The sequence below is a fragment of the Podarcis filfolensis genome, assembly GCF_964270895.1.
Source record: "Podarcis filfolensis genome assembly, chromosome: 5".
Taxonomy (NCBI): Eukaryota; Metazoa; Chordata; class Lepidosauria; order Squamata; family Lacertidae; genus Podarcis; species Podarcis filfolensis.
This window is the reverse complement of record NC_139608.1, coordinates 3,823,790-3,956,039: the sequence shown is the minus strand read 5'-3', so window position 1 is coordinate 3,956,039 and position 132,250 is coordinate 3,823,790. Positions and strand designations below refer to the sequence as shown.

The 132,250-nt window shown below is 47.0% G+C and overlaps 6 protein-coding genes across 14 annotated transcripts in view; 4 read left to right on the top strand and 2 right to left on the bottom strand.

The window, feature by feature from the left end:
• FYTTD1 (forty-two-three domain containing 1) overlaps nt 1-7,700 on the bottom strand; it is a 21,247-nt gene extending 13,547 nt beyond the window's left edge. The window contains exon 1 of the mRNA XM_083612974.1: nt 7,492-7,700. Within this exon, the coding sequence (XP_083469100.1) occupies nt 7,492-7,570 (79 nt within the window). The 5' untranslated portion in view covers nt 7,571-7,700. The remainder of the gene's footprint in view (nt 1-7,491) is intronic.
• Nucleotides 7,701-10,977: 3,277 nt separating this feature from the next.
• Nucleotides 10,978-60,312, top strand: RUBCN (rubicon autophagy regulator). Of its 5 annotated transcripts, none has more exons than XR_014547888.1 (22): nt 10,978-11,185; nt 23,057-23,210; nt 26,188-26,271; nt 27,105-27,264; nt 30,549-30,655; nt 31,601-31,754; nt 31,870-32,421; nt 38,186-38,281; nt 38,763-38,878; nt 39,909-40,110; nt 42,173-42,274; nt 43,771-43,845; nt 45,413-45,473; nt 46,424-46,556; nt 48,820-48,965; nt 49,571-49,635; nt 50,580-50,818; nt 52,154-52,215; nt 53,704-53,857; nt 55,081-55,174; nt 55,258-57,404; nt 57,689-60,312. XR_014547888.1 is itself a non-coding variant. In XM_083612761.1 (22 exons), exons 1-22 carry the CDS (start codon nt 11,157-11,159, stop codon nt 55,425-55,427), a joined length of 3,000 nt encoding a protein of 999 aa, XP_083468887.1. In that variant the 5' UTR covers nt 11,017-11,156; the 3' UTR covers nt 55,428-60,312. The 5 variants fall into 5 exon arrangements, 3 of the variants coding, with proteins under 3 accessions (XP_083468887.1, XP_083468888.1, XP_083468889.1); XM_083612761.1 differs by adding an exon at nt 35,867-35,911 and having other exon boundaries at nt 11,017-11,185; nt 55,258-60,312; XR_014547889.1 differs by lacking the exon at nt 43,771-43,845 and having other exon boundaries at nt 11,017-11,185.
• LOC310762185 (deoxyribodipyrimidine photo-lyase-like) lies at nt 55,904-78,663 on the bottom strand. Its single transcript, XM_083612837.1, has 10 exons — nt 78,405-78,663; nt 75,552-76,009; nt 72,411-72,556; nt 69,323-69,505; nt 67,070-67,228; nt 65,559-65,757; nt 63,838-63,990; nt 62,413-62,534; nt 61,001-61,160; nt 55,904-60,822 (listed from the first exon to the last, which is right to left on the bottom strand). Exons 1-10 carry the CDS (start codon nt 78,551-78,553, stop codon nt 60,668-60,670), a joined length of 1,884 nt encoding a protein of 627 aa, XP_083468963.1. The 5' UTR covers nt 78,554-78,663; the 3' UTR covers nt 55,904-60,667.
• A 7,162-nt stretch (nt 78,664-85,825) lies between these two features.
• Nucleotides 85,826-102,003, top strand: LOC310762142 (uncharacterized protein). 3 transcript variants are annotated; one of them, XM_083612686.1, is made up of 5 exons: nt 85,826-85,951; nt 92,953-97,266; nt 98,245-98,307; nt 98,613-98,698; nt 101,056-102,003. In XM_083612686.1, exons 1-5 carry the CDS (start codon nt 85,882-85,884, stop codon nt 101,125-101,127), a joined length of 4,605 nt encoding a protein of 1,534 aa, XP_083468812.1. In that variant the 5' UTR covers nt 85,826-85,881; the 3' UTR covers nt 101,128-102,003. The 3 variants fall into 3 exon arrangements, with proteins under 3 accessions (XP_083468812.1, XP_083468811.1, XP_083468813.1); XM_083612685.1 differs by having other exon boundaries at nt 98,233-98,307; XM_083612687.1 differs by lacking the exon at nt 92,953-97,266 and having other exon boundaries at nt 85,866-85,951; nt 98,233-98,307.
• A 6,247-nt stretch (nt 102,004-108,250) lies between these two features.
• Nucleotides 108,251-117,546, top strand: LOC310763245 (uncharacterized protein; the record flags this gene model as incomplete). Its single annotated transcript, XM_083615134.1, has 3 exons — nt 108,251-108,340; nt 113,524-117,435; nt 117,506-117,546. Exons 1-3 carry the CDS (start codon nt 108,280-108,282, stop codon nt 117,544-117,546), a joined length of 4,014 nt encoding a protein of 1,337 aa, XP_083471260.1. The 5' UTR covers nt 108,251-108,279.
• Nucleotides 117,412-132,250, top strand: part of MUC4 (mucin 4, cell surface associated) — an 18,111-nt gene continuing 3,272 nt past the window's right edge. For 2 of the 3 annotated variants that reach the window (XM_083612728.1, XM_083612727.1), the window contains exons 1-10: nt 117,412-117,731; nt 117,894-120,237; nt 121,487-121,620; nt 122,710-122,874; nt 123,673-123,828; nt 125,995-126,125; nt 127,133-127,221; nt 129,220-129,399; nt 130,652-130,801; nt 131,826-131,945. In XM_083612728.1, coding sequence (XP_083468854.1) covers nt 117,639-117,731; nt 117,894-120,237; nt 121,487-121,620; nt 122,710-122,874; nt 123,673-123,828; nt 125,995-126,125; nt 127,133-127,221; nt 129,220-129,399; nt 130,652-130,801; nt 131,826-131,945 — 3,562 coding nt within the window. In that variant the 5' untranslated portion in view covers nt 117,412-117,638. Of the gene's footprint in view, nt 117,732-117,871; nt 120,238-121,486; nt 121,621-122,709; nt 122,875-123,672; nt 123,829-125,994; nt 126,126-127,132; nt 127,222-129,219; nt 129,400-130,651; nt 130,802-131,825; nt 131,946-132,250 lie in introns of those variants that run through there. The other variant, XM_083612729.1, reaches the window with a different exon arrangement.

Here is a 132,250-nt window from a genome sequence, read left to right as displayed (position 1 = left end):
ATTTGTTATTTTTAAAAAGACTCAGGTTTTCACTTAAGTAAACTCTCAAATTTGTTAAGTAAACTCCCGGAATAGATCTGAAACCTTTAGAAACTTTTCTGGAATTGAGAACCTTTCTGGAATTGTGTAATGGGGTTAATTGAGTCCTTGTCTTTAGCCAGCCTCCCTCCCTTGTTTCAACAGGGCCCTGGGTCTGTCACACTTCTCTGTAGAGAGCCATGTGCGCAAAGGTAAAGGGACCCCTGACCATTAGGTCCAGTCGTGAACAACTCTGGGATTGCGGCGCTCATCTCGCTTTATTGGCCGAGGGAGCCAGCGTACAGCTTCCGGGTCATGTGGCCAGCATGACTAAGCTGCTTCTGGCGAACCAGAGCAGCGCACGGAAACGCCGTTTACCTTCCCACCAGAGTGGTACCTATTTATCTACTTGCACTCTGACGTGCTTTCGAACTGCTAGGTGGGCAGGAGAAGGGACCGAGCAATGGGAGCTCACCCCGTTGCAGGGATTCGAACCGCCGACCTTCTGATCGGCAAGTCCTAGGCTCTGTGGTTTAACCCACAGCGCCACCCGCATCCCTGTAGAGAGCCATGTGCATAAATGGTGCTATATATATACATTATCCCTGCCAAATAGCTCAGTCGGTAGAGCATGAGACTCTTGCTCTCAGGTTAATAGATTCAAGCCCCACGTTGGGCAAAAGATTTCTGCATTGCAGGGGGTTGGGCTAGATGACCCTCGTGGTCCCTTCCAACTCTACTATTCTATGATTCTATACATACAACATTAGGCTTAGCTGCAATGTAGCATCCACTGCCATGTATGATGCTTGTGGGAAAGCCCAATCTCTCCATCTGAGAGTGGCCACAGACGGCACACGCTCCTTGCATGCAGAAATTCCCAGGTTCAACCTCTGGCATCTCCCAGGTAGAGGAAGATGCTCTTCTGGGGACCTGAGAGCTGTTGGCAGTCAAGTGTGGTCCAGACGGTCAGCAACCTGACAATGAAAGGCTGCTTCATATGTCTTGTAATCCCTGCTCTTCACACCTGCTCTTTTTAAAACGGGGTTAGGTGAGTTCTGTTGCTAGTTTAGCCCAGTGTATTGCCCAGAGTGCTACACAGCCAGACAGCACTCTGAAAATTGCATTTATCACATATTTGTGATAAACTGAACTTCTTTTAGAAGCCTGCTTCAATCCCATGAGATTTACACATGGCGTACACTGCAGAATCTATAGGGTGACACAATAGAATCTTATTTTTCTTCCATTTGAGGCCCTTCTGAATCCTCATTTGCCTTGAAAGTGCTGAAGGTTGCAGGACAGCAATCTAACAGCAAATAAATAAAAATCTTTGCGAAAGCATGGCCATTAAAATTTAAACCAAGAGCCCTTCCACATCTCTGAACATATATTGCACCCACAAGCACTAAGATAATGAATTCTGTCAGTAATTCAGAATGCCCCAGTTTTCTTTTCGCAAGAGCTGCTATAATTCATTCAGCACCATTACTTCATCCCTAAACACATTGTTAGCCTGCATTTGATTCAACTTCAAAATTAGAAACCGACTCCCAAAGTTCAGGCAGCGGCATCATCATTGCAGTGAACTTCTACAGTGAACTGCTGTGTAACAGCATCAATCTTACAACAATCCTGCAAAGAGGAACAGAGTCTAGCGAACATGTCCGAGGGGATCCAGCAAATTTGCTTCTAAGTCAAATTTGAAGCTAGCAAGCACACATAACCTGACTGCTCCCAAAGCCAATACTTTCCTTGCCCCATAAATATCCCCCCGCAAAAAAAAATCATATTCAGGAAGACTAGGTCCACCCTCAGCCCCCAAGACAAATACACATCTCCCAAGAGAACTCATTGGCTCGCTCACTAAGGTCATTTTGCACTACCGCACATGCTCTCTAAACTGTAGACCAGCTGAACATATCACACCGCAGGAGGAAGCCTCTGACTGGTATACTATCGGCACAAAGTTTGTTTCAGAAGGTACGGAGGATTCCAGCAGATGTTGCTACACACAGCAACCCAAGTCACAAGGGCAGAATTTCAGATTAACTCGTCTTGAGGAGTAAGGAATCAAACACAGCAATGACACTTCTTACGATGCGTTGGCTGCTAGCCTGCAGTTTGTGTTTGGTGGTCAAGGAAAGATGGGTGTGACTAAAGTGAAGGACCATTGGAAATGACCTTTCTGCCTTGGCCTTCTCTAACAAAATGATTTACTGTATCTATGCAAATCCTTCTTGCCAGCGAGATCATGAGGATCCAGAAAGTTCAGAGTGATGAACCAAGAAGCCTGGATGCAATAATGGGAACAAAGTAAAATGATAGGTAAATGAGAAGGCCAGAAGGCTGGCTTTTTGCACATAAAAGCCTCTACATGTAGCTCAGGAGCAAGCTTCCTCCATCAACTAGAAATTCTATAGAAATGTAAAGGTAAAAAAGGTAAAGGACCCCTGGTGATGCACACAAGACATCTGCAGGCAAGACAAAATCACTCATCAGGAATCTGTTGCCATAGTCATTGTCCTTGATGGGTAAATCCATTCAGGAAGACCATCCACAAAGAAAACCTTCCAGATGAGTCATCCATGTTTACATGTCCCAACCCACCTTTTATCAGAACCTTCCCTATTACATTACTGAGGTCTTCTTCTCTGGAAACTCCTCCCCTATGACCAAGCACACCTACCTGAATTTTACCCTATCCACTCTCATTCCCTCATTTTGACCCCTTCTTATTGGTCACCATGCCAACTCACCTAAACAAACTTATTAAAGTTCAGGCTCCCTGAGCACCTTCTACAATGCTGTCTGAAGTTTCCCCTCTGCTCTCTCTTCCTCTGAGCAACCATTCTGCACACACCAGGAACATCTTTAAACTTCAGAACCAAGGCTTGGTGAAGGGTCTATGCCCGTGATCCTATTTTACTAATAAAGATCTGAACTCACTGCATAGACTGCTGAGCTCAATGCCTGGGTCCCATCTCTTCTATCACCTACAAACACAACATTTCAGGAGCAACTATCTCCACTTTCAGAGCTATTCCCCCTTTAGAATAGAACTTTCTATTTCTTTAACTGAGAAGTGTGGTTGTGTTAGAACTATAAATGTATGCTGCTGCACTTTATTACAAAAATCACATTTAATTCTTTATAAGAAATTCTTTTGTGTAATTTTTGTGAAGGAAACTCAGAAACTTCAGAGGGTTTGGATACACATGTACGGCAGTGCTTGGTTCTATGTCAGCTAAAAGTCCCCACTGGTGCAAGTGTCACATTTCCAAGTCCACGTGTCTTTCAGCATCCCCACCCCCACCCTGCACCCCCTGTTTACACACTTTACAGTATGAAACACATCCTGAAAAACCAGGATATGCCCATTAGCAAAGTAATCCTATGAAGTGAGAGGGACACTGGTCTGACCCTGCACAGCTTCTTGCTGCAGAACAGAAGATTGTGCCGTGATGGAATATAATCACACGTCAGCAACTTGTTCAACAGGACACTACAGCCAGTGATATTGCCGTATTTTAAAGGCATCTTCCGCTTTTAGTTCTAGGTCAACAGAGGTGGAACATCAACTCAATGCACTTATGCAACTCCCCTAATATATAATAATAAAATCATAGCAACAATTCTGCAGATTTGCATGCATCATTAAAAGATTTACAGTTAGGATGGTCAATGGAGATATCTCATTATATACAAAAATATACAGTTGTATCATACATACATACATACATAGTATATCACAGATCGCCTTCCCTGGCACCCACAGGGTTTCCTGTTCCCGCTGGAATTACTCTTGTAAGAAGAATTCTACTGCAGCCAAAGGAGCATGTTGTGGGTTCTGTGTGCTTGGTTACAATGTGTATGTTGTGTGTTTGTGCCCATGTGGTACCTGTGACAGTTTCTCCAGTTTGCCAATATGCTCACAGGAAAAGCTTGATAATCCCTTATGTATTAGTTACAGTAAGCGAGTCTATGAAGGCGAAGGAGTCATCAATTTGGAGGTACTTGGTCAGGAGACTTGCAACCCAAGGTCAGGCATCATGTTGTTGATACTGTTCCTTGAAGAAGCAGATATACAGTGTTGGATATCCAGGCGGTTTATAGCAAGGAATGCTTTTAATCAGACTTGGCTGATGTCCCAGCAGCAGCCTTAACTGGAGAACTCAAACCTGACCTCAGTTATCCATGCCCTGGTTCTTCCAGGCTAGACTACTATAATGCTCTTTATGTGGGTCTGCCTTTAAAGATAATCCAGGAAGTTCAATTGCTTCCTGATTACTATCAGCAATTTAAGAGACTCCATCATTTTCATTGGCTGCTTCTTTCTATCCAGGCCCAGTTTTGACTTTACATTTTAAAGTGCAGGCTACAAGCTTCAAGCAGGTGTTGCCAGGAAGCCTATAAATCTATAATTATTAATCATACAAATGGGGCATTTAAGGTGCCAGCCTTCACCCAGTTCCTCCCTCCAGCAAATGTCACTCAGATTTTATTATTCTTATTTATTATGTTTAAAGGGCCACCCATCAATAAGTAATTACAGTGGTGCCCCGCAAGACGAACGCCTCGCAAGACGAAAAACCCGCTAGACGAAAGGGTTTTCCGTTTTGGAGGCGCTTCGCAAAACGAATTTCCCTATGGGCTTCCTTCGCAAGACAAAAGCCCATAGGGAAATCTCCAGGACAGCGGGGAAGTGCAGCGCATCTTCCCCACTGTCCTCGGACCTCCTCCGAAGGCTGGCGGTGGGGCGGAGAGACCTCCTCCCGCCGCCAGCCTTTGGAAGGCTGTTCCGAAGGCTGGCGGCGGGAGGAGGTCTCTCCGCCCCACCGCCAGCCTTTGGAAGGCTGCTCCGAAGGCTGGCGGCGGGAGGAGGTCTCTCCGCCCCACCGGCAGCCTTCGGAAGGCTGCTCCAAAGGCTGGCGGTGGGGCGGAGAGACCTCCTCCCCGCGCCAGCCTTCGGATGGCTGTCCTGAAGACTTGCGGTGGGAGGAGGGTTTTCTTTCCCACCGCCAACATTCAGAATGCTGTTCTGAATGTTGGCGGTGGGGAGGAAAAACCCTCCTCCCACCGCAAGCCCCGGGAACAGAGGAGAAGCGCTGCGCGCCTTCCCCTCTGTTCCCGTAGCTGTCCTGAAGGCTTGCGGTGGGGAGAAAAGCCCTTCTCCGCACCGCCAGCCTGGCAAGCGGTCTCGATAGGAACGCATTAATTGATTTTCAATGCATTCCTATGGGAAACCGTGCTTCGCAAGACGAAAAACTCGCAAGAAGAAAAAACTTGCGGAACGAATTAATTTCGTCTTGCGAGGCACCACTGTACTGGGCAAGAAACAAACAAATCTATATTAAAAAATACAATATATGTGCCACAAAGCCTTTGGCACACACCCTTAAGCACACAGCTATGAAATAAGCACATTCTCTTCTTACACGCAACACCATCTCCTCCTGTGTTGATTTACAGATTTTAAGTGCCTGATGACAGAGATCTGTCTTCTTATACTTTCAACAGTGACACGCACATAGGGAGCCAGTGTGGAGCAGGGCTCAAACGCTTGCTTGGCCATGAAGCTCAGTGGGTGACTTCTCAGCCCAACCTACCTCTCATGGCGGTTGTTGTGGGGATTAGGAGAGGTGGGGGGGGGGAGAGAGCCATGTACACCACTTTGAGCTCCTTGGAGGAAAAGGTAGGATATACATGCAATTAATAGTACTAATGATAGCAATAGATGGCATTTTCTCATCTACCTCCTCCTTCTCCTAGCAGCAGCAGCAGCAGCAGAAACCTATTCAAAAGAATTACATTATTCTAAAAATTAGATTCTTGCATTACAAAGAGGTTGGACTAGATGACCCTTGGGGTACAACTCATCAATTCTATGACAGTGTATTTCCTCAAATGAAAGTCCCCAGGCTCTGAGATCTTTGGGGGAGGCCGTTCTCTCCATCCTGCCACCCCCGCAGGCACTCTTGGTGGGGACTTGGGAGAGGGGTGGCTGCTCCCAAACAACTTTGGATCTCCCTGCCTAGAGAAGCTAGACTGGCTCCCTCCCAGCAGGTGAAGACCTTCTGGTTCCAACAGGCTTTGGGGAACCGACTGCTTTTCAGCTGGTGCTGTGCTGTTTTTATTGTAACCATCCATTGTGTTTTTCATAGATCTCATTTATTACACAGAGGTACATACATACAGTGGTACCTCTGGATGCGAACAGGATCCATTCGGACCCCATTCGCATCCTGAAGTGAACGCAACCCGCATCTGCGCAGGTCGTGATTCGCCGCGTCTGCGCATGCGCTTGATGTCATACTGAGCGTCTGCACATGCGCAAGCGGCGAAAACCGGAAGTAACACGTTCTGTTACTTCCAGGTCGCTGCTCAACCCAAAAACGCTCAACCCGAAGCTACTTTAACCCGAGATATGAGTGTATATCGTTTGGACTACTGCAATGCGCTCTATGTGGGGCTACCTTTGAAGGTGACCCGGAAACTACAATTAATCCAGAATGCGGCAGCTAGACTGGGGACTGGGAGTGGCTGCCGAGACCATATAACACCGGTCTTGAAAGATCTACACTGGCTCCTAGTACGTTTCCGAGCACAATTCAAAGTGTTGGTGCTGACCTTGAAAGCCCTAAACGGCCTCGGTCCAGTATACCTGAAGGAGCGTCTCCACCTCCATCGTTCTGCCCGGACACTGAGGTCCAGCGCCGAGGGCCTTCTGGCGGTTCCCTTGCTGCGAGAAGCCAAGTTACAGGGAACCAGGCAGAGGGCCTTCTCGGTGGTGGTGCCCGCCCTGTGGAACCCCCTCCCACCAGTTGTCAAAGAGAAAAATAACTACCAAACTTTTAGAAGACATCTAAAGGCAGCCTTGTTTAGGGAAGCTTTTAATGTTTAATAGGTTATTGTATTTTAGTGTTTTGTTGGAAGCCGCCCAGAGTGGCTGGGGGTCCCAGCCAGATGGTCAGGGTATAAATAAATAATTATTATTATTATTATTATTATTATTATTATTATTATTATTATTATTATTAAATTAACGTTCAATCGTTTTTCTCAACTCGCTTTTCTAGTTTTTCAGCTGCTTATATTTTTACCGGAGTCCCTGCCAGGAGGAAAAGGCAGGGTATCAATAAATGCTACCGATTCTGCTCCTGCAGCGGGAGGTTCCACCGATCTCCCCCCGCACCGCCTCTCAGCCCCGCCCCCGTCACCTGCCGCGGCCCCCAAGGGTCGGTCCCTAACTCCTTAGGCTCCCCCGCCCGCCGAACTCTCCCAACCGCCTCCCCCCCCCTTCGCTGCTCCCTTTGGTTCGGCCCCCTCTCCTCCTTCTCCCCCCTCCCAAAAGAGCGCACATGGTTCGGTCCGAGCATCCCTCGCTCGGCTCCCCGCTCCCAAGCCCCGCCCCCATTTTGACCCCCCCCTCCCGCCGCCGCCGCCGCCGCCCACTTGACCGGCCTCCCTCACCCAGCGACATGTCGATTTTCTCCAGCGTCTCGCTGCTGACGCTCCTCAGCGGGGCTCCGCCAGCGCCGAAGCCGCTCATGGCCGCCGCTCCCCAAACACAAGACCGAGAGCGAGGAAAGCGGCACCACAGAAGCTCCTCGCTCTTTCCCCTTTCTGGGCATGCGCCGGGCGCGCTGGACGCATGCGCCACGCTCGAGCTCTCCACCCGCGTGACGGAACCCAACGCCTCCTCTCAACGCGAGAGCCCATTACGGGGCGGGGAAAAGGGCGGGGACCGCCGTCGGCCGTTGCTGCGCTTGCGCGAGCCGAGCGACTTCGGCGACGCTCGGGGGCGGGGGGGGGAGTACCGTAGTTCGCCGAGCTGAGCGCATAGGAGGAGGTACCGTAACGCGCTCCGCAACATAAAACCTGGCAATGAAATCCTAAAGAGATAAGAACAAGTTAAAAGCAAATTATCTAAACATAAAATATAAAATAAAATATCAATGAAGCTGATTAGGAAAAATCTTGGGGTGCGGATTTACTCTGCTGTCCAGCTTGTCGGGGTGCCAATCCCCGCGGGTCTCTGATCAACAAATGGAGGAGTCTCCAGCCAAGTTAAAGAAGCAAACAGCGGTCAGTAGACCTGGTCTTTATTTGTTGCAACAAGGTTCAAACGCACAGAGAGTAGCAACCCCAAGCATGGGATTGTGTGACCTTTTAAGACCTCTCCCCATTTCCCATAATATATTTTTCAATAGCATCATCGATACATCACAAATATGTCACAGTGTAGGAGTGTTTGGCATGTAGAAGGTAAAGGGACCCCTGACCATTAGGTCCAGTCGTGGCCGACTCTGGGGTTGCAGCGCTCATCTCGCTTTATTGGCCGAGGGAGCCGGCGTACAGCTTCCGGGTCACGTGGCCTGCATGACTAAGCCGCTTCTGGCGAACCAGAGCAGCGCACGGAAACGCCGTTTACCTTCCCGCCGGAGCGATACCTATTTATCTACTTGCACTTTGACGTGTTTTCGAACTGCTAGGTTGGCAGGAGCAGGGACTAAGAAACGGGCGCTCACCCTATCACAGGGATTTGAACTGCCAACCTTCTGATTGGCAAGTCATAGGCTCTGTGGTTTAACCCGTGCCCCAAAATATGTATAGGTAGCTAGATACCAATTCATCATGGCTCATCTTATTTCGAAGCAGCATCTTATGCTTGAATAACAAATAAAATTCTGGTGCCTCATGTATTGCGATGGTTTTTAAAACCTGATTCCTGCACTAATATGGGAAAATGCTGATGTTTGGAGCCCCGGTTTATATTGTCAGCATACTGACATAAAGGTTAAAATGCTTTTGCTTAATCCCTCAACCAATTTAACAAAATAAAAGATGGCAGATGCTCTGTGTCCAGACAGCAGGTGCAAAGCAGACCAAACACGGACAGATGGTGGTGGAGGAGGAGACAGCATCAACTTTTATTATCCAAGCCAAGAAAGCAGCTGCCTGCAACTGGACATCTGCAAAGGAAAATGGAACAAATACCAGCATCTAAAATAACTATTTAAGCATCACCCTTTTGGTGTCCCCCATATGGCAAAAGTCACTTGAGGGTCAATGATGAAATAAAGCAACCATCAATATAACCTTTTCCCCCAGCTAACACATTTGCAAAAAATAGAAAATTGATAGAAAAGGCTGCTGTTGTGATAATAATACAGATTGCAGTGTGCTAATATTGGAACAGTTTAATAGGTTCACTAACATGTTAGTAAGGGATGCGGGTGGCGCTGTGGGTTAAACCACAGAGCCTAGGACTTGCCGATCAGAAGGTTGGTGGTTCGAATCCCCGTGACGGGGTGAGCTCCCGTTGCTCGGTCCCTGCTCCTGCCAACCTAGCAGTTCGAAAGCACGCCAAAGTGCAAGTAGATAAATAGGTACCACTCCGGCGGGAAGGTAAACAGTGTTTCCATGCGCTGCTCTGGTTCGCCAGAAGTGGCTTAGTCATGCTGGCCACATGACCCGGAAGCTGTATGCCGGCTCCCTCGGCCAGTAAAACAAGATGAGCGCGGCAACCCCAGAGTCGGTCACGACTGGACCTAATGGCCAGAGGTCCCTTTACCTTTACCATGTAGTGTTTTGTATACAGATCCCCCCACCCTACAGAAGTTGATACATGCAAGCCACATAAGAAGAGCCTGCTGGACTCCCCATTTAGTCCAGCATCCTGTTCTTACAGTGGCCAACCAGATGTCCTTTGGAAACCAGCAAGCAGAATTCAAGCACAACAGCACTCTCCCTTCCTGTCGTTTCCAGCAAGTGGTATTTGGAAGCATTGCTTCCTCCAGCTGTGAAGGGCACAGCATAGCCATTCTGGCTAGCAGCATTGATAGCCTCCTTGACCCTCTTTTAAAGCCATCAAGGTTGGTGGCCATTACTGCCTCATGAAGACGTACTCTATCATACCTATCTGCAACCTGTTGTAGCACAGTTCAGGAAAGGCATTCCCTCTTGATTCTGCTCATTGTGCAAACTGGCTAATCACAAAAAGGTTTTGCTTGCAAACAAAAAGAGGGTATCATTAATCGAGAGAGCAAAAGCAAAGCCAGCAGGAACAGGTATAGCTCACAGCACAGCCCAACCATGTCTCCTCATGGTCCTGTAGAATTGAACAGGGTTCACCTGCAGGTAAGTGAGATCAGGGCTGCGGCTTTGTTTCTTGTGTAAACCTGATCAGCACCACACTTGCTCATTATATATAACCTATCAGCAGAGTTTTTCTCTTTTTTAAAATATATTTTTATTAATTTTTACGTATGTTTTGGACTTCCATCAACCACGTCTGAAGATTTTTCAGTCTTTATCAATCTGCATTTCATTAATTTCACTATTACTTTTAATAGTCCTTACTAATAATTCTCTTCATGCTTTTCTCTGCAATATTTCACATAGTCCTCTTTACAACACTTCTTGTAGTCTTGTAGTTCTTGTAGTGTAATCTGTTGATTACAATTGCTTTTCAAATAATTCACATATTTACTCCAGTCCTCTGAGAATCTCTGATCTCGCAGGTTTCGAATCCTTCCTGTCGTTTTATCTAATTCTGCGTAGTCCATTAATTTCGTCTGCCATTCTTATTTCCTCGGTAGTTCTTCTGGTTTCCATTTCTGTGCCAATAGTACTCTTGCTGCCGTTATATATCGGCAGAGTTTTTATAATCACCGGAGCCATTAAGTGCATGCACACCCAATTGCCGCGCAGATAATTCCAACATTATCAAGGCATATTACTGCTCGCCCTTTTTAGCCCCGTTTCCCCCCGGAAAAAAAGTCTACATTCAAAATCGCCCTCATCCAAGGAGAGGGAGAACAGGCTGGGGAGCAGCTGTTCAGCGCGGGGCACGCTGGGACTCGTAGTTCCCGAAGGATTCCGGGGATGGGCGGGGCTTCCGGAGGCGTGCCTGGCTCTGCGGCGCTGCAGGGAACGTAGCGCGCCGGAAGTTGCGTTGGCGAGGCGCGCGCGGGGGCCTCTGGGACTCGTAGTTCCCCGCCTCAGGGCGAGAGAAGGCGGCGCTGTCCCGGGCGAGATGGCCGGAGGAGTCGGGGCTGCGCTCGGAGGGGGCGTCGCCGTCCAGGCGGGGAGTGAGGCCGCCGGGCTCTGACCGCCGCCTCGCCCTCCGAGGGATGGAGGTTGCGGGGCAGGAGGAGAGCAGGTCAGAAGGCGAAGGGGGGCACCAGGGCCGGGAAGGGGGGGGGGCTGAGGTAACCGGGGGTGGGGCTGGTTGGGGGGCGGGAAGTAGGCGAGGCAATGGGGGGGGAGCTAATTAATTGAAGAGGGGTGTGAGCGCTGAGGGAAATGAAATGACATGCAGTGGGGGGGAGTCAGTTGGGGGTCAGAGCTGAGGGGAGATATTTGGGGGGAGGGGAGTTAATGGGGGCGCTAAGTGGGGTGTGGGTAGTTATAGGGGGAGCTGAGGCAATGGGGCGGGGAGTGGGGGAGCTAATTAATTGAAAAGGGGTGTGGGAGCTGAGGGAAATGAAATGACATGCAGTGGGGGGGGGAGTCGGTTGGGGGTCAGAGCTGAGGGGAGATATTTGGGGGGCGGGGAGTTAATGGGGGCGCTAAGTGCGTGGTATGGGGTGTGGGTAGTTATAGGGGGAGCTGAGGCAATGGGGCGGGGAGTGGGGGAGCTAATTAACTGAAAAGGGGTGTGGGAGCTGAGGGAAATGAAATGACATGCAGTGGGGGGGGAGTCAGTTGGGGGTCACAGCTGAGGGGAGATATTTGGGGGGCGGGGAGTTAATGGGGGCGCTAAGTGGGGTGTGGGTAGTTATTGGGGGAGCTGAGGCAATGGGGCGGCGGGAGGGGAGTCTGCTGAGGCATTGCGGGCGAGGAGTGAGTTGGGGGGCCGGGAAAGAGCCCATGATGGTGGTGGGGCTATTTGTGGGGAGAGGGGAGTTTGCTGAGGCGGGGAGGGCAATGCAGGCGGGGTGGGGAGTTACAGGCTAGAGAGGGTGGCCATGGGAAAGAGCCCGTTTTGGGATGGGACCTTGCGTGACAGTGGGGCATGAGTTGTCAGCCTCAAGTGATTAGGAGATGAAAACGCATAACTCCTCTATGGACGTCTTGAAGAGGTTGTGTATAGTTTGGGATCTCCCTACCAGATATAAGAAATAACTTCAGAGTAAGGGTGGAGATGGTATTTCCATGGAGGCGCAGATTGCAGCTATAACAAAGGCGGCATTTTTCCATCTCCGCCAAGCTAAGCAGTTGTCTCCTTACCTCTCTCGCCCTGACCTAGCCACTGTGATCCACGCCACGGTCACCTCCAGACTGGATTATTGTAACTCGCTCTATGTGGGGCTGCCCTTAAGACTGACCCAGAAACTCCAGCGGGTGCAGAATGCCGCGGCGAGACTCCTTACGGGGTCTTCGCTGCGAGATCACATTCACCCGGTGCTATATCAGCTGCACTGGCTCCCGGTGGAGTACAGGATCAGGTTTAAGGTGCTGGTTTTAACCTTTAAAGCCCTGTACGGCCTAGGACCCTTGTACCTGCGGGACCGCCTCTCCTGGTATGCCCCACAGAGAAACTTACGGTCTTCAAATAAAAACATCTTGAAGGTCCCAGGCCACAGAGAAGTTAGGCTGGCCTCAACTAGAGCCAGGGCTTTTTCGGCTGTGGCTCCGACCTGGTGGAACACTCTGTCCCAAGAGACTAGGGCCCTGCGGGACTTGACATCTTTCCGCAGGGCCTGCAAGACAGAGCTGTTCCACCAGGCCTTTGGCCAGGGCACAGCCTGACTCCCTCCCTCGGCAATCTTCGCGGAGCTCTGGCCCAATGTGGCCAGTGGCTTGAATGTAATTAATTTTATAATGAATGATTTTAGAGTGTTGTTTGTGTTGTACTTTTGTACTGTTTTATTGTTGTTAGCCACCCTGAGCCCGGCTTTGGCTGGGGAGGGCGGGATATAAATAAAATTTATTATTATTATTATTATTATCCAAGAGTCACATCATCAATGGTATAAAGATAAACTAAGCTAAAAAGGATAATTTGCCCTTCTAAATTCAAAATGTAAACAGCTGACCATGGCTACAAGCCGTAGCTCTTTATCATGCTAATCTCCGAACATTTATTTGGAAAAGGGCAAAGAATTCGATGTTACATTGTAGTAAAGCAATACTGTATTACAGTACAGTGGTACCTCGGGTTACATACGCTTCAGGTTACATAAGCTTCAGGTTACAGACTCCACTAATCCAGAAATAGTACCTCGGGTTAAGAACTTTGCTTCAGGATGAGAACAGAAATCGTGCTCCGGCGGCACGGCAGCAGCAGGAGGCCCCATTAGCTAAAGTGGTGCTTCAGTTTAAGAACAGTTTCAGGTTAAGAACGGACCTCCAGAACGAATTAAGTTCTTAACCCGAGGTACCACTGTATATTGTATGTGGCGGAGGAGGAGGAGGAGGAGGTGTGGGAGGAGGAGGATGGAGAAGGGAGTTCGGTTGTGTCACTAGGAGGTGTGTGCCGGAGTCTCTTCAGCAGGGCTTTTTATGTTTGAACAACGGAAAGGTTGTGTAGGACTGACCCAGATTCACTTACTGAGGCAGGAATTTCCTTGCAAGCTCACAAGTTTAGAGAAAAGGAAAATGAAAGAGGGTGGGCGAGCATTACAGAGAGGTATAAAATTATGCATGGTGTGAAGAAAGTGCGAAGAGAGGTTTTTCTCCTTCTCTCGTAATACTAGAACACTAGTATGTCAAGGAGATAAAGAACTATACAACTTTTAGAAGACATCTGAAGGCAGCCCTGTATCAGGAAGTTTTTAATGTTTGATGCTTTATATATTCTATAAGTTGCCCTGAGTGGCTGGGGAAACCCAACCAGATGGGCGGGGTATAAATAATAAAATAATAATAATAATTACTAGAAGCTGAATGTTGGAAGATTCAGGACAGATAAAAGAAACTACTTGTTCACATGGCGCCTGGTTAAAACTATGGAACTCACTGCCACAGGAGGCAGTGATTGCCACCAACTTGGATGGCTTCAAAAGAGGATTAGACAAATTAATGGAGGATAAGGTCATCAGTGACTGCTAACCCTGATGACTATGTTCTATTTGCTAGGAATTTTAGTTGGGGAGTGTGCTGTCATGCTCCCATTCTGCTTCCAGGCTATCCTTGGATATCTCATTGGCTGCTTATGAGGACAGTCCTGGACTAGATGGGCCATTGACCTAATTGAGTAGAGCTTCTTACACAGAACTCTTTATCAGACTGCATGTTTTAATTTTTTGTAAAGGAGGGGGAAGACACTTTGTTGGGGCCAAACAAGATTCATGCTAGTAAGTAAAGAACCATGCTTTATTTCACTTTAAAAAACAAAGCAAAGCTGATTGTTGGAATCTAGCTTGAAGAAGAGTTCTGTAGAACTTTAAAACTCCCACATGTCTCCCATATGATGTGAAGTTCACTGGGTATGTAGATGACAGGGCAGCCACTGAGGCCCATTGCAAAAGAACATCAGTCACATAAATATTTAGTTTATTTGCAACTCTTTGGGGGGGCAGAAATCATGTTGCTTATTTACTGTTGTACATTTTAATATCTATATAATGTCCAATATGTGTTTAGTGGTTGCTGTGCAGTATGCAGAAACTCCATTATTTTCCTGTGGAAATCTCACGCCATTAACAATAAATTGTGCAGACCAGAATATTTTGCTTCTGGTAGCTGAGTTGTCAAAGAACTTGACTTTCATGGGGAGGGGTGAAGTCACTAAAGGAGTGTGCAAAAGATACTTTGAACATATATTTCTGCCCTACCTAGAGTCAGATAACTGATTCATTGGTCCATCATTGTCTGTTCTGATTGGCATCAGGTTTCCCAGATCTCAAGCTGGGGTTATTTCAAGCCCTGCAGGCTGAGATTGTTTAACTGGAGATAATAGCAATTGCAAAGCATATGCCTAACCCCTGAAATGTGGGGTCTTCCAATTTGGATCAGTGGGATTTAGGAACAGGGATTAGGACCAGGCAATAATAGATATGAGGAACTAGCAAAGGGTTTGTGTGTACGTGGGTGGGAAGTAATATCAAAGGGTATTCTTTCGCTGCTCAGTGGAAATTCAGTCTCATCATCTGACTTTTACTAGATACTTTTCTTTTCATGCTTTTCTGCATGCTTAAGGACTAGAAACTTGCTATCTTAATCATTCAATGGAACACAAGAAGACACAGGAGGGTAGAAATTTGGTGTACAGTGGTACCTCTGGTTACGTACTTAATTTGTTCCACAGGTCCGTTCTTAACCTGAAACTGTTCTTAACCTGAAGCACCACTTTAGCTAATGGGGCCTCCCGCTGCTGCTGCGCCGCTGCTGTGCAATTTCTGTTCCCATCCTGAAGCAAAGTTCCTAACCCGAGGTACTATTTCTGGGTTAGCGGAGTCTATAACCTGAAGCATATGTAACCCGAGGTACCACTGTACTCTGACTTGGGCAACTTGTTGAAAAGGCACCATTAAAAAAAGCCTTTATGGACAACCTCAGGGTAGTCTCTGTTAGGATCTCCTGCATTAAACAAGGTTGGTGATCAGTAGAATATGTGTGTGGAATATTTCTGAGAGATAGAAGATTGATTTGGGAAAGAGCACACTTACGTTGCAAGGTATGAATATAGCTTTTAGTGAAAACTGTCTTCTCAGAATTTAAGAGAAAAAAGCAGGCCAATAGGGTGTCAGCTTTTGAGTAATACAGAACACTATGAAGCACTTTCAATGGCTGTGATTGTTTCTCTCCCCGCCCTGACACCTGCGTGTCAAAGGTATACACTAAAATGTAAAGCGCTCCTAAATCTTGATAAAAGAGATAAGGGCTTAGTCATTTTCAACAGTTTCCTAATTAAAACTTTGCTCTAGAGTTATGTGAAACTCAAAATTTTGCACAGGGCTACAGGCCAACAGAAGGCAGGCCCATCAAAGGCTGCTGTTGTCTTACCTAGTTTGGCTGGTCATTTGTGCATTTCAGGGACAAGGGGGTGGGGGAGAGCTGGGCCTTCCTCCCTTGAAACCCACCTGCTTCGCATTGCTAAGCTTGATGACTTTTATGCCTACTCTCCATGACACCAATGCTGTCAAGCTCTGGCATAATCTGTGCAGGTGAAGACAGACGTCAGAACTTGTTTGTACAGAGACCTTTTGCATCTATGTTAGCTCAGTTTAGACAATTTACAATGCAATATTCATTGTTTACGTAGAATTATGCCCTGCTGAGTTCAGTGACGCTTACTCCTGAATCAGTTAAGTGTAAAAAGAATTGCAGCTTTAGTGACTAGTTTGGATTTTTTCCTATCTCTAAATCATAAACCTAGCCAATTTATAGATAAACCTAATGCATGCCTCTTGCATACTTCAGGTGTGTGAAATATTTTAATTGTTTTAAGATAATTTGTATCCTTCCTTACCATTTTTTTTAAACGGGGGAACCATGGCATGCTTTCCTCCCTGAACTGCAGCTGGCACCGACATCATTCAGTACTAGCTAAATACCTATCTCTTCATCTGGGCCAATTAATGGCAATAGGGGTGAAATATTGAGGCTAGCAGGATATAAAATATATTTTAAAAGCATAGGAGGTGTTGAATAACTCTTTCATTAAAACAAGTAAAAAAAACTCCCAAAACAAGTGAAAGTAAAAAAGGTGTAAAAGGCAGCATGTCAGACTAAAATCCAGTCAGCCTAATAGCTAGCATATAGGTGAGTGGAAAACTTGCTTAAATAGGCTAAACTAGGCAGCACAAAGTACAAAAGAAGGTGGTCAGACAAACCACCTGTAGAAAGGAATACCATTTGTGCATACTTTTTGCATTGAATCCACTCCCACAAGACATAATGATGGTCACCAACTTGAATGGCTTTAAAAGAGTAGCTGTCAATGGCTACCAGTCAGAATGGTTTGTGTTCTTCTGCCTCCAGGGCTGGAGTCATTATTTCTCTGAATACTGGTTGCTGGGAATCACAAGTGGGGAGAGTGCTGCTGCACTCACATCCTGCTTTGCAGGCTTCCCTTAAACATCTAATTGTCCACTGCTTGCTGGGCTAGAAGGCACAGCAACCAACTCTGATGGTTTTCTTAAGTGTGGCATGGCCACAGAAAAGGCCCTGTTGAACATCCCCAGGAATTTTACCTTGACCTGTGTTGGAACACAGAGAAGAGCCTCTCCTTTGGAGTGTAGGAAGGATGTTACGGAAGGTGGCCGTCTTTCATAGAACAGGGGTGACAATTCCCTACATTTCATAGAATCATAGAGTTGGAAGGGACCATGAGGGTCATCTAGTCCAACCCCCTACAATGCAGTAAGCATTGCCCACCATGGGGCATGATTCTGGACCTTTCCCAGTTCTTCATCATGAGGATGATGCTATCGATGACTGATATGTGAACTTTTGCCCTGCATCTTTTCATGCCCATGACTGAGAGAAGCCCTAGGGGAATGTGAAAACTGTCCTACTCTAGTAATGTTCTTCCAAACCAACATTTTTGAAATAGTGGCATGACAATGGCTGCTATTAATGATGGCAAAATGCGTCCTCCAGGTTCAGATGCTGTGTACCTTCAAATTCCAGCTGCTGAAGAACAAGAGCAAGAGATAGCTGTGGCCAGCATGTCTCTGCTCAAGGGCTTGCTGTAGGCATCTGGTAGGCCAATGTGGGAAATGGGATGCTGGGCTAGATAACTAGGTCTGATAAGTTGCCCATCTCATAAGGAAAGGACCCTGTTCACCCCTCCCTCCTTGCTTCAGCTCCTGCCCTGTTCCAAAGACCGTGCTAGTTAATAACCTCAGGGTTTTATTAAGGTGAAAGTTGTCCTAATGTGTGACTGTGGCCACAGCCATTGTGCATGCTGGTTTACGGTTTGTTTTCTCCCAGCCTGTCAGCTCTCTCTTTCCCCACGCCAATTTGGTTGGAAGGAAAGTGAGCTGATTGTGAGTCATCTGTCAACTTAGATCACTGCCTTAAGATTTAGTTTCCATTTCCCAGGAGAACCAGCTTTATGGGAGGAATAGGCTTGATGGCATAAGCCAATTTGCTGCTCGTTGTCTTGGAAACCAAACTCTTGCATTCAAAAAGGTTTGTGTTTAAGTCTCCGCTTTTCAGACAACCTTTTCAAGTTGGGAGACAAGCAGGAACGGCCCTTTCAGAGTTCCTGGTGGGTGTCCCTCAATAGCAACTTTTGGATGAGAGTCCTTTTCAGAAACAATTAAATGAACCAAAAAGGATAATATTATTTTTCTCTGCAAAAATAGCTGTAGGCCTTGGGAAGTTCTGGATGTGGACTTGGTCTGTATGTCCTGACTTTGTGTATCCCACACATTGCAGGCATTAAGAACATAAGATTCCTGCTGGATCAGACCAAAGGCCCATCTTTCCAGTATCCAGTTCTCACAGTTGCCAGCCAGATGGCTGTGGGCTCCCTGCAAGCAGAACCCTAGACCAACAGGGCTGTCCCCTCCGGCCATTTCCAGGCTCTTCTTATCCCTCTTGCTCTGAAATGTAGCTTATAGGGGCACATGATTGTGTTTTCTCATCTGCAGCCAGACGTTGGCACAGTGAATTCCAAGGACTTCGGTGCTCTTCATACATGAACACATTTGGACAGCAAGTGACAACTGTTTTGCTTGAACACACATTTTGTGTGCCACCCTGCCATTTCTGTGTGTATTGTTGTTTTGCTGCTGAGGCTGCTTAGTTGATATTATTATTATTATTATTATTATTATTATTATTATTATTATGCTTTTCCAGCATGAGAGCCAGGATGGTGTAGTGGTTAAGAGCGGTGGACTCGTAATCTGGTGAACTGGGTTCGCTTCCCCGCTCCTCCACATGCAGCTGCTGGGTGACCTTGGGCTAGTCACACTTCTCTGAAGTCTCTCAGCCTCACTCACCTCACAAAGTGTTTGTTGTGGGGGAGGAAGGGAAAGGAGATTGTTAGCCGCTTTGAGACTCCTTAAGGGGAGTGAAAGGCGGGATATCAAGTCCAAACTCTTCTTCTTCTTCTTCTTCTTCCTGGTTTGTAAGTCATTCTGGGAACTCAATTTGGGTGGAAGATGCAGGGTAGAAATGGAATACAGAGAACATTAAATACAATTTTGGCTCAGTGGGCCATTGGATGCCTTCTTGAAAAAGCAAAAAACAAATTTAAAAAATGGCATTCTAGTGTAGTAGAGTGACTCATTTGTAGGAATGTGACAGATCTGTTGCTGTTCTTTAAGCCAGCTTTGCAAGGACTTGCTGAGGAAGCGATTCTCTTCCCCACCCCCTGCCGCTCTTCTCCCTTCTCTTGCTGCCCTGCCCTGATTCGTCACCATTTGTCCTGGGCTCTCTGGCTGATAATTGCCAGCTCAGTATTTGGACACTTATTGGTAGCAGTAATTGGAACACAGCAGCTCTCTTGTAAGGAAGTTCAGGTGTTCTGGGGTGGAGTTGCGGGATCCAAGGGAGAGTGGCTGAGATCATTCTGCATAAAAGCTCGTGTATGGCAGAAATGTGCACAGCTAGCCCAAAACTGTGGTTGTGAGCATTTGGACCCCAAACTTACCTCCTGTTCATACAGTTTCTCCCGGTTGTGGCCATGTGTGTGGTTGTGGGGAGAAAGAGCACTGTTAAGGAAGTCATAAGAATGTGGCATTTGTAGATAAGAGACTGATTCAAAAGCAATTCCTATCCACCATAAGAAAGTAGCAAATTACCAGAGTGCTTCATTCATGTCATTCAGGATGTGGTAGAGTCTGCATAAGCTTTTACCACAACACCCTCTTGCAATTTTTAAATAGCTCTGCAGGGAAGACATGATATCTTCCCTGTGGTTGTGATTTTACTCTGATTTTCATGAGCCTGAGACTTGACAATCCTTGGACTTTACGACAATAATACATATAGAAGGTTAATAGTAATATGATATGTTACTGCCATCAGGAACTGTGCTTTGCAATTTTTTGATATGACGATTAAATTACAGCTTTATTACATATAATGTTATGTTACTTTACAGCCTTTTACATGTGTGCTGTGGTGTTATGAGCATTCATAAAAGCAATGAACAAATGCAGCTCCTGTCCTAGGGCAGCCTTCTGGGTTTTTTTGGGCTTTGGTTGGGGTTTTTGTGTCTGTCCAGGGTTGTCCAGTTCTATTCTTAATATGCAAGGCAGGTTCTCTGGTGCAGACAAAAACAGGAGGAGGCTTCTAAATATAATCCTGGCTCAGAGCCTGACAGTCCTCTTTTCTGTTCTCCGGCTTACAAAGCCCTCGACCCTAAACTCCACCACCCTCAGTTGCCCCAAAGCTCCCTGCTTCGTTTAAACACTTTTGGCCCCCTGTCTGGGGCACCCTCCCAGAACACCATACATGGCATGACCTCTCACTCTTGCAATCCCCCCCCCCCAGTTTCCATTACTGAATTTGCTCGACTCCTCACCCCAATTTAATGTAATGGTATTCGTGTAGGGACGCGGGTGGCGCTGTGGGTTAAACCACAGAGCCTAGGACTTGCCGATCAGAAGGTCGGCAGTTCGAATCCCTGTGACGGGGTGAGCTCCCGTTGCTCGGTCCCTGCTCCTGCCAACCTAGCAGTTCGAAAGCACGCCAAAGTGCAAGCAGATAAATAGGTACTGCTCCGGCAGGAAGGTAAACGGCGTTTTCGTGCGCTGCTCTGGTTCACCAGAAGCGGCTTAGTCATGCTGGCCACATGACCCAGAAGCTGTACGCCGGCTCCCTCGGCCAGTAAAGTGAGATGAGCGCCGGAACTCCAGAGTCAGCCATGACTGGACCTAATGGTCAGGGGTCCCTTTACCTTTACCTATTTGTGTATGTGAAATGCTGGCCTTCTACCCAACAGCGGTATCTACTCACATAAGACTAATAAACAAAACACAAAGAGCGCAGTGCAAACTAAGCAGTGGAAGAAGAAAACACACGTTCATTCCATGTTACTTTTGCTGCTACCCCTCCCCTTTCTGCTTTGCTGTCATAGAATATAAGCTGCTTGGAGAAGTGATTCACCACCACTCTTGCTTATCTTCCGTTGTAAGATAGCTGTGGCCGTTCTTGGACCAAAATAATAATAATTTATTTATTTAAGGATGTTTATTACGTAACTGCTTATTAGGCGCACTTAAGTGGTTTACATAATATTCCTATCACAATCAGCAGATTTTTGTAAAAAGTTATGATAAGAGGAAAAGGCAATTACCGGTACTGTAGTTCGTTTTAGAAGATGCTACTGCTTCTCACTCCGCCCCCCACCCAAGGCAAACATGGTCCTTGAGACGCTCCTGTAGTGGGAAGCCAATAGGAGAGCTGGATGGTGGTACATCCCCAAGCTTTCCCCCACTCCCCATAGCTTGGCCACTGTGGTCCTGGCACTGGTAACCTCTGGAATGAATTACTGCAGTGTGTTCTATGTGGGGCTTCCCTTGGGCTTAGTCCACAAGCTGGTGCAGACTGCAGCAGGTAGGTTGTTGCTTGGCCCACCCTGTTGACGCCACTCCTGCTGAGGGAACTGAAATGGCAGCCAATATGTTACTGGGCACACTTCAGTGCTCTGCTTTTAGCATTTAAAGCCATAAATAACTTGGTGCCAGCTTGCTTGAGGGTCTGCCTCACCCTCTATTTCAGCAAGTGCACTTCTCACATGGGCACTGCTGAGAGAATCTCCTGCCATGGAGGTATACTTAGTAAGTATTGGATAGAGGGCTTTTAGTGTTGCAGCTCCAGCCTTCTATAATTGGTTGCCTACTGTGTTTAAGCAAGCATCTAGCACCATGATATTTAGGCATTTATTGAAGACTTAAAAAAAAATATCTTTCCTTGAAGTGGGAGCCTGTCATTTGATGGAATCTTAAAAGGAACTGGTTTTATTGTGTACGTAGTGTCTGTGTTAGTATTTTAATTTCTTTGTTATCTTGCTGTACACCACCTTTGTAGCTTTTGGCTATGAATCAGTTTATAGATCTGCAAATAAAATAAAAATCATCCTTTGTAAAGCACCATGTACACAGATGGTTATACATAACCAGTAAATAATATAATAATCAAGTTCTTAAATGTCCTCTCTGTATTGCAGCTCTGGTATTATTATTTAAAAGTAAAATCCTCATCAGTTTTAGGATGCACTCAGTGAAATATTCTCCCATGGTGGTTCTAAAGTTCTGTTGAATGGGAACCAAAGATCCATCTTGCATTTCATTCATGTCTCCAGGAAATACAGAAACAGGTCATGAAGGCTTGGGCCTCCCTGCACAGCAGCAAGTATTCAGAGATAGACTGCCTCTGAACCTGAAGGTTCTGTTTAGCTATTACGGCTATTAGCCGTTGACAGCCCAAAGCTCTGTGAATCTGGCTACTTCCTCTTTAAAGCTACTAGCCACTGCCACATCTTGTGGGAGTGAATTCTATAAGTTAATTATGTGCTGTGTGAAGAAGTGCTTGTTTCTGACTCTCCTGAATCTCTTACCTGTCAATGGGTATGGGGATAGCTCAGTTGGTAGAGCATCTTTCGCCCAATGTGGGGCTCGAATCTCAGGGCTGTGGGTTTGAGCCCCACATTGGGTGAAAGATTCCTGCATTGCAGGGAATTGGACTAGACGATCCTCGTGGCCCCTTCGACCTCTATGAATCTGTGTGAGAGACGTTGATGATTCTATCCTGCCCTACCTCCCAAAGGAATTTCTGTGTCTGCTTTTCTCCAGACCATGATAAGTTTACAATTTATAATTTACCCTTTTAAGCGTTCTTTCTTTAAAAAAGAAGAAAAGCTGTTAAAGTGTGGCTGTCACAAGGGAAAATGCTTGGGAGGAAGCTCTCCTACCAGGACTGCAGCAGAGGAGCTGTCGCGCCATCTGTCCTGGCACAAGTAGTTGCATTGGAACAGCATGGATGGGGTTTCTGTTGAACTTGAACTGGTGACACCACATCCTGCTTATGTTACTGTTTTTCCACAATGATGACATTGTAAAGGGTCACAAAGCAGCGAGGAAATTTTGCCTGCGCAACAGAACTGATGGTCTGCATTTTTCAGGAAGGAGCACTGGAAGTTGCTGGGCAACCTGAAGACGACAGTGGAAGGTTTGGTGTCTATAAACAATCCCAACGTCTGGTCTAAGTATGGTGGCTTGGAGCGACTCTGCAGGGACATGCACAGCATTCTGCATCATGGGCTCATTCCAGACAAGGTAGGCTTTCTCGGCTTTCTCTGGAGTTTATACTCTTACTTCTGCTTTAGCAGGTGGTTATCTTGACCGGTGTTCACCTGGGACAGCCATAAAACAGATCCCTTAATCATCTTGTCTAAAATCTGACCTAGATGTCATGTCTTGGACGAGAATAGATAGGAATGTTAGTAGTCGGGTTGCATCCACAGAACAAGATGCTAAGGAAGAAGTGAGGCAAGACTGAGACCTGGGCCAACTAGTGTTTGTTTTCTTAAAAAAGAAAAAAAAGGGGGGAGCAGGTATAGTAGAGCTGTGATCCAAGAGTTAGTTAGATCATATTTCCTTTCCTAGGTGACCTTAGGTAAGCCCTTTTGTCTCCCCATCTGCAGTCATTTTCAGCGTTCCGCCCTTCCTGTCTCCAGGGTGATAGCTCCTGCTTTCCCTGAAAAAGATCACCTGGGAAATAGGTTGTCTCTGAACTGGAAGGTTTTCTCTTCACATTGTTCATGATTTTACAAAGCTCCATCATGCCTCCCCTGTACACATTTTTTAGAGTAGTGGTACTTCTGAGCATGCACATAAGAGCACCAGGCCAATGGTCTACCTAGTCCAGCATCCTGTTCTCACAGTGGCTGACCAGATGCCTGTGGGAAGCCTGGAAGCAGGACATGAGCACAACGGCACTCTGCCCACCTGTGATTCCCAGCAGCTGCTAATCAAGGCATGTTGCCTCTCGTGGTGGAGGTGGAATATACCCATTGTGGCATTGATAGCCTTGTCCTCTATGAATTGGTCTAGTCCTCTAGTCTAGACATCGTTCCCTAGCTGTGCTGCCATTAAATGTCAAACAGCATTAATACCTTCCCTCCTGCAACAACCAACAGTTTCTTTTGCCACTGTAGTTGCAAGAATAAATCATTAACTTGCCTTTATCATCTTGTGGAATGGAATAGTGTCCTTTTGAGATAATAATTAGTAATAATCTGTTCTGTAGGGCTTTTGCAGTCCTCCAGAGATAAAATCAGGCTGTTGGTTGCAGTACAGGCAACTACCCCCATTTTGTGCGGGGTTTGCATTCCTGACCCTTGCACACATTGGTGGAGCTTGTGTAAGTGCTCTCCTCCCTGTTATGCCCCTGCCCTGTTATGCCCCCGACCCACACCTTTTTCTGGGCACTTCTAGGTTGTGGTGATGCATATGTGCACAGTTGCACATATTTTGAACATGCACAAAACAATCATTGCTTGTAGTAGATAAGCTATAACCAAAGTTACTAGTGATCAGTGCATTTTCTCCATAGAGAGAAGAAATCAGCATCTTGGGAATTTTGGCACAGTTAAATAAGAGCATGAATGCAGACACCTTAAGGTTCTTACATCCATGAAAAATCTGGTATCTTGAAAGCCTTGGTATTGTTGCTTCAAAAATACACTGATTCTTATTTGGTTCAGTGTTATATTAATGTTGGCTGCTCTAGAAAACGTGTTCTTGTTTATAAAACTGTAGCTGTCAGGATGTGTAGTGTGGTGTTTGCTTTGGCCTTCCTGTCTAACCTAATTTAGTTCCATTTGTATTTGCAGCATTCATTGTCTGCTCCATCCATACAGCTGCTCTTAATGTATATTAGCCCCCTTGATAATTTTAATCAGAAAGACAGGATATAACTGTTCCCGCTTTAAAAATATATAATTTGTTGCCTGGGAAAGGTGGAGCCATAACAATGTAATTAAGATGTTATATTCTTGGGGAAGGTTATTAAGCAGGTAGTCACAGACCAGATCCAGATGCTGTTGGAGGAAGTGGGTATTTTCAGATCCATTTCAATTGGGTTTTAGGCCCGGTTTGGGCACAGAAACTGCTTTGGTTACCCTGTATGACTTCTGTTAAGAGGAAGACAGGGGAAATGTGTACCCATTAATTCGCCTCAACCTCTCAGCAGCTTTCCATCATTGTACTGTATCCTTCTGGAGTGACTGTCCAAGTTAGGGGTAGGTGGCACCACTTTTCGGTATTTCCGGTCCTATTTGGATGGCCATTTCCAGAGGGTGATAATTAGGGAGTGCTCTTCAGCCTCATGGAGCTTTCAGTGTGGGGTTCCTCAGGGTTCAGTTTTATCCCATGTGCTCAGTGAGGTCATCCAGAGTTTCTGAAGAGAAGAAGAGAAGAGTTTGGATTTGATATCCCGCCTTTCACTCCCCTTAAGGAGTCTCAAAGCGGCTAACATTCTCCTTTCCCTTCCTCCCCCACAACAAACACTCTGTGAGGTGAGTGGGGCTGAGAGACTTCAAAGAAGTGTGACTAGCCCAAGGTCACCCAGCAGCTGCATATAGAGGAGCGGAGACGCGAACCCGGTTCCCCAGATTACGAGACTACCACTCTTAACCACTACACCACACTGGCAATATGCTGATGGCACAACACTTACTCTTGCCTCAAGCCTTTGTAGTTTTGTGAGTGTTGCTGTGTGTGTTTTCAAACAAACCATGGGTAAGGAAAACTATTGAATTTACACGTAGTGTTAAGCCATGTTTAAAATAAGCCAAGTTTCATAAGCCAGCAAAAACCCATGACTTCAAATCATTGGTTTTTGGCAATAAATAATAGGTAAGCTGCTGGGCAGGGTACACACATAACGCTAAAGCATAGTTTGATAAACTATGATTTAGCATTATGTACCAACCAGGTGATTGATTTGCTTAACCTGAATGCAGCATGTTCCAGACATCAGGAAGGCATTGAATTCTTGACTCTGTTCTTGTCTGACTTTTTGCAACTGCTTGAGAGAAGGAAGATGCAAATTAAGCTGTAACAGAGGTTATTTCAGAAGTAGCACTTCAGACCACCTGACATGTTTTGGTCCATAGTTCATAATTGACAGCGGTAAAGGAGTTAATTTCCTTCCTCTTTCTAAGCCTGCCTCTTAATGAATCTGGTCTCTGATCACGTATTGAGCTGGCACTGCCAGGGGAATTTTTAACTCTCTGTATTTCCTGGGCAGGTGTGTTGCAGGCAGAGGGATTATTGGCAGTTTGTGAAGGACCTCCGTTGGCTGAGCCCACATGCTGCCCATCACATTGAAAAGGTGAGCTCATGTTTTGGGGAAAGAAGATCTTGGTTTTGCCAGGGGGTGGGGGACAAGTTTGTCAAGGTGAGCAGAAGTCACTTGCCTCGGTTGTTTTTAACCTTTACGGAAGGTCTGAAAGGCAAATCTTGCTGGGATTGTTTGCAGGAATAAAATAAATACAAAGTCCTGACGGCAGGTGGGAGGGAGCTGATGAGAAACTCTTACCTGCAGCCCAAGGTTGGTGAGGAAATGCAAGCAGCTTCAGACCTGAGGAAAGTTTAATAATAATAATAATAATAATAATAATAATAATAATAATAATAAATAACAATAACAACTGAACTATAACTGAATTTCCATCAAGCTCCCTTTGCCTGCTGCAGCTCAAGTTCTGACACTGGATCAATGGCGAGAGTTGTGATAAAAAACGCGGAAATTGGCGTGATTATCGTGGAAAGCATATGTAGGTGTGTTGTATTGGGGCTGCTGCTAACAGTCTCCATTTAGAGAATAATCAGGCAAGAAAATGGGGTCTGCTAAGGGCAGGCAGCTTCCTCCGTCTTCAAGGGTAATAACACATCTCAGGCTTGCAAAGTGAGGCCATTATTTTCCCTGTTGTGCGAATGGGGAACTGATGCTGATACAGACTGGCTTTCTGGCAGCCTAGGCTATGCTGCCTCTCATTTGTCAGCTGGTGCCTCAAGCAGCAGTCCCTCATACCCTTCCAGGGACAGTGGCAAATTGAGAGAGATTCTAAGAGGAGCATGTAATCAGGGCTCTTCTGGGACGCTGCTGTCCATTACCTGCTAGTCTCTGCCAGCTTTTCAGAGGAAGTAGCATCTGTCTTCCAGTTTATCAACCTGTACGAGAACGGACAGCGGAACACCGACGGCGTCAGTGATCGAGCCATTGCAGAGGCGTGGCTCCAGCACAGCCTGCAGTTCCATTGCCTGTCAGCTCAGCTGAAGCCTCTGCTTGGGAACAAACAGTACACCAGGAAGTTCTATGCAGGTAAGATGAAACCCGGCCTCTTCCTCTTCTTTCTTGTGCTATTCTTCTTCTTTCTTGTACCCTGTGGTCTGCACTTGGCAGCCTGCAAACAAAAGGCAGCTTTCAGGCAGACACAGGTGGCTTCTCTCTTCCTCCCCCTTCCCCAAAACTGAGGTTAAAGTCCCAGGCTGGCCATGTTGGCAAATGTTGTTTAAAGGATGTGGAAGGGTCATGGCTCAGTGGTAGGTTGTCTGCTTTGCATGTGGAAGATCGCAATTTCAACCCCCAGCATTTTCATGTAGGCCTGAAACCCTTGTAGAGCATGGGTAGGCAAACTAAGGCCTGGGGGCCAGATCCGGCCCAATCGCATTCTAAATCTGACCCGCGGACGGTCTGGGAATCAGCGTGTTTTTTCATGAGTAGAATGTGTCCTTTTATTTAAAATGCATCTCTGGGTTATTTGTGGGGCATAGGAATTCATTCATTCCCCCCCCAAATAGTCCGTCCCCCCAAAAGGTCTGAGGGAGAGTGGACCGGCCCCCTGCTGAAAAGGTTTGCTGACCCCTGCTGTAGAGCCACTGCTGGGCATTGTACTAGAATACTACTATTACCCCGTGATCTTTGGATAAAAGGGCAAAGGAAAAAGGCAGGTCTGTTGCTCCTCAGAGTTTTTTGCATGTGCTCCTCTGGAGGTTTCCCAGGAGGGAATATGCCTCTTAGGCAGAAAAAGGTTTCTCATCCCTGGGGGGGAAAACGAAGCACTGAGCTGTGCTGCCTCATCTATTGTTTCACATCATGTCTTTTGTAGCTGTTCTGTTGTATTGCTTTCACTTTATTAATGCTGCTTCCTTATTTATCTGGCAGTTCATCAGTTTTCATATCCTCTTTTTGTGTTTCATATTCATGTTCTTTTAAACATGGATGACCTGGCTAAATTTGTTTTACTGAAGTGCAAATCCTCCGCCTAATATTTTTGTTTGATGTCTCATTTCACTCTGTACATTATATATGTGCACATACAAATGCAAACTAATAAATATGTCTAGAAAAGTAAGCAATAAAAAATGGGAAAATGCCAAAATACTATAACTGGCCTATATATAGTTTAACTAGTGACTCAAAAGGTAGTAAAAGAGGATTAGGCAATCCATGGATGGCAAGGCTGTGTTCTATCTCCCTTCTCATATCAATATGTTCTTAAAACCAGTTACTAGGATTCCTCAGTGGAAAGAGTGCTGTTGTGCTCATATCTTTTCTTGCAGTCTTCCCAAGAAGTATCAGGTTGGCCACTGTGAGAACAGAACGTTGGACTAGATGTGTTGCTAGCCTGATCTTGCAGGCTCTTCTTAGCTTCTCTGGCAGCCCATGGCATATTTGAATGACATGTATGAACACACTGTGTGAACAATCCTGTAGTGACCTCTCGTGATAGACACCTTTTTCAATCTATAAGATGCACCAGACCATAAGATGCACCTAGTTTTTGGAAGAGGAAAACAAGAAAAAAAAATACTCTGAATCCCAGAAGCCAGGACAGCAAGCAGGATTGCTGCGCAGCGATCCCGCTTGCTGTCCTAGCTTATGGGTTAGCCGCGTGCAGCCTCTCCCGGGCAGCGGGATGAAGGCTCCCCACTGCCCGGGAGAGGCTGCGTGCAGCTAAGCCAGAAGCCAGCACAACAAGCGGGATCGCAGCGCAGGGCATTCCACAGGGGAGGGCATTCCACAGGGAAGGCGCCACTACTGAGAAGGCCCTCTGCCTGGTTCCCTGTAACTTGGCTTCTCACAGTGAGGGAACCGCCAGAAGGCCCTTGGGGCTGGACCTCAGTGTCCGGGTAGAACGATGGGGGTGGAGATGCTCCTTCAGATATACTGGACCAAGGCCGTTTAGGGCTTTAAAGGTCAGCACCAACACTTTGAATTGTGCTCGGAAACGTACTGGGAGCCAGTGTAGGTCTTTCAAGACCGGTGTTATGTGGTCCCTGCGGCCGCTCCCAGTCCCCAGTCTAGCTGCTGCGTTCTGGATTAGTTGTAGTTTCCGGGTCACTTTCAAAGACTTTCCCAGCCCTACTATCTGAAATCCTTTTAACTGGGACTGAGCCTGGGACCTTCTGCATTCAAAGCATGTGATCTACTACTAAGTAATGGGCCCTTCCCTTTGGGCCTACTTCCTTAACTCCCAAACCCTTGCTGGTGCTTTTTTGTATCCTCAGCCCCCGCATGCTTATGATCACAGCCTGTTGATACAAAGCCTTAAGTGTGTAGAGCTTGTACCATGAAGGCTGGGGAGGAGGGGGGTCCGTTGTCCTAATTGGCGTGCCATGAAGGGAGACATTCAAGAGGCCTTTGTTGTTGTAACACAGCTGCAGAGTCCGTTTCTGCAATTCTTCTGTTGAGATGGAGTGTCCATGGGTGATGCAACTGTCGAGGAACATACTAGGGGACTGTTCCTGCAAAGGTAGCTTCTTCCATGTCACTGGCTGTGTCTAATTGTAGGAACTCTCTGGTGACAGATGTGGCATGAGAATCATTTACACAGGAACCCATCCCTGTTGCACTGCAGTGCAAACTACTAAGTTGTGGAGAAGGCAAGCCTAGAAGTCTCCTGCTTGACAGGATAGGTTTCCAGTGTGCATGGAAGCTGCATCAGCAGGGTTTGGACTCGATGACACCTGACCTGGCCAACTCCCTGATTGTATGTCAACTGGGAAGTGCTAAGTGAGTGAAAAGCAGAGGTGCAAGGTCACTTGCCCCAACACCTTCAAGATGGCTGTCTCATTTATAACTTGCAAGAGGCTTCTGAAGACTGCTGCACAACCGTAGAAATCTTTTCCCTGTGAATTCATTGGGCGTTGAATGCTTTCTGAGAAGGACTGTAAGACAGTCAAGTTTGGGTTTTAGTAGTTCAGGGCTACTTTTTTTTTTAAAAAAAGTCTTCAGTATTTTTGCGGGGGATCCTTTTATTTTTTGTTTTTATTTGACTTACTTTTTTTAAAAAAAATGCTCAGCACCCTTGGGGAAGGATAGAAAGCTAAGTAACACATAGCTTGTAGGAAGTCCCTTTCTTCCTTCCTTCTGAAAGTCCCTTGGGTACTTCTTCTCCCCTCTCTTCTATAGCATGAAGCCCAGAGGACTGGGACCTTAGGAATGCAAATACTGTAAAGGAACAATAAGCCAATACTATTGTATTTTAATATTTTGTTGGAAGCTGCCCAGATGGGTGGGGTATAAATAATAATAATAATAATAATAATAATAATAATAATAATAGCCTGCGTTTTCCTTTTCCTTTATTTTCCTTTTTGCAGACTCAGCATTCCTGCTCAGTGATGCTCATGTGACAGCCATGTTACAGTGCTTGGAGGCTGTCGAACAGAACAACCCCCGGCTGCTAGCTCAGATAGATGCATCTATGGTGAGAAGGGTCCTCATTGCTTCTTGTTTGTGTCCCCTCCCCTTTTGCTCACTGCTTCCCTCCTCCCAGATGCCGCTCTGCTGTTGTCCTGCACACAATATCTCATTCAGGAGCAAGCAGGGGACTCTTGAAGAAGTGCCTTGACTGCTTGACCCAGAGGTTAAATGCCCCAGAGCATTTGCTGTAGCTCTGCAAAATGGCTGGTCAGGAGGAAATTGCTCAGCCAGCTATATCTGTGAGAAGGCAGACTGCAGTGCTGGTTCAGAAGCATCTGTCAGGTAGACTGGACCCTGGGGGATTTTCTCCATTGCTTCAGGGTTTGTTATTAGTTGCTCCACTTAGCTTCCAGGCCTGCTTTCAGAAAGAGCCATTCCTGAAGCCACAATGGATAAGACATGAGGAAATTACTGGGCTACATCTAAAGAATAGCTGTCAGTGAAATAGCTGCTGGGGAAGTTGTGAGTGACTCTTCTTTCTTGAAGGTTTGAAAAGAAGCTTGGCCAGGGATCAGTGAATGTGCTTTATCTATGTCACCTTGGAGCAGATGTTGGATTTAATGAGTGGCTTTCCGTGGTGCCAGAAGTCAAGTGGGAGTTCCTCAATAAGATGATCAGCAACGGTTCGCAAACTTCTCTGAAACGCTGCTTGCCCACCTTTCCCTGCAAGAGAGAGCTTTCTTAGAGCAACACTTAACATAGGACAACAGTGTTGATGAGGCACAGCTGATATGTTAGTGCCCCTAGAATGTGCCCTCCGCAACACCCGGGGATTCCACGGCAGCTGATCTGGGGTTCACAGGCTAAATAAATAAACAAATAAATAAATGTGGACCCTGTTCCTTGAATATGGATTGATTCGGATAATCCACTGGATTCCTTCCATTTCTGGTTCTATAGCTCTACTTCCTTGCGTATTCCTTGTGCATTAACTAGGTCCTTCTTTCAGTTTGCCAGGAAGAGCGAGTCCTCTGTGCCTGTGACAAAGAGCCAAAGTCTCACAGCGCTTCCTGGATCCATATGTACCCCTCCAGCTGAATGCACGACCCACCGGTATTTTGGCTCCTTCTCAGGTCTTTACTCCGCCTCTGCCAGCATTCAAGGTGAAAGCTCTAGCACCGCAAAGTGCAGTAGTTTAGGTTGTGTTTTTCTGTTGCCATTTCTGTTTCTTAAAATACTCAAGTCCCTGCTTCCCCTTCTTTCCCCACCTCTTTCCAGACAGGAGACCTTCAAACACTTGGGTTTGCAGTGGCACCAGCCAGCCTCAGGAAAACTCCCAATGTGCCTCATCTCATTGGCAGCCGGAGGGCAGGTCCCCCCAGTGGCAAGCCCCTCCTCTCCCACACCTCACCGTCTCTCCCCCAAAAGATGCCTCCCTTCCTGGCGAGATGAGCGCCAGCACCTCGGCCAATGATGACCAGTGGGCAGCCAGCCAGGATGACACAGACGGGCCAGAATACCTGGCGATTGGGAACCTGGGCCGGCAGAGTCGGGCTTGTGGTAGCCCAGCCCAGTCCGGCACGTCCACTAGCAACAGTGCTGAGAGCAGCACCTCCAACCTGTTTTCGTCCAGCAGCTCCCAAAAGCAGGAGTCCGTTTCCTCCTTGGGAGAGCAGGGAGCAAGTGGCGGCAGCAGCAGCAGCCGAGGGATGAGCCTCTTCCGTAGGTCCAGCTTCTCAGAGGGTCAGACGGCAGCTTCCTATGGGGGGCTCAAGAGGAGCCATGTACGCTCCCATTCAGACACCAACGTGGCCTCTGGGAAAACTCACGGTAAGGTGTGGGCAAAAGAATTGGATATCTTACGACTGCTGCTGTTGAGCACAGACTCAGCTGCCTCTGGGAAAACTTTCAACTTCTGTAATGGTCCCTGCCCACTTAACAGAAAAGACAGGATTTGCATGAAAGGTGTTACAATGAATGAATAGCAGAAATGATGTACAAGGCAGCTAAGCCCTACCCTCCCACCCATACTTGCTATAGCTCAGCCTTTTGCAGCGGTGGGGGGGAGGGAGATCTCTGGTTGGTTCCATGGGCCAGGTCCTTATCAGAATCGGCATTGTGGGCCAAATTTGATGGGTGTTCAGAACCACCCACCTGTCAAAATCCCTAGCAGGAGCGATGTCAAAATGGAGGCGAGGGCAGACGTTTCACAAAGCGTTTTTGTAAACCACTCTGAAGTGCCTCACACCCACCTTTCAACCTTGCTCCAGCTCTGAAGAGCAAAAGGCTAAGCTGATCAGCGGAGGTTAAATCCTGCTTCCTTGGCTGCAGGATCCTGTTCCCTGCTTGGAACAGGGTGTGCAGCCAACGTAGCATCAAACCCTTTTCTCCTGCCCATCAGCTGACATCATCAGGGGTGTCAGCTGATGGGCAGGGGTGCGTGGCTTGAGAGAAAATGGCTTTGTGAGCCAAACTGGATTGATCCATGTTGTGTGTGGAACATTGGAAGCCCTTTTCATGGGGACAGAGGAAGTTGCCTTACATTGACTCAGACTCTTGGTCCATCCAGCTCAGTAATGTCTACATACTGACTGACAGCTCTCCAGGATTTCTTCTGGGGGTTTCTCCAAGCCCTACATCTGCATGCAAAGCAGAGGTTGTACCACTGAACTGGTGCCCTTCCTATGGTGTTGTATTAAAGACTAACTCTGAACTGAGTTTTGAAAGGCTTTGTTAAAGAAGCAGGTCTTGAGGGGGAAGCTAGAAATTTGGTGAACAGAAAGTTGCAGCTGTGTGGCACTTCTCAATACCTTTTAAAATCCCCCCTCCTTGTCCCACTTTGCCCCCGTCAGTCAACCTGGTTCACCTTTCCCTTTGATTTGTGACATACTTCATAGATGGTCTTAGGGGAGCAGTGTGGTAGAAGGAGATCAAGCTGGGAAGATGAGCTGTTATAATTATCTATCAGAGAAAAGCAGATGGGGAAAGCAAGTGGTCAAAATTCATGGCTGAATAACCCATATTTCATGAATCCACTGTTGCCCATGTCTGCCAGTCACCCTCATCTCCTGTGATGCCCCTTCTCAAATGCTTTCCTTGGCTGCCTTCCCATCACCTTTCATTTCCAGTAGAAATTCCTTGGCTCTCCTGCCTCTAAAGCTGGCCACAGCCTTGCTATTCCCTTGGTTTCCTTTACAGAGCTGTCTGTGACTTTGGTCTTCTAACCACAGCTGTGTGATGATCTTCTAACACAACTTTGCCTGTTCTCCTTTCCCGCCCTTCAGTTAGAATGATAGAATCATAGAATTGTAGAGCTGGAATGGACCCTGAGGATCATCTAGTCCAACCCCCTGCAATGCAGGAATATGCAGCTGTCCCTTATGGGGATCGAACCTGCAACCTTGGCATTATCAGCACCATTCTCTAACCAACTGAGCTATCCAGTTGTGGAAGTCTCTCTCTGGACAAGTACAAGAGGCCATCTCTCTCCCTTCTTTCACATCCCCCCTCAAAACCTTCCTTTCCCCCCTGTGCAACATTTGTTTTAACCTTTTGATCCCTGGCCTCAGTTGCAACCACACCTGAGTACAGGTAATTGCACTTGGTCACATTTGCTTGCTTCTCTTCTCTCTCCCTCTCTTGACTTTCTGGCCGGCATTTTGATTGTAGGCTCCTTGGAGACAGAGCCCCTCTCACTTGCTCAAGAAATCCTGCAAAGTGCTATGTACACCTTACGCTGCTGCAATAACAAATTGTATGTCAAACTTCCTTCTCTGCACAGCATTCATATAGTTGCTGATGTAGCCATGGAGATGCAGAGTCACATTGGTAGCCTTTTGTTGAGCTGCTGACCCCTCCCCAGAAATCTATCATGCTACACAAAACACCATTATTCTTTCCACCACTCAGCCAGTAGTATTTTAACTTTGCCCACATCTAGAAATGCCCTTCTCGAGACAGTGAATACCATGCTGAGAAAGGGATTGTAAAGCTTCCTGCTACAAGTAGCAAGGCACATTCATAGGCATGGTACCCTCAGTTAATTTACACACACGATAGCAGGCCCAGTTCCTTGACCCCTGCTCTGTGACCGCTGGAAATAAATAAAATCATACCAGCAAATAGCGGAAGAGAGCTGGAGAGTCCTTGTGAGGGGACCCTCCCCGGAGCCTGAAGAGGATGTCAATGAGGGCAGAGGAAGCCCTGAAGAGACCTGAGGTGCAGCAGGGCTTTGTTTAGGCTGCTCAGCCTCCCCGCTTAATAGCTGACATGCGGGGTAGCGCAGCAGCAGCTGCTTCTGTTTTCTTGCGCATCCTCCGTCCAGCCCCAGAGCTTTAATTCTAGATATTTTGGTCTGGATTGGAGAAAGAGCAGTAGACCAGGGGGAAATAGGCATTTAGAAGCGTTTTAGAGGGTGCTCAGCAATTTACGCGATTTCACTTATGCGCACAGGGGTCCGGAACTATGTACAGGGGGACGCTTGTACTATGCTTAGCATAGGTGTTAATCCCACACTAGTTAGCTGCTCCTTTGCTCAAAATTCTGCAAGATGGACCCACAGAGCCTGACCTGCCACCCTAGAGGCCACCACCAGTGTCATGCACCTGATTCCTGAGTGGCTACAAGATCACCAGTCTTGGTCACCGTGCTTCTTTATAATATTCTGCACGAGCATATTGGTGAGATTGTGTGGGGCTGCTGGAAAAAGGATAATGCTGAGGCCAACAGCAGCCACAGCAAGTGGCAAAGAAAAGGGGAATTACAATTGGGCAGAAGAACTTGGTGAACCTGAAATGACTGAAAGGCTCCTTGTGTGTGTGTGTGTGAAGAAAATGACTCTAAAGTTGGGGTCCCAAACATGGCACTCATTAGCACCATGGCTTCTCGGATTTAATTGTTGTTTTTGCTTTTTGTTTTAAATGGTGCTTTGGACAGTTACCTTTTTGTCAGAGGTGGGGGAGATTGCTTTTTTGGGGGGTATAGGTGTTTTGCCTGGTTTTGGTGGGGGAGGGATTCAGGTACCCGCAGCAGTTGCTTAGATTATCAAGTGTGCCCCTGGGCCCCCCAAATTTGGGGCCTTGTTTTGGGATCTCTACTCTGATGTATTGTTCATGGTATGGGCAATGGCAGAACCTTTTGGAGGTCTTTCAAGGGAGAACAACTACAACGTCTCCAAAGTATGGCAGACAGGATTCTGCCTTGGTAAGTAACTTTCCTCTCTCTTTTTCTCTCTCTTCCTTCACGCTCCCTTTTCTGCTTTGCTGCCTGTCCTTAGGGGGGCACAGAGATATCAGCATTATAATAGAAGATCCTGTTGCAGGTTTGGGAGCCAGCACATTGCAAACCCCTTCATCAGCATCTTCTGCACTGACTGCAAGGTCTTTGTAAAATACAAACCCCCTGGTGTCAACCTCAAGAAGCCTCCAACAACTTGAGCATTTTGATTTGTAACATTTCTTTTCATCCCATAATGAAGGTTCTTTGGGTGACAAAAGAGTTGTTTTTTTTAACTATTCTTGTTGGCCCATTGTTGGTTACTGGGCTGCAAGGTGAGGAAGCTCAGAGGTCTACCTGCCTAGTTTTTAAGGTGTGGTAGGAAGGAGATTCATTCCTGGTGGCTTTTGGCCTGAATTCAGGGCACTATGTACATACAGGCCTTCCTTATTTGAAGCTACTTGGTGCTACTCAATGTGTGGGTTCTTGTGAAAGGGTCTTGGGGGAGTGTTTTGTGTCCTGCAGAGTTTGCAGTTCACCATTTTGACCCAAGAAGCCACCATTGCTCAGTTTTTTGGCATGCTCTGAGATGTCCAAGTGCAAAGATCATGGCTTTCCTCTTCTTGGTGCAACTCATATGGCAAAACTTTTTGATAAAGAGATTTTGGTCTGCATTCGGAGCTTTGTCAAAATTGGTTATGATGCCAAAAGTGTCAATTTATAGAGTGGTTCTACCCAGTCCAAACAGCTCTGCAAGGACTGCCTCATTTGTTTTATTTTTCCTAGATGAGGAAGACTTCCCTGTAGCTTATATTGGACAGTGATATTTCACATTGCATAGCTGTCACATGCGGGTTCTGCATTGCTTCCTACATGGAAGTGCATTTCATATTGGGGGCGGGGCGGGCAGGAATATAACCTATGAAGTGGCTCTAAATTGGGCCTGACCTTCTGAGCTATTGAAGTTGACACCAGTGTCTCCTTTGCCTTGTTCAACCCTCTCCTTTGCCATTGCATGTTCTGGATGTACACACTCTCAAATGTTGATTTCCCACCATCGCCTTCTTTCCATGCCATTATCAGCTGGGATAAAGCACTAAAACCAGCTGCCGTCCCGTTCAGCCTTCGCTGCCCCTGGAACTTCAGTTGCTGGGGGAGGTCAAGCCCACGCTCTGGCCCAAGTGATGCAAGCCTTTCCCTATAGTAGCTGTTTCTCAGAGGTTGCCTTGTTCCTAAACTTGAAATCTAGGTCAGGACAGACTTCTGTGTGTGGTCAGGAAGCTGGAGAGCGGCCACTGTGGACAAGGCCTTGTGACCTGGTCCAGAGTTTCAGCAGTGACTTCATAGGAATGTTTCAAGAAGGGATAACCACCATAGTATGCATGTAAGTTGATTTTATAGTGGTGCAACAGTCTAAGAAACAAGGATAGTTACGTTAAAAAACCCCCCAAAAACTGAATTATCCAGGTGAAATGTAACTGATGGTCACGCTTCTCTTTCTGTATTGGCATAACCCTCCTCCTCAATGCCAAGGCTAGATAAAAAGATCTTGAGCTTTTGAGCTGTGCTTTGCCTTTGAGTCTCCAAGGGTAGCAAGAGGCGGGAGTTACTGGTAGGCACTGGTGATCCCCAGGAACATTTAGTTTCAGAAATGGTAATGTGACGTGGCCATGTGGGTGAAGGTGGTCCCTGGTATGTTGAGCCCAAACCATTCAGCACTTTATAGATGTAAAACAGCATAGTTTAATTGTGCGCCAAGGATTCAGTGCATATTTTGGAGCGGCCTTCATAGTAAGTAGCTGAAGCTTCTGGAGAATCATCAAGCCAAGCTTTGCAACAGAATGCTTTACGGTGGTCTCACAGGAAAGCTTTTATTATAGCACTCAGTAGACAACAACTTGCCTATGTTTGCCTAGGGGAGGGATGGGGAACCTGTCAGGTTCTGCTGAACTCCCAACATCCCTAATCATGGATCAGGCTAGCAGAGGCTGATGGAAGCTGGTCTCCTAAATACACTGGAGGGCCACAAGTTAAATTGGGATACTGAACCTGACTCTCTGCAGGATCCAATCCTGACATCTATTGGCACCAGTTGTGAAGGCAGATCTAGACTAGCTTGTTAGAATACCCCCCTGCTTGAAAACATGCATGATTTCTGCTCCTGTCCATGAAAGTTCACCCCACAGCCTGCCTGCCTTCAATGGTTCCTTCTGGGCTCCTGTTTGCCCAAATGTTCCCGCACCTTCCATCTTGTTGACTTTATTTTTTTTCATATATTTCACGATCTATCACTTTGTCCCATTCAATTCTGTTCATGCCCCGTCCTGTGGCTCGTTCTGATCATGGCGATTGACTCCATCTTTCTTTATATTATCCCTAGAGTCCAGTGGAGACATTTCCAGGTTCCAAGGCAGCATGTCCTGCTCAATGCAGAGCAGCCAGATGAGCACCCCTGGATCTGTTTACATGGAATACGGTGAGCACTGTAGGGCTTTCGTTGGGTTATTTTTTCCCTCTTTCTCAGCTCTCCTTTGGAGTTGGGCATCAGGATGGTGTGTGAGCCTTTTCCAGTTTTTGATGCAGGTTTTTGCTAAGAGCTGTGCCCCTCCAGCTTCAAATGGCCTTCAGCAGGGGTAGCCAATGTGGTGCACCCCCCCCCCATTTGTCATTAGACTACAACTCCCATCACCCCTGGCCATTTGCCATGCTGGCTGGAGCTGACGGAAGTTGGAGTCCAACAAAATCTGGAAGGTACCACATTGGCCTACCCAAGGCCTATTGACAACAGAGAAGCAGGAGCTGGAGCCAGCACAGACCTTGCGAGGTTTTCCAAATGACTTTGCATCTTCCACCATTCCCAAAGGATTCTGACTGCCCTAGTCCTGCGTGAGCCACCCCTTGACAAAGTTCATAGGAATGGAACAGTAATTTTCCTTTAACTTTTCTTTCTCCAACAGATACTGGGCAGTATCTAAGCTCTGGGGAAGGGATGTTCCGGAGGCCCTCAGAAGGCCAGTCCCTGATAAGTTACTTGTCAGAGCAAGATTTTGGCAGCTGTGCAGACTTGGAAAAGGTAGGCAATAGGAGAAGTGAAATGTGAGATTAGCAGGGAGCTTGCGTGAAATAGTGAGAGAAAAACACAGAGAGCAGTGACTCCCAGGATATATGGCCAGTGCCTGGGTGGGTGTGTAGCTGCCTGGGAACCATATATATGCTTGGGGTCTCTTGCTAGTCTAAGATGACAGGAATGTCTTTGGCACTCAATTATTTCAGGCAGTATCAATTCCTTACACCTCATAAGATTCCTGATAGGGTGAGGAAGGGCTGCAGACCATCTCGGTCATCTGATCCCCAAGGCCTTTCTATTCCTGTTAGGTCGATAAGCTGGCTGAAGTCCAGCAGTATTGAAATGTAAGCTGGAGAGAGGATAGTGATCACTTTCTTTGTGGTCCAAAGTATCTATTTATGTGATACAGGCAATTAAGGGAAGGGCTGACAATAAAATAATCAACACTAGCCCCCAAGTTAGCAGTGTTTTAAACATGCCCTCTTTTTAAGGATCCTCGTGAAAAATATTTCTCAGGGTTTAATGTCGGGAATAATTTTATTTCTGTTGGTTTATTTTCTGAGAACTATGTGTTCTGTGTGTTTCCTTATTTGCATTGGCAGACAGGAAACTTAACTTTGTGGCTCACTTTTGAATGTTCCATTTGTTTTTGTTATGACTTTGAGCTAAACAGTAAAATTATTACTAATGCGGTTGATAAACAAGTTCTGGCCTTGGCAGTTTTTTTTTAATGCAACATTTAAAAACTCGCTCCCCCAACCACAAGGGCTAGAAAAATATTTGGGAGTGGGTTGGTGGAAATGAAGCAAGCCACAGATTTCTGTGCACGTCCATATTCTACAACAGTGTAGATTTTGCACAGGGCTGCCAAAGTTTTTGGTTTTGGTTTTTTTACCGGGCTTGAGTATTGAAAGATATTTAGACTGTCATGCTACCTGTCCCCCCCGCAAACCCATTGTCTCTTTCTCTGGAGAACTCCCTCCTTTTGAGACTTGTGGAAAACTTAACTCTGCTGCTTCTCTTCCCTTCACCCCAGGAAAATGCTCACTTCAGCATCTGCGAGTCGCTCATTGCTGCCATTGAGCTGATGAAGTGCAACATGACGAACAGGCAGCTGGAAGAGGAGGAGGAGGACAGCGACAAGGAGATCCAGGAGCTCAAACAGAAAATCCGCATCCGCCGACAACAGATCAGGACGCGGCACCTGCACCCAGCGTACCCGGAGATCAGCTCAGACAGTGGGTGCTTCCTTCCAGCTCTTCCTTTTGCTGTGTTGAAGGCTTCTTTGGGGATTTAAGTGACTGTGGATCCCTGAGGCTATTTCCGAGGGTGCAGATCCCGGATAGTGCCACAGCTTGATATCCTCTTGCCAAAGAAACCTTTATTCTTGTGCCAATTCAGCAAGATTAATGGATGGCCTTCTGCTTCTTATCATGTCAGAGCATGAATGAGTTGCACAGAAGCTTTCCTTCCTGACCCCCTGGAAGTGCGGTTCAATCCGGGTGTTGTTTTTCAGGATCTAACCTTGGTAGAAGCTGGCAACGAAAAAGAGATAGAAATGAGACTCCTGGGGCGAGGGGGAGGGGTGCGACTAATGTCTATGTTCCATACCAAGTTCCACCCTAGTGTAGTGCAGATTACATCTTTGCTTGTGTGTGCAGCATCTGAGGGTCACAAAACACCTAGAGGGTTTAGCCTTGCCTTTTAGTTTTGTCATAGGAGTCAATGGCTGGAGCAGGAAGTGGCCTGCTGGAAATCTACCTCTCTTCCGCTCAGGGCATCCTTGCTTCCTTCATCTCCTTTTTAAAGAAGTCAGCAAGGAGGCTCATGGTAACAGATTCATGTGAATGAGGACGAAAGGAGGCAGTCTGATAAGATGGAAAAGGCTTTATGTGCATTTCAGGCAGAAAGAGAAACTTTTTTCTCTGGGACTTACTCAGAAGGGACTGGTCAATCCAAGCAGGCAAGAAGACCTATACATGGGCCATGCTGATCTTGTACTCTGCAGGTTTAGCCCTACACTCAGCTGGCACTTAAGTTGAGCTCTGTCCTGTTGCAATAGAAATAAACGTTGGGTCCCTCCTGGATGCTGGACTTGAAAATAGTTTCCTTAGTTCTGTGGTTTATTTAAAAGGTGGTTTCGCACTTGGGTAACAAACAAAGTGGTGTAGAAGTGAATTCTTACCACATATGTATCCTGGATTACCCCAAGATGAAGCTGTTTTGGATAATAATAATAATAATAATAATAATAATAATAATAATAGTAATAGTAATAATAAAATATTATTTATACCCCGCCCATCTGGTTGAGTTTCCCCAGCCACTCTGGGCGGCTTCCAATCGAGTGTTAAAAACAATACAGCATTAAATATTAAAAACTTCCCTAAACAGGGCTGCCTTCAGATGTCTTTTAAAGAGAACATAGCTGCTTATTTCCTTCACATCTGAAGTGAGGGAGTTCCACAGGGCGGGCGCCACTACCGAGAAAGCCCTCTGTCTGGTTCCCTGTAACCTCACTTCTCGCAATGAGGGAACCGCCAGAAGGCCCTCAGCGCTGGATCTCAGTGTCCAGGCTGAACGATGGGGGTGGAGACGCTCCTTCAGGTATACAGGACCAAGGTATACAGGATCCAAACCAATAGAGCTTCTGTGGGTTGTCTAAGGGTGTGTGTGTATTTAGTTTAGCTTATTGTCTTGAGGGCTGCCTGATTATTAGGATGTGTATCAGTCGTGAAATGGGCAAGTGTCTAATCATTTGCATACTTCATTAACATGCAGGTATTTATTAAAAAGATGGCCCTAAGTTTTTGTTCTTCTGGTTTATCTGTATTTATAGTCTCAGCATAAGAGGTTCTGTGAATTATTTGAGAGCCCCTAGTTACCCACAGGCACTTCCTTTCCCCTTGTTTCAGCACTGGGTTAAACTTTTGATCATGCAAAACTCATCAATGAGGTGACTTGAGTGAAGAGAGAGAATTTTCTCCTGCAACTTCTATGACTCCTTTTTAAAACACCTAAACCTTTAGTGAGCATTGTGCACAGATTTTAAAAGAAGGCAGTCCTTGCCCGCAGGAACTAATAGGCATGGTACAAGAGGCGAAAGGGATGGAGAAGGAAATAAGTGAAGTCATGTGCTGCTTCTTATTGTGCTTACAATTGCCAGCTTGAATTAATGTTCTGGCCAGGGGTGATGGGAACTGTAGTCCAAAGCATGGAGGGTGCCAGGCTGGCCAAGGTTGAACCAGACAGATTCTGACGTGCACTGCAGTCTTTCTTTTTCTGCCACTGTTCTCCCAGGTCTTATGGCAACAGACAGTGGATCCCACTTCAGCTCCCGGGACTCAACACACTTGTCTGACTCAGGTTCAGCAGAAGAGGTTGACGAGTATGAGATTAAAGGTAAGATGTAATTGGTATAATGAGCCTTATGCATACAAAGCGCCCTTATACTGGGACAGTTGGTCCATCTGACCCAAGATTGTTTGCCCAGGTTGACAGTAGTAGCTGTCCAAGGTCCTTGGCAAAAATGCTTCCAGGCACAAGTCCGCGATCCTTTTTAACTGCAGAGTTCAGGGACCGAAACTGGCATCTTCTCAGCAGGACTCTGTGTGCGACTCTGAAGACAATAATCTTTGCCTGCATTGTCCAGCTCTTAAAATGGGAGTGACACAGTTCTCTAGTATCAGAACAGTGGGCCCAACAGGAATGGAAAAGCACACGGAGGATAATTGTGATTATCATTTGCTAGCCTGTTGGCATGAAGATGTCCTTTGCTGATTGGTCCTTCCAGTGATAATGCACATTTGAAGGCTGTTGTTACAATGGGGGGAGGCTTACCCGTGCTTGCTTATTCCAACATGAAGCTTACTGATTGAACCCTCTCCAAAGGCATGTTCACATGGCAGAATCAGGCTGGCTTTTGAAAGGAAGGATCAGTTCCGAATTTTAAAAATGGGAAGTGTAGAGGAGGTACTTGCGCTTGGAACAGCCAAAGCTAGTTGTGCAGAATGCAGGATCAGTCCCAGTGCACATATTACCAGGGCTGGAGACCACAGTGTGTGTGGAGTTTGGCCATTAGGGAAGTGAGGCAATCCTTATTCTGCCTGTACATGATTACCCTGCTCCTGCCAAAGAAGAGCATGGCAGAGAAACCAGCCCAGCAAACAGTCTTACAAAAGTAGACTAGAGTAGCCTGGGTCATGCTCCCTAACCCCTGTGGAAGCTTCCTAGTCAAGTTTGTTCCCCATCAAACTTTTTAAGAGAGATCAGAGAAACAAAAGTAAATATTCTACCTTTTTTTGGCATCGGCCACAAAACATTGCTGGTTTGAAACTTGGAAACTCACTTTGAAGCAAGGAATAGCTAAGCAGCCAAGACCCGGAGGAGCAGTTGTGCGGGTGGCCTGGCTGTGCTTGGAATACTGTGTGTTGGGGAGAGGGAGGAGGGGAAAGGATCAAGAGCTCAGCGTTGGTGGGATCTTCTGAATCCCGTAATTCAGTGGTTTTCAAACTCTAGCCTGTGGAATTCTGGGGCTCCCCACAAGCCTCTCAGAGGCTCACCAATGAATTCAGCTTGCACCTGCAAGGAGGGGTGTCAATTGCATTATCTGGTGCATTTTGGATTACAGTGGGGGCCTGGCCAGTACCCTGTGTGTGTGTGTATGCACACACAGCTATGCTCCAGAATAATTTGTGATGTGCAAGGGTTACTTGGCAGACGAATTTGACATGGAAAGAATTCCCTCAGGGTAGAAAATCTGAAAGCCACTGGTCTGGTTTGAAGGGCCCTGTGCTATTGGGAGTCTCTCCTATCCTTGCTCTGGTTGTGCTTACACCCTCTCCCCCCTCCCCTTCTTCCGCTGACATGCAATATTTTGTCATCACCGTATCATGCAGATGGTAACGATGGATCTAACCTGACTCAAATATCCAAGAATGGCCTGTCTGTTTCAATGGCTTCCTTATTTTCAGGTAGTAACCTTGCTCTGCGTGTCGGTCTGTCTGTGTCACGTAGGCACAACTAGTTAGATCGCCCTTGGAGTGTATTGCATGTCATGCCTTAGGTGCTTACCTGTAGTGTTTGCATGTTATAGCATTCCCTCCCTCCCTTCTATAGTCAATGTATATTTCCACCTTTTGGTGCTGAGAATATAAACAGAGGTGAGAGCAAAACAAAGCAAAAGCCGTATGGGCCAAAGTCTGGTCTAAACCAAGCGGTTTTGACAAAGCAGCAAAAACCTATCAGTTGTACAACATACATGGCCCCACCGTGGGAGGGACATTTCTGTTACAATCTATCTGGGACTTCCTGAGCCCTTTCTTTTGCAGTCCACTGAAGGCCACAAAAGCAGGGATATCAAATGCAAACGGTCATATTTTGACTGGCACCAGTTTGAACTGTGTTCTCTCTCTCTCTCTCTCTCTCTCTCTCTCTCTCTCTCTCACACACACACACACACACACACACACACGCTTGAGTAAGTCTCTCTACTAACACCTCATAACTAATTTCCCTGTGTGTGTGTTTCTTCGGGTAAGCTAAACAGCTAGCAGCTACTTCCCTGCATGGCTTATAAGCTTTCCATCTTACCCCACGGTAGTATTGTTCACTTCCTACGGTTCTCGCTCTCTTAGCTGCTTGCTGGTGTTGATAGAAGGATTGGACAGTATGAGCAACTATGGCTAGCAAAACTTTTGGGGACCTTTTAAGAATTGACAGACCAGGTCAGATTGATGGCCTTTCTGCCAATGGTGGACAACTAGGTGCCCTGTGGAAGTTTACAAGCAGGGCCTGATGTGATCTTTCACATCATAGATAAATAACCCACAATATCTAGCAGTCCGTAACTCCTCCTCTCTGAAATGGGGGCCGTCAATAGCCACTGGGCAACTAATCTGCCGTTTAGTTATATAGAGTGTAGTTGCTTTTTAAAGCCATTCATTATAACAGCCCCCCACAGAATTCTGTGGTAGATGATGTTAGGTGAGGGAATATGTGGCTTAAACTGGGGAACAACCTACTCATTTTCTGATGGGAGAACCACCTATCAAGCCATGCCTTGGGAGCAGCAATACTTGGGTGAACAAAGCATCTCTTCCCTCCTGGTATGTGCCAACATGCTCAGGAACTGAGGCCACCTTGGAGGTTTCTATAGCTGTCTCTCTTCCTAATGGGAAGGATGCAAGCAGCTACGAATCAATGCCTCATTTTTCCAACCAGGCACAAATTGGGGTGGAGAGGATCAGATAAAATTGGGTTAGATGCCAGATGTGGCTTGTGTTTACTTTAGTCTTAGAAACCTCGAACATAGGCTCTGACACCCTTCTTGAGGCGCTCTCTGTGGATGGTGCAGAAAGTGGGCAGACTTTGAAGTGGTCCATTGTGAGAAGGCCTCGGCCCATAGGCGAATTTGCCCATCTCTGCTGTAGATCAGTTCCTTGTTGTAAAATTGCGATATGTGTTAACCCATCCAGAATTCATTCAGCATGGCCTTTGCCACGTCTAACCTTCCCCCGCTTCATTTGTGCTGTGATTTAGATGCAGACATCAAGAGGAGTGCAGCTCCCAGCAAGAAGTCCTTCCACTCTTCAGGCTCCACGTATGTATCTCTGATGTGGCATAAGAACACCATGATGGCTCATTCCTCCGCCTGCTCCATTTCGTTTGGGGTGAAACACTGTGAAGATTTAGGCTGAAAGGCTGTAGAAGGGACAATTGGGGGACAAACCTAAGAAAGCTCTAAACAGGTTTCTTCTCTCAGTAATATATCTGAAGGGTGTTGGGGGCCAAAATGTAAGTAGAATCTGTGCATTTGGGAGCCATCTCTTGTAGTATCAGGGCCAAGAGATGCCAAGGATTTAAAGCTTTGCATCTGGGTTGGCTTCCCAGTATGAAGGAATGGGTGAAGACCAGATTGCAGCTTGCTGAGGTTCTGGCTAGGCTGAGTCTCATGGATGGTGGCAGTATATTTCATCCAGGGGCAGGTTTCAAGTAGATAAAAGGAACTAGTTTGGAGCCGGAGATGCTGGTTTATTGCTTCTATGCCAAGAGATGTGTCAAAGGCGTCAGCTTGGGTCTTCAGTGGAGACTAACCAAGAGGCTGCTTCCACAGGCAGAGGCACGACTGATAGGAGCGTCTGTTTTTGTTCCTCCAACTGGCCGTGTCTGTATTTTGGTTGGGACAGGGGCAGAAATAACAAATGAGGGCTAGATGTGAGAAAGTGCAGTAAAGTGTCCTTAGGACACTTTAAGTGAGGCAGAAACAGGGGGAGCCAGATGTTCACTCTGCAGATGTTGTTGGATTTCAATCCCCACTGCTCCTGGGCCAGTTGGCCATGCTGACTGGGGCTGAAGGGAGTGAGGAGTCGAGCAACCTCTGGAGGGCCACGGGTTTCCTGTCCCTGCAGTAAGAGACGAAGAGTGAGGAATTAAGCCCAAGGCTTCGTGGGACATGTGGGGTTTCAAGAGGAATGTTAAGGGGATGTACAGGAGAGACCTTCTTTCCCACTGCTTTGTATCTGTGCTAATCTCTGCGTCTTTGTCCAACAGCTTCCACTCTTTCCTCAACTCCAACTCGGCAGAGGCTGTGGCCATGGGTCTGCTGAAGCAGTTCGAAGGGATGCAGCTCCCCGCAGCCTCCGAACTGGAATGGCTTGTGCCGGAGCAAGACGCCCCGCAGAAGGTAGGGTTCCTAAGTTCAGCACCCACCTACCCTGGGCCAGAACAGCACAGTCATTTTGTGCTCTGCGCCCCCCCCCCTTTCCCCTCTCTAGTGGTGGTTTAAACTTAGCCACTTTACGGCGGGGGGCAGCAAACACTTAATGTGCTGGATGTGGTGGCTTTTAAGCATGGTCGCAACCACTCTAGATTAAAAGGGCAAAGGGCAGCAGTCCCAGTACTTCAGGTAGGCCAGGTGATGTGGCCAGCCCATCCAGCGGCTCAGGTGGCAAGGGCAACAAGACCTACGTCTGCACAGCACAGTGGGAGATACTACTGACACTGGGATTGGTAGGGAGCAGGAACCAACGTGGCCAAGGGACTGATGGGAGTTGTAGTCCAAAACTTCTGGATGAAGGAGGCTGGGAATTGGTGTTTTGCCCTTTCTATCATGTGCATTGACCACTGACCAGGGCTGTGGCTGATAAAAGTGAGCTATGTGGTCTGTGAAATTTAGCCGTGGCATAGGGACAGGTTGCTCTGCACCCAACGCAGAGATAAGGAGCAAAACATCGGATGTTTCAATAGGAGGAGCGTGGCAATCTGAAGTGCCTCCAAAAGCTTTCACCAGGCCCACCTCTGTTCCTGCTTCTCTTCCCAGGAGCAGGGAAGACTTGTTCAGGGAGCCACCTTGATAGATCATTTGCTGTTGGTTTTCAGGGTCCAAGACTATCTCTTAAAAGGCTTCTTAAGCGGCCCAAGTGGTATAAGAAAAGACAGCTTTGCAAAAAGTTGCTGCTGGTATGTCCCAAATGGGAGGTGTGCCCAGGGAGTGTCGTGTTTACTGCGTGCTCTAACAGCCTTTATGAATGGCCCATCTGAAGGGGCCCAGGGTGTGTGAGTGTTGTGGCTGCGCTCTGCATGGAAGGCCTTGGTTTAGAGTGGTTTGTTGTGGCTGCTCAGTAGAAAATCAGGTTTATAGCCAGGGCTGGCCACACCCGAAGCCAAAAGACTGCAAATACAAGCCAGCTCAGTGTGACTTCCACCAATCAGTAGCCACCTAAACGTGTGAGTCCAGGCTGCATGTCTCAGCCTCCACCCCAGCTGTGTTTTGCTGACATTTGACAGCTTCTTGATTTGCGGGAAGCCAATGGCCGGAGGAAGAAAGGTGTCTTAGGCGTGCTTACAGTCCTATAGCACTGGGGCACAGCAGGGCATTTTGATGCAGAATTCAGCACCCTGAGAATTTTGGTATGTTTTAAAAGCAAAAAGCCTCTAGCCCTTAAAGCTGCCATAAGGAACTTGAGTAGACATGGGCTGTGCTGGTTGAAATCCCAGAATCTAAACCAAGGCTGTGCAGGAGTGTGTGGTCAGGGTGTGGAACGTCGGAGCTCTGCATCGCTCCTTAAGCAAGTTCTGTGTGTTCTTCTAATTTTGTCTATTTCAAACCACAGGCTTTGCTCGTATGTGAGAGCGTGAGGCCTTTTAGGGAGGCAGCAGTCATGCAAGTCACACCGGGAGGAATTCCAGCAAGCATAATGGCCCTGTTTATATACTTCAGTGGGGTGTAAGGGCCCACCCAACGCTGATACTCTGTGCTGGAGACAGTGAAGCATTTCAGCGCTGCTGGAAGTGACTAACAAGCCCCAACTGTGGCTGTTCTCCCACTCCTTGGTCGCCTTGCAGTTCAGTTCTGCGTTGGCTTTACAAAGGCGCTTCAGTGGTGACCTGCGGTTCTGCTCCGAAGTTGCTCTGCAAGATGCTGCTTTGTTCCGTTTGCCGTAGTTTTGGGGCTGTTGTTGCTTTCCACCCACTCCCCACTTCACACTCTCAGTTTGACACTGGGCTCTATTCACAAGGGATCACTGATTGTCGACTTCCTCTTGGGTAATGGCAAAAGGAAGCTCTTCTTTCAGCAGTCAGGAATTCCAAAGTGCCCTCTTGTTAAGGTTGTGTGCACTCTGGGATTACAAAGTTTCACGTACACGTGAAATATGAAAAGCAAGGGTGGTGGGCAGGGAGGGGACCGTGACGTGAGATTCTGCACTTGTGCAACAGAAATAACATGGAGGATGCAGTCACGCGTAGCAGTTTATCACTGGATTGTGGAATAGCCACGGGATTGCTATAGCAGCATTTACTTAGCAGCATTGACTTGGTGCTTAAATTATTTCCAGAAGATTCTGCAGTAATCAGATCTTGCCTACTTGCTTGTTGGCTAACCATGGAAGCTCTGTGCCCGGACCCAGGTGCATGTTTGCATTGTGCGTCTTGTTCTCCTCCTGCAGCTCTTGCCAATTCCCGATTCTGTGCCCATCTCTCCCGACGATGGGGAACACGCGGACATCTATAAACTCCGTATCCGGGTCCGAGGGAACTTGGAGTGGGCGCCTCCCCGACCACAGATAATCTTCAATATCCACCCAGCACCAACGTAAGGAGACAGGTGGTTTTCAAGCCTGCAGTGTCCTCTGTCTTTCCCTTCCTCTTTCCAAATATGCCCATTCATGCCCTTGCTAGAATCTGCCAACAGCAGCAAGTGGATTTTTTCCCTCTTCACAAAAACTTAGAAGGTATCTTTAAGAATGGAAGCCTTGCTCACAAAGGAAGCTGCCTTATGCTGAGTCAGACTGTTGCACCATCAACCAGAGGATGAGAAAGTGGCTGGGAGTGGCTGTCTCATGATTTGCTTGATGACCAGCCAAAGTACAGCGACTGGTGAGAGTGTCCTCTCCATGGCCTCTTCCCTACCTCATGTCTGGTGGGTGGTGGCATTCTGCAAGCACAGGCCTTTTCTCAGAAATCTAGTGGTCCTTGTGGTTTAAGAACAGGCTTGGAAACGGACAAGTGTCTTTTGTCCTTTATAATAACATTGCATGGCCGTGTAGAGGGTTTTTTTAATTGCGTATTCAAATGCTGCATGTTAAATCCTCATAACATTTTCCTTAGCAGCCCACTCCCTGCCCCCAAGAAAGGAGGTTGAGATCTATCTATCCTCTGTCTGCACACATACATAGCACATGTTTTGTGTGTCTGCAGGAGAAAGGTGGCAGTGGCCAAGCAGAACTATCGCTGTGCCGGATGTGGCATCAGGACAGACCCTGGTGAGTGCTGGATTTGGCAGAGTTCTTGAGGCCCTGTTTATGTTATTTTATGTTACTTTGTTTTTAAAACTTTGTTTATAGACAGTTTAATGTTTTAGAAATCTCTTAAGCATCATACAAGATTTTCAAAGACCCTATTTTTAAAATTAAAAATACAGTATAAAACCAATAAAACAACTATATGGGGGCATATAAAACAGGAATTGTAGGATTCAAAGCATTTTATGCAGGAAATGAACTTACAGGCTGGGGAAAGCCCAGGTGAAAGGTACGTCTTCACAAGACATCTGAAGCAACTGATAGCTGCTGTTTCACATATGACAGAGGGAAGGGCATTCCAAAATAAGGGACAATAGCAAAAAATGCTTATTTTCAGGTCAGCACCCTCGGATATTCTGCAGGGTGCAATGGCATGTGTAGAATTTTCCCAGATGGCCTGAATTGATCTTCTAACTGAATGCAGGGGGAGGCAGTCTTTCACACAATAAGAAGTCATTGGACATAGCCCAGTAGCTGTTTGGCAACTAGTGCAGTTTCTTCAACACTGCCTGAACCTTCAAAGATTTTGTCTTAGAAGGTGGTGGGTGGTATTAATCTGATTTGACTGGGTTGTTTGTGTATTAATTACTGTTGGCCACTTTGTTCTGAGCAGAATATAACCAACCAACTAACTGATGTGGTTCAAACCATGAACTGGTAGGGACAAAATTCACATTCCATATATTTATGTACACATGCACTACACTGGGGGTGTTGAAACTGGCACCTTGGGCAGGATACCTTCCTTTTGTTCTCGGGAAGACTTGTGGATAGGCTCAGCCCCGGTTCCCCAGGAGGAGTCTGAACACATTCATTCATTCATTCATTCATTCATTCATTCATTCATTCATTATCTGTCTCACTCTTTCTGTCTCCCTCTCCCTCCCCAACCCCCATCCCTTCAGACTACATCAAGCGCATGCGCTACTGTGAGTACCTGGGTAAATACTTCTGCCAGTGTTGCCATGAAAATGCTCAGATGCTCATCCCTAGCCGCATCCTGCGCAAGTGGGACTTCAGCAAATATTGCATCAGCAATTTCTCCAAGGACCTGCTAAGCAAGATCTGGAGCGACCCCCTCTTCAATGTGCAGGACATCAACACTGCCCTCTACCGCAAGGTCAAGCCACTCAACCAAGTCAGGGTAAGGCAGACTGAGTGTGAGGTGCCCGTGAGGCCATCCCTACCCTGCAAGTGTAGCTTTTATACCTGCTTTAAGTGTCAGGGCTTCTGCCAAAGCTGTCTCGGGAACTGTAGATTTGTGAGAAAGCTTGGGGATTCTGTAACAAAGAACAAGTAGAACAACATTCTGTAACCTGGCGGGACTTTATAGCTTATGTTTCAAATGAGGACCTGCAAAGTTCCTTGCCTGCACCTAAGAAAGAAACATAGTTCTTCTAAATAATTTAATATGCATACGTTGAATTGTATTTGCCATTATTGCATAAGCATCTTTTCACTTTCTGTGCCTGTGTGCAGTGGGAAAGAATTTTCTTACATATCCCTATTCAGAACTGCAAATCCCCCAGTTCCCTGAGTTCCAATATGTGTGGGAGAGGAGCAGATACATGCTCTTAGGGTACGTCCCACTCCCCACCACCCTGGAAATATTGTTCTACATGCAGGGGCCAATTTGCACACACACACACACACCCCTTTTTTGAGAGAGAGAAAATTACTGTTTGAATCTGAGCCAAGCGTGCAAACCTCCAGGTCCATCTTCTCCATTTTTTTGAGCCAAGCCTGCGCCTCTGCCACTCACTTCGACCTTATGCATAGAAATCCTGCCCCAAGCACATTTGCAGAGGCCCTTCATTTTCATTTTATTTCTTTAAACCTCTGCTCAAAACCTTCAATTGATGTAAATTGCTTTTTTATAGTAGCTTTTCCCACCCCTAGAATCGTGTGTGCAGCAGCTGTTACTGACCACAGGATTCAGCATCCTCAGAATCTCAGCGCTTTTTTGTATTTATATAAAGTTTCCAACCCTTAAGGCTGTGCAGATCACCTTGAAAGTGTGTGGTTGAAGCCTGGTGAAATCTCAGAGCAACAGAAAGGACAGGATTTCTGGGGCGTGGAGCTACAGCGCCCTGCAGAATACTCTGCTCCACCCCAGAACTACAGAAATGAGTAACCTAAGCCAAAACTGTCAGATGCAGTGAATTTGCATGCCACTTACACAGACTGGCGTTTGTAAAGCAACAAAGCATACCCAAACCTGCCTGAGGCAGTTCGATTGTTATTTCTTCTAGCTCTTGCACCTGGTTGTTGTTTTTTAATTTCCCTTTTTCATTTCCCCCTTCCTTTTTAACCATGCATCCCACTGGGTTGGGGAAACTCCAAAGTCCCTTTTGAGGCAGGGCCAAGTTCTGGGTCTGGGTTTCTGTTCAACTCCTTGCTGTGACACACATACCTGATACTTCTAAAACGAAAGAAGCCTTCCAACCTGAGGTTTTCCCTTCCACTTGGTCTTTTCCAGCTGCTGAGAATCCAGCTGTACCACATGAAGAACATGTTCAAGACCTGCCGCCTAGCGAAAGCGTAAGTGCTGTGGGATGCAAGCAAAACGACAGAAGCACAGCAATGGGGGTGGAGGGGGGCGCAGAAACAGTAGTGGACTCCTCCCAGTGCACTCCTCCCAGATAGCTGCATCTCCTCCTACAGAACGTCTATAGGACATGCTCTTGAACCACAAGGAACCTGGGCCGCCACCACCAGCATATGAACTTCTGTACCTCACTTTTATAATAATAATAATAATAATTTATTATTTGTACCCCGCCCATCTGGCTGGGTTTCCCCAGCCACTCTGGGCGGCTTCCATAGAAACCAAAAATACACTAAAATATCACAGATTAAAAACTTCCCTGAACAGGGCTGCCTTAAGATGTCTTCTGAATGTCAGGTAGTTATTTATCGCTTTGACATCTGATGGGAGGGCGTTCCACAGGGCAGGCGCCACTACCGAGAAGGCCCTCTGCCTGGTTCCCTGTAGCTTTGCTTCTCGCAATGAGGGAACCGCCAGAAGGCCCTCGGCGCTGGACCTCAGCATCCGGGCAGAACGATGGGGGTGGAGACGCTCCTTCAGGTATACTGGGCCGAGGCCGTTTAGGGCTTTAAAGGTCAACACCAGCACTTTGAATTGTGCTCGGAAACGTACTGGGAGCCAATGTAGGTCTTTCAAGACCGGTGTTATGTGGTCTCGGCGGCCGCCCCCAGTCACCAGTCTAGCTGCCGCATTCTGGATTAGTTGTAGTTTCCAAGTCACCTTCAAAGGTAGCCCCACGTAGAGCACATTGCAGTAGTCCAAGCGGGAGATAACCAGAGCATGCACCACTTTTAGTCTTTCAGGCACCTCCACCCTCCCTTTGTTGAGCAGAAGACACATTCTTCTGCTCTTTGCTAACCTCTAGGCCTGGGCTTAAGCAATAGAAGATGTCTGTTGCAACTGTCCCCCAACTCCACCTGGTCAGTGGGGTTGTGGGATCATTTCCTCTGCTTCTGTGCATAGGGGTGCGCATTGTGTACCAGTGTCTGCTTGTCACGTGTGGAGATTGCACAGCTGTCTATATTTGCCAGTTCGAAAGCAAGTGTTCAGCTGCCCAAACTGTCATGCGTGACATTCACACAAGGGTCTAACTATGCGAATGTACACCCCCCCACACACACTGCATCAGAGATGCATAGCCCTTGCTGGGTTGTTGGAATGAACCTTAGTAACAGCAGCAGCAGCAGCAATTTTATTATTTATATGCCACCCATCTGGGTTGCCCCAGCCACTCTGAGTGGCTCCTGACAAAACATTAAAAGCAATGCAACTTGTAAATGGAAAATAACCATTGCAAGGGAAAGGAGCAGTAGGGCAGTGAGATGTTAGGTGGGAAATGTGTAGGCTTGAGCTTTTGAAGAGCTCTGCCAGCACTTGCATCAGCTAGTTTGGCTGCAATATTCACTAAGTGAGGGCAAGGAGCATTCAGAACAGAACAAGGCTGCTTTGTCATGGTGCTGATTTCTGACTTGGTCCTGCAGGCTCCTGGATGCCTTTGACACCGTGCCAGGTCATTTGACAGAGGACCTCCACCTCTATTCCTTGAATGACCTGAGTGCCACCAAGAAGGGGGAGCTTGTTCCTTGCTTGACAGAGCTCCTCAAGGCAGGTACCCAGCACGTTGAGAAATGCATGGTGGGTAACCTTTTTACTTCCCCCCCCTTTCAGCCCCTTCCCGTCCTCCCAATTTGTATTGTATTTGTTTCTCCACTGGGTCAAGTTTTGCACAAAAGCCATGCAGGGAGATCTGGATTTTCCCAGGCAGTGCTCTGGGTGTGTGTCTGGGTGCCAGGGAGGCTGATCTTAACCCTTCCTAGTGAGACAGCTTGAGCTGCAATCTCTATGGGAACATCGGTGGAGGAACTTAGGATCGCTCTTGCACACAGCAGAGAGGGTAACTTTGGTAGACTTCTTGTAACAGAGAACCACCTGCACTGCTAAATTGAAGCTGGGATGAAGCTCATTTGAAACACAGTACCTGTTCTGGCTTCTTCCACATCTCCCCTCACCCCCACCAGAACCATGGGAGTGCTGGCATGGGGACCCTGCAGAACAGTATGGTGTGGAGGACTGCAATAGGTAATGGGGGGGTGGCCCAGGGAAAGTCATTCTCTACAGCATTGGAATTCCCTCCCCACAGAGGTGTGTAGGGCACCTTCGTTCTATGGTTTCTGTGGCATTCTGAAGGTGTTCCTCTTTATCCTAGCTCTTGACACATGGGAAGTATTTTCAGGATCCACCCAGTTCCTGGGACTGGAATTTGTTTCAGCTGTTGTAAATACTGAATTATAAATTGTTGTGACCAGCCTTGGACCCTGGGTAGTAAATTGAAATTATAATTTAATTGATTGACTGCAACAACAGCAAATCCTAGTGCAGTGCCATTGTTGGATACAACAGTATGTAATCACATACACAGTCTTGCTGTAATCCAACCTTCACGACCTGTAACCCATATATAAGGGCACACACAACAACAGCTGGTTAAGATGCGGCAGAATTATTTCTGTGCTGCAGATTGGGTGGCCAAGGTTGCTTGCCTAAAGCCCTCAATGGCTGAGGCAAGATTTTCACTGGGGAGTTCGTGATTCCTTGGCGATGGTAGTTAATGAGATGGCAGGTAGCCTTGTTAGAGATCACTTGCCACTTTTGTGGAGCTACAGTGCGCAGCGCTAAACAGATGCCCATGGAGGTTGCTTGAGGGTGAGGCAAGGACTCCTTGGCAGGGCATTTGTGTCTCTCTGTGTGTGCACATGCTACAGATCCAGGGCTTCTCTGTCCCTTCAGAAGTGGGGCTGCAGCTTCTGCTGGGCTGTTCTCCTTCACTCCCCTCCGCTTCTTCCTTTTCTCCCCCTCAGCTGTGCCAGGCCAAGGGCTTCATCTGCGAGTTCTGCCAGAACGAGGAGGACATCCTCTTCCCCTTTGAGCTGAACAAGTGCAGGACGTGCGAAGGTGAGAACGGGAGCCACATCCCCTGTGGCTGGGTGTTTGAGACGCTGATTTTGCTAGTTGCTCATTTCCCTCTCCCCTTGCAGAATGCAGAGCCTGCTACCACAAGGTGTGTTTCCGCTCAGGACCCTGCCCCAAATGCGAGCGGCTGCAAGCGCGGAGGGAACTGCTGGCCAAGCAGAGCATGGAGGCTGACATCTCGGACTATGAGGAGGAGCAGGAGGAGGAGGCGGCCGTTGAAGGAGCAGCCACGTGACAGATGAGAGACTGCGGCTTGGTGCGTGGCCTCTGCCTCCAGGGACTGAACTGACAGAGAACTCAGACTGACTCTTCCACAGCTAATAAGCCAACGTGATAGGAGCCTTGGGGGGGGGGGGAGTCCCTCAAAGGGTTATTTTGCACTTGGGAGGTTTTGGTGCTTCCCTTCTGTCTGAGCCACAGGACGAGGGAGAGAGAGACTTGTTTGCTGTTTCCGCCACCAACTTTGATGCACTGCGGAGCCCAGTTTCGCTGCCACCACAAAGAAAGTAGCAGCTGGCTTTGCCTTGAGCGCCTGAACCTCTCCCCCCATGCCACTTGGGAGAAGCCGGTGGGCTTATGTGGCTGAGCTCCTGGCCGAGTTCCAAAACACTCCTGAAGGGGAAACGGCCCACATGGAAACTTGTTATTTGCTGTATTGGCTGCTGTGTGCCAGAAGAGGCAGCTTTTATGTTTTTCTTTTGCCAAAACCACTGCCTATAACTCTGTATACTTTGCTGCTGAATGTCATTTATCTGGCCCTAATTTTTTGTGCCTGAAGGAAGCCAGAGAACCGAAAGGGGCATTCAACCTGCCCTTTTATTTTGTCGGGAGCTGCCTAGCTACAATAAATACTGGGGGTGTAGAAAACCTGCTGGTACCTAGCAGGGTAAGCGGAGGAGGGTGGGGCGATAGTTGGCAAACCCAAGGTTCCCACAACTCTTCTCAGAATAATCTGTCCACACACCCCAACACCCTATTAGAGAGGACCTAGCTCCTGCTTCCTCCCCTACCACCATTTCTTCCAATTTGCCTAAAAAGTCTTTTTCCTTGCAAGGGAAATGTGGGCTGGCAGCTTGCAGAAATAACTGTACCCTTCCAGGATGCTGGATTTGGCAGGGATTCCAGTTTAAAGCCTACATAGGGCAGAGCCTGGGGCTTTCCTATTGGGGGAGTTAACCTCTGAGCTCTTCCTTAGAGAAGATTTCTGACACTTTTGCAGCGATGCATTTGCTTCTCCTGCTGATATTTCTGCTGTGTTTCTGTCACCTAACCTCTAGTACTTACCCGGCTTTGATGGTAAATTGGTAGGTGCCTTTTGTTGTTTAGGGTACAGGAGATTTCCTATTACTGGTCATGTTTCATGATCAAGCAGACCATGAGGCTGGAAAGGGGCAATTATGTAGTAGGATGAGGGGCAGAAAATGGTGCTGAGGATTGCAGTTCATTTCCTCATTCTTGCAGAAGCATGGCAGGGTCCCTAGAAGCAGAGCTTAAAGCAGCCTTCATCCTCCTGATGTTTAGGCTCAGTGGGAGCTGCAGTCCTGAAAGGGGTTCTAAACTGGAGAAGACAGGCTTCTAGCATGCTGGTGAGGTGGTGCTCTCTTGTTAACCACCAGCCATTCTGCTAGAATTAGGGGCTGAAGGGGAGTTAGCTGGCCTGTTGCACTGAATATGGCTTGAGTTCATTCAGACACAAACAAAACTTCCTTTCCTCATATTAATAGGTGAGCCTCTTTGTCAGATTCTTTTAATTTGATACTTGAAATGTGGCTGTGCTTTATAATCAAGTAGGGTTCTTCCACACCAACTAGTCTTTATAGTCTCTTCCCTGCTCCTGTTTTGCAACGCTTTCTCCTAGCACCTTCTTGCCCACCTTTGCTTCCCGTACCTTGTTCCTCAGCAGAGAGATGTTCATCAGCCCTGCTTAATCTCCAAGAGTCTACCTCGTCTCTTAATCTCCAGGCTTTTTCATCGGGGAATCTCTGGCCTGTGGGGCTTGCGGTCGGCACTGGCAGCAAGTCCTGCAGGATCCAGAACTCTGCAGTGCAGCCAATCCCTGCTTTTGGCACGGATCTTCCCTTTGCAGTCTGGCTTTGGTATAAAGCCAGGCTGCAGAGGAAGAAACAATTGAGAGCGCTTAAGAGAACCCTTTCAACATTGAGTTGTCTTGTCAAAATGGCCTGCGGGGGTGGAGAAACTTGGGATCTGGCCTGCCAACTGTATTCCGTCCCCCACCCCTGCTTTAACTCTGCTGGAGCCTTGTCCCAGGTGCCATGTTGCCCTTGCAATTTGGTGCCCTGACAGGTGTGCAACTGGTGGCTTCTGTGAGGCACCAGGAACCTCCTCATGTGCAGGTGCTGTAGGGGACGGGTGAGGGTCTGGCCAGTTTCAGTTGATACTTCTGCTTTTGCAAAGCCTGACGTTTCTCTTCGTAAGCCATACATTTATTTGATCTCTGCTCTTACTTGCCTGCAGCCCTCATGGCATATACTTGAGTTATGTGCCATGTGATTGGCAGGATTATTTTACGCGACTTCATCCCCCCACTGATGCTGGTATTCCTCTTATGGTGAAAGCACTTCACACCCTTATTGACTGTGCTCACAAACTTCTCCCAGACTCCTCTATGTGGCAGTTCCTGTGCAGGGGGAGAATAAAATGGGAGGGCCTCTGATGGCTGTGAGAGCAGCCTTCTCCTATCAGATGCTACTGTATGGCAATGTACCCAATTCTGTATATGGTGCTGTTCCGTAACAACCTCCTAGCAGAGCACATTGTGTGGTGTGGTCCTTCGGAGTACTCTCCTGTGTTGCTGCCTAGAAGCTGGAGATTGTATTCCTTGCAATATGACCACTTTCAAAGTCAGCTGATTCTTAGATGTTTGAAGTGGCCCAGTCTGAAAGGACAGTTGGTTTGTGGATGTTAGTGAGGGTCAGTGTGGTCTGTAGGTAGAAATGGCATGATGTCTTGAGGACGGAGGAGGTGGCATTTTTGGCATAGGTCACTCAGCTAGCACACAGCAGAATCTCCTGCGGGAGGCAGTATATGTCCCTTTGTGCTGGCTTAGACTGCAAGACCCATTTTTTAAAGGTTGATAGCAGTGTCATTTTAGCTACTGTATTATTTTAACTATACATAATACACTAGAAAAACCCTGACCGAGATAAGCAGGACATACAGTTGACATGTGTGCAAAATGACACGGTGATGCCGTGAAGATTTACTTAAAGAATGCAATATAAAGGTAGACTTCCTTCTATCTGCTTTTTCTAAGAACAGGAAGTTGCCCACTTCTGCTCAGACACGGCCTTGGAAGGTGTTGCTCTGTGGCTTCCACTTGCTTAATTCAGTGGCACTCTTTTTATGCCCTCCGGCTTAGAGCCTCAGCCTTTTGCTGCTGCTTTTGGCAAGGCTGAAATATCTCTGTGTTGTTTTTTTTAGCTCCACGTGTAGTTTGCTCAGAGTATGCCCATGTCCATAATTTATAAAGGAAATGTTGAAATAATTGACTTCGGGTATGTTCAGAAACAGTTGGTGGTTTGGTGAACTAGCAGTCTGGAATACGAGCGATTGAACCAGCTGAAGCGAAGGAGCAAGGAGCCGAGAACACAGGTTAACTCAGCAGGGTGGATGCTTGCGAGATGGAGATGGGGGCACACCACAAGCACCCTGTTGACTGAACGCCTTGGGTGTTTGTGGGTTGGGTATTATCGCAAGAGGGTTATTGGTGTTAGGTGGCAGTGGGGCGGTCCATCCACCTCACCCCACCCCCAAAGACAGGATTTGCTGTGTCTCAAAGAGAACTGCGGGACCACTCCTCTCATTTCCTGTGCCTTCACAATTCTTACAGTAGCCTGTTACTATCAGAACTCTACAGAAAGTGCTTCCCAAATAATTCCTGATCTAAGATTTTAAAAAAACAATAGCGACAGCTTTGCAGCAGCATAGAGTATTTCATGCATTCTGAAGCCCTCACTTGCTTCAGTTAAGAGCCTCTCTCATAGATAACTGTTGAAGAACAACATCTTTTATCTTGATTACATACATCAACTCCCTTGACTGCCAAAAAACATTACATGGCTCTGTTTTATGGACTGGAGCTCCCCCTTGCTATCCCCCCTGCCTTTCAAAAATTGTTTTTACTTATTCCAGGGCCCAACTACACTTGCTGCTAATCATGTGCTTAAAGAAGCATGCTTAACTTTTTAGGGCTCCAATCTGAAATACACGTCCAATCCAGATCAGTGCCCACCCAGCCACTGGACATTTGTCTTCTCTATTGAATATCACACCCTCCTGGCTATTTGCCCCCAAATGTGCCATGAACAGAAAAGTCATTTGGAATCCTGGTGATTTTTTTCCTCTCTCAAACGGTGGCAGCCTGGCTAAGTGTCTTTTTCTTATTTTAAATGTGACCATCGTCAAACGAAGGTGAGCCAGCCCTCAACCTTGTGTCATGAACAGTCTCAAAAGATTGTAAATCCACACTGCAATCCTTTACAGTTAAGAAGAAATTTTGTGGGTATATATATATATATATATATATATATATATATATAAAAAATTGTCAGCACTTCTGTTGATGACATTTCTTGTGTTTGTCAGTAAGGCCCTCTTTAAAAAAGCTACTTTCCAGGACAGACTTTTGCCAGCCTGGGGCTCTCCATCTAGCTATGGGGCTACAATTGCCATCAGCCACAGGCGGTGCAGTTCTGCTGCCTGGTGGCTGATGAGGAAAGAATAGCTCAAAACATCTTGAAGGCACCGGTTGGCAAAAGCTGTTCTAGATGCACTGATCTAAGTTCCAAAAGGGGGGTGGTAGGTTGTGGGGTTTTTCCCCCCTTTACGTGATAATTGTGCAGTCTCCTTTCTGCAATGCCTGGAAAGCACACAAAGGGAGAATGTAATGCACAGCGGAATGGTTTGGAAGCCAAATGGCCAACCCTGATGAAGCTGTGATCGATTTCTGGTATGCCCACGGTTTTGCAGAATGACTGCTGTCCATATTGTAAATGGTATGTGAAAGTTCTTTATAAAGAGTTAACGGTGGAGTAGAAACCAGATATCCACCTGCTGTTAACCACAGTAATGCCGTCCATAATAAACTACACTAATAAGCATGCTGCTTTTGCGGTCTCTGTTTTCGTCGAACGTGAAACGCCTCCTCATTCGTAGGTTCCAGGCTCTGTGGCTTTGCTGGGCTGCCATCTTCTCCTGCTACTGCCCACCGTTCTGCCATGCAGAAACATTGTAAAAACCTGTCTGCTGTGTGGCACGCTGCTTTGGGATTGCATAGCAGGTAGAGAGCGGGGTTTCAGGAACGCAGCTTGACCTACTATCGCTTCTTATTCCACACCATCTTAAAAGGGTGAGCAAAACCTGCCTTTTTGCACTACAGCCGTAGTGTAACGTTAGGCTGGCCTCAGCTGCTGTGAAAAAGGCAACGTCAAGCCTTGCCCTTTAGCCACTTGAGGATTACTTGGAGAACTTTTGAGGGCTGTACTTGCGCTCAAACTGGTCCACGTCAAACTTCCTCTTGCAGCCAGCATAGTTCATGTAGCGGATCTTGCCAAACACAGCCCGCTCTGCCCAGCCTTGGTCGTGGATCCCACAGATAGACCACATGCAGCCTGATGGGAGGAAAAAAGAACAAACGGGTCTCTGCTTTTGCATTCTTCCTCCCACCTTTCTCTGCAGACACAGACCAAGGTCTGGTGATTCCAGCTCCGCAGGGAGTTGGACTAGATTGGCTCTTGGGGCCCGTTGCAACCCTATGGTACAACCACCCAGCCTCTTCCCATGACTGACCTACGTATCCACTGGGGTCCCGGCCATCCAGTTCATAGCGGTCATTAAGGTAGATGGAGAATTTCAGGGCCTCTTCTGGCGAAGTGGTCCACTCCAATATTTTCTTGGCCCAATACATCCTCAGGAAGCCGTGCATCTTCCCTTCATGAACCATCTGGAGCTGAAGCAGAGGGATGGAAAGGTGGATGAGCTATGGATGAGGCCTCCTTGGGATGTGCCATCCCATCAGACGTCAAAGAGATCAACCATCATAAGACTTCCTGTATCAGGAAGCTTTTGATGTTTTGGTGTGTTCTTGGAAGCCACCCAGAGCGGCTGGGGATGTGCTTATGGAACCAAAGGGGTGGTGGCCCGAAAAATGGGGGTGCACTGGTTTAGATAGAAGGCAAGTAAAGGGGGGGGCTTTATGGGTGTCCCATAGGGGCAGCTGGTTGGCCATCACTATTGTTCACACACCCTTCAACAGCAGTTCCCACCGGAGTGGGTTACAACAGTTTTAAATTCAGAATCAAAAAGAGTTAAAACTAATGACAGTCACAGGGATGAAGTGGGGCCCTATGCTCTTAACCCCACAAGCAGGAAATAAAAACAACTGTACACATTCAGAAACGGCCCTTCAGAAGGTAGGCTGCCACTGAACATGGAGGCTCCCCATTTAGTTAGTATGGTTAAACAGACATTTTTCTAATCCCCATTTTAATTTTTTTATATATAGTTTTTTATTAAATTTTCTGTTTCAGAATTTAAAATACTCATTTAAACATCCTTAAAATATCAATGACTTCCCTTCTTCTCTTTCCATGGTTCATTTTACATATCATAAATCCCTGCATATTTTACAAAAACTAAACCATTCAGTATTCAATTATTACACCCGTCAAAACGTATTTACACTGCTGAATTTATATTAATGCTGCCAACGTTTTCAAGTGTACACAATTATTTCCCATATATTCAATAAACGTTTTCCAATCTTCTCTAAATGTATGTTCTTCTTGTTCTCTTATTCTGTGTGTAAAATCTGCAAGCTGCGCATATTCTGTCAACTTACTGTAAGTTTCCATTCTTCTTTAGTTGGGACCTTGCTCGTTTTCCATTTTGGGGCTAACGAAACACAGGCCACAGTAGTGGCACACATAAATAACTTTTTTGACACCTGGGAATTTCCACCCCAATCCCCCTTTAAAGCCATCTAATCCAGCGGCCATCACAACATCCAGTAGCTGAGATTTGTACCACTTAACAAGGTAGGGTGTAACTTTTCCATTCCGATTGAGCTGCTCCTCCAAAAAGTTTTAGCATTATTGGAGAGGGAGATGCAGATCTCCAAGCACGTGACAGACACGTGCTCAGAAGCCAGCACATGCCCATCCAAAGCCAGGTCCTCACACACCTTTGGAGCTTAGGTTTACCTGTGCAGCGTTCCAGAGAGGGTCGTGTGTCTTTCCTGCCTCCAGCTCTTCCAGTTTGTACAGGTGAGATCGCTTGTCTTTGGCGTGCAGCTTCAGCGTAGTCTTGGCCCAGTCATAAGCCCCTTTGAATGGTATAAGGCATAAAAGATTATGGTTAAAAAGTAAAGGTTAGGGGACCCCTGACCATTAGGTCCAGTCGTGAACGACTCTGGGGTCATCTCGCTTTATTGGCCGAGGGAGCCGGCGTACAGCTTCCGGGTCATGTGGCCAGCAGGACTAAGCCGCTTCTGGCGAACCAGAGCAGCGCACAGAAACGCCGTTTACCTTCCCGCCAGAGCAGTACCTATTTATCTACTTGCACTTTGACATGCTTTCGAACTGCTAGGTTGGCAGGAGCAGGGACCGAGCAACGGGAGCTCACCCCGTCACGGGGATTCGAACCGCTGACCTTCTGATCGGCAAGTCCTAGGCTCTGTGGTTTAACCCACAGCGCCACCCGCGTCCCTACCCGAATACCATTACATTAAATTGGGGTGAGGAGTCGAGCTAGGTTGGCAGGAGCAGAGACCGAGCAATGGGAGCTCACCCCGTCGTGGGGATTCAAACCACCGACCTTCTGATCAGCAAGTCCTAGGCTCTGTGGTTTAACCCACAGCGCCACCCACGACTCTTATGGTTAAAAAGTAATTGAGCCCTATTACAATGCAGCATTATCATAAAGAAGAAGAAGAGTTTGGATTTGATATCCCGCTTTATCACTACCCAAAGGAGTCTGAAAGCGGCTAACATTCTCCTTTCCCTTCCTCCCCCACAACAAACACTCTGTGAGGTGAGTGAGGCTGAGAGACTTCAGAGAAGTGTGACTGGCCCAAAGTCACCCAGCAGCTGCATGTGGAGGAGTGGAGACGCGAACCCGGTTCCCCAGATTACGAGACTACCGCTCTTAACCACTACACCACACTGGTAAAAAGGTGAAGGACCCCTGGATGGTTACGTCCAGTCAAAGGCGACTATGGGGTTGCGGCGCTCATCTTGCTTTCAGGCCAAGGGAGCTGGTGTTTGTCCACAAACAGCTTTCCGGGTCATGTGGCCAGCAGCACTAAACCGCTTCTGGTGCAACGGGACACCGTGATGGAAGCCAGAGCACACGGAAATGCCGTTTACCTTCCCACCGCAGCGGTACCTATTTATCTACTTGCACTGATGTGCTTTCGAACTGGCAGAAGCTGGGACAGAGCCACAGGAGCTCACCCCATTGCAGGGATTCAAACCGCCGACCTTCTGATCAGCAAGCCCAAGAGGCTCAGTGGTTTAGACCACAGCGCCACCTGTGTCCCTGCATTATCATATCACGCATAAAGGCAAGCGTCGCAGAAGAGGTGTCTTTGCAGAGCAGAGAAAGGCGGAACAGGTGAGCCCATTTACCTTCCACCTTGTCATAGTTCGGGTTGTAGTAGCAGAAATTGTCCGCCAGCTCCCTCCGCACCACGGCCTCTTCAATGAAGGCTTCCGTCGATTCCTTGTACCGGCTACGGAGCTTGCGAACCTCCAGGATTGCTCTCTGGACAGAGATCTGACCTGTGGGATGACAGTTGCTGTTCAGTGGGCTTCTGAGATCTTTGGAACTTGCAAGAGAGACTCTCCTGCAGGCCACAGCAATCTTCTGGGGGTTCCCTCCCTGCGAAAAGTGAGGTTGCAGGGAACCAGGCAGAGGGCCTTCTCAGTAGTGGCCCCCACCCTGTGGAACGCCCTCCCATCAAATGCCAAGGAAATAAACAACTATCTGACTTTTAGAAGACATCTGAAGGCAGCCCTGTTTAGGGAAGTTTTTAATGCTTGATGTTTTATTGTGTTTTTAATATTCTGTTGGGAGCCGCCCAGAGTGGCTGGGGAAACCCAGCCAGATGGGTGGGGTATAAATAGATTTATTATTATTATATTTATTATCTACTAGGTGCCTACGGGGTCTCTCTCAAGTAACCTGGTCTTGAGCTGTACAAGTGCCATCTTTGTAGTCAAGATAATGCCACTATTAATTGGTAGTTGTAACAAGGAGCTCATATATGCTTATATTCATGTCCTTCCTTCATCATCTTTAAACAGTTGTTTTGCCTGTAGTTTAGTGTTCGCATAGATCAGCACCCCTCTTTTCTTTTTACAATCTGAAGCTATAAATTCTTGTCCCAACCGTTTGTTTACTAAGATCTTCCTATGTTTTCGTGTTACATGAGTTTCCTGTAAACAGATCACATCCCATTTTTGTTTCTTCAAAATACATTCAATGTTATTTCTTTTGATTTTACCATTCAACCCATTAACATATATGCTTATATTCATGTGCATTGATATAAGCTAATTGGCTTGCTTTTAAAGTTCCCCCTAACTGTGGGGTTTGAGGTGCTGGGCTCTGAGCCCAGAAAGGAGAATTATCTGTAAGATTTGGGTACCTGCCACCTGTGCCCTCATGTGGGCAGGCGAAGCGATGGGAAGGCCTGGCCAAAGGGACGTATGCTGCTTGGTGTATAAAGAATGGATGAAGGTTTCCTTGGGTACGGACAAGCCATCTCCTTGCTACCATGTCCGTTCTATGTCTGCAAAGGCTGGGAGAACGGGCAGGCTGGCTTGCTCTAACGGATCACTCTGGCATCTTTGACATCTTTCTTTGGTACCCCTGCTCCCAAATACTCCCACAATACTCCCTCCTTTGGGGCAGCAAACCAGGGCAACAGGGCCACAGATGTTGGTACCCAAACCTTGAATTTGCCCTGTAGCAAACTGGTAGCCAGAGCAGATCTAGCAAGCAAGGTGTTATATGCTGGTGGTGGTTTGCCCCACAGCCAACCTAGCAGCCTCCGTATCATCCCCCAAGGGTAGCCCCACATGGAGCGCACTGCAGTAATCAAAACATCTAGAAGGCCACAGCCCTAAATAGTTTTGGAGTCCTCCTCTGTTCCTCACGTCTCAGCACAATTTCTAATACCAAGGGAGATCTGTTTCAGATGCCGCTGCTTCTTCTAAAGGCTGCTACCAACCCTAAACTTTTTGGGCAGAGCGGACAGCTGATTTGCAACCCACCCAGGGTTTGGCCACCCCGAACCCCCCAAGGGTTTGACCCAGGCCTTGCAGAGGACCAGCTCCCCACTCACCAAAGTGGAACCAGGGCGAGAGGTTGCTCAGAGCCGCCCGGTTGGGATTGTTCCTGTCTGTGCCAAAGAACTTCAGGCGGTCCTTGATGAACTCTTCCAGCACCGCCAGGCCGGCAGCTGTCCCTGGCTGCGCCCAGGTCACCTCCTTCACGGAGCGGTCGACTTGCAGGCTGGCATAGCAGGCGTCCCAGTCGACAGGCTGCAGAGTCAGAGGAGGAACAGGGGTGAAAGCCGGAAGCAAGGAGTAGCTCTCCAGGCCAGGGACGTTCCAGCAATACTTAACATCCCAGAGCTCACGGGAGCATGGGCATCATTCAGCTTTTCATTTATCTTATTTTTATTTCATTTCTTAAATTCATGCACTGCTTTAATTTTATAGGCCTCAAAGCAGTCTACAAAGAATAAAATAATAAAAATGACCAGACAGGCTTACCCAAACACATAGAGTTTACTGCTGATTTTAATCCTTTGAATATTTTAAATAGTTTTAACTGTTGTTGCCTATAATTTTGTAGTTCTTTTGTAAACTGCTTTGAGGATTGATTGATTGATTTTTAACAATCAAGCAGCGCGTAAATTTTATGGAATAAAAATAATACATACTATTATTCAGGGCTTTTTTTGCTATTCTAAGAGAACAAGGGAGAAGTCCATTGATGAGCTCTGGCGCCTCTTTTTTCCCAGGACTCGAGGCAGCTTATAAAAATGCAAGAAAGCTAAACATATATACAAGACAATAGTTAGTATGCAATTAAACTTCAACAGGGTTAAAACAACATAAAAGCAAATCTATTAAAATACAGATGGTAAAAAATAAATACGCATTTGTGGGGTGAGTACTGCATACCTGTGGCTTTCTGTAAATGTCAAAGGAGCATAGAAGAAGAAGAAGGAGGAGGAGGAGGAGGAGGAGGAGGAGGAGGAGGGGGAGGAGTTTGGACTAGATATCCCGCCTTTCACTCCCCTTAAGGAGTCTCAAAGCAGCTAACAATCTCCTTTCCCTTTCTCCCCCACAACAAACACTCTGTGAGGCTGAAAGACTTCAGAGAAGTATGACTGGCCCAAGGTCACCCAGCAGCCGCATGTGGAGGAGCAGGGAAGCGAACCTGGTTCACCAGATTACGAGTCCACCGCTTTTAACCACTACACCACGCTGGGTCCCTTACACCATAGGATGCTCCCTTACCCCGAGTCAGACCATTGGTCCATATAGCTTGCCACTGTCCTTACTGACTGCCAGCAGCTCTCCAGGGTTTCAGACAGGGTGTCTCTCTCAGTGCTTCCTGGAGATGACTGGATTTGAATCTGGCACCCTCTGCATGCAAAACAGATGCTCTACTGCTGAGCTACAGACTTTCCACAGCTTTTCTGTCCCAAGTTTGCCCCAGCTGCAGTGAAGGGCTAAGGGAGACCAGCTGGAATGTCTGCAGCATTTTGCCAATAATTACAAATGTCAAAAAAACAAAACACAAAAAACAACCCAGATCCCTGCTCCCAATATCAACTGCTACCTCTGCTTGGAACTCTGTGGGATAAGGGTGCCTGATGACAGGTGGGAATTCGGTGAGAAACTCAGCTAGCCGGTCATGGATTTTCCGGCGGATAGTTCTGGCCCCGTACTCCTGCTTGTCGGAGGCCACCCAGCAGGGCACAATGTTGTGAGCATCGACCTGGAGAAGCAAAGCAAGAGAAACTGCAATTGCACACAGCTCCCACTATCCTAACACTCACTATACAAAAATTCACTTATCCAAACCCAAGGGATTAATAGCCAAGCCTCCTAGAATTGCTATGTACACCACAGATTCAGAAATCCAAACAGCCAGACCTGCATGTAGTGCTGTAAACGAATTAGCAGCCTTGAACAAACCTTACTTTTCGTGTTTTCCTGCTTCATGGCAGCCATTTTGCCAAAAACCATGATGGGAGGGAGCTGGAGAGATCAGACAAATAAGACAGCGTTTTCCTTCTTTATTTGCCTTTTGCAAAGTTTCAGAGGGTTTTCCTGGGTTTTCTTGTCATTTGGGGGTAAAATTCCGTGGTTGGGAACGGATTAGAAATTTCCCCATAGGAATCAATGGAAATGATTGACTCATTATGCAAACATCTGCCTAACAAATGATTTCCTGAGAATGCATTGTATTTGAATAGCGAGACCTTTGTGTTAACGTGTAGAGACAGGGGAAAGAAGGATCCTAGGAACTTCTACAGCAGCCCTTGCCAGTCTGGTGCCCTCTAGATGCTGTTGGTCCATAACTTCTCTTAACAGCCACCAATTAATTGTGGCATCAGCTTTTCTGGGATGAAGCTGCTGCTTCTTCTACAATCTGTGACTGGAATAAAGACTTTTTGAGGGATCGGACACAAACAGTGAGGATTGGGACTGTTACATCTACCTTCCTGAAGCTTAGTACTGGCAGCCCACAGGGATGTGTGCTAAGTCCCTACCTGTACTCATTGTACACATATGACTGCATATCATCTCCATCCACAGTAATTATTAAGTTTGCAGATGATACTACCATAATGGGTCTAATTGCAGGCGGAGAAGAAACAGCGTACAGGGGGGAGGTTCAAAAAGTATCTACATGGTGCTTAGAGAGTAACTTGCACCTAAATATTAGTAAGACAAAGGAAATGGTGCTGGACTTTCGGAGGAAGAGAGGGGAACCTGCCCCATTGTATATTGGGGGCGTTGTGTGGAGAAAATTCCTGGGAGTTTACCTTAGTGAGGACTTCATTTGGAAAATCAACAAAACTCAGGTGATCAGAAAGGCCCAACAAAGATACTATTTCCTCAGGGTCTTACGAAAGAATAATGTTAAACAACAACTGATGAACTCCTTTGACGGTCCACAATAGAAAGTGTCCTTTCATACTGTATCACAGCGTGGTATGCTGGCCTGACAGCCACGGACAGAAAGTCTCTACAGAGGGTGGTGAACACAGCACATGATATCATGGGCTGTTCCTTGAGTCCGCTAGATGACATCGCAAGGGATCATTGCCTTAGGAGAGCGAGAAAAATTCTCAGGGATGACTCACACCCCGGCCAGACCTTTTTAATCTTCTACCCTTGGGCAGGAGATATAGAAGTATAATCAGCCGTACCAACAGGCTAAAAATTAGCTTCTATCTGTGGGCTGTTAGGCTGTTGAACGGAAAATAACATAGCGCAACTGACTTGTGAGGTGGTGTGATGTGTGATAAGCACACAGAGTACAATGAAATTGAATGTTTGGGTGGGCTGGGAGGCAGGCTCGGTTAGGCTCGGTTAATTTCATTGTACACAGGTTGTACATTGACAATAAAGGTATTATTATTACAGTGGATGCTCAGGTTGCGAACATGATCTGTGCGGGATGCACATTTGCAACCCGCAGCGTCTGCAAACCGCAGCAGCACATCTGCGTACGCATGGGTCGCGATTCGGCATTTCTGCACATGTGCAAAGAGCAATGTAGTGCTTCTGTGCATGCACGACTGCCGAAACCCGGAAGTAACCCGTTCTGGTACTTCTGGGTTTTGACGGTCCGTAACCCGAAAAAATGCAACCTGAAGTATCTGTAACCCAAGGTATGACTATATTAAGCTTCCTTTGTCAGATTCAGTGAACGTGACGGAGGTTATGAACTCAGGAATCCAGGCAAGATGGCGGAATGCTCCTTGGAATCACAACATCCATGTCACCATGGAGATACGCCCCACTGCCCCACAGCTCTGCCCAGATCACACCCCAGATGCCAGACTCCAGGCCTCCCTACCTGGACAAAGGGCACATCAGGTGGCAGCCTCGCCTGGACATCTTGCACCCACTGCATGGGGACGCGGAGGGGGGCAAAGTCCGTCACCACCCCGCCAATGCCGTGGGTTGTCACAAAGGGAGGCAGCACGTCTTTTGCGAAGCCGATGAGCAGGTGGAACGGGATGCTTAGTTCCTTGCACTCCTAGGAGACATGAAAAGGAAGCAGAGAATATTTGGTCACACAGGAAGCTTGTGATATCGACTCATAGACTACCGGTGAGTCTAGCTCAGTATATACCACACTGGCTGGCAGCAGCTCTCCAAGGTTTCAGGCAGGGGACACCTCCCGGGCCTACCTGGAGAGGCCAGGGGCTGAGCCTGGAACCTTCTGCATGTGCTCCCCCACTGAGTATCTAAAAGATACAAGTTTGTAGTCCTCATTGTTTTGAACGAAGCGTGAATTTGAATAGGAAGCTGGTTACATTATAAGCTGCCTTATACTAGACCAGTGGTCTCTCTCATTGAGTATTGTCAACACTGACTGGCAGTGACTCTCTAGGTTTTCAAACAGGGGTCATTCCCAACTCTACCTGGAGATACCAGGGTTTGTATCTGGGACCTTCTGCATCCCAAGCACATGTCCTTCCACTGAGCTATGTGTCTATCAAAAAGGAACAAAGTTCTAGCAGGTACAGATTTTTAGTTGCACGCATACATACAAGCCTGTGTCATGACTATCTTGGCTATGAGTGCAACTATTCAGGTACCAATTGTTTCTTTTAAGCCTGTCGCACTGCCACAGTCATGCACCGGCCCGGTAACACAAGTAAAGGTAAAGGGACCCCTGACCATTAGGTCCAGTTGTGGCCGACTCTGGGGTTGCGGCGCTCATCTTGCTTTACTGGCTGAGGGAGCCAGCATACAGCTTCTGGGTCACGTGGCCAGCAGGACTAAGCCACTTCTGGCGAACCAGAGCAGCGCACGGAAATGCCATTTACCTTCCTGCCAGAGCAGTACCTATTTATCTGCTTGCACTTTGACATGCTTTCGAACTGCTAGGTTGGCAGGAGCAGGGACTGAGGAACGGGAGCTCACCCCGTCACAGGGATTCAAACTGCCGACCTTCTGATTGGCAAGTCCTAGGCTCTGTGGTTTAACCCACGTCCCCCGAGTGCTACCCACGTCCCCCGAATAAAATCCCAGCTTTTCCAAAGCTCTCCTAGGTTTCCCAGACAGAAAGTGTACCGTATTTTTTGCACCATAACACTCACTTTTTTCCTCCTAGAAAGTAAGGGGAAATGTCTGTGCATGTTATGGAGGGAATGCCTACAGGTGGCATGCCTACGGATTTTCCTCCTCTAAAAACTATATGCGTGTTATGGTCGGGTGCGTGTTATAGAGCGAAAAATACGGGTAAGTCATCCCCCCTGCCCCATCAAAAAAGTGAAGTTGGCACACTTCACCAACACCCACCAAAAGGCTGACTTAGCGTGCAAAAGAATAAGAGCACAGAAATATTTCTGCTGTGAGAGGAGTCCTACCCTTGTGCTTCTGCACAAGTCTCTGTTCTGAGCACTCCCCTCGAGTGGAAAGAGGAAAGCCCAGAGTGCTGCCTCTTTCGTTGACCCAAAAATCAATTTTCTTTGGAGAATGAGTTGCTCTGCCGGGTAAGTGAACAATCCAGCCACAGCTGACACAGAGACCCAAGAGGAAAGGCCAGAGCAGTTAATCATGCAGAGTGCTGTGGGAAGACTCCTCTGCCTACAACTGCTTTGGGCTCGCAGGCTATTTACAGCATCCAGTAATATCCAAGGCAACACGATGACCAAGTACAACAATGCAATATCAATATAAACTCTTCATATAATCTATACGGAACATTGAACAATATGAGAAACCAAATAAACAAAAATCTTATAAATCTCTGAAAGTCACAAAATGTGCACTCTTGATGGATTCTCCTGAAAACATAGGACCAAATAAACATAAGTTTTATAAGTCTCTGGAAGTCTTTGTAGACTATGCAAGTCTCTGAAAAAAGCAATGGGTCAGATTCTTATCTGATGAAAACAGTAAAGCTTTGTTTTATGACGTCCAATGCTGCCGAAATGGTCCGCAAACAGACGTAGTGAACAGTGATTCCGGATATACCCACTGTTTCATAGAATTCTTCTTTAGCACAGCAGAAGGATACAGAAATGCTTCATAAACCCATCTATATGGTGAATGTATAGTTAAAGCCATGGTTTTCCCAGTAGTGATGTATGGAAGTGAGAGCTGGACCATAAAGAAGGCTGATCGCCGAAGAGTGGATGCTTTTGAATTATGGTGCTGGAGGAGACTCTTGAGAGTCCCATGGACTGCAAGAAGATCAAACCTCTCCATTCTGAAGGAAATCAGCCCTGAGTGCTCACTGGAAGGACAGATCCCGAAGCTGAGGCTCCAAGACTTTGGCCACCTCATGAGAAGACAAGACTCCCTGGAAAAGACCCTGATGTTGGGAAAGATGGAGGGCACAAGGAGAAGGGGACGACAGAGGACGAGATGGTTGGACAGCGTTCTCAAAGCTACAAACATGAGTCTGACCAAACTGTGGGAGGCAGTGGAAGACAGGAGTGCCTGGTGTGCTCTGGTCCAGGGGGTCACGAAGAGTCGGACACGACTAAACGACTAAACAACAACAACAACAACAACATGGTGAATGGAATTGTATAACAACAATATCTATGGAGCAATGGTCATAAAGTTATGATATTAGATTGTTGTACTTGGTCATCGTGTTCCCTTGGATATTACTGATAATTGTTTGCAACACAGGGGTTTAATTGTTTGGTTACTATTTACAGCTTCCGGCACGCAGCTGCAAATGACTTATCTATGATAGCTGGCCGCACCCTGGTGCCCTCAGGATATTTTGGACAAAGACTCCCATCAACCTTGCCCACAGGGCATGCTGTCTGCAGTTGATGGGCATTTGGGAAAAAGCTGGTGTGGCAAGGCTGCTGTGCCCAAATTCATGCTGCAGACGGCTTGCCCACTAGAACCTCTCCCGGGTCCACAACCACTTCTGACACCAATGCAACACCTTCCCGACACAACGCCGGTACCTCGGCCACTTCCTTGAGGCCTCTGATCAGGAAGCCGAAATGGCGGATGGTAGCCTCCAGGAACTTGGGCACCAGGCAGAAGCAGACATGCAGTGGCAACTTCTGTTTCAGGGCCAGTCGCTGGGCATAGAGAAAAGCCCAGTTATCTGGGGAGAGAAAGAGCAGGAAAAAACTTAAAGGAACGGCTCTGCAGCAGATGGTCAGCGGCTGGGAGTGTAGGGGGTGCAACAGACATGCAGCGTTTGGGCTTCCCCAAACCTCTGTGCCAGCTTGATGGGCGCAAGTGCCCCAGTTCTGAAGGCAAGGCAGGGCACCAGGTGATATACAGTGTGGCTCAGGACTGCAATACCTCAAGGAGCGCCTCTTTCTATATGAACCTCCCCGGACCCTGAGAACATCTTCTGAGGCCCTCCTTCAGGGGCCTCCTTCTCGAGAGGTCCGGAGGGTGGCAACACGAGAACGGGGCCTTCTCTGCAGTGGCTCCTCGTCTGTGGAATGCTTTCACCAGGGAAGTTCGCCTGGCCACCTTCATTATACAATCGTACCTCGGGTTACAGATGCTTTAGGTTGCGTTTCTTCAGGTTATAGACGCGCCGAAACCCGGAAGTACTGGAATGGGTTACTTCTGGGTTTTGGCGGTTGCGCGTGTGCAGAAGCACCAAATCGCAACCTGCGCGTGCACAGACGTGCTGCTGCGGGTTACGAACATGCCTCCCGCATGGATCACGTTCGCAACCCGAGCGTCCACTGTACATCGTTAGGCGCCGGGCAAAAACGTTCTGTTTAACCAGGCCTTTGGCAGACCTGATCAACACCCTATACCCTTTTAAAATGTGGCTCTTTTGGGGGGTTATTATTAGGTTATTGTTTTTATTTTGATTTTATGTACTGTGATCTTTTTTGTGAACCGCCCTGATACTTCCGGGTATAGGACGGTATATAAATTCAACACATAAATAAATGAAAATACAGATTCCCTTCCTCCCCAGGTGGCTGGAGACCTGTTGCTATTTCTGCAGCAGGGTCTCAGAGGGTCCCTATCTCCAGCATCCTAGGTCTGCTCAATCAGCATTAATGGGGGATATTTTTAGTCACCATACAATACGATATCTCTATTGTCATTGTCCCATACAGAACAACGAAATTGAAAAAATCTACATCAGACATTTAAAAACCGACAAGCCTGCTATCCCAGCTATCCCATCCTGGTTAGCCCCCTAAAAACTCTGATACCCCATAATTAAATACAATATACTCCCATAGAGACTACCTTACACTGTGTTTAAAACCAAAGTCGCTTTTGGATAGAAACTGTTTCTCAGGCGGCTAGTCCTAGTCTTTATAACCCTGTACCTTCTTCCAGAAGGCAGAAGCTGAAAGAGATCATTTCCGGGGTGCGCACTATCCTGCGCTATCTCTGCAGCTTTCTTATGGCACCTGGAAGCATAGATTTGATCCAAGGTGGGAAGAGTGCGCCCAATTATTCTCTCCGCAGTCTTTACAACCCTGGACAGCACTGTTTTTCCCCTGACCGTGCGGCTCCCAAACCACACACAGAGACCATAAGTTATGCTCCCAGTCTAAACACTGAAAGCGAAGGGTGCTTCAGCTTCAAAGGAATTCTGTGCAACGTCCGCTCCATACAAGGGAACTTCATAGGAAAGTCACCCAGAAAGCAAATACTGCCAGGCTCCCTTGAATCAGCTGCCCCTGATAATCTGATACTTGTGACTTGGTCATTTTAACCCACGTGCCTATTTTATAGTTTTCTTTTTTTTTTAAACTTTCATCCAGTGTTAGAATCATAGAATTGCAGAGTTGGAAGGGACCCTGAGGTCATCTAGTCCAACCCCCTTCAGGGCAGGAATCTCAGCTAACGCATCCATGACAGATGGCCATCCAAACTCTGCTGAAAAACCTCCAAGGAAGGAGAGTCTGTTGTTCTCTTGTGTTTCATACACATTATAAAACAAAACAAATAAATAAACAAACAAACTTTACAAAAAAAGACCCGGTTTACACACACAAAATTAGATCTAGCCGAAAGGCAACACAGAGAGACCTGAATTAATTACTGCAATGCACCCCTATAATGGTTATTAATGTATAATTGCATAATTATGAAATTATTGTGTAACTTGGGAAGGTTGTATAATCTTAGAAGGGGCGTGGCTGTATCAGGAAGCGAGACGGCACTTCTGAATTTGCCACAATGCAATTGCTTTATACATGGCAAGGATGCTTTTTCCCAGTGTTTTGCCAGCCTTCACCCCCAGGCACTCCATCCCACCAATTACACAGAGGGGAAGAGGAGGCTGGGGCTGGGGGTGGGGTAAAGGTAAAGGTAAAGGTAAAGGTAAAGGGACCCCTGACCATTAGGTCCAGTTGTGGCCGACTCTGGGGTTGCAGTGCTCATCTTGCTTTACATGGCCGAGGGAGCCGGCGTACAGCTTCCAGGTCCTGTGGCCAGCATGACTAAGCCGCTTCTGGCGAACCAGAGCAGTACACGGAAACGCCATTTACCTTCCCGCCGGAGTGGTACCTATTTATCTACTTGCACTTTGACGTGCTTTGGAACTGCTAGGTTGGCAGGAGCAGGGACCAAGCAACGGGAGCTCACCCCGTTGCGGGGATTCGAACCACCGACCTTCTGATCGGCAAGTCCTAGGCTCTGCATAATAATAATAATAATAATAATAATAATAATAATAATAATTTATTATTTGTACCCCGCCCTTCTGGCCGGTTTGCCCAGCCGCTCTGAGTGGCTTCCAATGAAATATTAAAAATACAATAAAGCATCAAACATTAAAAACGTCCCTAAACAGGGCTGCCTTCAGATGGCTTCTAAATGTCAGATAGTTGTTTATTTCCTTGACATCTGACGGGAGGGCGTTCCACAGGGCGGGTGCCACCACTGAGAAGGCCCTCTGCCTGGTTCCCTGTAACTTTGCTTCTCGCAGGGAGGGAACCGCCAGAAGGCCCTTGGAGCTGGACCTCAGTGTCTAACCAGCTACAAGTAGTGAACTGTTGGTGCTCTAATTTTACTGCAAATATCAATGCACCTCTTGTAGTTTGGTTTTCCCACCCAAAAATAAGCCAGGACAGACTGTGGATCCCAAGCACTGGCCAAGCTCTCACCTTGCACTCTCTGATCTCGCGACATCCAGTAGAGGATGCCCTGAGCATCTTCCTTGAGATCGGGATCTTGCGAGATGAGACGGACGCGCTTCTTGTTGTACTTGAACTCTGCGACGGAGGGCGCCGCGTCCAGGCGGGCTCGCTTGACGGCCTCGGCCAGGGCAGCAGAGCCTCTGCTGCCCACATCCCCTTCCCCAGCCGCCTTCTTAGCGGCAGGCAGTGCCCCGGATGCCAACCTCCCGTTGCTCTCCAAGCCATCAGGGACTAATGCTCCCTCTTCTGCCACTTCCTGCTTAGATTCAGCTGACTTCCGCTTTCTCCTCTTCTGGGACATGGCTGGCCGCGCCCCGGGGACCGCAGAGAGGTTGCGCACCAACCACGAGACCCAGGCAGGGCCGGAATGGGGAGAGACGCAAGCGATGACCCGTCCGGGGAGCAGGTTGGAAGGAAGAAGCAGCCTGCAAGCAAGCACATAAGAACATCATTGGTGGGTCAGGCTATGGGGGCCTCCATTCCAGCCGTCTCCGACTAGAGCCCATGTTGGTGTGGCGGTTAGAGTGCCGACTACGACCTGGGAGAGACCAGGGTTCAAATCCCCACTCGGCCACGAAGATCGTTTCCTCTCAGCCTGACCCACCTCAGAGAGATTTGAAAAAGGAAACTCAGAACCCCGTGCAGCACCTGGAGCTCCTAGGGAGAAAATGTGGGATAGAAATGCAGCAATAAAATAAATAAATACCTGGCCCTTCAGGTACCGTATTTTTCACTCCATAGGACGCACCCGACCATAGGACGCACCTTGTTTTTGAGGGGGAGAGAAAAAAATTCTCCCCCCCTCTGCTCAGCGCCCCTTCAGCGAAGTGGCAGGAGAAATGGAGCCCCTTCCATTTCTCCTCCCGCTTGGCTGAAGGGGCGCTGCGCAGCTCTCCCTCTCTGCTGAAGCCGGGAGAGTCTTGCTCTCCCGGCTTCAGCAAATTAACCCGAAGCCTGCGGAGCGCAGCGCAAGTTCCCGCTGCGCTCCAAAGGCTTCAGGCGGCTATCCCTGGAGCCTGGAGAGCGAGAGGGGTCGTTGCGCACCAACCCCTCTCGCTCTCCAGGCTTCAGCGAAAGCAACGCGTAGCCTCCGGAGCACGGAGGGAGCGCTCCCTCTGCGCTTTGGAGGCTTCGCGTTGCTATCGCTGAAGCCAAGGAGCCTGCATTCGCTCCATAGGACGCACACACATTTCTCCTTCATTTTTGGAGGGGAAAAAGTGCGTCCTATAGAGCGAAAAATATGGTATTTTAGACAACAACTCCAGAACATCTGGAGGGTACCAGGATGCTGTAATCCCACTTACTTTCCCCCCACAGTGAATGATTAGATACCTTTGGGGAATCAGGATGTGAAGTCAACAGCCCTCCCCTGTGATTTGTCGCCAGTATCTGCTATACTGTCTCTGGGCATGGGGTCTCCATTTAAGGTCTCCATTTAAGCGTCCAAGGCTACTGGCCTCTTCCTCACAGAGGCAAGAATCGGCTGGTTTCGTCTAGCATGCGGCCTCCCAGCTTCTGCCTACAACTCCCATCAGCCCCTGCCAGCATGGCCAAAGGGTAGGGATGATGGGAGTCGCAGTTCAGCAACATCTGGAAGGCCAGAAGTTCTCTAAGCTCAGGTGTACTTTGGAAATATGGTGCCTTGAGCGGGGAGAAGATTTGGCGCCCCCCTCCCTAAATATTCCTTATTTTCACAATAATTCTTTTTGGTACAGTTGCTTTTACTAGATCTTCTTAACAGGCGCACTGAAACTTCACATTATTACAAAAAACAGAAATGTTGTTGTTTAGTGCCCTCTCAGCTTGGCACCCTGTGTTCGGGAACCACAGGACCCTAAATCCAGCCCTGTCTAAGCTCTTTGGTGGCTGGTAGCTATGTGGTCATGTATGTTTTGAACACAGAATCCTAGCTTTAAAAGGAGAAACAACCTTCACAGTTGCTGCCGGTCAGAGTGGGGAATACTGGGCACTTAAGGCAGCTCCTGCGTTCAAACCTCAGAGCACCAGTTTGGCGAAGGTTGCTCTAGAGCAGAGTGCAAAAACACGGCACTCAGCCACTTCACAGGACTGCTGTGCTCAGGCTGATTCTAGAGCAGAGCTAGACCAGGTCTGTCCAGTAGATTAGAGGGAAGAGAGAACAGGGCAACCCGAATGATTTGTGCATGGACCAGACTAAGGAACTGCTTCTGAAAAAGGAGAAGAAACAATGGATGGATAACCTTTGTATCATCCCATCCCTTGCAAGGTGCCTCCGTTTTCCTCCTTTTTCTCTCTCCTGATCCCTGCCTCTTTCCCCTTCAATTCATAGCTGTCAACCTTCCCTTTTTTTGCGGGAAATTCCCTTATTCCAGCGCCGTTTCCCGCTGCTATCCCGGATTGTTAGATATCCCGTAGACTGTCCCTGGGAAAGGTGAGGCTGCTGATCCCTTATTTTTGAGGCTGCTGATCCCTTATTTTCAAATTGGAAAGCTGACAGCTATGCTTCAATTCCTCCTTTGCTCTGTTATTTTTCATATATATATATATATATATATATATATGGTCTGTAGGGTTTGACGGGGGTGGGGGGAGTCCCCTGGATTTGAGGCTGGGGGAGAAAGGGGAGAATGCTAAGCCCCTATTATCCTGGCCACACTTTTTTGGGGGGGGGGATAACAGAACAAGCCTTCCTTGCCCCCTTCTTTCGCACAACGACCCCGCAAAGTAGTGTCAACAGGACAAGTTATGTTGTGCAGCCACGGAACGGGGCGGGGGGGGGCTGCGGCGGCAAGACCCGCCATGGAAGGGGGTTCCAGGAGTGCCCCCCTCGCCGGCACTCACCGGGCGCCGAGCTCTCCGCGTGGGCTTCCTCCGCTGGCGCGCCAGGCCCCGCTTACACAACGCGGCGGCGGAGGCTGGGCGGGGAGAGAGGCGGGCTCGGCTCCGGGAAGCCCCTCCCGCGGCCGCTTTTCCCCTCCTCCTCCCGGCATCGGGGAAGCGGAACCCCGCCAGGGGCCGCCGCAGCCTCGCTTTCCCGTCTCGGGGAGGCAGACTCACTTTTGTGAATGAATCGCCGAACGGATGGAACGTTGCAACATTTTACACTCGCGGGCCCCTGACGTCACGCGCTGTTGCCTGAAGCACGTGGCGGGGCTGGAGGGCACCAGAAGCTCGCTTGCTTTTTCTCCGAGCGAGGGGTCTGTTGTAAACAAAAATGGCCCTTTTCCCTTATGGGGTATCCAAGAGCCCATATATAGACCTTACACAGGTTCCCTATTGGTAGGAGAGAATAACAGAGGCCAACCAGAGAATATTGAGAAGCAAAGCAGCTAGTAAGCTTGATCTTTATTGATCTGTTGCAACAGGGTGCATCCCTCACCCGCAGGAGAGGAAGAGGAACCAGAAAAATGGTGTGCAGGGCCTTATAAAGACTTTTGAAATTGCCACCCTGTAGATCAAGACCACCCCCAGAAACATCATACGTACATCACAGAAGGGGTGTAACCTAAGACCACCCCTCAGATACATCACACATACATCACAGGAAAGGCGGTCTAAAACAGAAATTTTGAATGTTGTTTTTCTCCTGTCGTTGTTTATCTCCTGTCTGGCAGGTTACTTGATTTGATTGCCTGGGGAGCCTGGCTAGTCTTTTGTAATGATAAATACAGTGGTACCTCAGGTTACATACACTTCAGGTTACATACGCTTCAGGTTACAGACTCCGCTAACCCAGAAATAGTGCTTCAGGTTAAGAACTTTGCTTCAGGATGAGAACAGAAATTGTGCTCCGGCGGCGCAGCGGCAGCGGGAGGCCCCATTAGCTAAAGTGGTGCTTCAGGTTAAGAACAGTTTCAGGTTAAGAACGGACCTCCGGAACGAATTAAGTACTTAACCCGAGGTACCACTGTACTTAGTTCCTGAGCCAGGTCACAGGCTCACACCCTATTCATATCTTAAATGTGCCCTTAAGACAGGATTTGTGAGGAAAGAGACAATGGGGAGGTTTCCCACTTTGACCTTGCAGAGAAAACATTTGCTCAGTTTAGGAATCAAAATGGTTCCAGGTGGGTTTTCCTGTGCTGATCTATGTGTGTGCTTGGTTGGTACACTTATGAACATTACCATATATCTAAGACCTCAAAATTCCCATCACTGGTGCATCTCGCAGGAGGGGGGCGCCACTCCAGCTCCCCCCCAAAAAAGAGAAAGAGGGTGTCCTTATGGTTAGTCTGCAGCGGGTTGATGGTCCTTGGCCGCCGGGGCTTGTGGCCCCCCCTCCATTCACCCCCTCCCACATGGGCAGGGGCAGCTGCCCCCCCATCAAAATACTTAAGTAAAATTAAAAATTGTAGAAAGATTTTGACAGGTTTTTCTGAGCACTTGGGGTCAAAAGAAAGTAATTCAAAACAGCTGTTGTTGTGTTGAGACATTTCATTCCGAATCTGCTGTGCAGAGCAAGACAGAGGATGGCGTCAGGTGGGTGTTCTGCTCCCTCCCCCGAACATAAATCGCACCCATGTCCCCGGGCAGTAGGTCCCTGACTACCGGTAGCAGTGAGGGGGCAAATGTCCACCTGGGAAGGTAGCCCACAGAGAAGAAGGAAAACTCGCAGGGCATCTTCAGGAAGAAAAGGCTAAGGGGTAGACTCTACACCAGTGTTTCTCAACCGGGGGCCATGTGGCCCGCTGCCCTTCCCCAGCTATTCCAAGGGGGGCACAGGTAAAATTATATAATTTATATTGTAATAAACAAAATCTGCCCTTATTCCCTTATGGGGTACACAAGAGCCCTTGTAGAGTCCTTTGTAGGTTCTCCATCGGTTGGAGAAAATATCAGAGGCCAACCAGAGAATATTGAGAAGCAAAGCAGCTAGTACCGGTAAGCCTGATCTTTATTGATCTGTTGCAACAGGGTGCTCCCCCCACACGCAGGAATGGAGGAGGAACCCAGAACCCAGGTGTGTTCGCCCTTATATAGACATTTTAAATTCCCTACCCTGGAGCTCAAGACCACCCCCCAGAAACAACATACATACATCACAGAAGGGGTGGTCTACAACAGAAATCTGAGTGTGCTGTTTACCAGAAACCTGTTACTGCTTACTTGATTGGGTTGCCTGGGGAGCCTGGCCAGTCTTTTGTAATGATAAATACTTAGTTCCTGAGGCAGGTCACAGGCTCACACCCTAGTCATATCTTAAATGTGCCCTTAAGACAGGATTTGTGAAGGAAAAGACAATGGGGGGGCTTTTCTGTTTTCCTTTGACTTTGCTGAGAAAACATTTGGTCACAGTTTGGGAGCCAAAATGGCTTCATGGCTGTTTTCTCCTGTGCTGCTTCAGACATGTGGTTTATATATTTATGTATGTGTTTGCTTGGTACATTTATGAACATTTATTACATATCTAAGACCTTAAAATTCTTATAACACAGCCCCCATCCCGTTGTCTGAAATATCGGTGTTTGTGGGAGAGTGGCAACTGTGGTGTCTCTCTCTCTCTCTCTCTCTCACACACACACATACACACACACACACACACGCGCGCGCACACACACACACACACACACACACACACACACTGTGTAGTCAGAGGCTAACCATGCTAAGATAAACAATTAAACAGCCACCACATGGCATACGATTGCGTGAGTTCGAAGGTGGTGCGGCGTTGGACATTGTATCAGTTGATTATTCTACAGATCTGCTGATCGCCTGTGATAAATAAGTATTGTAAACAGGCTGTCTGGGATATTCACCCATGCCCGTAATGCCTCCCATCTCTGGAATGAGGAACCTGCACAGGGGCACGATTTACGGTAAAGGTTGGCCTTTTGTGCATTAACTGGAACGGAGCAGAGAGTGGGGGAAGGAAGTGCGGTCTCTAAAAACAAACTCCATAGAGGGGAAATCCCAGCCGTGCAGGTTTTGCTCATTAGTCTAACAGCCGAGGCCTTGCTGAGAACACAGTGTAACCTGGATGGCCGTTTTGAAATTGGGAACTGGTACATGAGCAGAGAGACACAGAGAGACAACAGGAGCCAACTCCTGGGGCTGAGGTCCCTTTGCCCCCCCCCATAAAATATTTGAAGGGACTGATCCCCCCAAGTTGATGGGCATTGCCATTCAAAGGGTGTGCTTGCACCACATCTTGTGACAGATCATGCAGGGCCCCCCTGCCCCCCCCATATTTTATTTAAGGTGGCACCCTTGCATAGAAAGTGCCTTCCTGTTTGGGTCTGCTTGGGAAAGTTTTTTGGGGGGAAGCCGTTCCCCAAAGATGAGCAAATCCATTTCGGAAGTTGCGGCTTGTAATATCTGCTTGTTTTACTTTGGTGTTTCGGTCAGTTTTGGTCTGCATGTAAACCATAAATAATTCACAGGATAGTATGCAACTGGGTTTTACTCAGAGTAAGGTAAAGGTAAAGGGTTAAGGGACCCTTGACCATTAGATCCAATCGTGGCCGACTCTGGGGTTGTGGCGCTCATCTCGATTTATTGGCCGAGGGAACCGGGGTACGGCTTCCAGGTCATGAGGCCAGCATGACTAAGCCACTTCTGGCGCAATGGAACACCAACACCAGAGCAGCGCATGGAAACGCTGTTTATCTTACCACCGGAGCAGTACCTATTTACCTACTTGCATTTTGACGTGCTTTCGAACTGCTAGGTTGGCAGGAGCAGGGACCGAGCAACGGGAGCTCACCCCGTCGCGGGGATTCGAACTGCCAACCTTCCGATCAGCAAGTCCTATGCTCTGTGGTTTAACCCACAATGCTACCCACATCCCTTTACTCAGAGTAGTCCCATGTAAATTAATAAATATGACTAAGTTGGGCCCATTCATTTTAATGGCTCGGCTCTGAATAGCGCATAGTTGTCTCTATTGGCCATTCAGCATATTACTTAAACCTCATCTCGTCCTAGTATCGTAACATACATCCTTTCATATCACTAATACCTGACTACTGATCCTCTGCTAAACGTAGCCAACATTCATGATGCACAGAGTTTCTTTAAAGCCACAAAGCCCATCCAATTGGAGAACAGCCTTTACCAAAGGTGTCATGGGCTTTGAAGACACCTGAACTCAGAACACAAGGGAGAAATGTGCTAAGAGGAAGGCACGCTTAGCAAATCCACACCATGATCAACTCCTGCCTGGAAACCTATGTCCCACTGTGGAAGGACGTGTGGATCCAGAACTGGCCTCCACAGTCACTTACGGACTCATTGTTAAAACTGTGTTTATGGAAGACAAGGCTGATCGCCGAAGAATTGATCCTGTTGAATGATGGTGCTGGAGGAAACTCTTGAGAATCCCATGGACTGCAAGAAGATCCAACCTATCCATTCTGAAGGAAATCAGCCCTGAGTGCTCACTGGAAGGACAGATCCTGAAGCTGAGGCTCCAAGACTTTGGCCACCTCATGAGAAGAGAAGACTCCCTGGAAAAGACCCTGATGTTGGGGAAGATGGAGGGCACAAGGAGAAGGGGACGACAGAGGACGAGATGTTGGGACAGTGTTCTCGAAGCTACCAGCATGAGTTTGACCAAACTGCGGGAGGCAGTGGAAGACAGGAGTGCCTGGCGTGCTCTGGTCCAGGGGGTCACGAAGAGGCGGACACGGCTAAACAACAACAACAACAAACGAGGGATCGCAGAAGAAGAAGAAGACTACTGATCCTGTTGCCTCCTCTCCCATCTTCTCTCCTCTCCTTCCTGGCACCAGCCCCATCTGTCCCATCTGTATTGACAATTTCCCCCCTTAAACTTCTGAGAATTTAGAATGTCCATGAACATATCTCCCCACCATCTGAGTCAATGGCAGCAACCAACTAAACCTGGCACTCTCTCAGCCAATAGCTAGAAAGACTTCTGACAAAACAGCGTCTGTTTTCCAGAGGCTTTTGGTTTGCTTTTACCTGCCAATTTGACAAAAGAGGGTGGGGATTTGCATAGCCTGGGTCTGATCCAGTACTGGGGCTTTTCCTTCTATGCACACTTCTCCAGTTCCTCCTATCGACAGCTTAGTGAGGAATTTTGTCCCTGGAGACCTGGTTAGATTTCAAGAGATTTGTCTGCTGTCAGGCCAGCTCAGGAGATTCATCACTGCTAATCTCTCTGCTCTAATCAAATAGGACTTGGGTTCCGTTTTTGAGTGACAGGCAGACATGTGAAGAATTAATCTCCTGAAACTCGGAGCTTAAGATCAGCCGAGCCTGCTAAATGGCAAAGAGGTCCCAGCAGAGGCAAGGCTGACGTATCTGTCGGCTGAAGACGCAAGTCTGGGCTCTGGATTTGGTATTCAGCAATATGAGAAGACGTGGACAATATGCCTTATAGCATTTATATTTTCTCATCTTTCCAATCTTCAGTTCTCCACATTTCGACATCAGTTTGCATTAAAAAAAAAGAAAAAATCCTCATGCAAATTAATCAGCATTTGAGTGCTAATTTCTCATATACACATTTTTGAATGCGCTTTTGCCTAATACATATTTTTTTTTTTGCAGTATGATTTACCCTAATACAGTGGTTCTGAAACGGAGTGTGCATTCAATGAAGAAAAGAAATATTAATAAAACAATAAACACCACCACTGCTTGTGTGAGCAGTTCTATAAGATTTTGCCCTTAAACGGGAAAAACAATGCAAAGTGGCTTCTAAGCGTGTTTTTCAATGATTTCCTCTCAGCACCGAGCAACCACTGCTGCTAATGCCTGTTAAGTTGTGGGTGAACATATCAGACGGCACAGCGATTCTTCAAACAGCTCTTGTTTATTCACAGGCCAGAACAGAACTGAACTGAAGGGTTCAGCCAGCCTGCTTATATAGAGCTCCACTACAACGCAACTGTAACCACTTTCCATAACTATCCAATCACTGAATGTCACTTTCAATCCCTTATTTGCATATGTGGACCTGAGTGAAAACTATCTACAATATCCCCCTGCTGGCCCAGGGTGAGAACTTCAGTACATAACAATGCCCCTCCATACAGATCTGGATTTAGGGGACTGGCTTCCAGTGAGATGATATGGCATTTAGACAGACACAAACACTGGTGTCTCTAATTTTCAGCGACCAGCTGCTCCACCAGGACAACCTCTGAGGCTTCCTGGCCATGCTTAAGTTAGGCATTTGCTGTGCTTGATCTTCAAATTGGATTCCATCTCCGCCGTATTAAGCAGTTGGTCCCTTACCTTTCTTGCCCTGATCTGGCCACTGTGATCCATGAGACGGTCACCTCCAGGCTTGATGATTGTAACTCGCTCTACGTGGGGCTGCCCTTGAGACTGACCCAGAAACTACAGCGGGTGCAGAATGCCGCGGTGAGGCTCCTTACAGGGTCCTTGCCACGGGATCACATTCATCCAGTGCTTTACCAACTGCACTGGCTCTCGGTGGAGTACAGGATCAGGTTTAAGGTGCTGGTTTTGACCTTTAAAGCCCTATGTGGCCTAGGACCCTCGTACCTACGGGACTGCCTCTCCTGGTATGCTCCGCAGAGGACCTTAAAGTCCACAAATAACAATACTTTGGAGGTCCCAAGCCTCAAGGAGGTTAGATTGATCTCAACTAGGGCCAGGGCCTTTTCAGTACTGGCCCTGACTTGGTGGAACGCTCTGTCACAAGAGACTAGGGCCCTGCAAGACTTGACATCTTTCCGCAGGGCCTGCAAGACGGAGCTGTTCCGCCTGCCCTTTGGTTTGGACTCAGTCTGACCCTTATGTTTCCTTCCCCTTATGCTTTTGATCCATGGGCTACTTTTAAAACGAGGCTGCATTTTAAATTGCATTTTAACCTGTATTTTAAATTGGGTTTTTTTTCCCCTATTATGTTTTTACTGTAATTTTACTGGTGTTAGCTGCCCTGAGCCCGGCTCTGGCCGGGGAGGGCAGGGTATAAATAAAATTTACTACTACTACTATTATTATTTTATTATTAAAAATGACAATTCCCTACGATATAATCGTAGAATTGTAGAGTTGGACAGGGACCCCTAAGGATCATCCAGTCCAGCCCCCTGCTTAAAAACCTCCAATGTAGGAGAGTCCCCTACTCTCCATGGGAGTCCGTTCCACTGTCAAACAGCTCTTACAGTGAGAAAGCTATTCAAAGGCTTTGGAGCGAAAAAAAGGGAGCGGGTTTTGGGCACTCCACCCTCCAACTGTCTTTCAAACCAGGAAACCATGCCAAGGAAGTAAACCAACAGCAAGGATTTCTAGAAGCACCACTTGTGGCGTTACAACACACAGAGCGGACCGGGCTGCTGGTCCCAGATTGGAAGGGCAAGCAAGACGCATTGCCGGAATGGGCTGCTATCATTTCCCTGTGGTGCCCCTTTTATTATTGTGTCTTCTCTGCTGCACCTGGACCCATGGTGAGTGACTGCTGCCAAGTCTCACTGACTAATGCATAGCAACGTGTTGGGAGGGGGGGAAAGAAAGGTGGCTTTGGAGGAAAGCCGGAGTTCCAGAATCAGCCAAATCCTTGCCTTGGTTCATACGCGAATCAGCTGTTAATAACCCTTGGCCAAAGAAAGCAAAAACCGTAGGAATGGAAACGTGTGTTTTTGTGGCTCGTGTAAAAACTTGGGCGCAGAATTACTCAAGATCAGCGAAAAACTAGGGAGCTTGTCCATTGTACCACAAGGAGTAGCTCCTAACTTTCAGCTAGAAGGGGCATGAAATGCTTCTGCAGGGACAGCAATGCAGCATGGAGTAAAATAGGCAGAGAAGAAACCTGTTCATAACAGAACCATCTTCCCGGCTCAGTTCTGTCTGTGGCATATTTTACTTCCTTTTTTTTTTTTAATGATATTTATTAGAGTTTCAAAAAGAGTTACAAAAGTAAAGAAGAAATAAAAATAGAAAAAAGAAACAAAAAATACAAAGTACAGAAAAAATAAAAACAATTAAAAGAAAATCCATCTTTCCATGTCTTGCCTTTCATTCACTTATTTCCCTGACCTCCTCACACCTCCCTTTTTTGTATTCCAGTTCAAATGGTTACTTCAGCAAATCCTTTCCCTCTTTGTTTTTATCTTAATTCTTTATCTTAATATATTATAGCTTTACATTTTCACCTGTTAACAATCCATTTTTACATACTCCTTTTTAACATTGCTGCTAAAACCACTTAATTTCATTCCGACATCATTTTAACATTCATTAATTTTACAATGTTTCTGTAAATAATCTTTAAATTTCTTCCAATCTTCTTCCACCGACTCTTCTCCCTGGTCTCGGATTCTGCCAGTCATTTCCGCAAATTCCATATAGTCTATCACCTTCATCTGCCACTCTTCCAGGGTGGGTAAATCTTGTGTCTTCCAATACTTTGCAATAAGTATTCTTGCTGCTGTTGTAGCATACATAAAGAAAGTTCTATCCTTCTTTAACACCAATTGGCCGACCATGCCCAGGAGAAAGGCCTCTGGTTTCTTCAGGAAGGTATACTTAAATACCTTTTTCATTTCATTATAAATCATCTCCCAGAAAGCCTTAATCCTTGGGCACGTCCACCAAAGGTGAAAGAATGTACCTTCATTTTCTTTACATTTCCAACATTTATTGTTGGGCAAATGATAGATTTTTGCAAGCTTGACTGGTGTCATGTACCACCTGTATATCATTTTCATAATATTCTCTCTTAAGGCATTACATGCCGTAAATTTCATACCTGTGGTCCACAACTGTTCCTAGTCAGCAAACATAATGTTATGTCCAACATCTTGTGCCCATTTAATCATAGCAGATTTTACCATTTCATCCTGAGTATTCCATTTCAACAGCAAGTTATACATTCTTGATAGTATCTTAGTTTTGGGATCTAACAGTTCTGTTTCCAATTTTGATTTTTCCACCTGGAAGCCAATTTTCTTGTAAGCCTCCCTTATTTGATAGTAATGAAGCCAATCTCGCACTTTATCTTTAAGTTTCTCAAAACTCTGCAATTTCAGTTTTTCTCCTTCTTGTTCCAAAATCTCCCAATATTTCGGCCATTTGGCCTCCATATTGAGCTTTTTCTGAGCCTTCGCTTCCATCAGTGATAACCACCTTGGGGTTTTATTTTCAAGTAAGTCTTTATATCTTATCCAGACATTGAGCAATGCTTTCCTGACAATATGGTTTCTAAATGCTTTATGTGCTTTAACCTTGTCATACCACAGATATGCATGCCACCCAAAAACGTTATTAAAACCTTCTAAATCCAAAATGTCTGTGTTCTCAAGAAGCAGCCATTCTTTCAGCCAGCAAAATGCTGCTGATTCATAATAAAGTTTAAGGTCTGGCAGGGCAAATCCACCTCTTTCCTTTGCATCGGTTAGTATTTTAAATTTTATTCTGGGCTTCTTGCACTGCCAGACAAATCTAGAAATATCTCTCTGCCACTTCTTGAAACAGTCCATTTTGTCCAAAATTTGCAATGATTGAAACAAAAACAACATTCTTGGCAATACATTCATCTTTATAGCAGCAATACGGCCTAGCAAGGAAAGCTTCAAATTTGACCATATTTCTAGATCCTTTTTCACTTCTGACCAACATTTTTCATAATTATCTTTAAATAAATTTAAGTTCTTAGCGGTCATGTTAACTCCCAGGTATTTTACTTTCTTAACCAATGTTAAGCCTGTCTCCTTCTGAAACCTCTCTTTCTCAATCGGTGTTAGATTTTTCTCGAGAACCTTAGTTTTTAACTTGTTCAACTTAAATCCTGCCACTTGACCAAATTATTGAATCAGTTCCAATACTCTTTTAGTACTAGATTCTGGCTCCTGTAATGTCAGTACTAAATCATCTGCAAAAGCTTTCAATTTGTACTGTTTGGCTCTGACCTGAATACCTTTAACCAGTTGGTCCCTTCTGATCATATTTAGCAAAACCTCCAGGACCGAAATAAAAAGCAATGGGGAAATTGGGCAACCTTGTCGTGTCCCTTTCTCTATCTTAAATTCCTCTGTCACCACGTTATTAACAATTAGTTTAGCCTTTTGTTCTGAATAAATTGCACCTATACCATTTTCAAAACCTTGACCAACCCCCATCCCCTGAAGATTTTTCTTCATAAAACTCCAAGAAATATTGTCAAAAGCTTTCTCCGCATCTACGAATATTAAAACTGGTTTAGTATTAATGTTCACTTGCAGTTTTTCCAAAATGTTAATTATATTTCTCGTGTTGTCAGACAGGTGTCTACCCGGGAGAAAGCCAGCTTGGTCTTTATGTATCTCTTCCACTAATACTTTTTTTAATCTTTTAGCCAAAATATCTGCAAAAAATTTGTAATCCACGTTAAGCAGGGATATGGGGCGGTAGTTCTTAAGTTGTGTCTTTTCAGACTCAGTTTTCGGTATAAGTGTAATGTAAGCTTCCTTCCACGACTCTGGCGCTTTTCCCCCCTCCAAAATTTCATTACAAACCTCCTTTAGTGGTTGAATTATCCAATCCTTCAAGGATCTATAATATTTTGAAGTTAACCCATCCGGCCCTGGAGATTTGCCCAGCTGCATATTCTGGATGGCACCTTCTACCTCCTGTTCTGTTATTTTATAGTTCAATGTTAACTTGTTTTCTTGAGAGATTTTTTGTAATCCATTTGTTTTTAAAAATTGATCTATATCAATCTCTTTCTGTGGCCCTTGTGTATATAACTGTTTAAAGTACCTCTGGAAACATTTTCTAATTTCCACTGGATTCTGTATATTTTTTCCTTCCACTTCCAAATTTGTAATGGTGTTAAGTTTTTGTCTTTTTTTCATTTGCCAGGCTAACAATTTTCCACATTTATTAGCCGATTCAAATGTCCTTTGTCTCATCTGTTTAATTTTCCATTCTATTTCCTGATTCATCATTTTCATATATTGGACTTGATATAACTTTATTTCTCTCAGAATCTCTTGTGACTTTGGTTTCGCTCTCAATTTCTTCTCACCCTCTTTTATTTTCTCCAGAATTGTATCTTTTTTCTCATTTTGAGTTCTCTTCTTTATTGCATTCTGTTGAATCAGAAACCCCCTCATAACCGCTTTGCTTGCGTCCCAGATTACTCTTTTTTCAATGGTAGTATTCATATTTATCTCGAAGTAATCTCTCAAGGTTTTTTGGGCCTTCTTGGTAACCTCTTCGTCTCTAAACAAGGTGTCATTCATCCTCCATCTGAAGGAGCCAATTGGTGTTAGTTTCATCTCCATTTTCACAGCATTATGATCGGAGCAAGTTTTAGAGCAAATTTCCACTTTTCTAGTCTTAGGAGCCAGTCCTCTAGTTATCCAAATTTGGTCAATTCTTGTCCATGTCATTTTGGCTTCGGAGAAGAAAGTTCCCTCTCTACCCAAGGGATTCTTTGTTCTCCAAATGTCAATTAAGTCCATATTGTCAGTCATCTCAAAAAAGGTTTTTGGTAGTCTGCCGTCTTCTCCTCTACAGCCACTGCTTTTTCCTTTGCTTCTTCAGCTGTCTTTCGGGTCAAAGTAGTTTCCTGTAGCAATTTCTCAATAGATTCTGTGTTAGTGTTCACCTTCTGTCCCAAGTTATTGATGCTTGTAGTATTTTGGTCAATTTTAGTTGTTGCTTCAGCTACTTGTTTGCTTAGTTTTTAAAAAGATTCATTGATTTTACCTAATGCCAAAGCTAAAACATCTTCAGATGCCATTCCTTTTGACTTAGCTTGAACAGATGCTCCCCCTGGTGGTACAGAAGGGCCAGATGCTGATGCTCTTCACTGCTGCCACGATTTACCAGACCTTGTTGTTTTTTCTTGAAGCAAGTCTGCCATAACACTTTATCTGAAGCTCAAGGTCGATCCCACGGCCGGAGTTTGTTTCGAAATGGAAAATTCCCCTGGCCGGTTTAAAGTGGAAAATTCCCTGGCCAGTTGTAACAATTTCAAAGTTCCTCTAGGGGGACACAGTAACAGTCAGTACTTGTTGCATTAAAATAACTCTTCCAAGTCCCCCATTTAACAAAATAAGGAACAGTTTCAATTTCAGTTAATTTACAGTTACCTTAGAGTCCGGAGAAACCAGTCAAAAACAAAGTATCTCTCTTGCAGAGTTAGCTGTCAAAAAGTTACATTGTCCATAAACAGCGCGATTCACAATGCGGCAATCTTATTGCCCATTGACAGCCCGTTCCCAGGCATTGAGCGGTGATCTTTGTTTCCTTTCCTCTCTTTTTGCAGGAAAAAATACTTCTCCCTTTTCCCTCCCCTCTTCTGCAGCTCAGGGAGGGAGATCTCATGTATTGATGTTAGGATTAAGTCCTTTTCAAACGATTTTCCAAGTCTTAGCTTAGGAGATCTTTGCTTTAATCTGTTTACAAGAAACGGAAGGCGGACTTCCTGTTTAAGCCTTTCCGCTTCGGTGCCAAATTAGAACTTTTTCTTCCCTTATTTTCAAATCTTTAGCTTTAACCTACTCACGGGTAGTTGTTTTGATAGCCGAATTGTCACAGGAAAAAAGTCAGCGCTCTCCGGCAACAGCTGTGCGGCTTCACTCCACGGAAGAAGCAATTGACTCTCAGCACCGCGCCGCTCACCCCGTTTCGCTCCGGAGCCCGGAGCCGGGTTCCTTTGCAAATTGGGGGGGGGGCGCTAAAGGTGCCCGCTGAGCCCCACGATCACAGTCTTCACCCGCCTGTGGTTTTTTGAAGGGTCCCCGCTTCGCCGTAGCGGCAAGACCCGATTTCCGCAGAGCTGAATCCCTCAAAGTTAGAGGGAATCCGCCATTACCGATGGCGCCGACCCCGGAAGTCCGGCATATTTTACTTCCACTGCGCCATGCTCCCTAGGGATTTTAGCCACTTTGGGAACTGAATAGCACCAGAGTTGTATTTTCTTTTCCTTTCCTGGGAGCTGTTGAAATACGCTGGGGTGTTGCAACAGGCAAAGCCCCAGGGTACTTTGGACCCTGCACAGTGTAGAAACTGCTGCTGCTGCTTTCTCTTTTTGGCATGGAGTCTAAGGCTTGCCTCTAAGGCTTGCTTCAGGAATCTCTTTTGAACAGTTGGGTGCATGTCAATTTCATATCAGTTTCTTCTCTAGTTGTTCTCTGGCGAGGAGGGAAGGCATGCAAATTGAGGGTAAGCCACTGGAAGCCCGGGGCCAAATCTGCCCCCACCTGAGGTGTCCACTTGTCCACCTGTTGCACAGTTGCCAGTGCAAAGACAAGTGTGGTGTGTGGATGGAGCAGTAATTGACACCAGGATTCTCTAGAAATCCAAGCAGGATAACCCAGGTGTAGTCCGTGGGCTCTCTATCATCCCTTCCTAATAGCGTCCCTCGCTGACCTTAAAGGTAAAGGGACCCCTGACCATTAGGTCCAGTTGTGGCCGACTCTGGGATTCCGGCTCTCATCTCGCTTTATTGACCGAGGGAGCCGGCGTACAGCTTCCGGGTCATGTGGCCAGCATGACTAAGCCGCTTCTGGCGAACCAGAGCTGCACACGGAAACACCGTTTACCTTCCTGCCGGAGCGGTACCTATTTATCTACTTGCACTTTGACGTGCTTTTGAACTGCTAGGTTGGCAGGAGCAGGGACCAAGCAATGGGAGCTCACCCCGTTGCGGGGATTCAAACCGCCGACCTTCTGATCGGCAAGTCCTAGGCTCTGTGGTTTAACCCACAGCGCCACCCGCGTCCCTGGTTGCTGACCTTGGGATCCAGCAAATGGCCTAAGAACTATAGTAGCTGTAGCACAACTGAACTAAGAACATAGGGGACTTCTTTATATTAAGAGAGCAATTGATCCACGAGACTCAATACTGCCTACACTGGCTGGCAGTGGCTCTCCAGGTTGCAGATTGGAGATCGGAGATCTTCCTGGGGACACCAGGGATTGAACCTGGGATCTCCTGAATGCAAAGCGGATGCTCTAACCCTGAGCTGCACTCGTTCCCAAGCTATGCTAGCAGAAATCTTTATTATTAGCATTAAACAAGTCAGTATACAACCATGAGCGTTTCATAGGAAGTACACAAACAGCTGTCTACTCAGAAGCAGCTCACAGTTTAAGGCAGACAAACGGGGAGAAACTGAGGGATTGATGATTCTGAGGATAAGCCAACGGCCATGCAGGGAAATGTGGGTTTTAAGGGGAGTTTTGAAGGAAGGGAGAGGTGCTAAACTACAGGGGAGCCCAGTGAGAGACACAAAGGAATGCTTATAATCCATAAATATTTTCAGAAGAAAACAATCTTTTTAAAAAAGGTTGCTGAGCTGGGGTGCAAACTGTGTGAAGGATGTTGCCATATCCCATGTCAGAATTTTTGTCTGTCTAGCCAAGTATGGAATTCTAAAAGAAATTTTCAGTTTCTGGAGAAGGTGAGCTCTTTCTGTGCCACAGTGCAGAACTCGATCTCACTTCTCTTCCTCCCCAGGTGCAGCCACAGTTCACTCTGCCTTCACAACGAGCTCCAGTCGCACCTCCACACCACAGACAAATGCAACAGAGAAATCCACCGTTCCATTGCTAAGCAGTTCCACCACACACCCCTCAACAACAGGGACTGCCCCAGGTCCTGACCCATCATCCTCTTCAGGTAAAAGCGCTGTTCAGATCACAGCTGAGGAGACCACCACTGCTATTTCAGAAGGGACTGTCAGCCCTGCAGAAGAAACCACCCATTCCCAAGCAAAAATGTCCACAGAAGAATTACCAGTCCCCTCACCAGCTGTACCCACACCTGGAAGCTATTCTACCAATACTAGGCCATCCAGGTTCACCCTGGTAACTTCTCATTCCACCTTCGCAGGTGAAGGCTCTCCTACCATCAGCACTACGGCCAAAGTCACTTCCAATTCTGTTGGTCCCACCATTTCACAAACCACAACCAGGCCCAGTCTCACTAGTACAGAACCAAAGGCAAGCTCAGCAACTCAATCCACCACTGTCCCATGGCTAAGCACACTGCCAACCACGGATGTCACCGCAGTAGCTGACTCCTCCACCTCCATCAGCACTGCAGTAGAAGACAGTAGCTCAACGCTGGCGGTATGCTACAGCACAGAAGAAGCCACATCTGCAGAAGAAACCACCACCCCAACAATAGTTCATCCTTCATCCTCTCCTGGTGGAACGAGTGTTGAGCCTACACCTTTTATCCAAAGAAGTGCAGTCACTCCAACAGAATCACTAGCTAAGACCACGGATGAAAGTACCACCACTACTGGCACAACGCCAGAGAAGACCACATCAACAGGCCTCTCTTCCACCACCCCATCAACTGAAATCACAGGTCAAACAGCGAGGCCCAGGAGCACTGAGCCAACACTCAGCCAACAGCCAACAATGTTCCTCTTCTCTTCACTGCATGATTCAACAGCTATCACTGGCACTTCAGAACCTGGAACCACGGATTCTACTACTTTGGAAGAAGAAACAAGCCCTACAGTCCTGTCTTCAGCCTCTCAAGACAAAGCCACACCCATCACAGAATCTGTTGCTACTTTGCATACCATGACCACAGCCAAAAGCTTTGCCACCCCCAACACTGGAGCAGAAAGATCCATGCATGTGTCTGGCTCTTCCACAGAACATCCACCAATCTTCAGCACCAGTGTAGAAGTCACCTCCACAGCCCTTTCACCCACACTCTCAACTGTTTCCCCTCCATCCACATTCTCTTCTGCAGCGCTGCAGCCCCGCACCAACTCACCTCGGACAGTTGCCACTGGCAGTTCAACATCTGCAATGACCACCAGCCCTGGTGCTTTAGGTGATGTGGCTAGCAGCCCTACACCTGAAATCCCAGAAGCCACCAGCACTATGATAGTAGAAACTAGCTCAAGATCCCAATCGCTAGCTCCTCAAGACATAACCACATTCAAAACCACAAAGCGTAGAGAACTGACTTCAGCGGAGGAGACCACCACTGCTTTTTCAGACGTGACCATCAGCCCTGCAGAAGAAACCACCACCCCAACAACAGTTCATCCTTCATCCTATCCTGGTGAAACGAGTGTTGAGCCTACATCTTTTATCCAAAGAAGTGCAGTCACTCCAACAGAATCACTAGCTAAGACCACGGATGAAAGTACCACCACTGCTGGCACACCGCCAGAAGAGACCACGTCAACAGGCCTCTCTTCCACCACCCCATCAACTGAAATCACAGGTCAAACAGCGAGGCCCAGGAGCACTGAGCCAACACTCAGCCAACAGCCAACAATGTTCCTCTTCTCTTCACTGCATGATTCAACAGCTATCACTGGCACTTCAGAACCTGGAACCACGGATTCTACTACTTTGGAAGAAGAAACAAGCCCTACAGTCCTATCTTCAGCCTCTCAAGACAAAGCCACGCCCATCACAGAATCTGTTGCTACTTTGCATACCATGACCACAGCCAAAAGCTTTGCCACCCCCAACACTGGAGCAGAAAGATCCATGCATGCGTCTGTCTCTTCCACAGAACATCCACCAATCTTCAGCACCAGTGTAGAAGTCACCTCCACAGCCCTTTCACCCACACTCTCAACTGTTTCCCCTCCATCCACATTCTCTTCTGCAGCCCTGCAGCCCCACACCAACTCACCTCGGACAGTTGCCGCTGGCAGTTCAACATCTGCAATGACCACCAGCCCTGGTGCTTTAGGTGATGTGGCTAGCAGCCCTACACCTGAAATCCCAGAAGCCACCAGCACTATGATAGTAGAAACTAGCTCAAGATCCCAATCGCTAGCTCCTCAAGACATAACCACATTCAAAACCACAAAGCGTAGAGAACTGACTTCAGCGGAGGAGACCACCACTGCTTTTTCAGACGTGACCATCAGCCCTGCAGAAGAAACCACCACCCCAACAACAGTTCATCCTTCATCCTATCCTGGTGAAACGAGCGTTGATCCTACATCTTTTATCCAAAGAAGTGCAGTCACTCCAACAGAATCACTAGCTAAGACCACGGATGAAAGTACCACCACTGCTGGCACAACGCCAGAAAAGACCACGTCAACAGGCCTCTCTTCCACCACCCCATCAACTGAAATCACAGGTCAAACAGTGAGGTCCAGGAGCACTGTTCCAGACGTAGCACTCAGCCAAAAACCAGCCAAAAACCAACCAATGTTCATCAGCATTGCAGTAGAAGACAATAGGCCAACACTGCTGGCATCCCACAGTCCAGAAAAAGCCACATCTGCAGAAGGAACCTCCACCCCAACAACAGCTCCTTCTTCCCATCCTGGTGAAACCAGCTCTGAGCTCACAACTTTTATCCAAAGTTATCAAGCCACTTCGACAGCACTCCTCTCCCCATCGCTAGCTGCAACCAAGGGTGAAGGTGGCATCCCTGTTGTCACATTGCCAAAACAGACCACATCAACCACAACTGAGCTCACAACCACAGCTGGAAGCTCCCCTGCCCTCACCTCAGGAACACAGATGACCTTCACAACCACCTCCAGAGGTGAAGCTTTATCTACCACCAGTAAAACTGCCAGGGTCACTTCAACAGTTGCTTCTTCCACCATTTCACTGCTCCAAACCACAACAAGCAGCCCCAGTCTCACTACTACAGCACCAAAGGCAAGCTCAGCAACCCAACCCACCACCTCATTGCTAAGCACATTGCCAGCCACGGCCGCTGAGCCCTCCACATCCGAAACTGCTGTGACTGCCACAAGGCTCAACACTTTGTCGGTCTCCAGTCCGTCTTCCTCTCCAGGTAAATCCACAGCTCATCTCACAACTGTTGCAGCGCACAGTTCTCTCTCACCAACTGAAACGACATCTGAAACCGGCACTCCAGCAGTTGTGACTTTCGGCACGACAGAAGAGATCACCACCTCCATTAGCAGTGCAGTAGAAGACTCAACGCTGCCAGTATCCTACGGCACAGAAGAAGCCACATTTGCAGAAGGAACCACCACCCCAACAACAGTTCATCCTTCATCCTCTCCTGGTGAAACGAGCGTTGAGCCTACATCTTTTATCCAAAGAAGTGCAGTCACTCCAACAGAATCACTAGCTAAGACCACGGATGAAAGTACCACCACTGCTGGCACAACGCCAGAAGAGACCACGTCAACAGGCCTCTCTTCCACCACCCCATCAACTGAAATCACAGGTCAAACAGCGAGGCCCAGGAGCACTGTTCCAGACGTAACACTCAGCCAACAACCAACTATGTTCATCAGCACTGCAGTAGAAGACAATAGGTCAACACTGCTGGCATCCCACAGTCCAGAAAAAGCCACATCTGCAGAAGGAACCTCCACCCCAACAACAGCTCCTTCTTTCCATCCTGGTGAAACCAGCTCTGAGCTCACAACTTTTATCCAAAGTTATCAAGCCACTTCGACAGCACTCCTCTCCCCATCGCTAGCTGCAACCAAGGGTGAAGGTGGCATCCCTGTTGTCACATCGCCAAAACAGACCACATCAACCACAACTGAGCTCACAACCACATCTGGAAGCTCCCCTGCCCTCACCTCAGGACCACAGATGACCTTCACAACCACCTCCAGAGGTGAAGCTTTATCTACCACCAGTAAAACTGCCAGGGTCACTTCAACAGTTGCTTCTTCCACCATTTCACTGCTCACAACCACTACAGCACCAAAGACAATAGGGAAACCCACCGCCTCACGGCACGCTACCACACTAACTACAAATGTCACAAGGGCAACTGGCACCACCACATCGTCAACAAAGGTGACCAAAATTATTAAGCTTCCAATTTCAGCACCAGGTAAGCATACTGACTTTGACATTCATCTGAACAGGGAAGACTCACACAAGCAGGGGTGCCGACTTGAATACAATATTGGGGGGCAGTTAAGTTCTGCCCAACAGAATTGATCACATGATGTGGCTCACACCCACCATTTGAATGGCAGTGACCGTCAACCCTTGGGAGGGGAAGCTCCCTCAAACATTTGGGGTGTGTGTGAAGGGACTTCGGCCCCTGGGAGTTGGCTCCTAGGCACGCAAGTACAGTGGTACCTCAGGTTAAGAACTTAATTCGTTCTGGAGGTCCGTTCTTTACCTGAAACTGTTCTTAACCTGAGGTACCACTTTAGCTAATGGGGCCTCCCGCTGCCACCGATTTCTGTTCTCATCCTGAAGCAAAGTTCTTAGCCCGAGGTACAATTTCTGGGTTAGCGTCTGTAACCTGAAGCGTATGCATTTTGAGCTAAGCGGCAGAGCTGGAAGGAATGCAAGTATCTGTAGGCTGAGATAACTGCCCTGGGATCATATATACTCTGCGGTATATAAATTTAACAAACAAACAAATAAGGCTCGCATTATCCTAACCCCAAGAAGTGGGTTTATTGAACATTCACCTTGCACAGAACATAAACAGAGGTCAGACTACATCTGGTTTTTATCAAAATTGTTGTTGTTGTTGTTGTTGTTGTTGTTTATTATTAATCTTTTTTACCAAGGTAAGTAACTCAAAGCAACTTATAATATATTAACAAACACACATTATTATTATTATTATTATTATTATTATTATTATTATTATTAGTTCTGCATGGGAGGGAGTCTCACAACTGGGGCAGTACCACAGAGAAGGGTCTACTCATGTTCCCCACAAGCAGCCCCTCTCCCTAGTCTCAGGGCCTGGGCTGGGTGATGGGGCCAACTTATGTGGGAGGGGCTGGATCTTTTGCAAGGAAAGAGCTGACTTGTGTTCTTGTGGCTCCTCCAGCTCCTTCCGCAGCTCCAGTTGGAACCAAGAGGCCCCCGCCAAGGCCTTCCTGCCCTTCTCTACCTCCAGATACAGGTAAGCTCTTGTCATCCAGGGACTGAAGCATCCTGTGTTGCTCTTCCTAAATCTCACCTGACTTTGCAATTTCTCTTCCTGCTTCCTTGCCCTGACGGGACGTGGGGTAGTTGAATGCCTCCCGTCGTGAAAAGCAGGATATAAATGTCATAAATAAATAAAGTAATTAAATGACAGGCATTTATACAAAGACACATGATGTGGAGAAAAGGTTTTTCTTCCTGTCTGCTAATTCTGGGACTTGTGGCTGAACTTATGCAGAAAAGGAACAAATGTGGTTTGTGTGTGATTTTCTCCTCTGTCAGGTGGAACCCAGGTCATCTTGTCAATGGGCTTGACCACTTCCCTGAATATCTCAGACCCCACAACCCAAGAGATGGTTTTGAACAAGGTGAGGGTTCATTATTATCGTACGGACTCCTCCAGGCAACTTCTGATTTAACATGGAGCGATTTTAAGGGCTTGGTAACCATAATATCAGCTCTGTTTGGATCAGTCATCATTCCTTCTCTTGGTAATAATGTGATAATGTTTTCTGAAAGATTTAGTCTGAATCTGAGTGGCCAATGGCCACTGACTTTGTAGGGCTTTTTATAGCCATTATTATTATTAAACAGTCTTAAAATATCTGTGGGATGTAAGCAATTTTGAAGTAAGGGATCACATCCAAGCCAAAAGATTACAGGATGTATTCTTCTTTCTTTGGTGATCACTCGTAGCCGAGTAAGATTGTCTTCCATGAACACGGTCTTAATAGTGAGTCCGTAAGTGACTGTGGAGGCCAATTCTGGATCCACACGTCCTTCCATAGTGGGGACGTAGGTTTCCAGGTAGGAATTGATCATGGTGTGGATTTGCCAAGCGTGCCTTCCTCTTAGCACGTTTCTCCCTTTCGTCCTGAGTTCGAGGGTCTTCAAAGCCCATGATACCTTTGGTAAAGGCTGTTCTCCAACTGGAGCACTCACAGGCCAGTGTTTCCCAATTGTCGATGTTTATACTACAGTTTTTTAGATTTGCCCTGTGAGAGTCTTTAAACCTCTTTTGTTGACCACCAGCATTACGCTTTCCTTTTTAAAGTTTGGAACAGAGCAGTTGCTTTGGAAGACGATAATCAGGCAACTGAACAACGTGACCGGTCCAACAAAGTTGATGTTGAAGAACCATTGCTTCGACACTGGTGATCAGAGAGAGGGGCTCACAGTATTAACACCCCAACAGAGCTTGCTTTGCCATTAGTGACAGCTTTGGATCCATCACAGAGCAAGCAGGTTGCTGTTTTTCCAGCTTCCAGGCTGCTTCCAGCTCTGTTTGCATACCACTCTGGCTATTGCCCTCTTACCTAGCAGCTGGGTGAGTGGGGTGGAGAAAAGGACCACTCATTAGCCTGGCAGAAGCCATCACTTAGGACTCAGCTACATGAATCAAAAAGGGACCCGGGTGGCGCTGTGGGTTAAACCACAGAGCCTAGGACTTGCCGATCAGAAGGTCGGCGGTTCAAATTCCCGTGACGGGGTGAGCTCCCGTTGCTCGGTCCCTGCTCCTGCCAACCTAGCAGTTCGAAAGCACGTGCAAGTAGATAAATAGGTACCACTCCGGGGAGAAGGTAAACGGCGTTTCCGTGCGCTGCTCTGGTTCGCCAGAAGCGGCTTAGTCATGCTGGCCACATGTGCCGGAAGCTGTACGCCAGCTCCCTAGGCCAAGAAAGCGAGATGAGCGCCGCAACTCCAGAGTCGGACACGACTTGACCTGATGGTCAGGGGTCCCTTTACCTTTACTTTACATGAGTCAAAAAAACATTTTGGATGCGTTATAAACACGCAAAACCAGATGGCACCAGAGAGCAAATAAATTTTCGATGTGTTTTTTACATAGCGTTTCCCCCCCCTTTTGTTGCAATGATTTAATTTCTGATTTATTTATAGCATTTTTTTTCCTGCATGAAGATCAGCCCTTAGTTGAAGCTCTCTCAATTTAGCTAATTCTTTTGGGACGCTGATGAGGACTCGTAAGTGGCCAGCTAAGTTCGTTGTCTTACAAAGAAATTTGTCTGACCCATTCAGTAAACTCCTCTGTTAGATTGTAACCTGCCTGGTTATAGGATCCCAGTAACTGGAAAGAATTCAGGGCCTCATCCAAACTGAACCCCACCCCACCCTGAACTCACCACGTCATCTTTAAATGCTGATACAGTGGTACCTCGGGTTAAGTACTTAATACGTTTCGGAGGTCCGTTCTTAACCTGAAACTGTTCTTAACCTGAAGCACCACTTTAGCTAAAGGGGCCTCCTGCTGCCACCGCGCCGCCGGAGCACGATTTCTGTTCTCATTCTAAAGCAAAGTTCTTAACATGAAGCACTATTTCTGGGTTAGCGGAGTCTGTAACCTGAAGCGTATGTAACCTGAGGCACCACTGTACAGTAGTACCTCTGGTTGCGAATGGGATCCGTTCAAGAGGCCAGTTCGCAACATGGAAAGAGCACAACCCGCAGCGGCACATCTGTGCATGCGCGGGTTGCGATTCGGTGCTTCTGCGCATGCGTGTGATGTCATTTTGTGCTTCTGCGCATGCGCAAGCAGCGAAACCCGAAAGTAACCCTTTCCGGTACTTCCGGTTCGCCGCGGGACGTAACCTGAAAGAACGTAACATGAAGCAAATGTAACATGAGGTATGACTGTATCCTTAACATGAATTCATATATCTTATTCATTTCCCCACCCCCACCCCTGTGTTTGTCCTTTCCTCTCCAGCTGAGTCACGACTTGAGAGCCAACTTCCCCTGCGCTGCCTTCAGTGTGAAATGGATAGAGCAGATGAAGTAAAACTCTAAAAGACTCACAGCAGCCGCTGGCTGATTAGAAATGAAGGCAGAATGAGCCCCACTAAAGGAGAAGGAGAGATTCTGTAGCAGCTGAGCTCCAGTTCTGACACAAGAGTGTGAACTGATTCTGTATTTCCATCACATGCAAATGGATATCTCTAAGTGCAGACCCCTTGCTTGCAAAGTTTGCTCCTTATGCTTATCTGCAGATGGACCAGAGGGTTGGCATAGCACTGCAGTGAAGAGACTGAGCTACGTACCCGGAAGGTCGTTGGCTCAGATTTCACTCCTGCCATGAATTCACCAGGGGTCCTGAGGCAAGCCCATTATCTTTAATGTACTGGTTGTTTTGGGTGCTATGTTGTGCCGGTCCTTCAGAAACAACCACACCCTTGCCTCAAATTGGCTAGATCCTTTTTCCTAAATGGCAAGATCTCGAATTGACTAGATCCCTTCTCTTAAATGTCAGTCACTGCTGTGACTCTTTCCATTGGCCAAAATGCTGAAATGTGAGGGAAAGCTACCATATTTTCCACTCTATAAGATGCACCAGACCACAAGACGCACCTAGTTTTTGGACGAGGAAAACAAGAAAAAAAATATTCTCAGAAGCCAGAACAGCAAGAGGGATCGCTGCGCAGTGAAAGCAGCAATCCCTCTTGCTGTTCTGGCTTCTGGGATAGCTGCGCAGCCTGCATTTGCTCCATAAGACGCACACACATTTCCCCTTTTTAGGAGGAAAAAAGTGAGTCTTATAGAGCAAAAAATACGGTAGTTTCTGGCGAAACTAACGAGGAAAATAGCACCTGCACATGTTGCCTCACATATCAGACTCCAGAATCTTACTTTTAACAAAAAAATAAAAATAAAAAGTGCACATTTTTTTGTTTGAGAATTTGGGAGCGGTGCAGATTTTGAAAGGCATTTCAGCCCCGCATTTCAGGGACTGCAAATTAGGTAGCTTCGCGTGGAAATTCAAACTGAATCGAACTCGTCCCTCAACCCTAGAAGCCATCAAGGGGAGACGCTTTTGTGACAATTGCAGGTGTGGACCAGCTGACCCACCCAAGAGTCGCCTCAGGAGGACTGCAAAGAGCTCAGTGTCCCATCTGGTAATTTCTTCCTTATTAGAAATCCTTCTAACACCTCAGGCCATTAGTGTCCTGCTCAACGCTTCAGGAGTTTGCTAACTCTGTGACGCCACCGCAAGTATCCAGTTCATTAATTTGGAAAGCTGTTTGGAGGGCTTGAAGGCAATCCTCCGCTCCTGTGCCCCCCCTCGCCAAATGCCAGGTTGCATAACAGCTTAGTCACCTATTAACTCTTTAATCAGCTTGGCAAAATCAAACTAATAAACCTTTGTGCAGCTGAATTTGGTTAAATGTCACCTTGGAGGAAAGTCAAATTCTTTCTGGTGGCAGCTCCAGATTTTGAAAAGAAGCTCAGGGAAGATATCTGAGAGAGGCTTCCCAAACTGAATCAGTGAGCATCATCACAGAAGGTCCTCAATTCATGGGATGCCTACAGTTTTCCATGGGGAAGAGGCAGGGGAATATCTGCATGGGATATATTTTCTGTAGGGAAGCTCATATGCTTGCGGGCTGTGGACCTAGATTCATTGTCTCAATCAACAGCTATGGGGTCTTTTCCACCCCATACATTTCCAAGCACAATTCAAAGTGTTGGTGCTGACCTTTAAAGCCCTAAACAGCCTGGGCCTTGTATACCTGAAGGAGCATCTCCACCCCAGTGTTCAGCCCGGACACTCAGGTCCAGCTCCAAGGGGCTTCTGGTGATAACCTCACTGCAAGATGTGAAGCTACAGTGAACCAGGCAGAGGGCCTTCTTGGTAGTGGCACCCTCCCATCAGATGGCAAGAAGATGAGAAATTATATCACATTTAGGAAACATCTGAAGGCAGCCGTTTTTAAGATTTGCTGTTTTATTATGTTTTTATATATGCTGGAAGCTGCCCAGAGTGGCTAGGGAAACCTAGTCAGATGGGCAGGGTACAAATAAAATAATAATAATAATAATAATAATAATAATAATAATAATAATAATAATAATTATTATTATTATTATTTATTCAGTTCTTTCATGAACCAGTTTTGAAAAGCCAAATTCTATCAAATAGAGCAAAAGAGGCACATTTTATTGCTGTTTTTAAATGGCATATTGGTTATGAATTGCATTCAGGTGCATTTTCCTGTTGTAAGTTGTTATGAATCGCTCCCCCGCCCCCATAGAATATGACAAACAAATAAACCAATCTGGCGCTAGGTGAAAATAAATTGGAGACTTGCATTTAACCAATGAAGGTGCCCCCTAGTAAGAATCTTCTTTGCCATCCTTCAGGAGAATTCTCCCAGCCTTCTGGTCTGGCTCTAAAACATGCACACTGAGGTCCAGCTCCAAGGGCCTTCTGGCGGTTCCCTCCCTGCAAGAAGTGAAGTTACAGGGAACCAGGCAGAGGGCCTTTTTGGTGGTGGCGCCTGCCCTGTGGAATGCCCTCCCATCAGATGTCAAGGAAATAAACAACTATCTGACTCTTAGAAGACATCTGAAGGCAGCCCTATACAGGGAAGCTTTTAATGTTTGATGTTTTATTGCATGAAGATGATGTTCAGAGTATACCCAAAGGAGCATCTCCACCCTGCTTGCTCAGCCTGGACACTGAGGTCCAGCTCCGAGGGCCTTCTGCCGGTTCCCTCTCTGCGAGAAGTGAGGTTACAGGGAACCAGGCAGAGGGCCTTCTTGGTGGTGGCGCCCGCCCTGTGGAACGCCCTCCCATCAGATGTCAAGGAAATAAACAACTATCTGACTCTAGAAGACATATGAAGGCAGCCCTGTTTAGGAAAGTTTTTATTTTTGATGTTTTTCATGTTTTTAATATTCTGTTGGGGGCCACCCAGAGTGACTGGGCAAACCCAGCCAGATGGGCGGGGTATAAATAAATAAATAAATAAATAAATAAATAAATAATAATAATAATAATAATTATTATTATTATTATCCCATCCCCACCCCCACTCAAACAGTGGGCTCCTGCAGAGTGTCAGCTGGAAAATGGAAATTGAAGACCAGGAGAAGAGAATGAAGGAAAAGGAAATTGGCCTGTTCTATTCTCCGGCAGCTTAGAGCAGAGATGGGGGACCTCAATGGAAAAGGGGCAATTTATGAGCCTTGAACGCGGGTGTAAGCTGGGATTCAACATTTGAAAAGCCAGGAATATCTCTGAAATATACTCGGAGTCGAGTGTGAATTTCATGCTCTTTATTCAGCTCATAGTAGCAATGAATGAAACTTTCCCCAAAATGTCTAGCTATATATACATTATTTACACAATGGGCCCTGCGTGATTGGCTAATTCCAGGCTGCTCCTGTAGGCCAATCAGGTTGTCGATTCACTTCATCCAGGAGCCTGATTGGCTGCTCCTGCAGGCCAATCAGGTCGCTGATTCACTTCCACCTGAAGCTGGATCGGGTGGCTCCTGCGGACCAATCAGACTGCTGCATTCTGGATCCTATTGATCTAGGATTCAGCTCAGTACATAACAATCTCCATCGATCTAAACCTTGCAAAATTCTTTTGATAGCAGCGAGGCGCTGCTGTGACGTTTGCCCTGCTCACAAGGTGTGCCTGTTATCAGTGATGCAGCCTTTTACTGGCTGGTGACATAATGCCCTCTCTTTCCCTTCGCAAGACGCGGCCAAGGCGTTTGTTCCAGCTGAACGGAGAGCCCTTAATGACCCACGGTCTGTGACCTCATCAGCAGAGTTAATGGGCCGTGTGGGCACTGGCAGAATTAGCATGTTTATATCTCGGAGGCTCCTCAAGTGTGACCAGAGGCCCATTGAACATTCCTGGCCCTCTTGGAGTGGGCGATGCTTGCAAGCAGGAGCGGCTCACGGCGGGCATGCATGCCAAGCTGCGTCTTCCCGGACCCCCTTCTGCGTTTTGGGGATTCTCGAGGGTCCCGCAGCAAAATGCGACGCCTGTTCTAGCTGTTTGGAAACCACATCCCGGGGAGTTATCTGCAGAGGTGCGCCAAGGGTCCCTTGGCAAGTTTACCCCACTAGCCGAATTAGAAATGACTACATTTTACGAGACCCAAGTACTTGAAACGTCCCGAGTTAGAGTAAGGTGAGGAGGAAGGGAGGAAAAATTGCACTCCTTTGTGATGCGGTGTAAGAAGGATGAGAAGCTTCTGCATTTGACCTTTCCACGATAGTGCGGTGCACATATGCGTCATACAACCCAGAGTCTGATAGGTGATTTTAGTGCCCCTGAACCCCCGATGGGGACTGATTTTGCCAACCCCTAGGAGAGGAGACCTTTGGCTACTGGATTCCTTGGAAGCATCTCGTGGCAGTGACGGATTTAGGGCAGGGCTCAGAGGGCGCAAAATATTAAAGAAATTTTAAAAACTGAGTTATTGTGGGAATAAGCAATCAAATCTTTATTACGGTCATAGAGCAGCATAAGTAGGTTGGGGTACATTCATTTAAAATCCGTAAAACGTTTTGGAAAGCTAAGATAATTAAAACAGAAGGTATATATAAAAGACTGTAAGAAGCGAAAAGCAGCGAAATGAAGGGCTAGGAGCATTAAACGGATGTGGAAGAGCATAAAAGGATAGTATATAAAAGGCTATAGCTATCAATTTACAAAGCAGGGTTGGTATCTCAAAGCAGCAAGAAGCTATAGAATTGTCCTGTGCGCCCTGGGTACTGATGGAGTAGTGGGGAGATGAGGCGAATACTGATGTCTCTATAATATAGGCACTGGAGAAGCATATGCTCTATTGTTTCTATTTGTCCAGAATCACAGGGGCCTTGTCTCTCCGAGCAAACTGGGGAATAAGAAATATTTAGGGGGATCACCCAATTTGGTCCTCGCTCGGGGCTCCATGTTACCAAAGTCTGCCCCTGCTCACAAGTGCCCTAAGAATCTTGCAGGAAGAGCCCCTGCTGGGTCTTGGCCCAAAGGGTGTTCCTAATTCAACATCCCATTTCGTACCATGGCCAGTCCCACGTCTCTGGGAAGGCCCCCACAAGTGGGGCAAAAGAAGCGAAGAAGAGCCCGGAAGCTGGATAAAACCAAAAGCCCATCTCAACCGTCCCGTTTCAACCGGGACATCCCGGAATTACAAAAGCTGTCCATTATAATAATATAATAATTTATAATTTCTATGCTGCCCATCTGGCTGGGTTGCAACTACGGCAAGCTTTTTTCTTCTCCACCTTTACATCAGGTGAGATTATTGCTGCATCCGGACTATATCCTTCCTGGATAGCTCCATTGGTTAGAGTGTGGTGCTGATAATGCCAAGGTTGCAGGTTCGATCCCAGTACCGGGCAGCTGCACTGGAGGGGGTTGGGCTAGATGATCCTTGAGGTCCCTTCCAGGTTTACCATTCTGTGATTCTATGGCTTGCATATAAGGCAGCTTCCTTTGTTCTTGTGACGCTTGACACACAAGCCAGCACGAAGAATCCCAAAGCGACACCTGTCTGTGATGGAAGGCTCCAGAACCAACGAGGGATGTGTTTGCCACTTCTAGGTGCTTATGGACCATGAGCAGACTGACTTCTCTGACACAATCCTGCAGGATCAGGCCCACTTAGTCCAGCATCCTGTTCTCACAGTGGCCAATCCGAGCACAAGAACTCTTTCCTTCTCATGGTCTGCAGCAATGGGCATTTCGAAGCATTGCTGCCTCTATGCATTCCTGAAAGGATTATATTTGCACCAACTTCATGATAGTTTTTTCCCTCCACGAGATTATGAGGCTTCCAAGTCCTTCTCGAGAGGCAAATTGATGTTATATCAGCAGGCATTAACCCACGCATGTTGAGGCACTTAGAAATCCACACAGAGAGAAGGAAATGTGCCATGCCAATTCCCAAGATGCCAGCTCTGCCACAGGCTCATCAATAGACTCACAGTGTGCTCAGATGTGGCCCATTGCTCTGGCCGAGAAACTGACCTGCCAGTTCAGGACGGGGCCTCCATCCTTCTACAACACCTGCCATCCATTCATCTCCCGTATGAGACACGACAATCAACTGAGGCTGACTCCCCAGATCCACAGAAACTTCTGCAGAAACTTACTCAATTAGAGTCTTTGATGTGGGTCTAACTTTAAGCTGCTGTTTTGCGTTTTCCCAAGAAATGGACTAGGTGTGCTACTGTTGTTGTTTATTGTAGTTTAAATCATGTTCATTACGTGTGAGAAAGAGCTGGGCCATAAAGAAGGCTGATTGCTGAAGAATGGATGCTTTTGAATTCTGGTGCTGGAGGAGACTCTTGAGAGTCCCATGGACTGCAAGAAGATCAAACCTCTCCATTCTGAAGGAAATCAGCCCTGAGTGCTCACTGGAAGGACAGATCCTGAAGCTGAGGCTCCAATATTTTGGCCACCTCAGGAGAAGAGAAGACTTCCTGGAAAAGCCCCTGATGTTGGGAAAGATGGAGGGCACAAGGAGAAGGGGACGACAGAGGACGAGATGGTGGGACAGTGTTCTCGAAGCTACCAGCATGAGTTTGACCAAACTGCGGGAGGCAGTGGAAGACAGGAGTGCCTGGCGTGCTCTGGTCCAGGGGGTCACGAAGAGGCGGACACGACTAAACGACTAAACAACGTGTGAGAAACTAATAAAATAATGTGTTTTTCTTAAAAAAAACAAGATGCTAGCTGAAGACACTATTTGGGCATTACTCAGACATCTCGCCAAATTAAAGAGGTGCTCCTGCTCCCCGATTTCCCAGGGGCTTGCAGTTAAGAGCAATTGCGTTTCAGCTGTCTGACTTCATATTACATATTCCGTCTCTTCCAGGCACCTTTAGCAAGGTGCACCTGGTTTTTTCCAGCTCTTTGTTTGTGGCACAGTGTCATTTGGTTGATATGCATTGCATATGACTGGGAAGTGAAGGTCTTGCAGGTGGGGGGTTGAGGGGGAGGAGGTTGGCTTATTAAATTCAGCCCCTTCCAGCCTTCCTGCAAAAGGGGGGAGGGAATGGGAGTGGTCAAGGGCTTCCAGCCCACGCACGCATATCCTATAAATGACTGGAATCTCCTGAGAGGCAGTCCACGCCAAGTCCTGCCAAAGGACTGAGCCCCCTTTAACAAATTCGATTTGCTGGGCAAATGGGGAGACAGAGAGGGATGCTTTGGGCCCTGGCAAGTTTGTGGGCATGGCTTCTGTGCGGTAAGTTTATTCTTTTTTTGGCTGCTCTCTGTGAATCTGCTCCAATTAGGATCAAGGGGTGGAGGCAAGCTCAGCCAGCCTAAGATATTAAGCTGGTGATGAAGAGTGAAACATTTTCCTCTGGGCGAAGAGGAGAACTTTCTGCTTGCATCCACACACCAGCAAAAACAGGCCACAGGTTCTGCTGTGCTGGTGCTGCCTTTCCCTGCTTTCTCTCCCAAATCTCCCAAAATGTTTATTCGGCATCCACTAGATTCGCTTGCACAAAGCCTATGCAGGGGCTAGCGTCTAGACTATGTCCGATCTTTACTGCACATTCATTCTGGTTTGTTTATGGGGTGATTATACAGCAATGCATTGAGCATTCGTCCTGGTTTGCTTGCGTTTCGCCATCCCACACTTTCCAGTGCATTCACTGTCACTTTCCTACCAGCAAACAGTCTGGTTTTTCTAAAATAAAAAAGTCATATTTGCTTTGCGCTTGAATCCCTGCTACAAAGCAGTGGCAGTCTGGATCCACCTTTCATTAAAAACATGTACCTGCGATTTGGGGATGTACTACGACCTTAGAATTATTTTCATTAATTCCTGCTAAATTTGTATTCTTTTGGCAATGTGTGCGCCAAGTCCAAGTTCCTCTTGACAGCTTCAGTGTTCTGCATCACTGTGGAAAAGCACTGGTTTGGATGGAAGTTGTTCAACCCAGTGGCTGTGTAGTAAACAGAAGATGTCTAAGAGGAACAGCACGACACTCTCTTCTCCTCCTCCTTCCCCAAGTAACTCTTTATGAGTTACTTAGCAAACCTGATATAGAAATAGGTGGAGAAAATGGACTTGGACTGGGGAGAAGGTCAGGCAAGGGACTGCTGCCCGAGGGAGGGCTGGAGGAAGAAACTTGATTCTGTTTGCATTTTAACAAGAAAGCACCTAAACTTCACTTCTCGAACCAATACGCGAAGTGAAACACAATTATCTTGCGGAAACACAATTATCTTGTGGAATGCACAATTATCTCCGATATCCGCAACGCCATCCTCCAACCACGTGATGTGCACAAAAGTACATATATAAGAGGAAAGCGTACATAGAAATGCATATAACATATATGTCAGGGCAAACTGCACTGATGAGTTTTCATGAGGTTTAAAAAAATAAGTGAATCACTGTGGAAATCTGGAGAACGGAATTCAAGATTGGAAAAATGAGAAGCTGAGATTGGCAGGTTTCATCCATCCATATTCCAGGGTTCAGAAGAGTCTAATTGATGATTAATGTTTTAAATGAAAATGAATGTGTATCGCCAACTTTGTTCAGGGAAGCAGGTCTTGCGATGATACGCTGTCAGAAGGGAAGCTAAGATTATGGCAAAGATAAAATGAAGTCAGGTTATACCACATCCCACCATGTTAAGGTATTAAGAATAGGAGGCAATCTTCCTCTGTATCTGTGTTTTGCCGACAATTGGAAACTTTCCTTTCTGAACAAGATTGTGAGTTTGGTGCTGGTGTTGCTTCAGGTACTCATTGTGGGTGTTTGTGTGTTTGTATGTTGTTGTTTTTTCTCCTGCTGTTTTAGTTTTCATAATTTGTGATTTCATAGAATTGCAGAGTTGGAAGGGACCCCAAGGGTCATCTAGTCTAACCCCCTGCAAAGTACGAATCATACACTCGGTATACACTACTGAGCTGGTTGGTTCATAATAAATAATAATATTTTTATTTATACCCCGCCCTTCCTGGTTCAGAAAACTGGGTTCAGGGCAGCTAACAACAAATTTAAAACACTTAATTGAAGCAACAAAAAACAGCATAAAATACAGTATAAAACGTGAATAACAATAAATTCAGAATTCAAAAATCATTTGGGGGAAAATCCATCCAATAAACATTAGATGATCACCAGAGCTAGCTGGCTAAATGAGTCCTATTTGGGCCAGCGAGGCCATGGGTCTGATTCGGTATAAGCCAGGAGTCCCCAAACATTTTCAAGCCACTGCCATAAACACATCCCTTGTGCCACCTAACCTATAGCAAAAATTATTCATAAAAGCGCTTTGCACAACCCACTAAGGATCATGACCTTCTATGCAGAAATAAATTCTCATAACAAAAGAAAAGAGTTTTATAGCTTTGCTCGCAGATACTTGGTTTAAGCACTGCATTAAAATAAACGATATATTGTCTTGGTTGTTTATTTCCATTCCTACATAGATTGATCCCAGTATGAGCCTCAATAACATATCTTTGCCCAAAACCAGTATTCCAGCTAAAAATCAAAAGAAATCTGACACCTCTTTTTATCCTGTATTTTTATCTTGTGAACCACCACCCTGAGATCTTCAGAGAAAGAGCAGTATAATAATAATAGTAATAGTAATAGTAATAGTAATAATAATAATAATAATAATAATAATAATTCACAGCTTGCTTGAATTTTGGGCAGTGCCCAGGGAGATCTGTGTGTCCTTGGAAAAAAACAGTTTTGTGTCCTTGGGAATCCTATCCGAAAACCCATGACTCAGTCATAAAATCTAGCCTATCCCACCGTTGCTATGGAAAAACACAAGCCTTCATCATATGATCATGTTTTTCACAGTAACTTAAATGCAGTTAAAACTATACACCATTTTATGGAACATTAAATGACTTTGACAACAAGTGGTTTCCAAAGGGGGAAGTGGGATTACCTAGGGGTGTAAATGACTACAAGAATTTGAAAAGCTGATGTCTCTGGATCAAGTTCATCTGTTTTGTTGAATTAATTGCACTCAGTGGTTTGGACTGTATTTTAAATAGCCATGCAATTAATTGTTTAATTTTATTGTGTTAATGTCTTCATCAGTGGGACATGCAAACTGCTGTTTGGAATAATGCTATTTGCATAGGGTAGGGGACATTGGGGTTGAGTATGATGGACGTGGGTGGCACTGTGGGTTAAACCACAGAGCCTAGGACTTGCCGATCAGAAGGTCGGTGGTTCGAATCCCCGCGACGGTGTGAGCTCCCGTTGCTCAGTCCCTGCTCCTGCCAACCTAGCAGTTCGAAAGCACGTCAAAGTGCAAGTAGATAAATAGGTACCACTCCGGGGGGAAGGTAAACAGCGTTTCCGTGCGCTGCTCTGGTTCGCCAGAAGCGGCTTAGTTCTGCTGGCCACATGACCTGGAAGCTGTACGCCGGCTCCCTCGGCCAATAAAGCGAGATGAGCGCCGCAACCCCAGAGTCGGCCACAACTGGACCTAATGGTCAGGGGTCCCTTTACCTTTACTTATGGAACCCAGGGGGTGTTGACCTGAAAAAAATCTGGGAACCGCCAGTGACGCACTTACATTTGGGGGGCCCTGAAGCTTGGACTGTCATGGGGGCCCCTTCGCAACCAGCAAAGGAGTCTGGGTTATCGCTGTTATCTTCCTCAATGGGGTCGTCCCACGACAGATCGCCACACCTTTGCATCATCTGTGCTAATGACTCTCAAATTTGGGGATTGTTGAAATATATACAACCAAAAAATTAATCAATTTGATGCAAACAGTTGCAACTCAAATTGGGTATGCTAGACTCAAAAATGTTAAGATGTGGACTATAGTTGCTTTTGTTTAGAGAAGCTTTTAATGTTTGATGGACTACTGTATTTTGATATTTTGTTGGAAGCCGCCCAGAGTGGCTGGGGAAACCCAGCCAGATGGGGGGGGGTATAAATAAATTATTATTATTATTATTATTATTATTATTATTATTATTATTATTATTATTCTGGGGCCTCTTTGGGATTAAGGGCCATGAAGCTTAAACTTCATTAGTTTCATAGTAGATACATCCTTGGAAACCTCTGAGCTAAATGGAAGCTGCATTTAAATTGAATCTGAAAATAAAAACCACATATCCTCCAACATTTCTCTGATGAAAATAGGGACATTCTATTCTATTATTGGGACGTGGGTGGCGCTGTGGGTTAAACCACAGAGCCTAGGACTTGCTGATCAGAAGGTCGGCAGTTCAAATCCCCGTGACGGGGTGAGCTCCCGTTGCTCGGTCCCTGCTCCTGCCAACCTAGCAGTTCGAAAGCACGTCAAAGTGCAAGTAGATAAATAGGTACCACTCCAGCGGGAAGGTAAACGGCGTTTCCGTGCGCTGCTCTGATTCACCAGAAGCGACTTAGTCATGCTGGCCACATGACCTGGAAGCTGTACGCCGGCTCCCTTGGCCAGTAAAGCGAGATGAGCGCTACAACCCCAGAGTCAGTCACGACCGGACCTAATGGTCAGGGGTCCCTTTACCTTTACCTATTCTATTATTATTATTATTATTATTATTATTATTATTATTATACCCCACCCATCTGAATTGGTTGCTCCAGCCACACTGCACAGCTTCCAATATAGATAAAAACATAATAAATGGATATCAGCCCCGCTCAAGGCATGATGGACAACAGCAACAACTGGGAAAAGTTAGACATAACATTTTACAAGGACAGGAAGAAACATCATGGACAGAATAAATGTCATACACAGGAAGAACAATGATACAGTGTGAGATCCTCACTTGTAGTCTTGCAAATCATTTAATGTGTCAACACGAATAGAAGTTATAAATATTGTAGCTGTTGTATAAGGGCTTATTATTATGACTGGAATGTCATTGAAATCAATAAGATTTTGGAATGAAGAAATAAAGAAAATCATCAAATAATCAATTCTAGGACATGGGGGAACCACCTGATCTAAATTATATAATTTGGTATTTGAATGATTGATATTAGTAATTGTATTGTAAATTGGCATTGTTATAATGAGGCTATCATTGGAATTATAATTGAAAAATTAATAAATATTATCAAAACACACACATAATAAATCATTAAAAAAAATCCATATACAGGGCTGCCTTCAGGTGTCTTCTAAAGGTTGTATAGTTCCTTAACTCCTTGGCTCAGGGGTCACATAACTCCATACCCCCTCCCATTTCTATGATGAAAATAGGGATGTCCTAAGGAAAAGCGGGACGTTCCAGGATCAAATCAGAAACCAGAACGGCTTCTGTAAATCCAGGACTGTCCCTGGAAAAGAGGGACACTTGCAGGGTCTGGAACCTCTGACTGTTTTACAAAGCAATCTTGAATGACAGACAAGTCCTTTGCTGATGCAAACGTGTAACTTTCCATCTTACTTTGTCAACTCCCTGCAGCGCCTGGGAAAACAGTTGCCATCCCAGTTCCCACGGAATGGGAAGAAGGAGACCTGGGCGACTTCACCACCACCAGTGATGGCCTTTCCTGGGGCACAGACAGCGACTATTTCGAGCCCACAGTGACTATACTTCCGACCACAGAGGCTCCTGTCTTCACGGAGGAAATCCAAGCCACAGAATTATATACTCCTAGTCCTCTCCTTGGGAAACCGGAAGAAAACCTGAGTTCTATTAGCTCAGCGAACTCTTCCAGTCCCGTGGAGGAAGAAAGGTCAGGTTCTCCGTCGGCCTCCACTCTTGCAGGAAACGTGGCTTCTTCCAACGATGGTCCCAAGAACCCAGGAATCACACCCCCAGGAGAGAACGCCAAGGAAACGACAGAAGTCCATGTCGAAGGAAAGGCCGTCTTCCCAGCCAGGATGAACTCTTCTTTGGAAGAAGAGACAGCTAAAACAGCTGCAGTGGTGTCTAAGGAAGCAGCCACACCAGTCACCTTGCTCTCTAAGGAAGAAGAGGAAGCTGAATTGCCCGCAGAGAGGACTGAAGAAACAGCCACGGCGCCCATCTTGCTTTCTGCTTCTTCCTCTGAGCAGCCTGGAGGAACAGAGCTTCTCATGGAGTTGGAGCCCAGCACAACAAGCACATCTCTTCTCAGTGCAACTGGCGGTGAAGGGATATGGGCATCTCCCTCCGAGGAAGGGGCTAACAGCGTTGCTTCTGACGAAATGAGTTTTCTGCCACCAGCTGCTGGAGACGAGGAGGCAATGGACGTGGACACCGGGGGAAGCGATGTGGGTTTCCAGCTCAACCCCACCGTAGTTTCGTGGGAGGAAACACCAAATGTCATCCCAGAAGCGGATGAGGAGACTCCAGAGCTTTCTCCAGATGCTGGCAGTGAGGCTGCAGCCCCGTCCTTGAGCCCAGGAGCAGACCCTTCCAGCCACATAGAAGAGCTGCCTGTAGAAGAAGAAGAAGAAGCTGCTCCTGCTGATGGAAGCTCTCCTCCACCACCTCCAGAGGGAGATGCTGTGACGCCACCACCAGAATTGCCCCCATCTGGTTCGTTGCCGTCTGATGACACAACTGCGGAGTCATCAGAACCTGGTGAGCTTGCTGCAGTTTCCACTCAACTACCTCCTGCTGATGAAGCTGCTCTGGATGTAGAATCTGCTCCTGGAGAAGGAAGGGGCGATGCAGATAGCTCTCTGTCTGCAGAAGAGCCCGAAAGCGATACGGAGGCAACTGCAGTTCCCTCTTCTGCAGGCCCAGAAGTTGGCCCTGAAAACACGGCCGATGTGTCCTCTGGAGAATCAGAAGACCTGCTGAGTGCAGAATCGTCCGGTTCCCTTCCAGTAGATGAGTCCACGCTAGACAGTCCACCCGGCATTTTATCTCCCAGTGATGCTCCCTCTGAACCTTCACTGAGGATGGAAGTGTCTTCTCCTGCTGGACTCCCATTGGGGTCGGGTTCTGCTTCACAGTTACCTGAGGATGGTGAGACCCAGGCATCTTCCACAACTAACGAAGAGGCAAAGGAAGGTTCTGGAAGCCCAGAAAGCAACAAGGAAGCATCTTTTGCTTCAGTGTCTCCAGAGCAAGGACCAGCTTCTTCAGGAACAGATGTCCCTGCTGGAGAAGAAGTTTCTGCAGACCTTGCCAGTGGGGCAGCCTTCCCCTTGAATCCTGGTGTGGAAACAGATAGTTCAGAGGTGGCAGAGAATGAGCAGCCCACAGTATCAACCCAGAGCGAGCCCTCTTCAGATATGACCACCATAAATTCAGCTGAGGTAGCAGAGAAGGTACCAGGGACTTTGCCCGACACCAAAACATCCCCTACTTCTCTCCTGGAGGATGAAACAGCATCCGAAGCTCAGGGGTCATCTGAAGAAACACCCTCTCCTATGTCTCTCAGTGTTACACCTTCTCAGCAGGAGAAGGGAGAGATCTCCCCCAGCGAAACACCTAGAAAGGTTGTTGGTTCTTCTCCTGAAGGCAGTGAGGCAGCTACAGGACCAGATGTTGTATCAGGATCAGCCACAATTGATGCTGTCACACAGACGAGCAGCGAAGGCCAGAGTGAGACAGACTCCCCACTCTCCAGCATGGAGCTTATCCCACCTGTGGGAAGATCAGAAATCTTGGACACTGAAGAATCTTCAGATCTGTCACCTGCAGAGGACATGGTGGTAACAGATCCATTGGGAGGACAAGCCACCTTCCCCTCCACATCTCCTGATGAGTCACCTTCTGGTCCCTCTGCTACAGATGCAATGGAAGCTCTATCAAATGGACTACCTGGCTCTCCACCTTCCTCCCACCTACCCCCAGACAATGACATGGGGGCAGGCTCAGAGGTCACCATGGGGCCAGAGGAACTAGGACATTCTGCTGCTGTGAACAGGGAGGAAGCATCTCTTTCCCCAGTGTCCACCGCAGAGCCTGAACTGGCTCCTGCAGAAACAGAGGCAGCTGAGGATGGAAATGTTTCTGAAGACCTAGGCAAGGTATCAGCCTTACCCTCCAGAGAAGAGACAGTAGGAGCCACCTCAGAGGCAGCAGTTGATGAGGGATCCCCTTCAGATAGCAGCAGCTTTCTGGACAAAGTCAACACTCAGCCCCCAGAGCCACAGCTAGGTCCAGGAAGTGCAGCAGAGAACAGTCCACCAAGCTCTGCAGAGGTGACAGATGCAGAATCTGGAGATCTTACTCCCCTTCCTGAAAGTGGTGGAAAATCAAAGGAAGCTCAAGAGTCATCAGAAAAAACCCTCTCTTCTGCATCTTCTTCTGGGTCCTTCAGTGCAGAAGACGAAGAAGGCGAAGCTTCCCCAAGCCCAGCTTCTGACAACCTTGGTCCTTCCCCCCAAGGCACTGATGTTTTAGAAGGTAGCAGGGATGGTGAGGGCAGTACTGGATTGGTTGAAAATGAAGTAGCTGGGACAACCAACAGTGGGGGCCAAGCTGGAACGGATCTCCCACTTTCAGATGCAGAAATTGGCCCCACTGAAAGATCAGAGCTGCCTGCAGGACCACCAGGAGCTGCGGCTGATGGAGAAACCCCAATTCAACCACCTGTAGAGGATGGCGAGACATTAGTAGGAAACACAGCCTCAGGAGAAGAATCTCCCTTAGTCACCCCAAGTAAAAAATCCCCCCCTTCCATTGTTTTTGAGCCATCAGGAGCTGATCCTAGTGGGTCCACTAGCTCTCCAGTCTCCTATCAGCTGTCTCCAAATGTTGCATTAAATCCAGGCTCTGCAACTTCTGAGGAGGCCCAGGGATTGGAAGATACTTTTAGTAAGAAAGGATTGGATTTGGTTCCAATAGACATGGGGTCACCATCGGCCTCCCCCTCCAATGATGGGATAGGGGGTACTGGCTCAGACTTGGAAGGTAATAAGGAGTCTCAACTCTCTCCAGAAGATGCTGCAACAGCAACAGATGAGGGAGCAGAACCATCTGAAGGCTCTTCCAGTGTCGGCGGCAAGGAAACATACTTGGCTCCGTCAGCCTCAAAGCCACCAGTTTCCTCTTCTTCCGCTGAAGAGGTGCAAATGGATGGATCACCATCAGTCGATAGCGAGGAGCCTACTCTGTCTCCAGATGATGCAGTGAGAGCAGGACCTGTCACTTATGAGGAGGGAGAAGAATCAGAAGACACCTCCGCTGAAAGTGGAAAGGAACCATCGTTGTCTCCATTGGCCACAGAGTTACAATCAGCAACTGCCTCCACCGAAGGCGTGGAAACTGCCATCTCTGAATCAGAAGCCAGTGCAGGATCTCAACCATCTCAAGATGCTGCAGGACCTGGAGCTTCTGAAGGCATAGAAGAGTGGGAAAACTCTTCTGCTGCAAGTGAGCAGGAAACGCCTTTGGGTTCATCGGTTGGAGAATCACCAAAAACATCTGCAGGTGAAGAGGTTTCTGAAGGACTTGTTGAAGGAAGACCTTCCCTCTCCACTGAGTGGGTGGATCCTGCCAGCTTTGAGAAGGCAGCAGGGGAAGGATCTCAACCACTACTAGTTAATGCAGGAGTGTCCAATGGGGAGGAACCATCATCGACTCCATCAGCTGCAGAGCCACAGTCAGACTCTCTGTCGACTGAAGGGGTGGAAATGCCCAGTTTGGGGCCAGCAACTGACACAGGATCTCAACCATCTGTAGATAGTGGAGCAACAGCAGGGGCTGTAGCTTCTGAGGAGGGAGAAGTATCCTCTTTGGTCCCAACATCAACAGAAATACAACCCCCTGGAACAAGTGAAGAAGTTTCTGGAGGGCTTAGCAGTGGAGAATCTTCCACCCTCCCTGAAGGTGTGGAAACAGGGGCTGTAGCTTCTGAGGAGGGAGGAGAATCCATAATAAGTGAAAAGAAATCCTATTTGGCCCCATTGTCACCAGATTCACAATCCTCTGGAACACCTACAAGTGAAGAGGTTTCTGGAGGGCTTGGAGAATCTTCCACCCTCCCTGAAGATGTGGAAACACCTATTTTGGAGTCAGCAGCTAACACAGGATCTCAGTCATCACCAGATGGTGCAGCAGAGGGTGTAGCTTCTGAGGAGGGAGGAGTATCAGAAGACATTTCTCCTGTGAGTGGGAAAGAGCCATCTTTGCATGCATTGCCCACAGCCTCACAATCTTCTGGAACATCTGCAAGCAATGAGGTTTCTGAAGGACTTGGTGATGGAGATTCCTCCCTCACCACTGAAGGGGTGGAAACAGCTGGCTCAGAGTCAGCAGCAAGCAAGGCATCCCAACCATCACTAGATGATGCAGCAACAATAGTGTCCAATGAGAAGGAACCATCATCAGCTCCATTGGCTGCAGAGTCACCATCAGACTCTCTGTCAACTGAAGAGGTAGAAATGCCCAGCTTGAGGACAGCAACAAATGCAGGATCTCAACCATCTGCAGACAATGTAGATACAGCAGGGGATTTAGCTTCTGAGGAAGCAGGAGAATCGGAAGACACTTCCACTGTGAATGGGAAGAAGCCATCTTTGGATGCATTGTCCACAGCATCACAATCTTCTGGGACATCTGCAAGCAAAGATGTTTCTGGAGGACTTGGTGATGAAGAATCCTCCCTCCGAACTGAAGGGTTGGAAATGCCCAGCATGGGGACAGCAACAGATGCAGGATCTCAACCATCTGTGGACAATGCAGCTACGGCAGGAGCTTCTGAGGAGGGCATGAGTGGGAAGGAAGCATCATTTAATGCATTGACCACAGAATCACAATCCCCGGGAACATTGACAAGTGAAGATGTTTCTGGAGGACTTGGTGACGGAGAGTCTTCCCTTCCCACTGGAGGGGTGGAAACTGCCAGTTTGGGATCAACAGCCACCAAGGGATCCACCTCTTCCACAGAGACAGTCCTGAGCCCAGAAAACGTAGCAGAGCAGCTAGAAGAGAAATCTGGGTCAATAACTGGTGCAGAATCTTTCCCTCAACCCTCTTCTGTGATCGACAAAGCTTCAGGAGGAACCTTGCCTTCTGCTTCTGCATATTCTGATGAGAGCTTGGCCACCAATGTAGGGGCAAACCAAGTCTCTGGCATTACAGAGTCTTCACAGCCACTTCCAGGGAGTGGAGATGTTAGTGACAACATGGCAGGTCTTGATAACACAGGAAGTTCAGAAAAGTCTGTAAGTGGACAGCCCGGTTCTTCTAACAGTGATGTCCTGGGTGGGTCAGATTCTTCCTCTCCAGGGGCAGAAGTCAGCACAGAGATTTTAAGAGGAGATTTGGGGACTGGTCCAGGGTCCTTCGATACAGAGGAATCTCCTTCTGCCTTATCGCCCTCCAGTAACACACTGCCCTCTGGACCCGCCAACTCATATGGCAAAGGCACAGGAAATGTCATTGCTGATGGCTCATCTTCTCAGAAGGTAGAGGAGGCACCAGCTGGCGTAGAAGCAGGAAAAACAGACTCTTTCCCCTCTGATTCAGAGACCCAAGAATCCAGACCCTCACCCAATGGGCTTTTGAGCTCTTCCACAGCATCCGAAGGGAGAGGTGATGCAGACAGCTTGGTTTCGGCAGCTGACAAGGGTCCAGCCACCACATCCACTGCTGGTGGAACAAGTCCTTCCCTGTCTAATACACAACTGAGTCCAGCGAATACCCTGAAACTGCCTTCTGGGGCAGAATCAGGCCCTGAGATCAAAGGAGGGGCATCTCTGTCCTCCAAGTCTGAAGACCCAGGAAGTGTTAAGCCCATACTTTTAGGAAAACCACCCTTGAAGCCATCATCTCCCGCTGGTTCTGGCATCTCATCCCTGCCTCCTTACTCCGCCCAGAGTAAGCCAGCTGTTGGTGTGGGCAAAGACACATCTGGCAACAGCAAAGCATCCTCCTCCGCAGGGAAAGCACCCAGCTCTGCCCTTGGAACGTCCAGCAGCAGCTCTCCAGTTTCTAAGCCCACAACGTCAGGGTCTTCAACCAGTTCCGGCATCTCATCCCTGTCTCCTTCCCCCACGCAGAAAAAGCCAGCTGCTGGCGGGAGCAAAGTTGCACCTGCCAATAGCAAAGGAAAACCAGAGGTCCCCCTTGCCGCCGCAGGAGATACTAAATCTTCAGAAGGCACCGGCAAGACAAAGAAGCCCAATTCAAGACCCCAGAATTCCAAGGACGGGAAAGCATCAACTGCCAATGGAAACCCAGCAAAGTCAGGCCGCGTCTCTGCAGTTCCAGCTCCTGTATCATCACCAGGTGAGTGCATTTAATATCTCCTTGTGATAAACTGGAATCATAAAATCATAGAACGGAGGAGTTGGAAGGGAGCCCAATAGTCATTTAGTCCAACCTCCTGCAAATACTTGGCTCTGCCAAACAGTGATGAGCTAAGACAGTTCTCTTCAGCCTTTACAAGACCAGGGACTCGTCTTTAGCCCAACCATGAATTTGGGGACTCACTTCTTAGTGCCATGTATTTATTTATTTTTTACTGTACATGTGCACAGGCTGCGTGATCCAGCTGTGCATCTCAACCCAACAGCTGAAGACCAAAATTCCAGGAGGCATAGGGTTGTAGTCAACCGAGTTATACCCAGAGTACATCCATTAAAATTAATGGGCACAAGTCACACCTGTCATTTTCAATGGACTGTTCCAGTCAATTGACTGTTCCAGTCAATTTGGGGGGGGCATGTGTGTGGGAGAAGGAGACGGAGGAAAAGAGGGGTGAAAAGCCCCATTACTATTAAAATGAGGCTGCATTTTAAATTGTATTTTAACCCATATTTTAATAAACTGAGTTTTGTTTGTTTGTTTATCCCCCCCATTATATTTTATTGTAATTTTATTGGTGTTAGCCACCCTGAGCCCGGCTCTGGACGGCGAGGGCGGGGTATAAATAAATTATTATTAATTATTATTATTATTGTTATTATTATTATTAGAAGTCCTTGTGCGACTTAGTTGAATGCATTTCACAGAATTGGGGAGATGCCCAGTGCAATGGTGTCACCAACATGCATTGTTTTATAACAGAGGTGACAGGAAAGACCCCCCCCCGACTGGTGGTAGTTCCATGCTTCTTACAGTGTGTTCCATCCTGTTACTTATAATTATAATGATTTTATTATTTGCACCCCACCCATCTGACCGGGTTGCCCCAGTCACTCTGAGCGGCGTTTAACAAAATATAAAAACACCACGATATACTGCCATCCACACAAGGGAGAGACTTCCACTTGTGCAACAGGACCCACGTCCTCTCCCCACTTTACAGTCCCTCCTGTCGCTCCCCCAAATCTTGGGGGCTCCTCTCATGCAGGGGGGAGCAGGCTGCTCACAGAGTCTGGGTGATATTACTAATTGTCTAGTTCAGTCTCAGAGACATGGACGCGGTTGTAGTCGCAGGTGAGGGCCAGAATACAGGATGCAGGTAGATCCTGGAACGATGGGAAGGACTCGCCGAAAGATCCACCTTGTAATGTTCTTGTGTTTTGATGTGCAGCGGCGTCCCTCTTCCCATACGGAGCAAGTGCGAACGACAAAGAATACGTTCAAAGGAAAGTGGATTTCAATTCGCCTCTGTTCAAGCCTGAGATTGGAATCCCGCTGGGAAAAACGCTGCGCAGCTCCCTCTATGTGAGTCTTTATGAAATATACTCGGAGTTGAGAGTGGATTTCATGCTCTTTATTCAGCTCCTAGTGGTGAGGAGGAATGGAAGTTCCCCCAGAATGTCTGCTTTATATACATCGTTTACACAATGGGCCCCACGTGATTGGCTAATTCTGGGATTCACCTGTAGGCCAATCAGGTCGCAGATTCACTTCCACCTGGAGCTGGATTGGGTGGCTCCTGTGGACCAATCAGACTGCTACATTGTGAATCCTATTGTTCTAGGACCAATCAGACTGCTGCATTCTGAATCCTATTGTTCTAGGACCAATCAGACTGCTGCATTCTGAATGCTATTGTTCTAGGACCAATCAGACTGCTGCATTCTGGATACTATTCAACCCAGTACATAAAAATGTCTTTCAAAGAGGCAGAGGGTCTGGATGGGCAGACGGGAAGCAGGAGTGGCATGGCGTGGGTTGTCAGCACCTGGGGCAAGGCAAGTAATTTGCGCCCCCTAACCCGTGGATTTGCGCCCCCTAACCCTAACCCCCAGATGTTGCGCCCAGTGCGGCCGGCCCCCCCTGCGCCCCCCACGCTACGCCACTGGGAAGGACTGCCAGAATATTTTAAGGGTGTGTGTGGTAGATTGCTTACCTTGTCAGATATATATTGCCCGTTTAACCTTTGTAGCACCAGGGGGGTTTGTGGACCCAAGTTTGGATAAACTTGGCAATCACTAGTACATACTAAACACACACAAAAATCAAGGCATTCTAGGCTGAGATGCTTCTTAGCATTGCAACTGCCTGTGTGCATCCCTGGTCTCAGTAGCACAAACTTATATAAGCAACACTTCCTGTGGTCCAAGCTCTGGTTGATGGAATACTTTTGATACATCCACACTGTTTGGATCCACTAGGCCACAATCAGGCAACTTTCACAAGTGCCCATGGTGCTTCGCAGGGAAAATGTAAGCAACAACCAGAATAAAAGCAGAAGCTTACATTTGTGACGCATTTAGAATTTGCCAGAAAAACCCAATTCTGAAAGCAGAACTACATCTGCTTTGCTGCATCTTGCCGGTCTTCATTTGCACCTCTCCTTTCATTTAGTTCACAGACAACGGACAAATAATTTTCCCAGCTTCTGATAAAGATATTTCCAGCTATCCTAACCCACCTCCGAAAGGATTTAATGGCCGTGAGAAAGTACCAATGATAGCCGTGTTTTGGGACAATGCTGATTTCTCCAGAGGCAAAGGAACCATCTTTTACCAGGTGAGTATTTGGGGTGGTTTATTATATCTATACGGGGACATGGGTGGCGCTGTGGATTAAACCACAGAGCTTAGGACTTGCCGATCAGAAGGTTGGCGGTTCGAATCCCCGTGACAGGGTGAACTCCCGTTGCTCGGTCCCTGCTCCTGCCCACCTAGCAGTTCGAAAGCACGTCAGAGTGCAAGTAGATAAATAGGTACCACTCCGGTGGGAAGGTAAACGGCGTTTCCGTGCGCTGCTGTGGTTTGCCAGAAGCGGCTTAGTCCTGCTGGCCACATGACCTGGAAGCTGTACGCCGGCTCCCTCGGACAGTAAAGCAAGATGAGCACCACAACCCCAGAGTCGTCCGCGACTGGACCTAATGGTCAGGGATCCCTTTACTTTTACCTTTACCTATTATAGCTATACAGTGGTACCTTGGTTAATGAACTTAATCTGTTCTGGAAGTCCGTTCTTAAACCAAAGCGTTCTTAAACCAAGGCGTGCTTTCCCATAGCAGTGGGGGACTCATTTTACAAAAGGAACACACTCAACAGGAAGCGGAACATGTTCTTAATCCAAGGCAAAGTTCACAAACCAAAACACCTACTTCCAGATTTGCAGCGTTCTTAATTCAAGTTGTTCATAAATGAAGCTGTTCTTAAACCAAGGTACCACTGTACTAAGATGCTCATAAGTGTTCTGTAACTTCAGAAGTGGTTCTGGAGCTACATGTGTCCTTGTGTGTTATTTCCATGGCATAAGTTTAAATGTGTGTGTGAGATTCCCATCTGTAATACACTCCTCTGTTGCATGCAGGAATATGTTACCCAGACCTCTGCAAAACACCCCGTTGTCCGTGATGTGGAAGCAAAGATTCAGCAATATTTGAAGTGTTCCTATTCAGCCACCTGGACACTCAAGATCACCTGGGTGAAAGTGCAGCCTTACCCAGCGCAGGGACAGAACGGCAGAGTGAGTTGTCTCCAGCAATAGAATCATAGAATCATAGAGTTGGAAGAGACCACAAGGGCCATCGAGTCCAACCCCCTGCCAAGCAGGAAACACCATCAGAGCACTCCTGACATATGGTTGTCAAGCCTCTGCTTAAAGACCTCCAAAGAAGGAGACTCCACCACACTCCTTGGCAGCAAATTCCACTGTCGAACAGCTCTTACTGTCAGGAAGTTCTTCCTAATGTTTAGGTGGAATCTTCTTTCTTGTAGTTTGGATCCCTTGCTCCGTGTCCGCTTCTCTGGAGCAGCAGAAAACAACCTTTCTCCCTCCTCTATGTGACATCCTTTTATATATTTGAACATGGCTATCATATCACCCCTTAACCTCCTCTTCTCCAGGCTAAATATGCCCAGCTCCCTTAGCCGTTCCTCATAAGGCATCATTTCCAGGCCTTTGACCATTTTGGTTGCCCTCCTCTGGACACGTTCCAGTTTGTCAGTGTCCTTCTTGAACTGTGGTGCCCAGAACTGGACCCAGTACTCCAGGTGAGGTCTGACCAGAGCAGAATACAGTGGCACTATTACTTCCCTTGATCTAGATGCTATACTCCTATTGATGCAGCCCAGAATTGCATTGGCTTTTTTAGCTGCTGCGTCACACTGTTGGCTCATGTCAAGTACTGCTATCACTGTACTTTGGTATTGCAAGAAAGATCCAAGTAATGCTTTTCTAATGAAGTGCCTTATTTTAAGGAGCCTTGCAAATATATTCCGTGGCATCTTGTTTCGGTATTTTGTAGAATCCTAGAATTGCAGAGTTGGAAGGGACCCCAAAGGTCATCCAGCCCAGCCCGCTGCAATGCAGGAATCTCATCTAAAGCATCCCTCCAGCCTCTGCTTTAAAATCTCCAAGGAAGGAGCAAGGGTGCCAATTTGAATAAAATATTGGGGGGTGGGTGTGTATGCCATTTGAATAATAATAATAATAATAATAATAATAATAATAATAATAAATAAATAAATAAATAACAATAACAATAATTTTAAATTTATATCCCGCCCATCTGGCTGGGTTTCCCCAAGACACTCTGGGCAGCTTACAACATATAAAACACAACAAAGAACCAAACATTAAAAAACAAGGTATCCTATACAAGCAACAAACGAACCAATAAATCAATAAAAACCAATAATAACAACAACAATAATATTAGTACTCCTTGCTGATGCCCATCAACTTGGGGGAGCAGCCCCTCAAATATTTTATTGGGGGTTGCAAAGGGACCTCGGCCCCTAGGAGTTGGCTCCTATACAAAGGAGACTCCATTCCACTGACCATTCCAATGTCCAACAGCTCTTACAGTCAGAACATTCTGCCTGTTGTTGAGTCTGAATCTCCCTTCCTGTAACTTGAACCCTTGGTTCAGATCCTGCCCTCTGGAGCAGCAGAAAACAAGCTTGCTCCCTCTTCCATGGGACATATCACCGCTTATATTTCATGGGGCTGCCATTTGTCTGGGATTTTCTGGACATAGCGGGCAGAAATTTCAAAATAATAATAAAGTTACTGTTTCCATTTATTTATTTGTAAAGTGCCACCATATTAAAATGGATAAAAACATCTCACAAACACTGTACAAAAGAAAAGAAAGGTGCTGTGGAAAACATACAAATCTGCACACACAAGGAAAAGTTATACAAGGCCTGAATCCAACATACAGTCTGGCTTCCGACACAAAACCAAGTTAAAACTTCACATACACACAGAATTTAAACGATTCATGAAAAAGCAGAAATTTCAAAAATTGGTCAAAATGTCTGGGAAAACCTGGTCGTATGGCAGGCAATGTTGATTCTTTGGCGAATTTCCTAAAAAAATAGCTCAAAACCTCATTCTTCTTTTTTTGGAGATTTTGCAAAAAAAAAAAAAGTCATTCTTGAGCAGGATTAGCCAACATGGTGCCCTCCATATGTCGAAAGGAGATGGAGAGAACTTTTTTTAAAGCAGCAATTTGCATTTGACTTGTGGTGGCTGCTTAATATGCATAGACTTCCCTGTTCCTTTTTTATCTGTGAAGGTAGAATAAGAAACGCCACTTTATGAAAAGTGTTTCCTGAGCCTTGAATGTGCACCTGGATAGTATGGTGGGAAAACTGTCTCACCTCTTATTTATGTATCTTCCAGACCAACACTTACCAAGCCATCCTAACCACTGATGGATACAGAACATACACGCTGTTCCTTTATCAAAACGGTGGAATGCAATGGGATTACAGAAGAATCACTCCTGCAAATGTGCTGATTGGTTGGACCAGGTATGTGCAGTTCCTTAACCAAAGGGACATGGGTGGGCGAGCAGGAATAGAAGGATTTGTCACTGATGGTCAAACCCCTTTTGCCATGATTCAGAGATCTGTGCACGTTGAAATATGGGTATGTTTTTGATAGTGGCAGCCACTTGAGAGCGGAAAAGAATGTACGCCTGGAACTGCTTCCTCCATTGGACTGAATGGGAACTTTGCAGATTTGCCTATATATATATATATATATATATATATATATATATATATATATATATATAAAATGGGACGCGGGTGGCACTGTGGGTTAAACCACAGAGTCTAGGAATTGCTGATCAGAAGTTCAGCAGTTTGAATCCCCGCAACAGGGTAAGCTCCCGTTCCTCGGTCCCAGCTCCTGCCAACCTAGCGGTCTGAAAGCATATCAAAGTGCAAGTAGATAAATAGGTACCGCTCTGGCGGGAAGGTAAACGGCATTTCCGTGCGCTGCTCTGGTTCACCAGAAGCGGCTTAGTCATGCTGGCCACATGACCCGGAAGCTGTATGCCAGCTCCCTTGGCCAATAAAGCAAGATGAGCGCCGCAATCCCAGAGTCGGTCACGACTGGACCTAATGGTCAGGGGTCCCTTTACATATATATATACCATATAGCATATATTCAACACACAAAACAGCGACAATTTGTTGTTGACAAAGGACAGCTGGACATATAAAGGGCCCCATTACCTTCAGTAGCTTAGGGCTTCATCAAACCTAAATCCGGCCCTGATCCCAACTGCTGCTTTTTACACCTTTACAAACAGTAGGGGGGGAGGTGGATGAGTTGGCTATGACTACTGTGAGACGTCAAGCGTGTGGAAGGCTAGCTCTCCCAAAATGTAATGCGGGGATGGTCTCTTCTCTGAAAGGATTGCATTCAGCTACTTGAAATCTGAACGATCTCCTGGTTTGAGAAGGGAAAATATTGTTTATCCTTGGAAAGATAAAAAAATCCGCTTTCTTCTTCTTCTTTTCTCCCACAGTGGTGACGGATATTTTAAAAACGACGACCTGATAACTAAAACGCCAGCTGAGAAATACCGGCCAGATCAAACCGAGGGCTACAACACAGGTACGGTCGACGCATCGCTAGAAACCCACTGGCACAAACAAACCAGATTCTTGTCCGCCTGCGAGGCTGCAAAGGGGTTCAAGAGGAGCAAGATACTTGCATTGCTCCACACACCTATAAATTTTATTTATACCCTGCCCTCCCCGGCCAGAGCTGGGCTCAGGGCGGCTGACACCAATAAAATCACATTAAAAACATAATAGGGGAAAAGAGAAGGGAGGGGGGAAAAACAATTTAAAATACAGGTTAAAATGCAATTTAAAATGCAGCCTCATTTTAAAATAGCCGATAAATCACAACTGACATGTGGCCCCCTGAAGGTTGCTCAGAAAATGCCCCCCCCCCCCCCGATATCCTGTCAGGGGCCTGAAAGCCCCTTTGCGCTCGCAGAAAGCAATATTCATACCCTCCAACATTTCTCTGATGAAAATAGGGATGTTTTATTCCATCAACATCATCATAGCCATTTTATTATTTATACCCTGCCCAACTGACTGGGTTGTCCCAGCCACCTCTGGGTGGCTTCCAACACATATAAAAACATTAAACATTTTAAAAAACACCTTTCCTATACTGGGCTGGGTTCCAATGTCTTCTAAAGGTTGCATAGTTATTTATCTCCTTGGTTCAGGGGTCGTGTAACTCCGTGCCCTCCGACTTCTCTCAGATGAAAATAGGGATGCCCTAAAGAAAAGCAGGACATTCTGGGACCAAATCAGAAACTGGAACGGCTTCTGTAAATCCGGGACTGTCCCTGGAAAAGAGGGACTCTTAGAGGGTCTGAAAATTAGAAGCTTCTAAACCAGGGATAGGCAACCTAAGGTCTGGGGGCCGGATGTGGCCCAATCGCCTTCTCAATCTGGCCGGCGGACGGTCCGGGAATCAGCGTGTTTTTACATGAGCAGAAAATGCACCTCTGGGTTATTTGTGGGGCCTGCCTGGTGTTTTTACATGAGTAGAATGTGTGCTTTTATTTAAAATGCATCTCCGGGTTATTTGTGGGGCACAGGAATTCGTTCATTCCCTCCCCCCCAAAATATATAGTCTCGCCCACCACATGGTCTGAGGGACGGTGGACCGGCCCACGGCTGAAAAAGGTTGCTGACTCCTGTTCTAAACAGCCTCTTTCAAATGTGGTTTTGTTTTCTGGTTCTAGCATTGGGGTGCAGAGTTGCAACCTTTGGCCTTTAAGAACACAAGGAGAGCCTGCTGGATCAGGCCAATGGCCCACCTAGTCCAGCATCCTGTCCCCACAGTGACCCAAAAGATGACCCTAACAGAAACGCTCAAGCTGTGTGAAGGAGGACTTCATTTTATCTGTCCTTCCAACATTCAGCTTCCTTGGGTGCCCACAAATTTTAGCAGCGTGAGAGGGGGAAAAGCTTTTGCACCATTTCGTGAACTTCTATTTTGTCTTCTTTCACTCACTTTTTCTTTAAACCGCAAAGCCCCAAATGCTGCAACAGTTCCTCGAAGGGGAAATCCTTCGCCCCCTTGATCATTTTGGCTGGCGTCTTCTGAAACTTTTCAGAGCGGTTAAAAGCTTCTCACTAAATTCGTGGTCCAGGTCAGCACGGGAGTCCCAACACACACTTGGATTATTCCGTTATGTTATACTAGGATGATGGCAGAGATCTGGAAGGAGTTCGATAGACTTAAGGCCGCTAGGTGGGGATGTACCGTATTTTTCGCTCTATAAGACGCACCAGACCACAAGACGCACCTAGTTTTTGGAGGAGGAAAACAAGAAAAAAAATATTATGAATCTCAGAAGCCAGAACAGCAAGAGGGATCGCTGCACAGTGAAAGCAGCAATCCCTCTTGCTGTTCTGGCTTCTGGGATAGCTGTGCAGCCTGCATTCGCTCCATAAGACGCACACACATTTCCCCTTACTTTTTTGGAGGGAAAAAGTGAGTCTTATAGAGCAAAAAATACAGTAAGTAAATTAAGCTTCACGCCCTTGATTTCCCTCCTGTTTTCTTGCATCCTCCTTCCAGGTGTGCGTGGTCTCTGGGTATACAAGCTGGACAGCCGCATCCGGGTCAACTACAGGCGGCGGTGCCTTGACTGGTTTAGCCATGAGGGGCAGCCATCTGCCTGGAACAAGGACTTGCCTCCCTGCCCTTGCTCTCTGCAACAGGGGCTGTCGGACGATCGCTTCTCCCGCAGCAAAAAAGGTGCGTGGCCAGCCCTGCGACTCGGACACACTGCTTGGATTTAAGCCAGTCTCGGACCACTGAATGCATCGAAAGCAGCTCTCCAGTTTGGTTGCTGTGTGGCTCAAATGACGTTGACCCCATAGCTCCATGGCGAAGCACGTTTTCGTGCAGCGTCCACCCCTGCGAAATGCAAGAAACCTTGGAGAACCACTGTAGACAATGCTGAGTGAGATGGACCAGTGTTTTGGCTTGGTGTAAGGCAGCTTTAGGGACGCGGGTGGCGCTGTGGGTTAAACCACAGAGCCTAGGACTTGCCGATCAGAAGGTCGGCGGTTCAAATCCCCGCGACGGGGTGAGCTCCCGTTGCTTGGTCCCTGCTCCTGCCAACCTAGCAGTTCGAAAGCATGTCAAAGTGCAAGTAGATAAATAGGTACTGCTCTGGCAGGAAGGTAAATGGTGTTTCCGTGTGCTGCTCTGGTTCGCCAGAAGCGGTTTAGTCATGCTGGCCATGTGACCCGGAAGCTGTACGCCGGCTCCATCGGCCAATAAAGCGTGATGAGCGCTGCAACCCCAGTGTCGGCCACGACTGGACCTAATGGTCAGGGGTCCCTTTACCTTTACGGCAGCTTTGCGTACCCATCAATTTCTCTCTGCATTGTCATAATTTCTGATGCCCCTGCATGGGTCCTCCTGCCTTGTAGATAATAATAATAATAATTTATTATTTAAACCTGGCCCATCTGGCTGGGTTTCCCTAGCCACTCTGGGCGGTTCCCAGCAGAAGATTCAAAATAGAATCAAACATAAAAATCTTCCCTAAACAATGCTGCCTTAAGATGTCTTCTAAAGGTCAGATAGTTGTTTATTTCCTTGACATCTGATGGGAGGGCGTTCCACAGGGCGGGCGCCACCACCGAGAAGGCCCTCTGCCTGGTTCCCTGTAGCTTTGTTTCTCGCAATGAGGGAACCGCCAGAAGGCCCTCAGAGCCGGACCTCAGCGTCCAGGCAGAACGATGGGGGTGGAGACGCTCCTTCAGGTATACTGGGCTGAGGCCCAATATACCTGAAGGTATGGCCTATCAGTGTTGTGTAATAATGGAGTTGGGGGATGTTTGAAGCAGTGATCCATGGTGTAAGGACAGAGGTGTACAAGAGGGGTCTTTTCAGCTGGGGAAATTTGAAGGGTTTAAGAATGGTGCCTTTCTTTTCTTGCACACCCGCCCCCTCCTGAAGATCTGCAACACAGAACTAACATCCTTAACCTTTGCAGGTTTGCCGGACTCTCGCTTAACCATGCTGTATTCCTCTGCCCCAAACAAGTACGGTGCTGGGGTCCGGTGTCTTTATAACAGCAAGAACCAGCTTGTGGAAGGTCACCAGGAAAGAGTCTGGAAGGGTTCGAGAAGCTCCCCCAACAGCGGTAAGCTGTATTTTGGAGGCTGTGCAATGGTTATCTGCCTGAAGATACCCACAAGTTATCAAGACAACAAGAGGTTGTAGGTGTTGGTGCAAGGAGGAGGGGGAAATGTATTATACATATATAAAAAAGGAGAATTCCCTGGGTGACAAGATCCCGGTTTAGGGCAAGTACTCTATGGTGAGAGAACCCCAGCAGAGATTTAAAATCACAAAGTGTGGAACTATAGGTTGTTAGATCTCTAAACTATGCCTTTGTGAGCTCCAAAACTTCCTTCTTCCCCCAGCGTAGAAAAAGACCACACGTTTTGTAAGTTTAAAAAATGTTTTACTTACAAACTCTTCGAAGGTCAGGTTCATGTGCTTTTCCATGCATCAGTCAGAAAAGTTGCACAGGCAGTAAAACCTGACCTAGTCAGAAAGTGGTAAAAGTTCCTAAATTATGGGCATAGGAACACAAGAGAGAGAGAGAGAGCTGAGTTCATCAGGGAGACTGGAAGGGAAACAAAGGCTTGATTGTCTAGTTCCTTCCTGGGTGAGAGGGAGTGGACTTAGCTAAGCCTGACAGGACAGCTTACTCTATAGTATTAACCCCTTCATGCACTAGCAAGTTGGTTACATGCAGCTGGTTATCCCACAGCAGAACACAGCAAGTGTTTGTATCCCTAACTCTAGTAGACAATGAAAGAACACAAGCCCTACTGGATCTGGCCAATGGTCCATGTAGTCCAGCATCCTGTTCTCACAGTGGCCAGCCAGATCTTTGTGAGAGACCAGCAAGCAGGAATTGAGCGCAAAGGCACTCTGCCCTCTTGCCATTTCCAGCAAAAGATATTCTGCGGCATAGAGCCTCTGACTGTGAGGTGGAAAACGGCCATTGTGACTAGTGGTCACTGATAACCTTATGAATCTCCCAGCAGAATCTCCCACCTTCTGTCCAAGTCAGGCTCTTGGTCTGAAATATTTCCAAATCAGGCTCTGATAATTTTCCTGTCCTTTCCTTTCTTTCTCGCAATTCCTGTCTGCAGACGAAGAGTTGAAATTATATGACTGGTGCTGTAACCAGACCGGAAATCTCCAGTTCTGTGATAAGTACAGCCAGAAAAGGCCAAAGATCGGCTGTGACGGATACAGGCCTCCAATCCGGGGTGAGCACTCGATCTTTGCAAGGCAGGGACAGAGTCCTTGGGATCAATAGCAGATGGCGTTCCTTCATTCTGCCATATCCACAGGATGCAAAACGGATTGCACACATGTTTATGTTGTAAACAAAAATGGCCCTTTTCCCTTATGGGGTATCCAAGAGCCCATATAGAGTCCTTATTTAGGTTCCCTATTGGTAGGAGAAAATAACAGAGGCCAAGAACACTGTCCAACCATCTCGTCCTCTGTCATCCCCTTCTCCTTGTGCCCACCATCATTCCCAACATCAGGGTCTTTTCCAGGGAGTCTT

Coding starts and splice junctions, on each gene's coding strand:
- RUBCN (XM_083612761.1), top strand. CDS start 11,157: ATGGAGGTTGCGGGGCAGGAGGAGAGCAG. Junction 32,422..35,866: donor GGCCTCTGGGAAAACTCACG/GTAAGGTGTGGG, acceptor GCCTGTCCTTAG/GGGGGCACAGAGATATCAGC. Junction 50,819..52,153: donor AGCCACTCAACCAAGTCAGG/GTAAGGCAGACT, acceptor GGTCTTTTCCAG/CTGCTGAGAATCCAGCTGTA.
- LOC310762142 (XM_083612685.1), top strand. CDS start 85,882: ATGGGCTGCTATCATTTCCCTGTGGTGCCCCTTTTATTATTGTGTCTT. Junction 97,267..98,232: donor GCTTCCAATTTCAGCACCAG/GTAAGCATACTG, acceptor TGGCTCCTCCAG/CTCCTTCCGCAGCTCCAGTT. Junction 98,699..101,055: donor AAGAGATGGTTTTGAACAAG/GTGAGGGTTCAT, acceptor TTTCCTCTCCAG/CTGAGTCACGACTTGAGAGC.
- LOC310762185 (XM_083612837.1), bottom strand. CDS start 78,553: ATGCCGGGAGGAGGAGGGGAAAAGCGGCCGCGGGAGGGGCTTCCCGGA. Junction 63,991..65,558: donor CTCGCCCTGGTTCCACTTTG/GTGAGTGGGGAG, acceptor GTCATCCCACAG/GTCAGATCTCTGTCCAGAGA. Junction 60,823..61,000: donor GGACCCCAGTGGATACGTAG/GTCAGTCATGGG, acceptor TCCTCCCATCAG/GCTGCATGTGGTCTATCTGT.